Consider the following 112,814-nt stretch of genomic DNA (forward strand, 5'->3'; position numbering starts at 1 on the left):
AATTTAAGGGCTGAGTCCAGTTGCACTCCCAAATTTCGGATGGTGGTCTTCACCAGTAGGAGCCCAAAGGTGTGTCATGGGTCAACCTAGGGCCCTCCATCCAACCAGACATGCCTGAAACATCAAATGCACAAAGCACCTCGGCTGGCTTCTGTCAAAATGACGGAGCAGCGGCTCTACTCCAAGTCTCTCCTGAAGGTTCGAGCTCCTCGCCCCACCTTAAGAAGGAAGCTCATTTTGGCTGCTTGCATTTGTGATCTTGTTCTTTCAGTCATTACCCAAAGCCCATGAGCATAGGTGAGTTTCGGGATGAACATCTACCGGTAAATAGAGAATTCTGCATTTGTAGCTTAGCTACAACACCATCTAGCATCTGCATCTCTGCTCTGTTCACGAGACAATTTTATGTGTTTATTTAACAGGTAATTATGTGTGGGGGGCTTTCTATTTACATCCAGAATGCAAGATTCTAGTTCCACAAGTAAAAAATGTCGGTCATTTTAAGCAAGATATTTTTCTTTTATTTTTAGACAATGGAAGAAGTCGGAGACGCTTAGCCCATCATTACAGTCTGTGGGTAAATTATCTAAGAACAGAAGTGACTGTCTATTCTCTTGGTCCATCTAGGTCTCAAGAAATGACAAAATCCCATCCAAAAAACTTCTAAACTCTTTATATAATTAGGTATTGACCCTTGTGAGCTGCTGAGAAGCACGTGGTCAGTACAAGATGCCTTTAATCCGAGAGCTGCAGAAGCTGAAACATCACATAGAGAAGGGACCAATGGTAATTATCAAAGAGATAACAGTCTTTATGAATAAAAAGTGCTGTTAGTGTATAAAAATACCGCAGTAATTCTGCTCATTTGCGTGAAAGGGGAGGGGAACATTAGACTGTCTCCTTTAATGTCATAATGTCAGCCAGCGCAACTTTTATTTCCAATCTATAACCGCCAAATTAGCTTTGTCATGTAAAAATGTTAAAAACATGATAAATGGATTAAAAGAGGGAAGATAAAAGTCTGAGAAATGAGTGCGTTTGTCTTCAGTTATCGACGGCGGAGCATAGACCGATAACCAAACCTGCCCCAGCTACGACATAAAAAGAGTTTATCGGCTCTTTGAGGTGTTTTTTTCCAGGAGGTTGGTGTCTGTTTATCACATCAGGATGCATGAGTTCAAAAGGAAAAACACGTTTTACTGAGACTGAGAAAACAAACAGGCTGACATGATAACAAACGTGCTAATCTGAGAGGCGTTTGAGGGTAAGAGGTCACTGGTCCACACGCGCCGTTTCTAGGAGGCATGTTTTTGTTTTAGCAGCTAGAAATATATAAAGTTGTTTTTAGGCTGTTGCTGCAGTTCAGTACCCTTACACTTTCCTTCTGTTTATGCTAAAAACATTTCTAACACAATAGTTTCAGATCAGGAAACTAATTTTAAGATCAATAAAAAGTGAGTACAATCCAAATATTATTTTGGAATGATGGTTTTATCCAAATAAACCTGACCCGAAGGAAAAAGGTATTTGACCCCCTAAATGTAATCAATGGTTGTAACACTTATGGAGGCAATGGTTCAGGAGGTAGAGCAAGTTTTCTAGTAATTAGATTTGTTAGTTCGATCCGGCTCGTTCCGAGTCATTTGTCTTCTTTAGGTTGGAAACTTCCCTTGCATTGCTTCAGGTCTAAAAGTAGCAAAGCAGTCCCAGACCATCACAATACCGCCACCATGTTTGGTAACTAACGAAAGACTTCTTCAAAGTACACCACAGACAATTTTACCTTCTTCTTACCAAACTTGACGTGAATCAAAGAGTCAACCCCGGGCTTCTGTTAAACTTGTTGATGTGCTTTCAGGGATCTACGTTCCATCCGGTCCCAAAAACAAACTCTTTACCAACTAAATGAGTTAGGAAGATTGGACTTTCGATGCATTTAAAACTGGTTTAAAACAATGAGCCATTTGCGTGATTTGTGCAACATCTGCAGATAAGCAAAGCAGTGATAAACAGATTTGGAGTTTTCTGATTTCCATCTAAGACCTGCAGTGTTCTGCATGTCTGAACTCATTCAGTTTCACTCTGACAGAGCTGCGGTTGTCATTTCCACCCCTAGTGTTACTCTACGTGGGCCCCACTTGCTCGCCTCTTTGCAAACCTGTCAAAGTTAAATCTGAAATGTCAAATACTCTCCATGTTTGTAGGGCTGAGAGGGAGCAGAATAAAAGCTGAAGTGCGTATGTCTCACTTTGCCACGCTCAAATTTGTTATGTAACAGCTGTTTGAATAATGTAAGTAAGTAAGTAAAAGTTTATTTTTAGAGCGCCTTTCACAGATATAAATCACAAAGCGCTGTACAACATGATAAAGATCAGGGCAAATACCTCTAACCAATAAAAACATCAGAAAAACAATAGCAGTGATAAAATAGAAAATAAAATCATGAGTATAAACAAAGTGAAGGTGTGAACCTGAACAAAGCCATCTTTTTGAACATTTAGGGAGGGAATGTATAAATAATGCATGAAATGTTTTCCTTTAAAAGTCATGGTCAATAAATTAGAAGTGGTTTGAAGAGGTTATTTGAAAAAACACTAAAAGCTATTTATTTGTTTACCTTTTACGATGTTGGTCTCAAGCTTAATGTAGTCTCTTGTGCCATAAATTCAATAAAGTAAAATACACAAAAGGAGGTGTACCTACAACTCGAGTGAATCTGCTCTAACGTAATTCGTTCAGATCCACATCACCACACGCCAAAACCAGGCATGAACAAAGCGTGGCCTGAAGGCCATTTGCAGCCCCAACAGTATTTCTATTTATCCATCCATTGTCTATACCGTTTATCCACACAGGGTCGCGGGGGGCTGGTGCCTATCTCAAGCAATCCCTGGGCAAACAGGCGGGGTACACCCTGGACACAATGCCACACAGGTCAAACAATCAAGCACACACACTCACACCGAAGGACAAACCAATCAACCTAACAGTCAGTTTTGGACCGTGGGAGAAAACCGGAAAGAACCCGTTCATGCACAGGTAGAATATGCAAAATCCGTGCAGTATAACCTCAGGCCAGGATTTGAACCCAGGACCTTCTTGCTTAAAAGCAACAGGCCAGGATTTTGTCTGCTAACCACTGCCCCACTGTGCAGCCCCAACAGCATTTCATGAAAAGAATTTTTTTTTCCTCTCCACCTAGCTGTGGATGAAGAAAGCAATTTTCGAAGGGGTCGGTTAAGTTTAGTCAAGTGGTCACACAGGACGCGCCGCTGAGCGCTTCTTGGAAAGTCGCGCGATGGTCACAACATCACGAGGGACTTGAGAACAGGAAGCGGAAAGTGACTCTTTTGTTTTTACATGATCAGACTTGACGTCGTGCTTTGAGAGACTCAAATTCATTAAAAATGGGTAAGTGCGCTATTTATTAGAATATTTTAAGATCAATAGTGCTTTAAAGTTATCAAAACTGCGGCTGCGTTTGTGCCGTAAAGCCATTCCATGTCGTAATTTCTGCTGTAAAGTACTCCACAATGTTGTAAACAGCGGCAGCACTTGCAATAGAACTGGTGCCTGTCTTCAGCGCCGCGCTTCCCGTGTAGCCACTCATACTAACTATAATAGCTTCTACTTAAACTGGCGGCGCAGCGTGGGCGAGGCGCAACGCAACACGTCTGTCTCTAGTGTGCCCCAGGCTTTATGCTTGCTTAAATGTGTTGTTTACTTGTGCACTCTGCACAATTAACCTTCTCAATGGTGGAATAATGTTGTTGTGCCAGGTTAAACTTCCTTGAAAAGTAGCAGATGGGGTGATCAAGTCCACCGGCGTCTTCTTGAAGCTCCGGCATCAGAGGCATCGACCTCGAGCTTAAAAGGTCGGGAAAGGTCAGGGGCTGTAAGAACTGGAGCACAACAGAGTAGGTCACGCAGAGCAAGGAAAGCCTGGTTACATTCAGGGGTCCAAGAATATGGGATGTTGGTGCTTAACATGTCTGTAAGTGGTTTGGCAACAGTAGAAAAGTTACGGCAGAAGCAGCGGTAATAACCAGTCATGCCCAAAAATCGGCGGAGTTCTCTACGTGTGGTTGGTGGTGGAAATGAAACAATTGCCTGGATTTTATCAGAGAGCGCCCTCACTTGGCCTTGTCCTACCTCTTTTCCTAAATAATGGACAGTGGCCTTCACAAACTCACACTTAGCGAGATTTAAAGTCAAACCAGCCATTTTCAGTTGGTCAAACACTTGAGCTAAGGTCTGAAGGAGAAGATCCCAGGACTGAGTGTAGATGACGATGTCATCGAGATACACGCTGCAATGAGGCACATTAGACAAAACCTGGTTTACTAAACGCTGGAATGTGGCAGGAGCGTTCCTCAAACCGAAAGGCAACACGATGTACTGGAGTAAGTTATCGGGAGTGACAAAAGCTGAAACTTTGGAAGCAAACAGAGTTAAAGGCACCTGCCAATAACCTTTAAGAAGATCCAGCTTGGTAACAAATGAAGCTGAACCTACACTATCTACACAATCCTCCACACGCGGCAAAGGAAATGAATCTGGCACTGTTTTAGCGTTTAACTTCCGGTAGTCTGTAATAAACCTATGTGAGCCATCAGGTTTATTTTCTGACAAACACGGTGAGCTCCAGGAACTGGTGCTGGGCTTTGCTAGGCCATGTTCTAATAGATAAGTCACCTCATTTCTCATTAGCGCTCTCTTCCTCGGACTAGCCCTGTAAGGGTGCATACGAACTGGGATGGAATCCGTAAGGGTGATGTCATGAGTTATCAGGTGAGTTTGACTAGGCTCATCCGAAAATAGTTCTGGAAAGGAGTGAAGTAGATGAGAAAGCTCCTCCTGCTGTGAAGAGCTGAGGTGGCCCAAACTGTACGACAGGCTGGAGAGAGCTTCAGAGTTAGAGACGTGGGGTAACCGGAGGCAGCGAGCTCCACGTCACAGCATCATCTTGTGATGTATCAGGCAGCAGGGGAGGAACCTCTGCAGAGACTAGACAAGACTGAGTCACAGTGTTATCACGTTCATGAAATAGCTTTAAATGATTAATGTGGCAAGTCATGGTTTTCTTCCTCATTAGAGGCCAGAAAGTGACAGCGTCTGTCACATGAATAAATGCAGTTTCCTCACTAAAGATAAAAATACACATTGAATAATTTAACAGGGGTTGACTTTTGATAATTCATGGAGTCTGTACTGTTCCTGCATGTTTGAATAATAATTTCCTAACTTATTTAGATTTAGTTCATATTTTAAAATATTATTTAAAAAAAAAAATTTTAGCCCCAGATTCTGAGTTTGCTGACTGACGGTCTAAATACAAAACATACCTGCAAATGCATTACTATTGCTTCATTTTTAAAAGATGAAAATGGATAAAGATACTTGATCCAGACTCAAATCATTCTGTAAAAATTCAGCTATTTTTAGTTAGGAAAGTTTGTTCGTTGATTTGGATTTAATGCCTGCTGGTGTCCCGCAAGGATGTATTTTTGGACCCCTTTTGCTCCACATCAAATTTATCACGATGCTAAACTTCTCGCAGTTTTCAATACTTAAAATATTTATAGCAACGTCCAAGTATTTTCTATTCAATGAACTTTTATACTAAAAACAGATAAATTCTTAACAAAATGTTACATTTCAAAATCAAATGTAAGTTTATTTTATTGGAAAAATAATTATTTTTTCTGTATGAGGTGTTGTTAGTGCAACAATGCTTTACTGCATCAAAATGATTAATGCTGGAAATAAATAAATCTTTATCTCCTAATCAATACTAAATGCCTCTGATAAAAGGTTAGAATATTAAACATTTTAATCGGTTAAAACAGGAGAAGGATTTAAAAGATTTCTAATGTTTTAATCTGCCGATGACAAGTTAAAGAGCAAGGAGTTGGGTAAATTAAATCAATCCTCGTCTATCTCTCTGATGGTACAACTAAAGTTTTCCCACGCTCTGCTCATTCTGGTTGGAAAACACAATCATGTCATTAACCCTTTGGCATTCCAGCATTCTGCCCATGGGACAAAACACATTGCATTCATGAGACCTGGAATTTTAAGGGAACGCCACTATCAACTCAGACCAGCCGGATGTTTTCCTTGTGACGTCTCAACATGTGATGCAACGGTTTTGCATCAAGGAAACCACCAAAAGATCTGCCCCTTATGTTATTATCAGGAAAGCCCGTCTACTTGTGTGACAAAACCTCATAAATCCTCACAGACACAACAAAACTCAGAAGGATGGCAAGCATAGGTCCGTAATGGCCCTAAACACGTATGGGAGAATGTTGAAATCCAATCCAATTTCCACTGAAGTTTCCCAGTGTAAAAGAGTTAATTTACATCTAATTAAGGACCCGTGAGACATAAGATTCTATAGTAAATATGAAATCAACCTTATGGACCGTTGGGTTATTTTAACCAGAAGATTGGAACTTTTTATTGCAGGGATTATGTAACACTTGTATTAACTGAGAGACAAGAGAAGAGAGTCACCTTTAAACGTTTAAGAAGATTTATTTCTAAACAATTTTAAAGAATTTTAAACAAGACTAACTCTATACTGGTAATTGGGGTTTTGTTTGATATTTATTTTCTTTTTATAAGTTTTAAAAAGTTGTCTAATATGAGACGACACTTCCAGCTAAAGCATTCTCACCACAGCTTTATGTTGGCCCATGCTAACTCAATAAAAAACGCTTTTTCTTCACCTGCTCTCGATTTGTTCAGTTAGATCTAATTTATTCCAGGAAGAAAAAAATGAAAAAACTATATATAAAAATAAAATCTTTTCACATAATAAATAAAATCAAACACAATTAATTATTTCCCCAGTTTCTATGTCTACAGCAAGAAAAATGTCAGATGTTGTCTACAAAGCTAAATAAGAGCTACAGTGTGTACATGCATACCTGAAAGTGGAAGGGAATGGAAGCAAGATGAAAATTTGTAATGAGGTGAACAATATGGGTTTCAAACCTTAATGCAGATGCAGTCTTGTGGGTTTCAAAGCACAAAAGACGATATAGAGGCAGTGATGAAATCATGGCTTTCCCAAACTAAGGAAGTGGTCACAGCAGCTGCTAAAAAACAACAATGCTCATAGCTCTTAGTAAGGCTAGAATTAGTAACACAGTCCAACCCTCACAGTCAGGATTCAGTGACCAAAAGCTTGTGTAACAGAATGAAATGACTGTTTTCCACCAAAAGTCATTTTCCCCCTCTCCTCTGACACAGAACTAGTCTGCATGAGATATGGCATCAAGATCTCATGCATTTGCTCCTAAACTGCTTCTTTCCAGCTCAAAGAGAAGAATGAAGAAAGGACTCTCTATTTTAATAAATCAAAGAACTCTATTTTAATAAAGCTAATGAAACAAAGTGTTAGTCAATAAATAAGATGTGTAGCCTAGGGAACTAGACCAAATTCTTGCTTTGCAAAGTTTGGTCTAGGCATGCTCCATTGGAATCTCAGCAGCTCCTACCAGGACTCTGGCTGGCCAATCACAGCTCTCTAGAGGGGTTTCAAACACATAAAGAGCTGTGATTGGTCCATAATGGTGGGCCAATCATAGTGCTCTATCTGCTTAAGCCGGGCGTACACTGTGCGACTTTTTCACTCGCAGCGTTCAGCTTCAGCTCAAACTGTACGACGTCCTCGCAGAGCAGATCTCACGAGTCATGTGCTCACACTGCACGACCCAGTTCTCGCATACGACCTGACTCCTCACACTGTACGTCTGGTAGCAACACGTCGGCCCTAAAATGTGCTAAAAATAGCAGTTTTTACTCAACACGTCAGACTTTTTTGTCTTGCCTGTTGTCCTTCGGGAGTGCTGCAGGAGGACACACAGGGATTTATGGGGGTTGGATGAGGAAAACGAAATAAAGAAAGTGAATCTGTGTTTTGTGATCAGTTTAATTTGACATGAACACGACAAACACGCTTTCTTGACAATCTTTGTGAGTAAAAAACGTGTAGAAACAAAAACGAACAGCGTGTGTTATTAGGGAAATAGCGAGCGACCGGCGTTGATGCAGGATTGCGCGCGCATGCGCCGTGAGCGGTTCTGATACTTTTTTGGATCGCAGCTGCTCGCAGCGCTGCTTCAACAGTGCGATACCCTCACGAGGGACGAGCGAAATATTAAACACACCAGAAGTCCCTGCGACCTCACGACTGCTGATCGGCGGCTGGTCACGTGGTGTTAATCGCCTCTCGTAACCCCCTGTACACCACACGACCGCTCGGCGCAAAACTCGCCCCGATGTCGTGGCTTCTCGCACGACTGGAAAATCGGCTCAAAAAAGTGAAAAAGTCGCACAGTGTACGCCCGGCTTTAGTGAACAAATCACAGAGCTTTATCCACTTTGTGGGCCAATCAGGGCACTCTATATGCCTGGTGGGTGGGATGATGCAACAGAGTGAAACAAGAGTATGTCACATTCATTTTCCAGTGGAATGCGGAGATCATTTGAAAGACAACGGTAGAACCCGCCCCACAACCGAGAGCCGTCAATGGAGCATGGCCAGACTAAATAATACATTTATTTAGTCTGGCTTGCCAGGCTATAAAATGTGACCAATCTGTGAAATCAAAATGTGAATTACTTTATTATAATCCTATAGAATATAATAAGTAATATAACTTTAAATGTTCCACTAGGACTGATCTCACGTAGCATTAAAGGACATGACACATTGCTTTCACTGATCCAATCAGAATCTGCCAGATCTAACGGAGGCCTGGTTTTGGTGGTGTTTAGTAAATCTGTCATCTTTTCATTCGACCATAAACCAAAACATCCGAAGTATAAAACTATGCCCACGTCAGCTCTAACGCCAGTTCAAAGCTTTCTAGAGAAGTTGTCGGAGTGGCCAATCCGTAACTTTCCTCTTCAGCCAAAAGAACCAACGACAAGCTGGATAAAATCTGTTGCTGTTCCAACTGCTGCGACGGTTCCTTTCAGAATAAAAGCTAAACCATCACGACCCAGGTTTGGGTCTCATTAGATGCCAACAAAATTGTCATGACCCGGAAGTATCTCAAGACGGGTGGTCAGCTGCCGCGGCTGCTTCTACAGGCTCCGGCTCCACAAGGTCAAGCTGGACCTTTACACCTCCTGATCTAGACGGGGACTTCCGCTAAGGGTAGGTAGACCGATGGCGTCGAATGTGTTTATGAATCTCCTAACCAAAGCTTAACGCGAAGACATCACCTTCAGTTCCCATCAGAACTAATCGTTTCTTCGGATTTGCTGGTTCTGAACAACATTCCACATCACACCATTCTCCATCTCATTCACCTTAGCGACACCATACATTTAGTGTTGAAGTTTGTCTAGTTTAATTTGTTTAGTAATAAATTTTTTAACTTTTAAACTCGACTCTCTCTCTTCTGTTGTCTCTGAGTGAATACGAAGTTGTTATCTAATCCCTGCAAGAAAAAGTTCCAATCTTCTGGTTAAAATAACCTCACAGATCCATAAGATTGATTTCATATTTGATATGGACTCTTTTGTCTTATGGCTTATTAAATAACATGTCATTTAAATCATTACACTTGAAATAGCTTCTTTACGCTGACAATAATTAGAATGTGGTGGGATTATCACTCCCAAGAGAATATGTAATCTAGACATTTTCATCACTTCTGCATTCACCAATGCTGAACCGCTTCTCCATCCCTTTGTGACGGGATGTCGGACCCTAATGGACTTGAATTCGATTCTCTCTGTGGTCTATGCTGATTCAAGTCAAGAGCTAAAAGCCCAACAGTGCAACAGAATGCTAGAAATCACAGTGAGTTGCTTTGTGAGTCACTCACACCTGTGGGGTTTGTTGTTAGTTCCTTGACATACTGTCTTTTTGTTGGAGCCTGACATATCTCACTTTTTAGTTTCTGATCAAAATGTATGTCTTGGTTTTCAAAACTGTCCAATAAAAGGACATGAAATTAACAGATTATACAGGTTTCTTCATTGTATATTTTTAATAGTCGACTTTATTCATATTTTTACATTTGCAGTGGTCTCTGGTAGGAATGAATGCCTTGTAAGTCATTCTGGGGGGGGGGGGGGGTAGTAGCTTGGGTGCGCTTATTTGAGAATGCAGAAGTGAGCTGGAGGACAAAGTATGGGATGATACCAGTTACCATCACTACACAACAAACCCAGGCTGCCCAGGTTTATCAGGGGTTCCTACTCTTCTCAGAAACCCAGTGGGACTTTCCTGAAGGATGTTTAGCAGGTAGCTCATGCAGAGACACATAAAGAGGAGGGTGTTTTTCTACTGCAGGTTTACAAATACAACAGTCTCAGAAAAGCTGAGTGAGCGCATTCAACCATGCATGGAGCACGATGCCACAGCCTTCTGCCCGACCTAATTATGTAGTGAGAACAGAGATAAGTATTTGTCTCAATACAAACACCTTGTCGTCCAGCTTGTACAACTACAAACAACAGTGTAGATTTGAGCTGAGTCAAATAGAACTAGACTCGTGGAGAAAGGCCTTGAAACTTGCACTATGTTCAATGGGACTAGATTCCACACAGTCAGAAAAATAAACTGGAAAGGTTTCTTGGTCATTTTCTTTATCAAAAAGGGTAGCTCAAGCAAGAAGCCCCTTTGTATTTAAGGGCAGCATCAAAACCATCGACATATACATATATGGACAATGGGTTTCCATAGACTCCAATAACACATTTTGGAAGAGAAATGGGAGGTGGCCACCACCGCCATTTTGACCGTGTCACAGGTTCCGTCAAGCCCAGACAATTCCACAAAAGGGAAGAGAGGAGGAGCTGAGGGTGGGGCTGTAAGGCTGGGATCAACTGACGACACCCGGTCGAACTAGCTACAAGCTAGCCTGAAGCTAACCCAAAGCTAACGCGGAGGTGGGAGCTAAGCTAACGGTGGTAGCAACCTAGCTACAACCGGAGTTAACTGTGCACAACACCAGAGCTTCTGAGTCAGAGATACGCCGGGCTGACCGCTGGATAAAACCGGGTGGAACACAGAGGTCTCCGAGACCTCCACAAGCCAGCAGCCGCACAGCAGACAAGTGCCGCTGCGATCTGAGATGCGCAGAGCTGCTGCTGGGGAGAACCGGGTGGAAAGGTTTCTATCCCAGAGCTCCACAAGCCGGCAGCCCACGCAGCACACAGAAGTCGCGATCAGACAGAGATGCGCTGAGCTGCGGGGAGGGGAGAACCAGGAGGAAAACATCGGTCTCCCGAGACCTCCACAAGCCGATAGTGGGAACCCAGCTCCACCAACATGTTATATTTCAACCCATTTTCTAAAGTGCAGCATTATGTTAAATGCACTGGGTTTTACCCTATTGCATTTAAATTTCATACTTAAACAGTACATGTTAAAATCTAAGCTCAGCTCGGCAGTGACCTGAAATACATAAATATAATTTTACTTACCGAAAAAAATGAAGTGGAGACTCCTTGGACGCTCTATTAGTGCAATTAATGCCACAGCAAGTCATTTTGTCCAACAATTGCACAAAAAATATCCAAAACAGAATACACAAACACAGAGACTCAAAATGCCGGAACAGTTTCCAAGCCAGACCGAGGCTCTACTGAGGCCTTTCCACGGAGCTAGCTCTGTGGTCACGTGGGTCTGATGCTCATTAATTATACAGAATTTTAGGCTTTTAATACACTTAAACAGAAGAGTGAGAAAATAATTCACCCCCCTCAGAGTTGTCATGAGTGTAAACTAGATCATTTAAACCAAAAACATGTTTTGGTACCAGGCTGTAAACATGTTTATTTCTGCTGTGAAATTGGTATTTTTAACATGGGAGTCAATGAGGATTTGCTCGCTTCTGACACCAGCCCCCAGTGGATGAGGGTGGAACTGCAATTTATTTCACTTCCGCGTTTGCTTCAATTTTTGACCCGCATTGTGGGGGCTTGATCAAAACCCATACTGTCCTCTCCTCAAGCAATTCTATCCGCTCTTCAATCTTCCTTGTCCAGAAGACATAGTCCTGACTTGGCCTAGGGGTCTACTGCCAAAAAGACCAGCTGAAATCACCTCACACGGGTGGCAACTAGGAGGCCTCTTGACTTGATGCCACCTTAGTTGCCTTCTCTTGATGAGGAGGAGCAGCAGTTCTCTACAAGTTCCTCACCCTCTCTCTTAGGCCATGTACACACAGCCAGGTTTTTGTAAAACTGTACACTCTCCCCCGCCTTTCTATGAAAACAAATCAGGGCCACACCTCCTTGTTTTAAGCAAGTCCAGTATATTATGATGCACATTTATAGGCATGCCTGTAGGCGGCAGACGTTCCCGGAATCATCGGCTTCTTTGCCGTAAAACATTCCTTGAATGTGGATTAACCATTTTTAACTTTGTCCTTTGCCTGTGATCTTCCACACGGAGCAGTAAATGTGGTTGTAAGACAAGCAAATGGGTGTAAACACAAGTCGCACATTTGATGTCAGAGCATTTTTTTCCAAGGTGAAATGTTGTGAAACCTAAAACCCCGGTAATTCACAACCACAAGCAAATGTTGACAACAGAGTGTTCGCAAATCTGCACTGTGGTCCACATTTTTTGAAAGAATGGCTTTGGTGCCATTTATCCTGATTTTCCGGTGGATGACACCGTAGAAATATCTTTGCTTTGTTTGTGGGATACCCAGCCACACGTGTACAGGGTCTAATTCTGAGTCCAGCCGTCCTGACGAGGAAACTCTTACCAGTAATCTGTATTAGCAAAGCATTACCAAAGGGTCATGATGGTATTTGAGTTACAGCTTCAACTTCACCACAACTCAACCCCCTTCTTCTCCTTGTGAACAAGACCCCCAGAGATACTCAAACTCGTCCAATAATAAACAAACAAATCTTGCTACCAGTAGCTGGAATCATCAATTCCATCAATGTGACTTGGAAACATCGTTACAGCAGCAACATTTTAAACAACTAGGGGCCTCTCAGCTGCCTGCTTCTTGTTTTCTTAGAACACCGTGTGCTTTCTGCTGCTTCCTGATGCCTCCTGATCTGTGGGGTCTTTCTGAGTCCCCGGAGACCCTGAAGAATTCTGACCTCTGACCTTCCTCCTTCTAGTTCTCCTCCCCTCCTTGATCCAATTAGTTTCCAATAAAAGCATGTACTTTATAATCTTTGCTGTATTTGGATAGCTCTCTGTGAAACAGATCATAATCAGCCGTACTTCCGTTATTACTATCGCTGCAGCAGAGGGAAAGAGATGCACCACAACAAAAAGGTTTTTGCATTGGTCGAAACGTCATTTTTTTGTTTCCTGTTCTCTTAAAGTTTCCCCTGAAGAAAACTAAAATCAGAACCATGGGGTGGCATTTTTCTAAACTGAAGACAAACTGCGGATTAGATTTTTAAAACTTTCTGCAGTTTGGCAATGACGCAAAGTTAGATGAGAGAAAAATGCCCATGTTCGGAAAATCTAGAGTTCTCATCTTGCTTTTGAGTTGAGATTTACTGAACCCAACTTCTACTTAACCTTCCTGACTCGTCTCATGATGGGGATGGTTACTTCTCAAACAAAAGGCCTTTTACCAAGTCAGCAGTTTACAAAAGGACCAAATTAAATGGAGCAAGAGATAAAAGGAGGAACCCAGTGGAATTCCAATAAAACCTGTTCATGCATCGTCTAAGGCTCCCTTTAGCAAATGGTGGAAACAAGTTAGAGATTAACTTAACTCTGTTTTTGGATACAGCTCATTTATTACATGCTGCTTTCTTATAAAAATATCTTTGTCATGATCTTTAAACGGATTTTATAAACAAACAGCAATACCATAAATTAGATAATAAAAATGGGGCGTATATTATAAAATAAATTGGTTTATTTATTTGGGAATCTAAACGAATGGAATCAAATGAATCCTGACCAGAAAACCATTTGTACATTCATAATTTCATTCATTAGCTACACCTGTTTGATGACTTGTTAATCACATCGACTCTTTGCATTTAGGTCTCTACGTGGTGAAGTTCAAAACAAGAATCAGAAGAAAAAGCGATAAAGGGGACTGGTTGTTTGCACCAGATGGATAGCGGTCTGATTATGCCAGAATCTGCTAATCCACTGGGGGTTTGAACCTTCAGCCAACTCTAAGGTTTACAGAAAATGGTCAGACTGGTTCTAGAACAGAGGTCACCAACCTTTGTGAAGCTGGGATCTACTTGGGTACTGAGCCACATGAAGGGCTACCAGTTTGATACCACAGTGACCTTTGAACTAGAAAAGATCAGAGTTCAATTAAATTTCAAGTATAATAAACACATTTTAATGTTTGTTTGTTTTCTATAAGTTTGTAGTTTTTAAATTTATAATTGATTTGTGATTAAAAAATATGGCAACAGACTTTTCTTTAATTAATTTTAGACTTTTGGGAGAAAAGGCCCGTGAGCACCATATAGGAATCCTGGAGGTGTCAGGTTGGTGATCATTGTTTTAGAAGATGGAACAGCATCAGTTGCTCAGATAACTGCTGGTTCCAACCCAGGTCTGCAGAACAGCATCTCTGGCCAACAAGCTGCTTTAGATGGACTCCAGTAGCAGAAGACCACATCGGGTCTCCTGTCGGCTAAGAACAGCAACTGAGGCTAAAATTCTCACAGAACCACCAGAACTGGACCAGAAGAGACTGGAGACATATTTCCTGGTCTCATAGGATGAGTAAATTAGTTCCTATGCATGATATACACACATATCTGTGCGTATATGGTTGATAAATGAGGCCCCAGGAGCTTCTGGTCAGAGATGGGAATTGTGGCATCAGCAAGTCATCTCCATGCCATTTATTAGTTCTGCTCAGCATCTGAACCAGGTTCATTCACTGTAACGATTGAACTCACCTGGTTTAGTTGCTGAGCTGAAGAATAACATGGCATGGAGATGACTTGTTGATGGCACAATACCCCATCTCTGCTTCTGGTCTTTAGAGCTGAAGCACCGATCTCCAGACAGTTGTCGAGGACTGTGAAGGACAGCCGCCTTTTGAAATAGCTTGCGACAAAACTTATGGAGTGTGGGTTCAACACTAGGGGTTGTATTAACTAGTTGACTAGTCGACTTCACCGCTCTGTAGTGACTTTTTGTGCCTCTCATCGACTAGTCGCTGTCACGTGATAATGACGACAAGATGCAGTCCTCGGAAAAGACAGCAGGTGACGAGCTCCTGTGCGTCGGGAGGTGACGCGCTGTGCCAGAGCGTCGGTACTGACACCCGCCGTAAAACGGACATTTAACCAAATTGTGACCTTTACCCTCTTGCAATTTAACCTTCCCCTCACCCCCATCCTAACCTTAACCAGCTTGCGCATGCAAAGCTCTGATCGTTGACGCGCTCCAGACATCTGCGTCCTGAGCGCAGCCACAGTAACATTATCAAATTAGGAGTCGCCACCTCAAAAACAAATTAAGCACACAATCGTTCATGTCGGCTCATTTCCTTTTAAGTTTTCTGTCTTTTATTTGTGCCTGATGCGTGGAGCGGAGCGCATCACCTGTTTTGTCCTCCGGTGATGCACCTTATCGGGTGTGGCTGGCGAGCAGTGAGCACTCCGCTGTTTTTGCGGTCGGTAGATCTTTTAAAACTGCAGTTCAAAGGTGAATATGTATGAACCCAGGTAGCAGTTTGTCTTTAGGATTGAGAGGAGATGCAGGAAGATAATAAACAGGCAGGACAGAAAAATAGTCAAATAAAAACAAGTTAGTTTTTGTACCTGCTGGTTGCAACAAACAGACACCATTGAAGGTAATCAGAAGTGAGGAACAGAAAAGGAAATAATGATTTTAATGTTTAGAGCAGCAGGAACTCCGAGAGGCTGCAGGCGTATCAGTGAGTTTGCGGCCGCTGCGCAGGGGGAGGGGGGGGGGCTGAAGAGGAGCAGTAAAGATGCAGAAACTACCGTTGTTAAACGAGATTTGTTTAAATTTGAAAATGTGGGCACAATTTTAATTGTCAAAAACCCCAGCGAACCAACCAACCACCCCGCCACTTCAGGTGACGTCATCAACGACTAGTCAAAGTCGACTCGATTTTCATTACTTGACTGTCGACTTAAATAAACATTAAGTCATGCAGCCCCTATTCCATACATCTAAGCTAAAAGGATGTCTGTGACAGCGTGGGACCACCCCCACACCCTCTTTATACTGCCATAGCATATTGTTTTGTGAAAAACACACGATTCTGCCACATTACCACCACTGGCAGACCACTTTGTGAAAACTTGGCACCACTGCTTTTTGAAAAAGGCTTAAAATGGTAATGAACCTCCATGGCTCGGGTGCAGGGTGACGCAAATATTTGTGTACGCAGGAGGATGTGAGTTGTGTTCATCTAGAAGCCACCGTCCCTTCTAATTAAACTGGGTGGGAAGCCCAATCGGTTCTGGTAAAACCCAGTTCCCTCCCTGACGACACATCAGCAGAATCAGCAGTACCACATTCTTATAGAAAACACACCTACACACACTCGCAAACACACACTTCCTGCTTTCGTTTATTCTCACTCTCTGCTCTCTCAGCACACCCCTCAAAAACTCCCTGCACTTCCATGCAACTGCAACGTAGATTAACGTATTGCAGAGTTTATTATGGTCCACAAAGCTCACACCAATAATATTTACATGCCCATATTTTCCAAAACGCCTCAAAATCTTTCATTTGCTTTTATGTATTTAAACGCAGCCTTGTGATGGTCGACCAAAAATAATCAGACCATCTGGAAAAAACGTTTCCTTTTACCGTCGCAACAAAGAAGAGTCGATGTTTTTCAGTGTTGGAGATCAAAGTGAACATTATTATGAGAATAAGCAGAACCCAAACATTCACAAAGGGGATATTTTGTTCCGTATGCAAGAAAAGCATGCTCTAAATGAGTCAGAGAACCACAAACCTCAGCTAAGAAGTAAAATATGTTGGCAGTCTCAGTTAGTACATTTCTGGCACATTTTAAATGTTGTCTGATGTCTTTGCTGTGACTCCTTTTACTGATTTGCTTTTATAAAGCCTCTGTAAATCAAGGACCTTGCTTAGAGCTTGTTTTATCCCTTTAAGTCTTTTTTCCAGTTTCAATTTAAAATTGCATAATTTTTGACGCAGACACACAGGCAACTTATAATCTTTGAATGCAAAAAAACAAAATAGTACAATGAAATGAGCTCTGATAGGCAGAAATGAAATTTTTGCGTCTGAATCCCTATAATTATTGAAGAATTTTTCTTTTGATTCCTGTTGAAAATGTTTGAGATTTGACCCCGTCTGCCCTTACAAACCCATCACTGTCTCAGCTTTAATTCAAATATAAAACAGCCAAAGAGGATCAGTTTTATCCATTACTTTTTTTTTTTTTACACGGTTAACTAAAAAATAAGTTTTTCACTGACATGTTTCGACGATTCAGAAAATGTCGGAAAAGGGTAGAATGCCTTCTCCGGGTTAGGAATGGGGTCCTGCCCAAAGGGGAGGAGTTTAAGTATCTCGGGGTCTTGTTCACGAGTGAGGGAAAACTGGAGCGTGAGGTCGATAGGCGGATTGGTGCTGCATCTGCAGTGATGCGGGCGTTGTACCGGTCTGTCGTGGTGAAGAGAGAGCTGAGTCAGAAGGCGAAGCTCTCGATTTACCGGTCGATCTACGTTCCTACCCTCACCTATGGTCACGAGCTTTGGGTAGTGACCGAAAGAACGAGATCACGGATACAAGCGGCCAAAATGAGTTTTCTCCGAAGAGTGGCTGGGCTCTCCCTTAGAGATAGGGTGAGAAGCTCAGTCACCCGGGAGGGGCTCAGAGTAGACCCGCTGCTCCTCCACATCGAGAAGAGCCAGTTGAGGTGGCTCGGGCATCTGGTCAGGATGCCTCCTGGATTGCTCCCTAGTGAGGTTTTCCGGGCACGTCCAACCAGGAGGAGACCTAAAGGTAGACCCAGGACACGATGGAGGGACTATGTCTCTCACCTGGCCAGGGAACGCCTTGGGATTGTCCCAGAGGAGCTGGCCCAAGTGGCTAGGGAGAGGGAAGTCTGGGCCTCTCGTCTTAGGCTACTGCCCCCACGACCCGACTCCGGATAAGCGAATGAAAATGGGTGGATGTTTCGACTAATGCAGAGGACGATGTCACCCTCTAGTGCCCGTGTCCTCTAGCTGATGACACTGTCCCATGCGTGATCCATAGTGTAGACTCCATCGTCTGATCATGGTTTTGTGTCCACGTCTCCTTATTTCTGTCGCTTCTTGATCCATCTTTTGTACACTGAACAAGAATATAAACGCAACTATTGTTTTTGATCCCATTTTCCATGAGCTGGACTCAAACATCTGAAAATGTGTCTACATACACAAAAGACCCACGACTCTCAAATATTGTTCTAAAATCTGTCTACATGTGTGTTAGTGAGCACTTTTCCTTAATCCATCCCACCTCACAAGTGTGGAATATCTCGGGGTTGATTAGACAGCATGAATAATGTACAGGTGTGCCTTAGACTGCCCATGTAAGTAAAACGTCTTTTTTTTTGCTGAGCACGCCCCACGGCTCCACAGAGCTCCGTGCAATAGGAAACTGAGCGCTGACCAGAACTAACCAAAAGCGTTGCCTCTTACGTGCTTCAAATTTTAGGGAATACCTCTACTGCAGAGTTGATGAACTTTTCATGGACAAGTAATTCTCGCAAATATAAACCTATGAGAACACAACATGACATGAGAATAATACTTGTAAAACAACGTGTTTTAACTCTGTTTGTCGGCTACAGAAGCCCATAAATAAAGAAGAAACGTGAAGTTGTCATCTTGAAAATGCGGAAGGAGAAATTATTTATGTAATATGCTTGTCAGCCAATAGATGGTGCCATCGGATAAAAGAAATACTCCAGAAAGAGACTTTAACTAGCATCGAAGTTAGCTATAGATGCCTGGCTTCTCACGATGCTGCCACCATCTTGCGCCAGACGGCAGGCCTCTATCAAAATTTCTTCAGGAAATTTCAAGTTATTTTTTCTCTGTGGTATAATGTTCTGATAACTGACATTGTATGTATCGTGGGACGTTCTGATGTCCATAAAATATATTAGTCCGTGTGTGTTTATTTTTAAGGTTCTGTCCGTCTGCCTGGTTATTTTAATCTCCATGAATGTTATGCTGTTGTCTTTTTCTTCTTCATAGGTAAACTTTATGTTGTTGGTGACATTAATGCTGTTCAGGTGTTTTGTTAGTGCCTTCGTTCGTCCTTTGGGAATGATTACTTATGTCATCTACGTGGCATTTCCATAGGTTTTTTTTTTGCAGTCTGGGGGGGTGGGGGGTGGGGGGGGGTGGCTATGGCTTTTTGTTCCAGGTCTTCCATGAGAAACTCACAAAGGGTGGCTGATAGTGGGTTTCCCACGGCGAAGCCTTCTAGTTGTTTGTATATGGTCGTAAGTGGAGTTCACTGCAAAGTCAATCAATCGTGCTTTGTCGTCTGCTGTGAGGGTCGTCCTTTATGTAAAGTTTTGTCTTGTCTGATCCTGTTAATTACTATGTTGATGGTTCTTTGGGTTGGTGTTTTTGTGAACAAAAATGACATTGTGTGGACTCGGGACGTTGTGGATCGGTGGTCGGAATACTTCGAAGACCTCCTCAATTCCACTGGCACGTCTTCCAGTGAGGAAACAGAGCCTGGGGACTGTGGGTTGGACTCTCCAATCTTTGAGACTGAGGTCATTGAGGTTGTCAAAAAGCTCCTAGGTAGCAAGGCTCTGGAGGTGGATGAGATCCTCCCGGAGTTCCTTAAGCTCTGGATGTTGTGGGGCTGTGTTGGCTGACGCAGCTCTGCAATATCCCGTGGACATCGGGGGCAGTTCCAGTGGACTGGCAGACTGGGGTGGTGGTCCCCTTATTTAAAAAGGGTGATCGCAGGGTGTGCTCCAACTACAGGGGGATCACACTCCTGAGCCTCCCTGGTAAGGTCTAATCAGAGGTTCTGGAGAGAAGGATACATCGGATAGTTGAACCTCACATTCAGGAGGAGCAATGTGGTTTTCGTCCTGGCCATAGAACACTGGACCAGCTCTATACCCTTGGGAGGTCCTGGAGGGTGTGTGGAAGTTCGACCAACCCATAAACGTGTGTTTTGTGGATTTGGAGAAGGCGTTCTGTTTATAACTTTTATGGACAAGATTTCTACAATTTAACAAGTTATTTTTCAAAGACTATGATCCACTCAAAGAATTAATCCTTAAACCTATCTGTAAAAATAAATCACGTGCCATAAATAATTGATTAAACCGTTAAACTCCTAAAATTCTAAAACTGAAGCAAGAAAAAATGTGATAAGCCTGGAAAATATGGAAGCTGAATTGTTTCGTCTCTTTTCATTGTCAGGTTTTTGTTGCCCTATAACTGCCCATAATATGTATCTCTACAGTGCCAGACCATATAAAAGCCTCCCAGAAGGCCCTCTCACACACAAACACAGAGATTTCCATCTACTTTCCATTAATGGCAGCAATAATTGCTGCTAAAAACAAGAAACATTCTCTAAATCTATTTCAGCTTCATTAAGATGCAAACTGTCTCTTCATTCAGACATTTATCAGGAATATTAATGTAACTCAACAGAACTCTGGTCATAATTACATGACTTATTCCTCTGAGGCATCTGAAAACATTTGTGTATTTGCTCTTTGGCAATCACAATCATGACATTTTAAAATTAGCCTGCCACTTACAAAAGGATGAGCTCATGTTTTTGTTAGAAAATGGAAATAAAACTGGTACAAAACCTGGTTGAAATTACAATATGGAGTACTATGGTGCCCCCTGCTGGAAACAGAAACTAGCATCTGAAGCAACCAGCTCAGGCATTGGCCCAATCACAATTCTCCCACTTCCATAATTGCGCCCTTTAATTGCATGATCCCGGCCAGGGGTGCGAGTGCGTAGGGTGTCCTGATTCTCAAGTGTGAGAGTTGATCACGCCCCTTTTGAACCCTTGATCCGCACTTCACTCAAGTCTGCATTGCTGCGGACTTGGGTGAAGTGTACTACCCACAATTCATTGCTACAGGAGAAAAAGCTCAAGTGCCTTTACTGAAAATATGTGTTTTAAAATTAAAGTAGTTCATTTTAGGATGATTAGTTGATGCTCTGAAACTTTTAGACAAAGCAGCAACGAATGTACATTTATTTCAAATAACTGGTTGGTTGTTTGTTTGAAAGTTATAAGTATTTTTTTTAAGTATCACAGCGAATCGCATCCCGGCATGCATTGTAATCGATTGCTCAATGCTCCCCGTCTCAATTCGGCAATTATTTGCACATTTGTGTACCACACAATCGAAGCCTTACTGCACACTTTCTCCAAGTGCACTTTGCTGAAGACCGCAGTGTGACTATTAGGATTGGGCCATAATATCTGTAAAAGCAGAAAACAATGTTTTGACAATCTGTTACCGCACTTTTGTTTTCACGTTTTCAAATGAATGTAGGTTTTAAATATCAGACCTTATTTTGAAATTAGATAAACGAGGCTCAAAAAATTTCATGAATATAACAAAATGAGTCAAATTACTTGCTTTCTTTGGAGATAATTATTAATTGCATACAGAATCAAACCAGCATTGAAAAAAAAATATTGTGAGGTCCACATTTTTTATTACACAGCTTTAGGTTCAGTCTGCCCTTTGAGGCTGAGGAATATCCCGGACAAGCCCCCAGGTTTTACAACTCCACTCGTGGGGTCAAAATATTAAATGGTAGCTGAACACAATTTTTTGGAGGCACGTGAGAGTATTTTAGAAAAAATAAAACAAGAAAGCAACAAGTGAAACAAGCAGCAGCCTCAGAGGTGGAAGACACCTCAACACATCAAGCATGAGTTCTTTCTCCTATATCTTAAATCAAATATGATGTTAAAAAAACAGCTAATTCTCAGTCAACTGTTTCTCATTTCTCTCAAGTGCTTATATTTGCATCACAAATCCTATCCAGAAAACGCTTTACCACTTACAATTTTATTCCAACGAGAGGGAGGAGATACACAGTAGCTGAAGGGAAAGTTAATAACTTCAGCATCATAAATGATTACTTGTTGGTAAAGAAAAAATAAACACTGAATCAGCCACTATTTGATGTTGAGCTAGAGGATTTGGAGACTTGGGAAAGCCAATGCAAAAACAGGAAGGTTGAAAAACAACACTGTTGAGCTAATGGTCAATGAAAGGCTATAAGGTTACTAGTAACACGTTGGGACCAAAACAGACAAGGCGTGTTAAAATATAAACAGTGGCATTATTTTCAAGAACAAGCAGGTTGTTGCAAGAACATTTTTCTTTGTACTTTCCCATCAGCAGTTCACAGATGTGATGACTATGTGATTTCAGGGTTAGAAGTGACTCAAACGTAAGCAAAGGAGTACTTTTTGTTACTATTATCTACACTCATGCTTACCTAAACACTATATTTATGTTTCCACTGAATCCCTGATCTAGTGAGGATGATCCAAGGCTCCCAAAATAATTAAGGAAATTGTGATTCAAGTAATTTTGTTAGAAACTCGCAGGCGCATTTTTCCCTTAAAGACGTTCACATCTGGGAAACAAAGTGCTCTGCAAAACAGCTGTTTTGGATGACCGAAAAAAAAATTTCCCTGCTGAAGAAAACATCCTTCACAACAGTTGGCCGTATCAACAACACTCTAGTAGGTAGCTGCATTCGTGTCAAAGTCAACAATCAAGAAGACTTCACCAGGGTGCATACAGAAGCTTCACTGCAAGATGTAAATCATTTGTGAGCCTCAAAAACAGAATTAGAGTTTGCCAAGCTTCATCCAAACAAACCTTCACAGTTCTGGAACAATGTTCTATGGACAGATGAGACCAAGATCAACTTGTGCCAGAGTGATAGGAATAGAAGAGTAGGAGAAGAAAAGGAACTGCTCATGACACTAAGCATAACACCTCATCAATCAAACATGGTGGTAGTGTCATGGCGTGGGCATGTATGGCTGCCAGTGGAACTGGTTCTCTTGTGTTTATTGATGATGTGACTGCTGACAAAAGCAGCAGAATGAATTCTGAAGTGTTTCGGGCAATATTATCTGCTCATATTCAGCCAAATGCTTCAGAACACATTGGATGGTTTTACAGTGCAGATGGACAATGACCCAAAGCATACTGCTAAAGCAACCAAAGAGTTTTTTAAGGTAAGGAAGTGTTATGCAATGGCCAAGTCAGTCACCTGACCTGAATCCGACTGAGCCTGCATTTATTTTGTTGAAGAGAAAACTGAAGGGAAAAAGCTCCAAGAACAAGCAGAAAAGGACGACAGTTGCAGTCGAGGCCTGGCAGGGCATCACCAACTATGAAATCCAGGTCTGGTGATGCCTACGCGTTCCAGGCTTCAGGCTGTAATTGACTGCAACAGATTTGCAACTAAATATAAAAAAGTGAAGGTTTGATTTATAATTATTATTCTGTCCCGTTATTTTCGTCCCTTACCTTCTCAGTGACCTAGTGGTAGAGTGTCTGCCCTGGGACTGAGAGGTCTTGGTTCAAATCCTGGTGGAGTCATACCAAAGACTTTAACAATAGGACCCAATACCTCCCTGCTCGATACTCAGCTTTAAGGGGTTGGATTGGGGGTTTAAACCACCAGATAGTTCCCAAGTGCAGCCACAGCTGCAGCTCACTGCTCCCCACGGGGATGGGTCAGATGCGGAGATGAATTTCACCAGTGTGTGATGACCAATGGAACTTTGACTTTAACAAGTGGGAGGCACAACGTTCACCTGATTTGGATGTACATACGATCGACATATACATATATGGACAATGGGTTTCCATAGACTCCAATAATATGTTTTTGTGCTAAAATGGGAGGTGGCCACCACCGCCATTTTGACCGTGTCACAGGTTCCGTCAAGCCCAGACAATTCCACAAAAGGGAAGAGAGGTGGAGCTGAGGGTGGGGCTGTAAGGCAGGGATCAACTGACGACACCCGGTCGAACTAGCTACAAGCTAACATGAAGCTAACCCAAAGCTAATGCGGAGGTGGGAGCTAAGCTAACGGAGGTAGCAACCTAGCTACAACTGGAGTTAACTGTGCACAACACCAGAGCTTCTGAGTCAGAGATACGCCGGGCTGACCGCTGGGTAAAACCGGGTGGAACACAGAGGTCTCCCGAGAGCTCCACAAGCCGGCAGCCGCACAGCAGACAAGCGCCGCTGTGATCTGAGATGCGCAGAGCTGCCACTGGGGAGAACTGGGTGAAAAGGTTTCCATCCCAGAGCTCCACAAGCCGGCAGCCCGCTCAGCACACAGAAGCCGCGATCAGACAGAGACGCGCCGAGCTGTGGGGAGGGGAGAAAGGGGTGGAAAACATCGGTCTCCCGAGAGCTCCGCAAGCCGATAGTCGGAACCCAGCTCCACCAACATGTTATATTTCAACCCATTTTCTAAAGTGCAGCATTATGTTAAATGCACTGGGTTTTACCCTATTACATTTAAATTTCATGGTTAAACAGTACATGTTAAAATCTAAGCTCAGCTCGGCAGTGACCTAAAATACATAAATATAATTTTACTTACCGAAAAAAATGAAGTGGAGACTCCTTGGACGCTCTATTAGTGCAATTAATGCCACAGCAAGTCATTTTGTCCAACAATTGCACAAAAAATATCCAAAAAAGAATACACAAACACAGAATTCACCCCCCTCAGAGTTGTCATGAGTGTAAACTAGATCATTTAAACCAAAAACATGTTTTGGTACCAGGCTGTAAACATGTTTATTTCTGCTGTGAAATTGGTATTTTTAACATGGGAGTCAATGAGGATTTGCTCGCTTCTGACACCAGCCCCCAGTGGATGAGGGTGGAACTGCAATTTTTGGTACTTCCGGGTTGGCCTCAATTTTTGAGCAGCATTGTGGGGCCTTGGTACATACCCTCAAATTAAAGCAGTCTGTAGCTGTAGCACATTGTTTTTGTGTAGAGCCAAAAATGTTAGAATTGTCCCAATATTAACAGACCTGACTGTACATTTAAAAATATTGTATAGAACTGTGGAAGAGGACAGTTGTTTTTCCTGATGTACGAGTTTTCATTATAAACTTGTAGCCTGTTAAAGGGACTTTACGGAGTTTTGAATTTTTATGCTCGTGATTGCCCCCTCAGGCCAAAAGCGTAACGGCAGCTTCAATAGTAGGCTCGTGCACGAGGTGCGCATGCTGTACGTGCACACTCCTTAACAAAAATAACAGCTGAGACAGTCCCGTGTGTGTGTGTGGTCTGGAGGACAGAGGACAGGAGAACACGCAGCTAATTAATTAAATCATTTGGTTCTGTACCTTTCTCTTCAGCACAGCCAACAAAGGTTTAAGATGGGTCAGTCCTCCTGCATGCTCAGATCATTCCCTTCCCTTGCTTGAAAAATTGTTCCAAAATGAAAGTTGAACCCACATCTTTTTTATCTGTGAATTCAATGCCGTTCGGCGATTCTCAAATAAAAATTTGGGCATCTTACTGTAAAAATAATATACCATTAATGTAAAAAATAAACTCTAAATGAACTATGTTCACATCCAGAATCAAACCCAGATCTTCTGCATGGGAGTCAGACATCTTACAAGGTGAGCTACACTCTAGTAACATTTAAAGTATCTGTAACATTTATATCCTTGATGACAGCTGAAACAACGTCAAACCAAAGAACGGTTTGAAGCGAAAATGGCTATTTTGTTGCTAATTAGCAGGAAATATCTAGAAGAAAGTTCTACAGAAAGTAGCTAAGGGTCCTCAGAAATGCAGCTAGGTTTGTCACTAGGCGTTAGGAACAGCGACAAAGACTAAAGCTACGGATAGCAAATGCTACGGGCTATGTCTGAGCGTGAACGCGCATGAAGCAGCCTGCTCGACCCGAGCAGCTCTCTTTTTCTATGATTTTACAGAAAAACAGGCAATCACAGTAAAAATGCCAGGGCTCATTCTACAGGACCAGGGCATTGCAGGAGAATGTATGAAGAAGACATTTATTATTTCAACACATGTTTTGGCTGTCAAACTTCCTTTCAATAAGATGCAGAAGCTGTTTTTCAATTCAAACATTTTGTTTTAAAATACGCCAGAATATTGCCAGTCTTTAAATACCTTTATACGGTCACTGTGTGTCTGTGAGGGTTGAATTATTAGTGTCACTGTTTTCATTTTTAAACATCATGTTTTTAGGGTGGATAGATCTGGTTTAGTCATTTTATTTTATTTTTTTATTTTCATAATGGTATGATGTCACAGTGATGTAACGTCCAGCAATGGTCAGTTTTTAGGTACAGTTTGACCCTTCAACATCTGGTCAAAATGGAGACACGAGACTGCACGTGTTCCCTTTAAATCGGCCTGCTTTTATCCCATCAGCTGGAGCTCAGAGACTCTCTGCAGCTCTGAACACGTGATAACGAATTGTCAACAATGATGTTCTCTCCTCAAGGTCCAGCTCCCCTTATCGTCCTACAGGATTCTTCATGCCTCCAAATGAGGAACACTCGCGACTCGGATTAGTTGCTAAATCAAAGAATGATTTCTTAAATTAAATATGAACTTCTACAACTTATGAGCTAGATAATCATTAAATAAACATTTGTTTATTGCTACTTATAATTATAGTATAATGAAATGTTTTCATTAATCTGTGCTCAATGAATGAAGTTTAAAATGAATGTTATTTTGTGATTACATTGATTGATATATGTTTCAGCATGTTGACATGACGAGGTCATCACCATTTGCTCTCGCACAGGACAAAGTAAATTTAAGTTAAACGCGTGGCACATAGATAGTCCTTTACCCCAGATCAGAGCATCCGGATTACGGGAGGCGTGTTTCTGAGTTGTCTTGGTAATATTCCTCAACATGTCAACCTCTGGTTGGCTACACAAATCATAACATGAGAACATTAAAACCGGATCACTCTGGTGATTCATCAGTTCTAGAGAAAGCTTCAGACCGACCATCTGAAGCAAACCCTCTTTAACCCATCAAAGCTTTTGACACGTCGTCAACATCTTTTTGCACCTACGAAGCTGATACAGCAAACAGTTCCTGCAGAATAAGCTGATATTGTCCAGACTCCTTAAGAGTCCCAGACGCGCGGTTCCATCCATCTGTTGTGACCTGGAGACAACTCTAAGACCGGTCTAGTCGTGCCACAGTTTCTTCTACGGACCTCGGTGCCTGGAAGTCCGAGGACTTTGACATTCCCGATCTATCACGAGGGTCTTCGAGTGGGTATGTAGACACGACAGATAGCGTCTGATGCTTTTTGATAATAATCAACTTCGTAGCGTCTTTTACATCCAGAACTCAGCTCTCCTAGATACGGAAGTTCTAATAACATCGCATTCACACATAGGCACCATACATCACACCTAGCTCCATCCACTCACAGTAAATATTAGTTAACCTGTCATGTTTTAATTGTTTGTAAAATAAATTCTTACTTTTATAAACCTGACTCTTTTCTGAATCAAAACGAAGTGTGTAAAATCCCTTAATAAAACAAAGAATCCTAGAATCTTCTGATTAAAACACAATAAAGACCAAGCAGGTTGATATTCTATATTTGTGTAGAGTATCGCAGCTTATTGGTCATAAGTAGAGGTAATCTATATTGAGCTCTTAAAGCACTCAATTCACCAAACCCCACAGTGACATTTAGCATATTTCTGTGGGAACATGGAAAAACAGACTCCTTTTAAGTTTTTCTTTTTTTGAGTAATTATGGTTGGTGACCATTTGAGCTACGGTCACAAAAGTTGGGATGATTTCTTCCCACACAGTCACATCAAGTTCATACGTGCACACACACACACACACACACACACACACACGCATGTCATGTTCAGAAGTATCCCCCCGGTATCATTCCTTATCACATTAACCCGACTCCAGGAAGTTCACCATCATTTTTAATGTTAGACACAATGTTTTATATACACAACTTCCTGTTACGCACAGATCAGATCACCACATTTCCTAAAAAGCAAATACTTTCGTTAAAATTCTCAGAATAAATCTGATATCTGTTTCCTTGAGCTTCCTCATGATAACATCTAGTTTTTATATCCAGATACTCACATCTGTGTGTTATTATCCCATTAGTTCAACTATTATTGCTGACTTTCTTCTGGCCAGGCTACAAGGAACCTCCTGTGTATCCTTGCTCAGATAGCTGAATGGCTAACAAATGGAGAACAGCCTCGGTAAAACATGAACATTGGAACACGCCTTGGCACGCGCTACACATGCTCTGGACCTGCGCTAAAGTCCCGCCTCCAGGCTTGATGCCAGCCAAGGCTTTCTCCACGCAGTTTATGCAAGATTTAAACACGAAACAGAATGCAAGTGTTGGAGTTGCTAAAGGTTGAGTTATGCTTGACGTGTGTACAATCTGCAGAGAAATGAGATATGAAGATGTGAAATGAGACTGAACTATCAGCCTTTATACCTTCTGTGGCTCATCTCCGTTGTGTTCTCCCAGACTGTTGGGGGCGTCATAGGGCTCTACGGCATGCATCCAACACTACACCATAGTAGAAGTAGAAATAACTGTTGTTTACAACATTTTTTCACTGCACCCTTGTCTTTTCTGGCTGTGACAGCAATTATTAACAGTATTTTGATCATGGTGATCTTTATGGACCCACCAGAGATGAAGAGGCAGCGTTGTCGGGACCAGGTGAGGGTGTGGTGGTTTGGCCCATCAGAGGTGCTGAGACGGCGCCAACCGGTTCAGGGGAGAAGGAGATGAAGCCGGTTCTGATGGTTTGGACCGGGGCAGGAACGGACTGGAGTTTAGGAGCAGAAGGAGGAGAAATGGAGGAGGAGGAGGTGGCAGGAGCGACTGGAGGAGGAGGGTCACGGCCAAAGGTGAGCAGAAGCAATCTGGCAAAGTCCCAGAAAGACACAGTCTGAAGTAAGTCTACGTCAAAAAGATCAGCTGCCCACCTCAGAGGTTCATCCCTCAGACAAAGCACCATGAAGGAGACTTTTTCGAACTCAGAAGCAGTTATGTCCTGGTGATGAGCACAGTCCTTAATAAAATCCAAACAGGTGTCCGGGTCTCCATGATAGGTGTACATAACCCGGGATGTTGGTGAAGCTGGAGGTTCTGCTGGGTCCTGGAGTGGTCGGTACATTCTGTCACGTTGTGCGGATGGTTAGGACCCAAAATGCAGATCACCCAGATGACAAGAGGCAGGAGTTGGTAAAAAGTAAAAATCCTTTATTTTAGCAGGAGGAACAAAAATAAATCCAGAAAGCAGCGAGCCAAAAATCCAAAAAATCAAAAACCTGGTGAATAGAAGAAAAGCTCACCTAGAGCACAAGAACTCGAGAACAAGACGAAAAGCTCACACAGAGCACGAAAACAACACTGACAAAACAACAATGTACCGACAAGACACAGAGGCAAGACAGGGCTTAAATACACTGGGGCAAAATGGGAGGCAGATGAGCTGCAGGTGTGTGGAGTGTGGGGGGAGGACCAGGTGAAAGCAATGTCTAATCAGGGAAGAAACTAACATGACCTAAGAGTAAACCTAAAAACAGAAAAGCAACCATATAACTAAAATCCTAAAGGGAAGGAACTACAAAGACCGGTGGGAAAAAACATACTAAAGAGACTAATAGAATGAACAGCTGAAACTATAAAAACTGTAGAGGGCTGACTGGGGAAGACTAAAGGAACACAGGACCTGAGAGAGATATCTAGAGAGCTGCAAAAAATGGAGACACATGAGGGAGACGCAGACATGACACATGGGGGCGCTAGAAGGCACAAAAGGAGAATCTAAAGAGGGATGGAGAACCTCAGGAGACACATGGGGAAAGACGCAGACACAGTCCATGACAATTAATTGATATGTTGGGGAAAATGTTCAGAGTTGAGGGTTTCCCCATGAGTAGAATTTTGGTTTTATTGCTGTTGAGTTTCAGGAAGTTTGAAGAGAACCATGATTTTATCTCAAGGAGACAACTGGACAGGGAGACTGGAGGGAAGATTGCATCGGGTTGACAGGAGATATAGAGTTGAGTGTCATCTGCGTAGCAGTGGAAATTTATCTTGTATTTGCGAAAGATTTGGCCAAGAGGAAGAATGTAAATGATAAATAAGAGAGGTCCAAGGACAGAGCCCTGGGGAACACCGGGAGAAACAGCAACAGGGTGAGAAGAAAAGGATTTTAATTGAACAGACTGAAATTGGCCAGTGAGATAGGAGGAGAACCAGGCGAGAGTGGTGTGGGTGATACCAAGGGAAGCTAACCGGTTAAGAAGGGTTGAGTGAGAGATGGTGTTGAATGCTGCACTAAGATGAAGGAGGATGAGTAGAGAAAGAAAACCGGAGTCAGCTGCCATGAGAAGGTCATTTGTGATTTTAACAAGAGCTGTTTCTGTGCTGTGTAGAGGGCAAAAACCAGACTGGAACTGTTCAAAAAGGTTGTTATGCTTGAGGTGGGAGATGAGCTGAGAAGCAACAACTTTCTCAAGGATTTTAGAGATGAAAGGTAGATTAGAGATTGGTTGAAGGTTATTGAAGTTATTGGGATCCGAGCCAGGCTTTTTTAGAATAGGTGTGACAGAAGCTGTTTTGAATGCTGAGGGAACAGAACCAGTTGTGAGAGGAGAATAGATCAGAGATGAGATTAAAGGGAGTAAGGAAGGGAGACAGGCTTTAATGAGAGAAGTAGGAAGAGGGTCAAGTCTGCAAGAGGAGGGTTTGGACTTGTGAATCAGGTCAGAAATATCAGTGATGGAGGGAATGGTAAAAGCTGAGAAAGGATGAATGGGAGGCAGAGAGGAAAGATGGAGTTCTGTTGGAAAAGAAGTAGATTGTTTGGTGCCCAGCTGTTGGTGAATAGTGGAGACTTTTGGCTCAAAAAAAGGGGGGCAGGTAACATTGTTGAGAAGAGAAAAAAAGAGACCTAGGATTTGAGCTTGAACAGATTAGAGCAGAATAATAGGAGGATTTAGTAGCGCTGATAGATTCTTTGTAGAAAAGGATGTGATTTTTGTTCATTTCTTCATGAACCGTGAGACCAGTTTTTTTGTAGAGGCGCTCAAGTTGTCGTCCTTTTACTTTCAGTTGGCGAAGAGCGGGAGTGAGCCACGGGGCTGAGTGGGAAAAGGAGACAGTACGGTGTTTTTCAGGAGCAGTTGAATTCAAAAGGTCAGAGCGGTAGTGGTTGTAATGGGAAACCAAGCCATCAGGAGACATGGGGTCATGCGGATGAGGAAGGTCCCGGATAGCGGCGGAGAAAGAGTCAGTGTTAATGTCCTTGATGTTCCTGAAGGTGATAGTCCTAGTAGTGGAGATTTTGTTCATTGGTAGGTTTACACTGAAGGAGATGAGTTTACGGTCAGAGAGGGAATAACTCTGCTTTCAAACCAGACGGGGTCACCCCAGAGCAGCAGGTCATGTCCAAAATGTGACCTTTACAGTGGGTGGGAAAGCTGATGTACTATTGGAGATCAAAATTATCCAGGACGGAAAGGAAGTCTCTGGTCAGGGGGATATTTCCATTATCAATTTGAATGTTGAAATCTCCAAGAATTATGATATTGGGAGAGAGCAGGAATAGATGAGTGAGGGGGCAGAAAAATCACCCATAAAGTCCTCGTTTGGTTTAGGAGGTCAGTACACACTGCAGATGATGGTGGGGTGGGGCAAGAGAGCTGGGAGGCGCTGTATTCAAATGACTGGAAGGATGGAGCAGACACTGGGAGGATCTTCAGCTGTTTGCGGTGAATCATCGCGAGACCCCCGCCCCTACCAGTGGAACGAGGCTGCAAGATGTAAACGAAGTCGGATGGAGTTGATTCGTTAAGATTTATAAAGTCATTAGGCTGCTACCAAGTTTCAATCAGACAGAAAATGTCCAGGTTATGATCGTGGATGAGGAGACCTTTGCCCGTGAGCGAGCGGATGTTTAGCAGACCAAAGTTAACAGTGGAGTTAGCATGCTTTGCTATGGGGTTAGCCGGGCTAGCGAAAGGGGTTAACAAGTTGCGATGGACAGCCTCGGAGTTACCAGAAATGGAGTTGAGTGAAGGGCGATGGGATGTGGACCAGATAGATCTTATTGAGTGGGTGTCATCATGGATAAAGTTGGGCCGGGACCCACGGTGGCCATATATGCTGCAGGGTTTGAGAGCGATGTCCGGGAACAAGAGGAGAGCCGCAGGTGGGGGGACCGCCAGGTGAGCACGGAACCGGAGAAGCTCAGATGACAGATACTGGATCAGTGCCGATGATGGATGAAGGAAGATGGAGAGGACAGCCCAGGTGAGAGCAAACCAGCCAAACAGTCTGCTAGTAAGCATCTTAGCCGAGAGTAGATATATGGCAAGGTGTGGATGAGGTAGGTAGGGCGTTGTCCAGGTGGTACAGGGGCCAAGAGGCCACTGGTACACACAGCTAATTAAAGAAAAATACCGACATCCAGATAAGAGATTAAAAACAGATAAAAAATGAAAACAGATAAAAATAAAATCAGGTAAAAACCGTCTACGTTAAAAGCGGATAGGAAAGACCAGAGAGCAGCTGCAGTCAAACGTGCCAGCGTCCACTCAGCAGGTGCACATTCCACTCAGAAAAATAAATTAAATACATATTACATTTAAATGTATAACATATTTGAAATGTTAACACTTTGTACCTGTGCTACTAAAATCTTCCACCAGATGACAGAATTTAGTATTGAAAGTGTAACGTCCAGCAATGGTCAGTTTTTAGGTACAGTTTGACCATTCAACATCTGGTCAAAAAGGAGACACGAGACCGCATGTGTCCCCTTTAAATCAGCCTGCCTTCATCCCACCAGCTGGAGCTCAGAGCCTGCAGCTCTGAACACAGATAACAAAATGTCAACAATAATGTTTTCTCCTGAAGGTCCAATCTATCAGGATTCTTCATGCCTCCATATAAGGAACACTCGCAGCCCGGATTTCCTAAATCAGATATGAACTTCTACAATTTATAAGCTGGATAATCATTAAATAAACGTTTGTTTATTGCTACTTGTAATAATTATAATATAATGAAATGTTTCATTAATATATGCTCAATGACTGAAGTTTGAAATGAATGTTATGTTATGATTACATTGATTGAAATACGTTTCAGCATGTTTATATGGCGAGGTCAAAACCATTTGCACTCACACAAGAACAAAGTAAAGTTAAGTTAAACTTAGGACACATAGATAGTCCTTTACCCCAGATCAGAGCATCCAGTATCAAAGAAGGCGTGTTTCTGAGATTCTTGGTAATATTCCTCAAACTTGTCAACCTCTGGTTGGCTACACAAATTTTAACATGAGAACATTAAAACCAGATTACTCTGGTGATTCCTCAGTTCTAGAGAAAGCTTCAGACCAGCCATCTGAAGCAAAACCTTCTTTAACCCATCAAAGCTTTTGACACGTCGTCAACATCTTTTTGCACCTGCGAAGCTGATACCGCAACAGTAACTGCAGAACAAGCTGATATTGTTCCGACTCCTTAAAGAGTCCCAGACGCGTGGTTCCATCTGTCTTTTGTGACCTGGAGACAACTCTAAGACCGGTTTAGCGGCGCTGCAGTTTCTTCTACGGACCTCTGTGCCTGGAAGTCCGAGGACTTCGACATTCCGGATCTATCTATCTTAGAGAGGTAGAGAGGTAGAGCTCTTAAATGGTTCAACATTTTCGTCCATTTTTTATTCAGACATAAAATTGTCCAGCAGCTGTATAAATTCAATCAGTAGTGTGTTTTGCTTTTCATCCAGCAGTTACAGCTCAGAGTGAAGATTTGGACTAATGTCAGAAACATCTTCAGTTATTTCTTCTGCCACCAAATGCTCCTCAACACTAACTTCCTCGTCCTCCTCTTCTCCTTCCTCTGAGGGAGTTTTCGGCTCAATGTAGTCAGGCTCCTGCATGTCCATGACTTTCAGGAAGTCGTAGAACTCAAAAGCAGGAGACCGGCCGTCCCCCCTAAGCAGCCCTACAGAGAAACAAAGAGATAGAAGTTAGAGTAAGATTCCTTTACAAATATATGCAGAAATTCATATAAATAATTTTCATTTAGTTGAATTTCACAGCTCAGAGGAAGAAACTGTCTCTTAATGTGGTGATTTGTGTTTTTATGTTCTTGCACTACTGACTAAAAGAAAGCAGTAGACATGGTCCATAGCTTGGGTGGGTGGTGATACGTCTGGCTTCTTCTGGATCCATCCAGCATATAGCAAGTCCATATGTGGGATTGGACTTCCCACATTGTCTTCACCACTCAGGCCAAGTGTTTTATTGTTTTTGGCCAGCTGCCTGTGGTGGACTGGCCATCAGGGGTATTAGGACATTTCCCAGTGGCTTGGCTGCAGACAAAAAACCCCACTCCTAGCCACGCTCTGAGATTCTGCGTCGAAATATTCAGCCACTAACATTCCTATCCCGCTCTGAAGAAGGAACTGCAGCAACTTTCCACACTACACTGGGTTGTAAGCAAATTCCCGGCCTGAATTATATTGTCCCAGTCTGCCACTGGCGGCTGCCATACCACACGGTCATACTAAGTCAGTGGATGCTCTCCACTGCGGCTCAGTTGAAGTTCACAAGAAGCTGAGAAAAGAATCTAGTCTGTTTTCTCCCTGAGAAAGAAGAACTTTTGTTGGGCCTGTTTCACCAGAGCTCCCTTCAGACAGGCCATGAAAAACGGAAATGTTCAGGACTCTGTCCGTAAGACCTTTGTTTCTGAATAAAAACATCCGGATAACGTTTTCCGTAATTAAACCGGACAATGCCCCTAGTAACAGGTCCGGACTTGTTACGGACAAGGTGGCTGCTTCAGACTGGTGAGGTCGAGTTCCGGACAGGGAGGAGGGGGAGGAGGAGGGGACCGGGGGACGCTGTGCGCTCCTAGATAGCTCGCTCCTGTAGCATGCGGCAAACCATGGCAGCTCGCCTCCTACGGTACCGTTAAGACGCGCGATGGAGCGCATCACGCCGCTTCCGTGATTCCTTTAACCATTGAGCGCCATCATCCAGGTCTTATGCATCTTCGTGTGCGCAGAATTATGCTTAACATAAGTCCGACCCCCCCCCAGACATCTTGAACTTTTCCCTGCTGTGTGAAGGCAGCCGAAAGGACAAGTTCCGGTACAAAAGTGGTGTGTCTGAAAACACAGTTCTGGTTAGAAACCGGACTGAATTGTCCACACATATTCCGGAATGTCAATCTGAAAAGGGCTCAGGTGTGATGCATTCAGACCCGGTCAGAGGTCATGTGCCTACCAAGGAACTGATGGTCTACTTAGTAGGAAAGGGTCATGTTCATCTGTAATCAGAAAAATGTCGAGTTTTATTGAGTATTTTGTTATTTACCTTAGACAGAGTGGTGTAATGTGGAGGTTTAATGCTTGTTATTTCATATCTTATAATCATATAAGATATATAAGATATATCTTAGACCAAGGCGAAAACCTCTGTTGACTACAGCTGAGACTCCAGGAGATGTAATCAGTCCAGTATGTTGAAAAGGCATCACCCCATCAATGCATTTAAAAAGGGCAATCACTGGAGACAGAAGGTCACTGATGCATGACAAAAAGCCATTACTACTCACTCAGGAGACAACGAAAGGCTAATTACAAAGACATAAAGCAGATCAGAGCTGCATAATCTTTCCCACTTTAAAAGGGTTAAGAGATATTTGTTCACGCTGCAGAAATGTTGATACCATAGTTTTCCTGTGGCATATTTAAAGAATTTATTAAAATTAATGATCTTCTAACAACTGGAAAACCCATTATATAGGCTATGCATCAATAATGTGCTGAAACAGCCTCATTGATTTAAGAAAAAGAAGGAAATTAATTATTTAAAATGAAAGACTAGCTCGGAGGAATCTCCACCTGGGAACCTGCCTCCATTTTATGGGGTTTAATTGTTTGTTACATGAAGGCTTTTATTATTCAGGCCCCCTCAGAAAGTTCTTAGATGCATTCAAATATTTAATTTTGAAAACAATTTCAATATAGAGAAATACTGCCTTACTGAATGTAAGGCATTTGTTGTCACACAACAAATGAAATTTGTGTTTGGTTGACTGCCTCCTTAGCAATAAATCTGTTAAATTAATATAAAGGTTGAACAGTACCAATGCCAACCAACACCAACTCACTTCTATATTCCCCAAAGTAGTAGGACTAAGGATTCAGCTTCAGACAGACGGTGACTGTGCAAAAAATCTGGTTACCGTATATTAAAATGGTTCCTTAACCGAGACAAAAAAAAAGAGTCTAGTCATCTCATCTCTATCTTTCAATGCATCTAAAGTAGTGGCGCGACGGATCAAACATCTCACGGTTCGGTTCGTATCACGGATCGGATACTTTTCTGGATCAGCAGAAAGATCTCGCTTTTTATTGAAACATTTTCTGCTCTATTTGCAACTTGCTATAAAAGCAGGAGTTACAGAGCGGTCTGATAGCTGATTAAATGTTAAAATGGCTTGCCCAATAAAAACACGCTCTCCCTTCGTGTTTAGCTTTCACTCATCTCTCTCCTGTCCTTTGTTTATTTTTCTGTCGTCCTGTCATACAGATTTGTCCCCAACAACTTTTACAAGTCCCGCCACGTTTATGTTACGTCCAAGGCGTGTTTCACGCCCCCCCCCCCCCCCTTCCTTTCACAGCAATAGGAGGTATGTGTGTAAATTTTAATGTTCACTTTTGCTGTTTGTATCATCGTATTTTACAGGGGAGCCAAAATGCTCGCATACATGCGACCTAAACAACGCAGGTGGTTTTTGAGCTCCTCTCCTCCTCCGCCGTGACCAACGCTGTAGGTTTCTCCTCTGGATTGAACAGGTAGTGCCTCCACCCTCCATGTGATCGATCCACAAACCGCGTGCGTGTCGAAACGTAGAGAGCAATAAGTATGGATCGCGGATCAATGATGACCCCTAAAGTGTTTTATAGTGGAGACACTACAAGTTAAAGACTGAAGGCAGAGAGGAAAATTATCTCAGCCCGACCCAAACAAATTCTTATCTGAATCTGACTTCCTGGTAGCCTTGAGCTGCAAGCAAATAAAACCCCCACGAAGGAATGCAGACAGATGCTGTGAAAACCCGACCTACCGCCGCCTTCGGATTGGTGGACTTCAGCCTGACGAGGTCATCAATCTGTAGGAGTCAATGTACTCTTTGCTTCTCCCAAGATCTCCCTCCCACCTGTGACTGTACAGCAGATGAGCGCCAGATGGCTGCTCTCGCTGGGGGAAACAGGATCCCAACCCCACCCCCCCACGCCTTCCTATTGGAGTCTCATGTTGTGTTGTCTGAAGTCTGTCGCGTATCTGTTGAGGTGTTTTTTTTTTTTTTGCAGAGCAAAGCTGCTCTCCCGGTGGAGGGGAACTCTGAAGTGCCTTTTTTTTCCCTCCACCTGAACCAATCCTCGTGTAACCCTCTTATCTCTATTAAGGTAGCGCGACTCAGGGTTGCGAATGACCACAGTCACCAATTCTCGTCATGTGTCTTGCCCATGTATGTCTGATCTCTGAATTGTGTGTACTGAAACTCTAATTTCCCTCTGGGATTAATAAAGTATTGATTGATTGATTGATTGATTGATTGATTGATTGATTGATTAAAAGTTCCCTTCACTTCCTGTTTGGAAGGAAAACTGTGAGCTCAGACACAATGGAAGTTAATGAGAACCTGTGATTGTGTAAAACTAGAGATGCATGGTGTAGGGTTTCATGTATCGCAGACTCCGCTACATCAGACTTAACGTGTTACTATGTCAAGGGTTCATGACACACAGCGATCAACCAATCACAGTCTTTTTTAAGTTTGCTGAAGCAAACCATGAAGGGTTGATTTTGTGAGATTCAAAATGTTGTTGGCTATTATATACAGGGAGTGCAGAATTATTAGGCAAATGAGTATTTTGTCCACATCATCCTCTTCATGCATGTTGTCTTACTCAAAGCTGTATAGGCTCGAAAGCCTACTACCAATTAAGCATATTAGGTGATGTGCATCTCTGTAATGAGAAGGGGTGTGGTCTAATGACATCAACACCCTATATCAGGTGTGCATAATTATTAAACAACTTCCTTTCCTTTGGCAAAATGGGTCAAAAGAAGGACTTGACAGGCTCAGAAAAGTCAAAAATAGTGAGATATCTTGCAGAGGGATGCAGCAGTCTTAAAACTGCAAAGCTTCTGAAGCGTGATCATCGAACAATCAAGCGCTTCATTCAAAATAGTCAACAGGGTCGCAAGAAGCGTGTGGACAAACCAAGGCGCAAAATAACTGCCCATGAACTGAGAAAAGTCGAGCGTGCAGCTGCCAGGATGCCACTTGCCACCAGTTTGGCCATATTTCAGAGCTGCAACATCACTGGAGTGCCCAAAAGCACAAGGTGTGCAATACTCAGAGACATGGCCAAGGTAAGAAAGGCTGAAAGACGACCACCACTGAACAAGACACACAAGCTGAAACGTCAAGACTGGGCCAAGAAATATCTCAAGACTGATTGTTCTAAGGTTTTATGGACTGCTGAAATGAGAGTGAGTCTTGATGGGCCAGATGGATGGGCCCGTGGCTGGATTGGTAAAGGGCAGAGAGCTCCAGTCCGACTCAGACGCCAGCAAGGTGGAGGTGGAGTACTGGTTTGGGCTGGTATCATCAAAGATGAGCTTGTGGGGCCTTTTCGGGTTGAGGATGGAGTCAAGCTCAACTCCCAGTCCTACTGCCAGTTTCTGGAAGACACCTTCTTCAAGCAGTGGTACAGGAAGAAGTCTGCATCCTTCAAGAAAAACATGATTTTCATGCAGGACAATGCTCCATCACACGCGTCCAAGTACTCCACAGCGTGGCTGGCAATAAAGGGTATAAAAGAAGAAAAACTAATGACATGGCCTCCTTGTTCACCTGATCTGAACCCCATTGAGAACCTGTGGTCCATCATCAAATGTGAGATTTACAAGGAGGAAAAACAGTACACCTCTCTGAACAGTGTCTGGGAGGCTGTGGTTGCTGCTGCACGCAATGTTGATGGTGAACAGATCAAAACACTGACAGAATCCATGGATGGCAGGCTTTTGAGTGTCCTTGCAAAGAAAGGTGGCTATAACTCCCAGTCCAGCTCAGTGGCCTAGTGGTGGAGTGTCCGCCCTGAGACTGGGAGATCAGGGTTCGATTCCTGGTCGGGTCATACCAAAGACTTTGAAAAAATGCGACTCAATGCCTCCCTGCTTGACACTCAGCATTACGGGGTTGGATTGGGGGGTTAAACCACCAAATGGTTCCCGAGCACGGCTGTGTCTGCAGCTCACCGCTCCCCCAGGGGATGGGTCAAATGCGGAGAACAAATTTCGCACACACATCAGTGTGTGTGACAACTAATGGGACTTTAACTTTAACTTTAATAATGGTCGCTGATTTGTCTTTGAATTGTTTTTGAATGTCAGAAATGTACATTTGTGAATGTGGAGATGTTATATTGGATTCACTGGTAAAAATAAATAATTGAAATGGGTATATATTTGTTTTTTGTTAAGTTGCCTAATAATTATGCACAGTAATAGTCACCTGCTCACACAGATCCCCCTAAAATAGCTAAAACTACAAACAAACTAAAAACTACTTCCAAAAACATTCAGCTTTGATATGAATGAGTTGTTTGGGTTCATTGAGAGCACGGTTGTTGTTCAATAATAAAATTATTCCTCAAAAATACAACTTGCCAAATAATTCTGCACTCCCTGCATTATTATATACTTGTCTGTGATGGTTGAGCTACATGTGGGAATGGCAGCGGTACTTAGACCCAATCGGCAAAAAGTGGAAGGTTTTCCCACCTCAGAGGGCATACCCCTCCCCTGTTGGATCAGGTAAGATGATGCTTCAAAGTCAGAAGCTAAAACGAGGATGCTAATGGAGGAGACACATCTGAAGGAAGCAGTGTGTTATGTTGGGTTGTGGATCTTCTTGTGGACTAACTATTTTAGTAGAGGACATTAATCAGACCCCTGTGGATGTTCGAAGTGGCTCTATCCTGATACATAAGAATGGTGAGTTGGATGTTAGTTTGCATTTCTGAGAGGTTTGACAAGATGATCTACAATTATGATTGTTTCATGTTGCAAAAAATAAAATAAAAACACTGATTTGACCCAGAAGAATATAAATGACCTCCCCAGGATGTAAAACATCAATGGGTTAACTGCCAACAAGATGGCAGGAGTAAAGCATAACCTACAGAGCATTTCAAGTCATCTGCTTTAAATGTTTGTAGAAAAATATTGACAGGAACCAAAATCAGGACTTAATTTTTCCAATAATGGAACACTTTGTTTTTCTTTTTACCTAAAGTATATTTTCTACTCACTAGTGTTTTTTTTTTAAATGTACCTGCTGAGGACTCTGTCCCATCCTCGACCTTCTGCAGCCACTGCAGCACTGAGGAAGCCAGGATAGGAGTGCTGGGTGGGTACTGATAGATCTCATCTCCAGTAGTTAAATGTGTTAAAACCAGAGCAGGAAGAGGTGGCAAAGTACCCAGGTACGACTCCAGGACGGACATACCAGCTGGAGTGTGGCCTCTGAAACAGAAACAAACCAAAACTGTCCATAAAGTTGTTTATATATATATATATATATATATATATATATATATATATATATATATATATATATATATATATACACATATATATATATATATATATATACACACATATATATATATATATACACACATATATATATATATATACACATATATATATATATATATATATATATATATATATATATACACATATATATATATATATATATATACACATATATATATATAAAAAAAAATAAAAATAAAAAAAAAAATATATATATATACACATATATATATAAAAAAATATATATACCGTAAATCCTCTAATACAGGCCCGGGCCTGTATTTGACTCAAGCTCATCAAGCTCCAGGCCTTTATTGGAAGGAGGGCCAGTATTAGAGGCAGGCCTCTATTTCTATTTGAGCAAAATGAACTAATGGTTTGCTGGAGTTTTTGACAATTAAAATTGTGCCCACATTTTCAAAGTTAAACACATTTCTTTTAACAACGGTATTTTCTGCTTCAGCCCTCTCCCCCCTCCCCCTGCGCAGCAGCCGCAAACTCACTGATGTGCCTGCAGCCTCTCGGAGTTCCTGCTGCTCTAAACATTAAAATAATTATTTCATTTTCTGTTCCTCACTTCTGATTACCTTCAATGGTGTCTGTTTGTTGCAACAGCAGGTACAAAAACTAACTTGTTTTTATTTGACTATTTTTCTGTCCTGTCTGTTTATTATCTTCCTGCATCTCCTCTCAATCCTAAAGAAAAACTGCTGCCTGGGTTCATATATATTCACCTCATGAGTTACCTTTGAACTGCAGTTCTAAAATATCTACCGACCGCAAAAACAGCGGAGCGCTCGCTGTTTGGCGGCCGTATCAGTGATCAGTGCGTTGGAGGACAAGTTGATGCGCGCACCGCCCCGCTCCACAGCATGCAGCGAAATGCATCAGGCGCAAATAAAAGACAGAAAACATTAAAGGAATTGAACCGACATGAACGATCGCGTGTCAGTACCTACGGTCTGGCACAGCGCATTGCTGATCACAGAGAATGTGATCATACGATAATTCAATAGGGAGCGTGGTTTCACAGACGCGGAAGTGAGAGCGTCGGTGAAACGCCGGCTGCTCTAGGAAACCCCCGAGCGTTCGAGCGTCAACGAAGTGACACAGAAATGCCGGGCTTTCCAGAAGTAAGTAAGATAACTTACTATGAGCTGATAGTTCGTTGGATTGATCGGTAGGTTGGAAACTCTGATCATGAATCTGAAGAAACGATGACTGAGCTGTAAAGGCGACTTCCGTTTATAGCCGCGGTTTGTGACGTAGATGCGACGTGGAGGGAATCCCCGCGAGGGGCATGCTGGGAGTCCCTACTTCGCGGATTTTCACCTATCGCGGCCAGGTCTGGAACGCATCTACCGCGATAAACGAGGGATTACTGTAGTTCATACACCCCCTACTGCTGCTCCCCAGAGTGTTCTGCAGCATAATCAGCACGTTCTCTTTGAACTTGATAGTGTAATGACCTGGCTGGGGTTGTAAGCCAGGTGCATTCTGGGTATTGTGTTATATGTGTTTCCTATCGTTCTGCTAGTTCCTATGTGCTGATTTGCGTGTTGTGTGAGTGTTATGTAAGCCACAGGGAAGGTGATGTGTGTTCTGTGGAGCGGGTTGAATTAGCATGGTTAACTGACACCGTGACTCTGTGTGGTAGGAGCGTGATAGAGGATCGTGTCTGAAGCGTTATAAAGCTTGAAGAAAAAGCCTAATAAATGTCTGCGTGAACCCCTACTGCCCCCTGCTGGTTGATTTAGGGACTATAACCCTGCCGCTGGGACGCTTGTACTTGCTTGTTACCACATTCCATCCGGCCACAATAAGAGACCGGCCATTATTTACCTCCGCTGACTCTGACACCGGCCAAAATTGGAGACCCGGCCTTTAATTGAATACCGGCCTGTATTAGAGGATTTACGGATTTACGGTATATATATATATATATATTTTTTTTTTTTTAAGGAAAAAAGATTTTAGGCAAGAGCATGGAGAGTAAAATACGTACAGGTGGATCCAGCAGGTCTGGTACCGCTCCATCTTTTCACCTCCCAGCTCCAACAGGCTTCTCATCTCCTCCAGGAGTGCCTGGTTCTGCCTCCAGCCGATCTCGTCCTCCTCTTCTCCCACAAACAGGAGGAGCAGGGCTTTGCCCTGAGAGAGGATGGAGGGCAGATTTTCTACAGTCAACTCGGGCTGGAGGGAGGAAAAAAGAAAAAAGAGGAGCAGATGATCCCAAATCTGCATAGAATCAAGAATAATAAACGTCTGACAACAAACTAAACCCATAACTGTAAAACGGATTCATCTAAATCAGCACAAGGTCATGGTTCCTGATTATCTACATTTTACACGTTAACTCTGCTGCTTGAGGCTGCTGCTGGCAAATAAAACCAACGATGCAGCTACAAGAACGTTTGACGCAGCAAACATTTCACTGCAGGTGGAGATATTTAAAAAGAAACATTCATGAGAAAACTTAGAAAAATAAAAGAATTACACTAAAGGAGTAAAAATAAAAGTTTTCATTTGACGCAGCCCTCTGCTGAATAGAAACAGCACTTAACAGTTCTTTGGTTCTGGTAGGAGGTCTCTACCTGCTTTACGGCAGTAGCTGTTTACTGTTATGGTAGCTAATATAAAGGCTAGCAGTTAGCTTTTTCAGTTTGCCAACAAAACAAGCAGTTTTTTTTATGGCGGAGCCTGAAAAGGTAAGAGAATAACGTCTTTGAAGGTGAAACAGAACTTAGAACCAGTGTGAAAATTGGAGCAGCCTACACTCTTCTGAGGATAAAGAAGGATATGACATCACAGACTGATGGTGACCTGGCTTTGTTGCTACTGGACTTGAAAGTGTTTCTTTTTTTTGTCCAGCAATGTGGATCTTTGTGCTTTTTGGCTTATTTAGCATCAGTTGGCTCATGTTAGCATTAGTTTACATTAGCAAACTACATTAGCATTAGCTACAGCAGGGTACGGCAGAGTTGTTTATGATTCCATTGTCTACCAGTAGGGCAGCAGAAAACTGTGGAAAACTTATTTAGTGTCCATTTAAAATTCTCATGGTGAACACACAGCTTTGAAAATGTGCCGTACGTCTTCGTGTTTACCTAAATAACTACAGAAATATAGCACTTTTGGGTGAGCCATTTTCACTACTTCCCCTGTTTATAAAGACGAGAGAGTTGAGAAAGAAGAAAAACATTTTACTTTTTACACCAACAAAGCTGTAGTTTCAACAGCTTCATCTGCCCTTATTTTGATAAAAAGAAAAAAAAAACAAGAGATAATCTAACAAAACTGAAAAACTATGAGCGCATGCACACACACACACACACACACACACACACACACACACATACCAGTGGGTGGAGCAAAGCAGCCCTAACTTGTGTGAGCAGCTCTTTAACGGACGAGGATACAGGAAGTATCAAGGGATGGTTGCCTGTCCTCCAAGATGGAAACACCAACACTGCTGGAGAGTCCACAAAATGCTCTGCAGTCCTAAACGGTAAACAGAGGAACACAAATACAGCAAGAGCTAAAGTCACCCCTGCCCTTGACAGTGAAGTTTATGGGGAAAATAAATTAAATTTTCTTTTAACCACTTGACTATTTTGTCAGTTCTTAAAAAAAAATAAAAATAAAAACTTATGAAGGATTTCTTTTTAAAGAAAAGTGTGTTTTAACGGAGCCAATAGCATAACTACACCAACTGAATTATCAATACAATATAGAGACATCTGTCTTGGTTTTGTGAAGAAAAATGTATGTTAAATTGATCAGTCCCTTAATGTAAATTAAGCAGACTATTAATAGGTTTAAAAAGTAATTAGCTTTTATTTTCATGGGCAAATATCGCTGGATATAATCAGGAAAACAGACGCTAAAAGTTTACCAACATTCATTTTAAAAAGTGCAGGACCAAGGATTGAGCCTTGAGGAACTCCATAAATAGTGCTGAAAAATATTTGTCTATACAACTGAATCCTGGTTTATGAGGGCCACCACCTGCATTTTTTTCCCAAGGTTTTCTTGCTTTAACAAAAGCAGGTGATTAATAGGCCCCTGGGAAACTTGAAGATAGGCTGAAGAAGCTATTTAGTCATCAAATCGGGTGTGTAGGATATTGGGATTAGCTAAAACATGGGTAGGACCAGGATTGAATGTAGTCCAAAGCCTTGATAGGACAACCCATATTTGGAGTATAGTTAGGGATTTTATATTTAGGTCCTGAGATAGTGTTTAAAACCAGTCTGCACAAATTATTAAAAGTAAGTAGTAGTAGTGTTATGTAAGCTGTCCAAAATCATTCATTGGTCTTATTTTTACCCTTAGAAGAGCCTTAGTCCTCTGGTTTTATCTTTAACATTGTTTGAAGTAGTTAACAAAACGTAGGGTTACGTTATGTAAACCCTGGTTCTTTGATAACAGAGAGAGGTGTTTCACTATGGGAATCGCCCTGGCGTGACCAACTACGGAAGCTCCAATGACATCACGTCTGTCCCTGACAGACTGGTTGTGCCATGCCCAGGCTCCGCCCACCCAGTATATACACGGCCAACCAACTCCTCCTACCGATTCGGACGATTCCTTATCGTCACCGCAAGAAGGGAACTGCTGGTGAAACACCTCACTTTGTTATCAAAGAACCGGGGTTTACATAACGTAACCCTACGTTCTTTTTCTAACTTCGTTCGGTGTTTCACTATGGGAGATATGGCCCACTCCCGGATTGCATGTCCCTCCCGAAGCGAGCTGCAGCAAAAATTCTGCTCAACCCCTAAGCAGATGCTGTGCATCCTGCCTCCAGCACTGAATGCGCCAGCGAAGGTTGAGACACATCCAGCCTGTAAAACTGCACAAAAGTTAGCAGCATGGCCCAGCTAGCTGCTGCACAGATTTCCTGGACTGACACCCCACGAAACAGGGCCCAAGATGTGGCCATGCTCCTTGTAGAATGAGCCCTCACCCCCAGAAGGGGTTCAGCACCTTTGCACCTATATGAAAGGCTGATTGCTTCTACAATCCAGTGTGCCAGTCTCTGGCGAGACACAGGTTTGCCTTTATGGGCTGTGGCCCAAGAAACAAACAACTGGTCTGATTTTCTGAGACCAGCAGTCCTGCCCATACAAGCCCTTAAAGCTCGAACAGGGCAGAGACAATTAAGCTTCTGCTCTTCTGCTGAGGAAAAAGGAGGTGGGCAGCTATAAGATGACTCCATTACTTTAGGCACAAAAGCTGGATTGGGCCACAGACGCACCTTATTGTAGCCAGGGGCCCACCGTAAACAAGAGGGACTGACTGACCATGCCTGAAGGTCACTCACTCTCTTTGCAGTAGTTAAAGCTAAGAGCAGTGCAGTTTTTAAAGAGAGAAATTTCAATCCAGCCCCATCTATCGGCTCAAAAGGATGATGACAGAGGGCCTCCAAAACAAGAGAGAGGTCCCACAGTGGCCTAAAGACTGGTAGCTTACGGTGAGCACCCTTCATGAAGCGACTCACTAACGGGTGTTGCCCCACTGGTTTGTCACCAAACCCCACATGGCATGCAGAAATTGCAGCCAGATACACTTTAATAGCGGAGAAAGCTTCACCCTTGTCCACAGACTCTGCAAAAAACAGAGTACATCCCCCACCGAACACTGAAATGGGATAACATGTTTTTCTTCACACCACCCCTCAAAAACCCTCCATTTACAGCTGTAAAGAGAGCGAGTTGAGGGGGCCCTAGCATTTTGAATGGTGTCAATGACACTTGGGGGCAGGCCTGCCATGCTCAGATTTCACCTCTCACGCGCCAGGCCCACAGAGACAAGTGGTCTGGGTGAGGGTGATAAACCTCTCCCCTGGCTTGGGACAGGAGATTCCTGTGGACAGGCAGGGGCCACGGTTTGTCCCAAAGCATCTGGATTATTTCTGCCACCCACGGCTTGGATGGCCACAATGGAGCCACCAAGATCAAAGACAGTCCCAGTTTATGGAAAACCCCAGGGTTGACAGATGCTCTATTAACTTCCTGGTTTTCTCTGACGCCTCGTCCTTGGACCGGGCGCATAGGAGCAGATCGTCCAGGTAAAATAAAACCCTCATTCCCTCCGTGCGCAATGGCTGCAGGGCTGTCTCCAGACATTTGGAGAAGGTGCGCAGGGCTAGCGAGTAGCCGAAAGGGAGACGATTGAACTGGTATTGAACTCCCTTGAATGAAAAGCGCAGGAACTTCCGGTGTTTGGGAATTACTGGGATGTGGAAGTATGCGTCTTTCAGGTTTATTGACATGAACCAGTCCCCGGAGCGCAAGTATTCTAGGACTTGCCTCATTGTTAACATGCGGAAATGCATCACTGCTATGGAGCAGTTGAACAGGGAAAGGTCGAGAATTGGTCTCATTCCTCCCGATTTCTTCGGTACTACGAAGTAGCGGGAGTAGAAGCCTGAGAGCTCTTGTCCGCGAGGGACTTGGGAAATGGCGTCCTTGGACAGAAGTTCCTGCAGCCCCAGCTCCAGGGCCTGAGATTGTTCCTGTGATGTGAACGTCGTCTCCACGATCCCGTTGAAGGGAGGAGGAGCGGACTGAAAATGGAGTGTGTGACCGCAATGAATGGTCTCCAATATCCATTTGCTCATGAGACAAAGGCAGCGCCATTCTTGCGCGCGTTCCGACAGCGGACGCGTGTTTGAAGTCACGTGAACGGCGTCTGAGGACTGGGTTCGCACCCTTACCACCGTCGCTCGCACCAGAGAACTGGGAGCGACCCATGGAGGGCTGCGCTCGAAAGGGCGAGTGTGAAACAGCTGGAAGAGGCTGATCCGCACCGCGGAGCGTGGAGTCCAAAGTTAAAGGACGAGTGGGAGCCGGGCCCGTGTACGGGGACGACAAAGTGCCAGCGGATGGAGCCGCGCACTGTGTCGCCACGCATGGTCGCAACAGCGCCATGACATCCCGTCCCACCCAGCGTTGTGGGGGAAGTGGAATGTGTTGGGCCTGGCTGGAAGCTAGGGCTGGTGAGCAAATGGAATACGCCCGTACAGCTGGCCATGTAATATGACTGACTGCGGGAACATGCAGATGTGTCGCAGTGTGGGGAACATGTGTGAGGAATCGGCAGAGGATTCTGCAGAGGACAGTAGGATTGTGCTCTCTAAGTGACGTCTTTTGGGTTTTATTTCAAAATCAACATCATTCACAGAGTTATTACAGTCATAAGCACACACATTTCCCCCAACGAGTCATTTTTGTGGTTGCTTTCGGCGAGGTTCCTGCGACTGTGACTGCCAAGACGGTGTCTGCTGGCTCTTTTGAAACCGATGGCCGCCAACTCTCTAGTCCCGCTGAGGTGGAGCCGAAGCGGGAGGCCGGCTCTGTGGGGCGGGCGGTGCAGCTGGGTGCCTGAAGTTTCCGCGTCGTTCATCCCATCCTGTGGAGGAACGGCCGGAGTGCGAGGCTGACCGAGGGTGGACCAGGTCTCGCACCGTGGCTGACAGTTCAGCTGTCTTCTGAGCCCTCTCGATGACGCTCCAAAGATGGGAACCAAACAGAACGTCAGAGGTGATGGGGCCTTCCAGCATCTCCCTGTGCAGGTGTTCAGGAATGGAGGGCAGGGCCTTGAGCCACAAGGCCCGCTGGATAAGGGTCTGCCAGGCAGCAATGCGAGCAGAACTGGTGAGTACAGCAGCGCACAGGTTGAGAATGGCATCAGCAGTTTTAGTAATGATGGTTTTTGACTCGTCAGGAGCATCAAGCACTTCCACCATTTTGGAAATGCCAAAGGCAAGAAGGGCGATGTTATTTCCTGCAGCGCCGGTCTGGAAGGCGCGCTGGTGTGCGCGATCGGTGAGCCGCGTCAGCAGCTGGTCATGCTTAGAAGCGGGAACTGCTCGCGGGGCAGGGAGGTGGTTCTTGGTGCCAAATAGCGAGGCCAAGTCCGGCTCCAGTGGAGGAACGGAAGGCCAGCCTTGGTCGGAGAAGCTCTTGACCTTGATAATGGGCGCATATGTGGAAATTAGCGCCTTGAGCTTAGCAGGTTCGGAGAAGGCGGCAGACCAGCAGCTCATGGCAGCAGGGAAGCGCGGCCAGATGGGGTCTGGACAGCGCGTCTGTGTTGCCCCGAAAATTCCCGCTAAATCATCTGCTTCAGGCGGAGCCGGTTCTGGCATGGCTAGCCCCTTGTGGACCGCAGCCACGGAGATGATGGCAAGCAGCTCCTGGAGCAGTGCTCTAACTGCTGGCAGGGAGGAGCGAGAAGTCACTGGAGCAGAAGGACCCGCTGAGCGAGGCTCATCGACCTCCGTGCTGTCCAGGAGGGAAGAAGGGCTATGGCAGCCAGCCTCGTCGTACTCCTCACTGTCGATGACATCGTCCAGTCGGTTGAAGCCAGTCGGCTCCTGGCCGACGTTGAAGAACTGTAAGGCCTTGTCCAGCAAGTACATTTAAGCTCTTCATGATTGGCTGATGCTGAGATCATCCTTCCAATAGCAGCTAGCTTAAGGGCTAAGACTAGACGAAATAGAACTTTTCAGTCTCTCCAAGGCTGGAGAGCCGACATGTATGCCAGAGTTATCTTCACTCTGCGGTGGAGATGACGGCGGGAGCACAGTCTTAAGGACCTCACCCACCTCTGAACATCTCTCATCATAAGAAGCCCCAGTCGCACCACAGAAATCAACGACGCCATGAGGCCGAGAAGGCACAGGCAAAATCTGTACGACGCACGGATTCCTAACTGAAAACGTGCGACACACTGTGTGAAGGACGCGATCCTCTCTTCTGACAGCGAAACGCGATAAGAGAGAGAGTCTATCTGAAGACCCACATATTCTGTGCATTGTCTGGGGAATAAACTGCTCTTTGTCCAGTTTATTTTGAACCCCAGGTCGGTTAGATGGTTCAAAACCACCAGCGCGTCGCTGGCTGCTTGCTCCCGGGAGGGAGCGCAAATCAGATAATCGTCTATGTGAGAGAAAATTCTGATCCCACGAGTCCTCACTGAGGAACACGCCGCCTCCACACAATTGGTGAACACCCTCGGTGCTTATGACAGCCTGAAAGGGATGGTTTGAAACTTGTAGGCTGTGCCCCGATAGGCAAACCTGAGAAATTTACTGTGTGGAGGATAAATAGAGATGTGAAAATAGGCATCCACAAGATCGATCATGACAAACCAATCTCCTGGGCGGACGGAACGGCAGAGTGTTTTGTGAGTCAACATTCTGAAAGTGTACTTGCGTAAGTGTCTGTTTAACACACGCAGGTCGAGTATGGGATGGAGAGATTTCCCGTCCTTCTTTGGAATGAGGAAGTAGCGCGAATAAAAACCCTGGTGGGCCTCGTTGCTCGGCACCATCCTTATCGCTTTTTTGTCCAACAGTGAAGCGATTTCGTTTTCCAGGATATGCGCAGAATCCTCTCTTGCCACTGACCGTATTATCCCGTTGAAACGGGGCGGTTTTGAGGCAAACTGAAGCCTGTAACCCCCAGAAACTGTCATCAGAACCCACGAGGGAACTGCGCGTGCGCGCCACCTCTCGCCCCGCGCCGAAAGCGAGCCGCTGTTGGGTGACGTCATCACCCGAGCAGCCTCGACTCGTCCTGTGGGAAGAGCGAGAGGGCCCTCTGCTGGGCGCAGAGGGACCTGATGGGGTTTGTTTATTATTTTTTGTGGGGAGCTGTCTGCCCTTGGCTGAATGCCTGGCTGCAGAAAAGCAGTCTTTATTTTTAAACGATGCCCCTGAACATGTTTGCACACATTTGGGAACAAAGTGCTTGGTGACACTGACTGTGTGCTCATTCGAAAACTGAAAAGTGTTTGGTGACACTGCGTTTTCTGCTCCACACCCTCGTCTCTCTGAACCGGCGAGGGAGGAGCTAACAAAACTCCTGCTGGGTTGGGAACCACAGGAGTGTCTGAACCCTGAACACAGAGGTCTGTTTGTACCTCTGAAAACCTCCTCTTCTTCTGGAGAGGAGAAGCAAGAGCAGCTAGGATGTCTTCTTCCTCTTGCCCTTGCTGGGGTGAGATGAGCGGTTCCTGGCAGCTGCTGCTGCAAAAGAGTGCTTCCCCCATGGGCGAGGGTTCTCCGCCTTGTTTGGCTGACCACCTGCTGATCGCTGTGGTCTAGCCCCACCCTGTCGACCCTTTGCCGCTGAGGTGGCGGCCGCAAATCCAGGCTTTGGTGCCTGAGGTGGCTGATGGTTATGTTTACGAGGCAAGCAGAGACTGAAGGCCTCACCTTCCTGCTTTCTGCGGGTACTTGTCTCAGTCATCTTTTCCAAGGCAGGGCCAAAGAGACCTTTGGTAGTGGCATATGCTGCATCCATGACACAGAGGTGGAAAGTAACGAATTACATTTACTCACGTTACTGTAATTGAGTAGCTTTTTTGTAAATTTATACTTTTTAAGTCGTTTTTAAAATCTGTACTTTTACTTTTACTTGAGTAAGTTTTTAAAAAAGAATTGTAATTCGCTACATTTTAAATCATATCCGTTACTGAGTAAAAATAAATTGAAGGCTTAATAAATTAAAAATATTACGTGTAGCAGCGTCTGAACAGAAAGAGACACCTGCATGAGCGCCACGTCTAAACTGGGGGGGGGGGCTACACGCTTTACGATGAGGACAAACAGCCATTTTTACCGCAGTTTTGCTCAAAAACATCAGTTCAGTCCCTGTGATCCACTCGCTGTTTACCTCCTCTCTCCCTCCTCTCCTGTGGGTTGGAACCCGCACCTTCGCGCACCGGTGTGACGTCATCAGAATTCTGCTCGGTTCGGCAACCAGACTCGGTTCCGTGTTTGAAATGTGTTTCCTTACCGCGCACGGAAGCGGCAAAATTACGTTTAGCGCTCCTAAGAAGCCGATTAACAGCGCTCTGCTCATAAAACAGAAGACCTGCAGGCCTCTGTGAGTTAATCCTGATACTGTTCAGGTGTAAACAATGTGCTCCATCCCTGTGTTTGAACTCAGAAGATGCTTCTTGATGCCACAGATATGTGATGATTTAGCTTGTTTCTTTTTTTTACTCCAGAATAAGAGATTAAATTATTACAAAAGCAGTTCAGTGTAGTTAAATTAGTCATTCACATGATTCTAACATGCTGCTGCTGTGTGTGTGTGTGTGTGTGTGTGTGTGTGTGTGTGTGTGTGTGTGTGTGTGTGGGACTGCATAAGACAGCATGGCTTCATCAAATCCATGCATCCTATATCTTGGCTGAAGTAATGGCTCAGGAAAATAACTTATATTTCATAAATAATGACGTCTCTGCAGTGTTTATGATAATGTTTTATCTTATATTGGACCTATCTTTGGTCTGGGAGGTGTAACATATCATGATACAAGCCTTTTAAAATGTTAAAGTGTAACAAGAGGAGATAAGTGCATGAATTTGAAGTTCATGTTTGGAGACCAACCTTCACAGTTTGGAGGCTCACGCTGGTGAGGAGACACCATTAGTTCTAGTAACACCTGGGCTCCCAAGGCCTATTCTGACAGGATGTACGTTACGGTACCCTTAAGGATTCCAGTTGGATGATTGGAGGATTATTTAGGAGGATTGGGATGAACAAACTGGTTTCAGTGGTGAAGGGTTAAAGGTATTGGCTCGGCATTAAACTTGTAGAAATGCAAAATAACTACACTTTATTATCTATATAAACATGTACTGGGTCCAGTTTTTTATTTTATTAAGGACTTTTGTCATAAATCATTACAGAAAATCCAAATCCTCTCCTCCAGACAGTGAAGAACTGTGTTTCGCATACGTCACTCCAGCACGTAAAACAAGCTAGCTGCTGATGCTAATATTGTGAATCACTGTTATTTGTTTACTTTCATGCTCCTAATTATTACGTAAAATTGTGTTTACAGCTGCAGCAAAAGGTCTGAGCCATGTGTCTGTGTCCTACACGCATTTTTAAATAACAGGTCTGATCTAAAATAATAACCTACATCTATAAATCCATCTAGAACCGCACCGCTACTTCTGGACTCCAGACGAGTCCCGTTAGCATGACTGCAGCAAAACTAACCATGTTCGCTCCGGTAAGGAAAGAACAAGTCCTTTGGGAAAGCTACGACACGCACGCACGCACGCACTCACACACACACACACACACACACACACACACACACAGATAGAAAAGATGATCTCTATATTTCAACATTAAAACCTCAATGACATCCTGGATTAGTGCAAACAATGAGTTGAGCTAAGGAGTTACTCCAGCATCAGGAAGATTTATTCTGGTAAATTGTCGGTTAAATATTTTCCAGAGTTATATCAATAAATACACACAGCAGTAAAACTGTAGATTACTGAACTATATTGGGACACATGATGGAGCTAAGACCAGCTGAGAACTCGCCAGCTTAGAGCTCCCAGTGGAGCAAATGAAACATTTAAGAAAATAAACAAACTGTACCGATTTTGGTTCTGAAGATGAACAGAATCCTCCTCTATGTCCAAATCAGGTCGCAGGTCTTTTGAGTCAAACGGTCTAAAACATGTCTGCACCTCTGGTAGTGATATCCAGCTGGCGGGGTCGGAGTTCAGTTGAACTTCTCCAGTAATCTAACATCCGTTCTCGTCGCCGTATCCCAGAGATTTTTCTCAGCTACAAATCTGATGGACTAGTAGAGGCTTCAGAAGCTACATCTGATTGATGACACATTGTTCTCTGCTATAACGCTAACGCAGAAACAGCGGAGCCAGGCGTTGTTTACTACAGCTGTTTCAGCAGAGCTCCATGTGAAACGTCAACTGCTGCCCAGGGCTTAGACCGGATGTTAGTTTCTGTTTTTCCTGCGCCGGTCACAAACATCAGATTTTCTTACAATTCCAACCGTCAAAATCCAAAAACCTTTTTCATCTGAGGTTTTAATACACATTTACACATGCTGTTCAAACAAATTTAGCCTCTGGCCGATATCTTTAAATGAGTGAGTGAACCCACTACCAAAGATGAACTCTGCTAACTTTAAAAATCAGCTGCTCTTAATAAGCATTCAGGGAAAAGTCATGGGCTTGTGACTATAACCTAATTTATGTTACTAGTTTGCAGTGTAACTGCCTTTGTACTTCAATATGCATATTTGTTCATTTAATTAAAAAAACAGCCACTTTGACATTTACAATTGTGGTCAGAAGTTTACATACACTTGTAAAAAATATAATATAATGGCTCTACTGAGTGTCCCGTTATTTCTAAAACTCTGATTTTTCTCTGATAGAGTGATTGGAACAGATACTTCTTTGTCACAAAAACATTCATGAAGTTTGGTTCTTTAATGTCTTTATTATGGGTTAACAGAGAAAAGTGATCACATTTGCTGGGTCACAAATATACATACAGCAGTGCTAATATTTGGTTACATGTCCCTTAGCCATTTTCACTTCAATCAGGCACTTTTGGTAGCCATCCACAAGCTTTTGGCAAGCTTCTGGTTGAATCTTTGACCACTCCTCTTGACAGAATTGGTGAAGTTCAGTTAAATTTGATGGCTTTCTGACAGTGAGGGTAGGAGGGATCGGGAGATCGACAGGCAGATTGGTTCGGCGTCTGCAGTGATGCGGACGCTGAGCCGATCTGTCGTGGTGAAGAGGGAGCTGAGCCAGAAAGCCAGGCTCTCGATTTACCGGTCGATCTACGTCCCAATCCTCACCTATGGTCATGAGCTTTGGGTAATGACCGAAAGAACGAGATCGCGGATACAAGCGGCCGAAATGAGTTTCCTCCGTAGGGTGGCCGGGCTCAGCCTTAGAGATAGGGTGAGGAGCTCGGACATTCGGGAGGGACTCGGAGTAGAACCGCTGCTCCTCCGGATCGAAAGGAGCCAGTTGAGGTGGTTTGGGCATCTGGTCAGGATGCCTCCTGGACGCCTCCCCGGGGAGGTGTTTCGGGCATGTCCTGCCGGCAGAAGGCCCCCGGGTCGACCCAGGACACGTTGGAGAGGTTACATCTCCAATCTGGTCCGGGAACGCCTTGGGGTCCTGCCGGAGGAGCTGGTGGACAAGGCCGGGGAGAGGACGGCCTGGAGCTCCCTAGTTGGGATGCTGCCCCCGCGACCCGGACCCGGATAAGCGGAGGAAGACGAGAGACGAGAGAGACGGGCTTTCTGACATGGACTTGTTTCTTCAGCACTGTCCACATGTTTTCAATGGGGTTTAAGTCAGGACTTTGGGAAGGCCATTCTAAAACCTTTATTCTAGCCTGATTTAGCCATTCCTTTACCACTTTTGATGTGTGCTTGGGGTCATTGTCCTGTTGGAACACCCAACTGCGCCCAAGACCCAACCTTCGTGCTGATGATTTTAGGTTATGTTGAAGAATGTGAAGGTAATCCTCCTTCTTCATTATCCCATTTACTCTCTGTAAAGCACCAGTTCCATTGGCAGCAAAACAGCCCCACAGCATAATATTCCCACCACCATGCTTGACTGTAGGCATGGTGTTCTTGGGGTTAAAGGCCTCACCTTTTCTCCTCCAAACATATTGCTGGGCATTGTGGCCAAAAAGCTCGATTTTTGTTTCGTCTGACCACAGAACTTTCCTCCAGAAGGTCTTATCTTTGTCCATGTGATCAGCAGCAAACTTCAGTCGAGCCTTAAGGTGCCGCTTTTGGAGCAAGGGCTTCCTTCTTGCACGGCAGCCTCTCAGTCCATGGAGATGCAAACACGTTTGACTGTGGACAATGACACCTGTGTTCCAGCAGCTTCTAATTCTTGGCAGATCTGCTTTTTGGTGATTCTTGGTTCACTCTTTACCCTCCTGACCAATTTTCTCTCAGCAGCAGGTGATAGCTTGCGTTTTCTTCCTGATCTTGGCAGTGATGAAACAGTGCCATGCACCTTATACTTACAAACAATTGTTTGCACTGTTGCTCTTGGGACCTGCAGCTGCTTTGAAATGGCCCCAAGTGACTTTCCTGACTTGTTCAAGTCAATAATTTGCTTTTTCAGATCCATGCTGAGCTCCTTTGACTTTCCCATTGTAGCGTTTGTGGGCGTTTGTATCCAATGAGCCCTATATACCTGGCCTAAGAGAAGTCAACAGCTGTAGTCACTCATAATCACTCACAAGAAGTTAAGAGGCCATGCTATGAAGCTCAGTTCACTGACACGTTTCTAAGTCACCTAAATTGCTAGTTCATGTTGCTGTATGTATATTTGTGACCCAGCAAATGTGATCACTTTTCTCTGTTAACCCATAATAAAGGCATTAAAGAACCAAACTTCATGAATGTTTTTTGTGACAAAGAAGTATCTGTTCCAATCACTCTATCAGAGAAAAATCAGAGTTTTAGAAATAACGGGACACTCAGTAGAGCCATTATATTATATTTTTTACAAGTGTATGTAAACTTCTGACCACAACTGTATACCCCATTGACTTTTTTTAACTATTCAGAAGAGCCCGTCCTTGCACAGTCAAAAAAGTAACTAAGTAACTTTTACTCTGACTACATTTGAAATAAGCTACTTTTTACTTTTACTTGAGTACATTTTGAGGCAGGTAATTTTACTTGTAATTGAGTAAAATTTCATGAAAGTAATTATACTTGTACTGAAGTACAACATTTTAGTACTCTTTCCACCTCTGCCATGACATCAGCTTTCTGGATGTCACCTAGGCCTGACAGGTTTAGCCACAAGGCTCTCTTACCCATCACACGTCCACAGCCCTGGACTGCTCCTCTAGAGGAGCGTAGGATGAGATCATTCACCACGCAGATTTCATCCCATAAAGCCGAGTTAGGCGCCCCAGAGTCCAGCTGACGACCCATTTCCTCCAAGATTTCTCCTTGATAAGCTGACAAGAGAGTAACTGCATTGAGGGAACACACAGACTGGCCAGCATATTTGTACATCCTCTGCAAAATGGATGCCGTGAGACGATCCGTTTTAGATGGGAGAGAGATGCTGGATGATGCTGACATGGATCTGCGGTTGGGGTGAAGGTGGTATGCCACTGAAGGCTCCACCGTTGGGGGTTCGGCCAGCCCCAAGTCCCCCATTCCATGCACCTCCAGTTTAGAGCATCCCTTGGTGGGGAGTTTGCTCTTAAATGGGCTGGACCAGTAACGGCTCATTTCTCTCGTGCATGCTGGGACAGCCGGCAAGGGCTGCTTGGGTGGAGCGGAGGATAGTGGGAGCCTCTTACCATCATACAGGTCTCGTTCCACCCCTTCTGCCCCTTGGGCTGCAGGGAACTGAATGTTGAGCTTTGCCGCCGCTCGTCTGCAAACCTCGTACAGATCGGCGTCCCCCTGCGATGCCACCCCAGTGCTGCTAGACGGTCTAGAGCGTTGAGCTGGGAAGGTGGAATCCTCTTCCTCCTCTTCCATGTCCAAGTCGAGGAGGTCTGAGTTCGCATCACCTCCAGCCTCGTCATTACCCGCATCGAGCAGCCCGCCGTCCACCAGCCCCTCGAACAGAGGAGTTAGCGGGGGCTCCTCTTCCATCATATCCGCCCAGCTAGTGGAGGCTCGTGGCAGATGGTTGTCACCTGTATCAACAGGCGTGCCCGAGCCGAGGCCTGGGTCCCGGTCGTTAGCCACTGCCACTCTTAGCCTCCTTTCCCTTATCTTCTCCGGCATGGAGGAGCGGTGAGGGCATGTCTGCGGGTTAGCCAGCGATGCCTGGGCGTGAGCAGCACCCATGCAAGCTATGCACATAGGATGAGGGTCCCTGCCTGAAATGGAAGCCCCACATGACGCCGGGCACAGGCGGGATGCAGCCTCTTTAGCCTTCGGTTCTGACCCGTCCGTCGGGGCAGGGGTGGAAGCCATAGCTGATAATCTGACTCGTCGTGACACGTTAGTCTGAAAAAGCGTAGCAAGCTAGTTAGCAGGTGTAAGTCTGCAACTAAAGCTATATTACATATGAAGGGCAACTCGTCGTGACACGTTAGCTGCACCAAAGTAGCTCATTAGCAAATAAATGCTAAATAAGCACAGGACAAGCTCGCCTCAATGCGTTAGCTTGAGCCACACTCGCTAATACTTCTCCGTCAATGACAACCGAGTAGCAGTAGGAGCAGTTCGCCGTGACGCGTTGACTGTTCCTAGTGAAGTGTGACAAGTGGCTAGAAGCACTTCCAGACTGCGTTGGTACTGCGTTCGGCGACGTATCCTGACGGTACGCCTGGGAATAGTTAAGCAGCCAACCAAAGATAGCCTAAAAATCGCTGAGGGAGCAAATTGTAGTTTCTCGCGGGAAGAAAGCGAGAATGAGTAGGAGGGGTTGGTTGGCCGTGTATATACTGGGTGGGCGGAGCCTGGGCACGGCGCAACCAGTCTGTCAGGGACAGACGTGATGTCATTGGAGCTTCCGTAGTTGGTCACGCCAGGGCGATTCCCATAGTAAAACACCGAACGAAGTTAGAAAAAGAACTTTAAAAGTACAGAAACTCACAAGATACACACTTTGTCCTTTTGAATCCTACGGTTCCACTGTTTTCTTTTACTCATGAGCATAAAATCTCCCAAATTACATATTCAGAATCAGCAACGAGAGCTTAGAAGCAGCAATCAAAGGTGTTTTAGGTACAATCTTGAAAGTGTGAGAGGCGAGGATTGAATATAAAGTGAGTACCATTTCTCAACCAGTTCGTCTGACAGCAGTCCGCTAAGAACTTCTCCTCCAAGTGACTTTGTTGCTTCAATGAACACTGATGAACCTGGGAAAAACATCAGCAACATTATATACATATATATATATATATATATATATATATATATAAACTACTTTACTTTCATGAGTTTCAGTTTAAATTAACTCTATCATAATCATAAACAAACGCTCATGCTGTCATAGGTCGTTGGCAGTCTTCTTGGTTTTTCTACCTGGTTCAGGATGTGTCCTAAATAATCCCAGGATTCTGTCCAGCCTGTAGCCTGATAGCTCGGGGTGAGGGACTTCCTGAAGGAAAGATGTCACTTCCTCTTGTGTAGACAGTAACAGCGGAGACTTTATGCGGCTTCTGATTAAAGAAAAGTGAAACTCCCATGTAAATAGAGGAATAAGACACATCAAAGACCATCCGGATCAATTGCATTTCAAAAAGGTTGTAAACCAATTTTCAGATTGATAGAAAGTACAGCGGTTACCGAAGTTATTCAGAGTCTAGTCGATTTTTATGCTGTTATAATGCAGCCATTTGTTAAAATCAATTAAATCCATTTTTCTCTCATTAACATACATACAGCACCTCATATTGACAGAAAAACACAAAAATTTTGAAATGTCTGCAGATTTATTAAAAAAGAAACACTGAAATATCATATGGTCCTAGTATTCAGACCCTTTGCTCAGTATTTAGTAGAAGCACCCTTTTAAGCTAATAGTCACGAGTCTTCTTGGTAAAGATGCAACAGGTTTCTCACACCTGGATTTGGGGATCTTCTGCCATTCCTCCTTGCAGATCCTCTCCAGTCCTGTCAGGTTGGATGGTGAACGCCCATTCTGAGGTCCTGGGCACTCTGAAGAAGGTTCTTGTCCAGGATAACCTTATACTTGGCTACATTCATCGTTCCTTCAATTGCAACCAGTCGTCCTGTCCCTGCAGCTGAAAAACACCCCAACATGATTCTGCCACCACCATGCTTCACTGTGGGGACTGTATAGACAAGTGAAGAGCAGTGTCTGGTTTTCTCTTCAGCATTCGTAGGTAAAAGATCAACTTTTCTCCACACCTGGTCATCAGAGTAGAGAATCTTATTTCCCACCATCTTGGGGTCCTTTAGGTGTCTTAGAAAACTCCATGAAGGCTTTCATGTGTTGCACTGAGAGGCTTTCGATGGGCCACTCCGTCATAAAGCCCTGACTGGTGGAGGGCTGCAGTGATGATTGACTCTCTACAACTTTCTCCCATCTCCTGACTGCATCTCTGGAACTCAGACACAGTTATCTTTAGGTTCCTCTATACCTCTCTCACCAAGGCACTTCTACCCCGGTAGCTCAGTTTGGCTGGATGGCACGCTTTAGGAAGAGTTCTGGTTGTCCCAAACGTTTCCATTTAAGGATTATGAAGGCCACTGTCCTCTTAGGAACCTTAAGTGCAGCTGAGATGTTTTTGTAACCTTGGCCAGATCTGTGCCTTGCCACAATTCTGTCTCTGAGCTCTTCAGGCAGTTCCTTTGACCTCATGAATCTTATTTGCTCTGACATGTATAGTGAGCTGTAAGGTCTTACAAAGACAGGTGTGTGGCTTTCCTAATCAAGTCCAATCAGTGTAATCAAACACAGCTGGACTACAGTGAAGGTGTAGGACCATATTAAGGATGATCAGAAGATATGGAAAGCACCTGAGTAAAATATATGAGTGTCACAGCAAAGGGTCGGAATACTCAGGACCATGTGATATTTCAGTTTTTCTTTTTTAATAAATCTGCATACATTTCTAAAATTCTGTATTTTTCTGTAAATATGAGGTGCTGTGTGTACATTAATGAGGGAAAAAATGAATTTAATTTATTTTAGCAAATGGCTGCAATATAACAAAGAGTGAAAAATTGACTGGGATCTGAATAGTTTCTGTACCCGCTGTATTTAGTGTTTTTTAACAGCATTAGCAACAGGAATTAAAGGAGACTAAACAGGAGTCTCTGAGGAATCCCACTTTAAATTATTAAATATTTTATATAAACTCAATCATGATGAGAGTTGGGTAAAAGGTAAACTTTTCCAAGTTTTTGGATTAAAGTCCTTTAATTTTGATATAATCCAAATGTCGCTGAAGGTGAAAGAACCCTCTCCATCTTCTTATGTTGTTATTTATTAAACAGAGTAATGGAGACCAGGGGTTCCATTCATTATGATTTATGTTATGTTTCTGATTGAGTTACAGACAAAAGGTTTTGTTATTGAAGTTATTTTTTGTTGGACATTTGTAACAGATTCTTTAGAAGCAGAGGGACTGGCCACCCTTCCTGTGTAAAGAGGAAATGTTTGTTAAATGTCAATTTGTGTTTAAGTTGATCTCCAAAGTTTCACTCACCTTTCTGGTTTGTCTTCTCAGCAGGGCGGGGCAGCAAAGGGAAGTTTGTGTCCCAGGTGCTGCTTTTAAGCTGCTGGAGCATACCACTTAAATAAGGAGGGGTGATTCTTGGAGGAGTTATGTGAAACCTAGTTTCTTTTGTTTGAACTTGGATTTATTTAGTATGATTTGTATTTATGTAAATAATGTTTGGTGCCATTTATTATTTTGGTGGTTGGGTTCTGTAAATATTATTTAGTTATTATTTCTTTGATTACCCCTCTTCTTGGTTTCTTCCAATCAGTCACTTAGTTATAAAAGGCAGTGAGTGTTGGTGTTGGTGACAAAGCATGTTGCAATAAAGCCACCTCAACCTGATTTATTTGTTTGCCTCTCCTTCAAACCACGTGCCGCCGCCGGTCAAAACTGAAAAACAGGTGCTGCCCTGTTGTTTTTGGATTCAGTGTGGACTCGGGGCGTTATCCATTTACAAGAAGGATGGTTTTACTCATAATCTATCATGGCTGGGTGTATACTTTCTTTGTTTTAAATGTGCTTTATAAATAAAGTTGTGTTCGCTTGAAGAGTACTCAACCTGTCAACTACAGGCCCACTTCTGTCATGTTCCTGTGTCTACTTATGTAAAAAGAATTGTAACCCTTCTGTTATTGAAAGAAAACCATCAATGATCAATGAAATAAGTTGGCATCAGGGTGTGTACCACACCAAACATGGACAACAGAAAGCCGAGCACAGAGTTGTCCCAGGACATTAGAATGATTATTAAAAACAATGTTAATAGGAGAACTCAGCGGTTCAGGTCCATGGTGCTGTTGAAAGCAAATCATAAAAAAAAGAGACGAAACTTCACCAAAATCCATCTTGAGGAACAACAAAGATTCTTTGACGATGTTCTTTGAACAGATTAAACCAAACTGGAACTTTCTGGTTAAACACGCCCATGGACGTAATTTGGGGGGGGGGACGGGGGGACATGTCCCCCCCCACTTTTTCCAAAGTCAAGTTTTGACCCCTGCACTTTTTACCATCCAAAAACAAAATTATGCAATATTAAATAGCATGGACGTAATTTTGGGGGGGGCAGGGGGGACATGCCCCCCCCCCCCCACCACTTTTTCCAAAGTCAAAATTTGACCCCTGCACTTTTACCATCCAAAAACAATATTACGCCATATTAAATTGACACTGGTTGAGCTCTAGGACCAAGCGGAAAAGCCTGTTTCCCATTAGAGCATACTGTAAAGATACCCCCCCCCACACACACACACACACACACACACACACACACACACACACACCCCACACCGCGTGTCCCCCCACTTCTAAAGTGAAAATTACGTCCATGAACACGCCATCTGTATGATTTCCATCAGTTTCAGTAAATGACTACTCCCTGTTGTGATAATTGTCGTCGTCGTCTTCCTCCGCTTATCCGGGTCCGGGTCGTGGGGGCAGCATCCCAACTGGGGAGCTCCAGACCGTCCTCTCCCCGGCCACCTCCACCAGCTCCTCCGGCAGGACCCCAAGGCGTTCCCGGACCAGATTGGAGATGTAACCTCTCCAACGTGTCCTGGGTCGACCCGGGGGCCTCCTGCCGGCAGGACATTTCCGAAACACCTCCCCAGAGAGGCGTCCAGGAGACATCCTGACCAGATGCCCAAACCACCTCAACTGACTCCTTTCGATCCAGAGGAGCAGCGGTTCTACTACGAGTCCCTCCCGAATGTCCGAGCTCCTCACCCTATCTCTAAGGCTGAGCCCGGCCACCCTACAGAGGAAACTCATTTCGGCCGCTTGTATCCGCAATCTCGTTCTTTCGGTCATTACCCAAAGCTCATGACCATAGGTGAGGATTGGGACGTAAATCGACCGGTAAATCGAGAGCCTGGCTTTCTGGCTCAGCTCCCTCTTCACCACGACAGATCGGCTCAGCGTCCGCATCACTGCAGACGCCGAACCAATCCGCCTGTCGATCTCCCGATCCCTCCTACCCTCACTCGTGAACAAGCCCCCGAGATACTTAAACTCCTCCACTTGAGGTTGGACCTCTCTCCCGACCCAGAGTTGGCAAGCCACCCTTTTCCGGTCGAGAACCATGGTCTCAGATTTGGAGGTGTTGATCCTCATCCCACGTCGTGATAATTGATGGTTTTCTTTCCTTAAACAGAAAGGTACCAACGGTTTTCATCACATCTGTACGAGCTGACTGTTGAGGTCGTCAGGGTCTCGGCTTGTTTCCTGTTTTAAACATGAAAACATCTTTGTTATTAGTAATGCTTAAAGTCAAATCCCTCTGACTGGTAGAGTAAACACCAGCATCTGGCTCCTCTCACATTTACTTCTCCTCGTCTTCAGCATCGTTTGTTGCTACGGTGGTGTCTGCTTTCGTTTAGTTTAACCTGTTGCATACTAGCAGAGTTGGCCGCTGCTCTGTGGAATGGTTTCATGTAGAGCAGCTGAAACAACGTCCAACACAAGCATCCTGTAGAGAGCAGTTTACTTTACCTTTCCTTTGAACTTTTTACCAAAGATGGGGGATTCAGACACCTCAGGGACACACAGCTAGCTAAAACATGAATCCAAGCCCATAATTATAGAAATAATCTGGCAAGTTTATAACAGTCTTCTCACATCATGATGAAGCGGTGCAGAGCTTCACTACCCAGCATGCCCCTGTAGAGCTGGGCTGGCTGCTGGGGGCGGAATAGCAGGACGCTGGGGAAGGCTGTGATTGGCTGGAAGGGGATGTCGGTCCACACCTGAGCAGCGCAGAGGTCGGTCCACTCGCCACAGTCAACGACGCTCATCTGGACATCATCAACCTCAGATTCTTAAAACAAAGTTTTAAAAACATTTATAAGGATGGCTCCTCTCTCCTCCTGGAGAGATTTTCTAAATTTTAGATGCTCAAAAAATGCCAATTTGCCTGAATGGAAAAGTGTTTATTTATTTTTTTAAGGTTTCAATCATTTAAAGTAAACAAATGACAGTTTATAAACTTCAACAACTACTTAAAGGGACTTTACGGACTTTTGAATTTTTATGCTCGCGATTGCCCCCTCAGGCCAAAAGCGTAATGGCAGCGTCAATAGTAGGCTCGTGCATGAGGCGCGCATGCTGTACGTGCACACTCCTTAACGAAAATAACAGCTGAGACAGTCCCGTATGTGTGTGCGTGGGGGGGGGGGGGGGGGGGACAGAGGACAGGAGAACGCGCAGCTAATGAATTAAATAATTTGGTTCTGTACCTTTCTCTTCAGCACAGCCGACAAAGGTTTATGATGGGTCAGTCCTCCTGCATGCTCAGATCATTCCCTTCCCTTGCTTGAAAAATTGTTCCAAAATGAAAGTTGAACCCACATCTTTTTTATCTGTGAATTCAATGCCGTTCGGCGAGTCTCAAATAAAAATTTGGGCATCTTACTGTAAAAAAAATATACCATTAATGTAAAAAAGAAACTCTAAATAAACTATGTTCACATCCAGATCGAACCCAGGTCTTCTGCATGAGAGTACGACGTCTTACTAGGTGAGCTAAAGCGCCAGTGACATAATGTGTATCTGTAACTTTTATATTCTTGATGACACCTGAAACAACGCCAAACCAAAGAACGGTTCGGAGCAAAAATGGCTATTTTGTTGCTAATTTGCAGGAAATATCTAGAAGAAAGTTCTACAGAAAGTAGCTAAGGGTCCTCAGAAATGTAGCTAGGTTAGTCACTAGGTGCTAGGAACAGCGACAAAATCGCTGAGTTGGCACTACCTCACTCTCTGCTGCTAAAGCTACAGATAGCAAATGCTACGACGGGCTATGCCTGAGCGTGAACGCGCATGAAGCAGCCTGCTCGACCCGAGCATCTCTCTTTTTCTGTGGTTTTACAGAAAAACAGGCAATCACAGTAAAAATGCCAGGGCTCATTATACAGGACCAGGGCATTGCAGGAGAATGTATGAAGAAGACATTTATTATTTCTATACATGTTTTGACTGTCAAACTTCCATAATGCCCCTTTAATGAGATTTCTGTAAAGAGCTCTGGAAAAGTATTTCCCTTGTCTTGCCTTTCTTTCACATTTAAAGCAAATTATTATTCGTCAGAGGGCACCACCTAGAGGCAGAAAAATGTACTGCTACTTAAGGCCCTCGCCTTTCTTCTGTGATGACAGCTGAAAACAACGCCTCTCGTTCGTGAACGTGCACCTCTAGCCAGCCAACAGAGCTAAGACACATTGTTTTATGATTATTAATCTCACGTTATGCTGTTTATTCATAAATATTTATTTTAAAGACTTACTTTGCCACTTGGGCATTAGTCTATGTCCAAAAACGCATTGTGATTAACATCTCTGTATGTGTATGTAAGTGAGGTCTAACACTATTGGCTAATGCTTACCTGGGGCTCTATGGGTTGGAGGTCTGGCTTAGCAAAATCTATTTTTGACGTGTTACTCACATTTTTATCACAGTACAGGGTAAGATGATCAACTTTACAGATTTAAACAAATATAGAAATAATTACTGAAAAGGGAAAAACTCTGCATTTCTGCTGTAAATGTTTCAGAGCAGCCAGCAGATTTCAATATCAGACAAAGACAAAGCAGCCAGATCTGAATACAGGATCAGTGTAATTAAAGAGCAAGTCACCCCCAAATAAACATTTTTTTTGCTGATAAACTAAATAAACGAGTGTCTAATCGTGCTGCAGACAAGTGTAGTCAATAATTTGGCTCTTCAGTGCATCTTAGTTAAAATTTAAATATTCTGCCTAAAACTGGCAGTGTTGTGCCGTTGTCAGGTGAAAACTCTGCACTGTATTTTAATTTAAATCTGCCAACGCTATTGGCTAAGAGGTACACTATGATGTAAACTGGTACATTATGATGTCACAATGCTGTTGTGAGCCTGAGTGTGTGTGTACTTGTTAGCGGCTCCGCCCTCTCGGTCTGCCAGGCAACAGCATGTGTTGCATTTTTCAAACATGAAGTGGGAGTGGAGTTAGACTCTGGTAGGGGTTGACTTGCTCTTTAAGAAATCACTTCAATAGAATCTGAACACGGAAGCGAAAAGAGCTCAAAAAGCAAAATAACATGATCCGTAAACAGAAACTCTAAATCAAAACCACACGAAACCGCAAGAGCCCTGCAGAGGTCAAAACCGTGGACCGATAAGCTCACATAGAACGTTCAGGAAGGTGTGTGACCCTTCCCATCTGGACTAAAACATCACATCAACAATCTAACACGGTGCTGAAGTAATCATAAACACCTGAATTTGTTTGCTGATATGAAACATCTCAGTGACAAACCAGAACCAAGCAGGTTCATCTGGTTTTAAACACAGAGACTCAGGTCCTGTTTACCTAGAAGTCTCTCTGCAACTTCAACGAAGGAGTTGAGGAACGCCATGGAAACAGCATCCCCTGGTGGTGGGAGAGGAGACAGCACTCAGCACCAGACTTTTCCTCCTCTACAGAACAGTGAGGCTGATGTGAAGACCAAGCTGGGAGTCTGACTTACATTTGAGGTAGAAGAGCGCCACCGTGAGGCTGCTTTGTGCTACTTCAGTGTGGAAGTTCTCAGAGGTCAGCCGGGCCACGGAGTCCGTGTCCAGGAAGTTGGCTCGGTTTGCAAAAACAGTCGCTGCGATTTCATCGTCCAGCCTTTCTGTAAACAGACACAGAAACACAAATAAACTCCACCTTCATTCTGTGTGATGCTTAATCCCATTTACCAAAATGTGAATCCTCCTCCTCCTCATCTTCATCCTCCTCTTCTTCTACTTCTTTTTCCTGAGTTATGAAGAGCTCCAAGAGGTCACTGAGGCTATGTAAGGTCAAATACGTCACCTCGGAACTCTGAAAACACACACACACACGCAGGCACACACGCACACGCAGGCACACACGCACATGCAGGCACACACGCACACGCACGCACGCACACACACACACACACACACACACACACAGGCACACACACACACACGCAAGCACACACATGCATGCACACGCAGGCACACACACACACACGCAGGCACACACGCACACGCAGGCAGGCACGCACGCACGCACACACACATGCATGCACACACGCAGGCACACACACACACACACACACGCAGGCACACACGCACGCACACACACACACACGCAGGCACACACGCTTGCACACATGCACACACACACACGCAGGCACACACGCACACACACACACACAGGCACACACGCATACACACATGCAGGCACACACGCACACACATACACACGCAGGCACACACGCATGCACACACACACACACACACATGCACACACATAGGCACACACGCACACACACACACACATACACACATGCAGGCAGACACGCACGCACACACACACACACGCACACGCACACACATACACACACGCAGGCAGACATGCACGCACGCACACACACACACACACACACACACAGGTGAGAATAAGAAGTATGTCTGTTCTACTTGTAACGAAGCAAAGTCTCGCACCTTCTCAGGCAGCCGGTAGGCGGCGTTGTACTCCTCAGGGGTTTTAACACCAGGACTCTGCCTGGTGAACACAAATATTAGTAGAAGATTATCAGATCTGTGCTTTTTTATGTACGTCTGCAGCTTCTGCACACCTGTGTACGAGCAGCAGCAGGGCAAGGCCGCGCAGCTTCCAGGCAAGAGCGGTGGCCACATCCATGTCCAGGTGCTGAGTTGCAGGGCGGGAAAACAGGAAGACCTGCGGGGTCAGCTGGTAGGGGAACTGTGGGGGAGGGACAGAGGACGGGTCCACGTACACCTCTGACTGATGGAGGAAAAAGAGGGATTAGCGTAAAAATGAAATCGTATGAATATTAAGTCATTTAGTTGCATTGTGCCGCAAAATGACTCACAAACCTGAAAATTATGAGGTCTTTGAAAGCTTCTACTTTTAACTAGAAACGTCGTTCAAGTATCGATTTTGGGGTTTTTTCTTTAAAGGGACTTTACGGACTTTTGAATTTTTATGCTCGCGATTGCCCCCTCAGGCCAAAAGCGTAACGGCAGCTTCAATAGTAGGCTCGTGCACGAGGCGCGCATGCTGTACGTGCACACTCCTTAACGAAAATAACAGCTGAGACAGTCCTGTGTGTGTGTGTGTGTGTGTGTGTGTGTGTGTGTGTGTGTGTGTGTGTGTGTGTGTGTGTGTGTGGCCAGGAGGACAGAGGACAGGAGAACGTGCAGCTAATTAATTAAATAATTTGGTTCTGTACCTTTCTCTTCAGCACAGCCGACAAAGGTTTATGATGGGTCAGTCCTCCTGCATGCTCAGATCATTCCCTTCCCTTGCTTGAAAAATTGTTCCAAAATGAAAGTTGAACCCACATCTTTTTTATCTGTGAGTTCAATGCCGTTCGGCGAGTCTCAAATACAAATTTGGGCATCTTACTGTATAAATATATACCATTAATGTAAAAAAGAAACTCTAAATGAACTATGTTCACACCCAGAATCAAACACAGGTCTTCTGCATGGGAGTCAGACATCTTACAAGGTGAGCTACACTCTAGTAACATTCACAGTATCTGTAACTTTTATATCCTTGATGACAGCTGAAACAACATCAAGCCAAAGAACGGTTCAGCGCGAAAATGGCTATTTTGTTGCTAATTTGCAGGAAATATCTAGAAGAAAGTTCTACAGAAAGTAGCTAAGGGTCCTCAGAAATGTAGCTAGCTTTGTCACTAGGCGTTAGGAACAGCGACAACATCGCTGAGTTGGCACTGCCTCACTCTCTGCTGCTAAAGCTACGGATAGCAAATGCTACGGGCGATGCCTGAGCGTGAACGCGCATGAAGCAGTCTACTCGACCCGAGCATCTCTCTTTTTCTGTGATTTTACAGAAAAACAGGCAATCACAGTAAAAATGCCAGGGCTCATTCTACAGGACCAGGGCATTGCAGGAGAATGTATGAAGAAGACATTTATTATTTCTATACATGTTTTGGCTGTCTAACTTCCATAATGTCCCTTTAATGACTTTTTGAAATCTTTTGCTACTTTAGTAAAACTCCCATTTACATTTACAACGTAGCAGTCACATGACCGAGAATGCATAAGTCGTCTTAGCCCCAGGTCTTTATGAACACATGAAGAAATTATATATCAAAACATAGATATTGCCTTACTTTATCTAACAAGTCTGTTGTTTTTGATACGTTCAGTTTTCTTGTGAATTTCCCCAGAAGTCTGATATCTCGTCTCGTCTCGTCTTCCTCCGCTTATCCGGGTCCGGGTCGCGGGGGCAGCATCCCAACTAGGGAGCTCCAGGCCGTCCTCTCCCCGGCCTTGTCCACCAGCTCCTCCGGCAGGACCCCAAGGCGTTCCCGGACCAGATTGGAGATGTAACCTCTCCAACGTGTCCTGGGTCGACCCGGGGGCCTTCTGCCGGCAGGACATGCCCGAAACACCTCCCCAGGGAGGCGTCCAGGAGGCATCCTGACCAGATGCCCAAACCACCTCAACTGGCTCCTTTCGATCCGGAGGAGCAGCGGTTCTACTCCGAGTCCCTCCCGAATGTCCGAGCTCCTCACCCTATCTCTAAGGCTGAGCACGGCCACCCTACGGAGGAAACTCATTTCGGCCGCTTGTATCCGCGATCTCGTTCTTTCGGTCATTACCCAAAGCTCATGACCATAGGTGAGGATTGGGACGTAGATCGACCGGTAAATCGAGAGCCTGGCTTTCTGGCTCAGCTCCCTCTTCCCCATGACAGATCGGCTCAGCGTCCGCATCACTGCAGACGCCGAACCAATCCGCCTGTCGATCTCCCGATCCCTCCTACCCTCACTCGTGAACAAGACCCCGAGATACTTAAACTCCTCCACTTGAGGTAGGACCTCTCCCCCGACCCGGAGGTGGCAAGCCACCCTTTTCCGGTCGAGAACCATGGTCTCAGATTTGGAGGTGCTGATCCTCATCCCAGCCGCTTCACATTCGGCCGCGAACCTACCCAGCAAGAGCTGAAGGTCAGAGCTGGATGAAGCTAGGAGGACCACATCATCCGCAAAAAGCAGAGACGAGATTCTCCTGCCACCAAACTCGACACACTCCACACCACTGCTGCGTCTAGAAATTCTGTCCATAAAAGTGATGAACAGAACCGGTGACAAAGGGCAGCCCTGGCGGAGTCCAACCCTCACTGGGAACAGGTCCGACTTACTACCGGCTATGCGGACCAAACTCATGCTCCTCTGGTAAAGGGACTGAATGGCCCTTAACAGAAAGCCACCCACCCCATACTCCTGGAGCGTCCCCCACAGGGTGCCCCTGGGGACACGGTCATAAGCCTTCTCCAAATCCACAAAGCACATGTGGATTGGTTGGGCAAACTCCCATGCCCCCTCCATCACCCTTGCAAGGGTATAGAGCTGGTCCACAGTTCCACGGCCAGGACGAAAACCACATTGCTCCTCCTCTATCTGAGATTCAACTATCGATCGGACCCTCCTCTCCAGTACCTTGGAGTAGACCTTTCCAGGGAGGCTGAGGAGTGTGATCCCCCTATAGTTGGAACACACCCTCAGGTCACCCTTCTTAAAGATGGGGACCACCACCCCGGTCTGTGTAGAGACGTGTCAACCATGACAGCCCTACAACATCCATAGCCTTGAGATACCCAGGACGAACCTCATCCGCCCCCGGGGCTCCGCCGCTGTGTAGTTGTTTGACTACCTCAGCAACTTCTGCCCCCGAGATCGGACAGTCCATCCCCAGGCCTCCCAGCTCTGGTTCCTCCTCGGAATGCGCATTGGTGGGATTGAGGAGCTCCTCAAAGTATTCCTTCCACCGTCCGACTATAGCCTCAGTTGACGTCAGCAGCTCCCCATCCCCACTGTAAACAGTGTGAGCGAGTTGCTGCCTTCCTCTCCTGAGGCGCCGGACAGTTTGCCAGAACCTCTTTGGAGCCGATCGATAGTCTTTCTCCATGGCCTCACCAAACTCCTCCCACGCCCGAGATTTTGCCTCGGCAACTGCCACTGCTGCACCCCGCTTGGCTATCCGGTACCTGTCTGCTGCCTCCGGAGACCCACAGACCAGCCACGCCCTGTAGGCCTCCTTCTTCAGCCTGACGGCTCCCCGAACCTCTGGTGTCCACCAGCGGGTACGGGGGTTGCCACCACGACTGGCACCGGCCACCTTACGACCACAGCTAGCAACAGCCGCCTCGACAATCGCAGAGTGGAACAAGGCCCAGTCGGACTCAATGTCCCCCACTGCTCTCGGGACGTGGTCAAAGCTCTGCCGGAGGTGGGAGTTGAAGACCGTCTTGACAGGTTCTTCTGCCAGGCGTTCCCAGCAGACCCTCACTATGCGTTTGGGTCTGCCAGGTCTACGCGGCATGTTCCCTTGCCATCTGATCCAACTCACCACCAGGTGGTGATCAGTTGACAGCTCCGCCCCTCTCTTCACTCAGGTGTCCAAAACATACGGCCGCAGGTCAGATGATACGACTACAAAATCTATCATCGACCTGTGACCTAGGCTGCCCTGGTACCAAGTGTACCGGTGGGCATCCTTATGTTCGAACATGGTGTTCGTTATGGCCAAACTGCCACTGCCACTGATATCTACAGAGGAAATACAGAATCGCCAGAATCTGACTTTTTTTTTTAGACGTTGAATTTTTATTCTGTGAAATTTGATTACCAGAGCAAAAATTTCATCTGGAAAATTTCAACAACGGAGGGGACCTCGTCACTCGATGGATAGGGGCTTTTAACCAATCAAATGACGCTTCACTGATCACGTGACACCAGCGGGTGTTGATCCGATCGAGTGACGATTTCTTTGGCTTGGGTCACCAGGAGGTCGCCTCATTTGCTGCTGAATTTTTGCTGATTTAATTGTTCTGGATGAAATGTTTGCTGGTGTAAAAAAATTTCAAATACATAATTTCACTGAATAAAAATTCAAAATCATAAATCCAATGTTTAAAAAGTCAGATTCTGGTGAGACAATTTCTTCCACACAGAGCACATGTTACAACGCATTCCTTTAAAGAGACAATGTGTAGTTTTTACCATTAATTTCTGGAAATATCCATCAAAATGTTGAAAATGAATGAAATGAGGCCCAGTTGTTGAAAAATGTTGGCGGCTTTGTAACATATAACCAGGGGATTTTCCTGGCTCAACTTGAGGCAGAGGTGGTACCATCCTGACTGTGCGCCAGCTAGAGTTGTCACGGTAACCGGTGTAGCAGTAAACCCCAGTAAAAAAGTTGACAATAATAATAACTGTGTTGCTTTAAAAAAAAAATTATCTCGGTGGATTACCGTGGCTGCGCTGTAGGCGCGGAGACCCTTACCAGCCACCGTATCATCTGCTGAAGCTGCCGGCAGCACATGCGCACTTTGTTGTTTACAGCCAAAACTTTCTTGAAGCTAAAGCTGAAATAATGGCCAATGGAGGAGACGGCAGCGCTCAGGACATTTATTATCCCTCAAAGAAGACAAAGTGGGAAGTACGGGCATTTTTTGGATATTTAAAGAATGCCGAGGGACAGTTGATAGAAGACGGCTATCCTGTTTGCAGCACGTGCAGAAAAAGTGTCTGTGAAAGGCAGCAACGCTTCAAATCTCATGATATATCTGCGTGACCATCACCCACAACTCTACAGTCAACGCAAGGCAAGCTAACGTTAGCGCTTTAGCTAAAATGCGTGATCTGAGGATTTGGGTTGAGGGAGAATGCAACGAGTCGCTATATAAAGCAGCCGCAGCGCCGCTACCTGTATATAAACCGTGTCACGGACACCCCCATGTTGAAATGACGCTATGCATTACGGGGCTCCCAGGGGCAGATAAGAGTTGGTCTCTCTCCGAGAATAATTATGAATTTAACAATGATTACTGTCTGATGACATTTTCCCACATCTGCAAAGCTCACTGGAAGGACACAAACCGAGGACAATATTTTCCTGATATAGGGTTTATTACTCAAGTAAGGGTAAAAAAGTATCTGATTAGAAGGCTACTTGAGTAAAGAGTATCATCTGATCTAATATTTTTCAAATGATGACATCAAACAGACAAAAAATAAGAAGTTATGAACATATTTTGGTATTTTAAAGACTAAAGGGGGAAAATGTAAACAAATAAACAACATAATTACAAAATAACACATTTTAGGCCAAATTTAGACACAAACTGAGGACAATATTTTCCTGACATACAGGGTTTATTTAGTTGTCGGAAAATGTAACACTTTTAAAAAAATACCGCGATAATACCGAAAACCGTGGTAATTTTGGTCACAATAATCGTGAGGTTAAATCTTCACACCGTGACAACCGTAGCGCCAGCACATGCATACTCTGTGTATTCAACTGCCTCACTTTTTAAAGGCAAAATATTATGAAAGGCTCAATAAGATGCATAAGATTAGTGTTTTGTTCCCTTTTCCCCATCTGATATTTATAGTTACAAATATTTTTTAATATTTGACCTACATTTCAGTAACATTTTAGGTTTGTATTAATAACACTCATCTTAGTCAAAATAACACATACATATATCCAGTCAAATATAATGCATTTCATTAACATGCATTTGTATTGGAAATGGTAATAACATTTAATTTCTGCTGCTAACAGTGTAATGGTGGCATGTCTATTACGTACAGGTTGGCAATAATCGAGTTCCAATTATGTTCAAAGACAGAAGCGTTTGTGAATTATATACTACAACGGCTTGCTGTACTTCCTGCGCCAGCAGTAATTTATGTGACTCGTATCTGCAGCGGTTCTGATCCGTAGCGCTGCAGGATGCAGAATAAACAGGATGGTAGGGACTTTTCATCCGCTTGTAGAGTTTAGTTTTACCATCATCATATATTTTTCTGTGCGCCACTTGATCGTGAGACTGCTACCCGTTAGCTTTAGCATTAGCCAATCTGCATGTAGCTGCACTTTTGATCCCTAACTTTGGGCCGGTTCTGCCTTTGCTGGTTCCTGTATTTTCCTCCACTGCATCCAGATGACCAGTGGCGTGTCCAGATCTTTTAAAATGGGGTGGCCCGGGTGAGGCACAACTTTGTGCATGGGTGGCACCAATGGTTATGCTATTTTTGTTTTACCTCCAAGCCTTTTTTGGACAATGAAAAGCCTATTTAAAGGTAAATTAGTGTGGTGGCGCCTGGGGTGGCCAATCAGATTCCATGGGTGGCATGTGCTACCCCAGGCCACTCCCTGGACACGCCCCTGTAGATGACCACACTGTGCGCCAGTAAAAAGCCTTTTTCTTACATGTAACTTACTTTAGTTCAATAAAGTTCTGGGGAAAATAATAATTCAAAGATGTTGCACCAGTGCTACGTTTAAAAATAGACAGACACGCACAGACGTTTTTTTCGCACCTTTATGCATTAGCCAGCTAGCTAACAACTCCATGGCTCTTCCATATCAGAGCCCTGCTCTGATATGGAAAAGCCTGGGAGAAAATCAGGACGTCAATAGCACCAACCATAGATATGTACCAACTAGCGAGAAAAGCTATTTTTGATTTTTGTCTGCAGCGGTTTTAGTGCTTTTCGGTGCACCGCTGCTGATACAGCGCCCGTGTAGTGGTGCAACGCTGCAACTGCAGTTTAAATAACATCCTTTTAGCTGGGGGCAGAGTGAAATCAAGCTGGGGCGGCACAAAAATAGCTGGAGGCGGCCGCCATGCATTCGAATGCAGGAAAAACCCTGACACAACCATAAAAATCTGTTCTAAAATACATGGGAGCGGGTCTACGTCTCTGGGCGATGCCATATTAGATGCCATGTTTCCTTCTACGGGAGCCCATGAGGACAAAATGCATTTACTGATTTGTAACAAGCTGTTAAAAAACTTGTCATTCTTAAATGTTGTTTTACACATTTACCTCTTCACTTGTTGCCAGTGATTAAAGGGAGTCTGATGTGCTCGTTATTTTGCTAAAGCTTGCACTCCCCACGGCTTTTTGACCCTAATGGGCACCCTTAGTAAGGTCTTAGTCCAACACCAAATTACTGCTTGTTTGCAATGATGTAGGTATCTACTGCCCCCTGTCGCCAGGAAAACTACACATTGTCACTTTAAGAACAGAGTTACTCTTCACTTTAAAACAGGAAGTGAAGTCATAACTCCAACATAAAACAGCAGAGAAAACAAAAAAATACATGACTACCACAAGCTTCAAACACCGGTTCACTGCAGCTTATTGCTTTCACACAGTGAGTGTGTGCTTGAGGTTTACTCTTTTTTTTGCCCTAGTCCTAAAACATGCAGCTTTGTGCTGTCCCGCTCTGAAAAAGGTGGGAAAATACAGCTCTTTGATTGGCTAAGACCGAAAAAAGCTTTGATTCTGTAACTCTGCATTCAGTCAAAGCAGACACGTTTCTTTTAATTTTCTTCCACTAAAGGACTTTATCTGAGGTTTTTCCAACTTTTAAATTCATCCGGAGCTAGAGATTTTCAAACGGAATAACAACAGTTTAAAAAAATTTAACAAGTTCCTCTACATCAGTGTTCACTGTTTAATGGACAACACTGTAATGTCGCACAATGTAAGTCAGCTGGGAAATTCAGACGTCATAACATGTAGTTGTAAGCTAGCTGGCTAATGCAGAGCTAACGTGTCCCCTCAACAGAATGAAAATGTTAGCAATTTGAACGCGTTTTAAACCGGACAGCAAAGGCAGTGCAACGGCCACTTAAGCGTGCATACTGGGCATTTTGTGAGGTGGAATAATCAGAACATTTGGATAAAGGGGCAAAAAATGTGATCAGAACATTGCTTTTTAAATTTGTAGTCATCTCCTGCTTTGTCCACCATTACGACAGAGCAAAAACCTCCAGTTAGCTTGCAATGAATCCTGGGACAGCCTTTGCTAATAAGGATACACCAAACCTGTCCTTAAGATTTGGGGATTTGGTCGACGTTTTATCAAAATTGATAATATACCAGCATTTCCTGCTGTTAAATGAAGAAAAGTTTATTTTACATCAAAACAGCTATTTAAGGCAATGCTGCATTTATTTTGATAGTGGGTTAGCTAATGAGCATTTTGAGGGATCGTGAAAATTACACACAACTATTTACAATAACAATTTTGTGTTTCTTTATTTGTATTTCTGATATAAAACTCTACAGTTATGAGATTTCCCCTCTGACCTTCGGAGTATAATGGTTTGTGATGCAATGAATTATGGGATACTTTGCTGTCCCATGTCCACAGATGGATGCATTAATGCATACTCGATACAGCGGGAGGTGCAAGAACATATCCGGGAACTTTGAGCAAACTTGTCATATGTAGTTAGGACTGGAGCAGTACTTGGGCCAGCGTTGGAAGGTTCACAAGGACGTGAGTACACAAGTTCAGACATGGACGCATATTTAGAAACGGCTAGTGACCTTCACCAAATACTCCCTTTTTCCACATGTTCCAACACTTTCTATATATGCGCATCCTGTTTACCACCAACGGTGCCTCCATGAGCTGCAGGAAGGAGTAAAGGTTCAGGGTAGATGGGACCTTCCTCATGAGTGTCGAAGGGCAACGCTCAGGGGTCATTGAGGTCATGAGACCACAGTGAACTCTACAATGGAGGAACCACACTCCGGACAACAGAGACGATTCCTTCACTCTGCAGGAGAAACAAACACATTTTCTCTTATAAGCAACGACTGACTAGCAGCTACCAACACTACCTCTGATTTGGGTCAGAAAAAGGAAAAAATCTCACCCTAACTGCTTTAATACCGGGCCTCCTGTTATAAGAATAAACTGATATTTGGATCCGTACACATATGCCGTCTCCATCAACGATCTGTGCTCTGTAAACAACACAAAAAGCCACAAATAAACATCAGTTATCGTATTTGATCATGTTTATTCTGTGACTATTGTTTTAAACCACACAGTTTTCCTCCAGAGTGTTTTGTTTTAGTTTCTTTTTTTTTTCACCTCGAGTTCCCAGACTGCGAACGTAGCCGAGGACAATGTCCCTTTTCCCTCTAGCTGCTCTCTCCATGGACAGGAGGTCAGCGTCTGTGTGGACATACTTCACCTCCTCACGCAGAATGGCACTAGAGGACAAAGAGGCAAAAGCTGCTTTCTGTCCATCTCCAATTGTGTTTTATTCAATTTCACCTTGCTTTCAAAAACCAGAAAATTTACACAGAGGTTGGAAAAAAATGAAAGTAGATATTCTGATTTCAAGCTTTTCATGTCAGGACAGAATATCTTGGTAAAAGCCATTCAAGCAAGCTACATTCATAAAAATTGTTTCTAAGGTCCAACCCTGCTTCCACAGACTCCCTAGTCAGGCAGTCCATCCTATATATTAGGGCTGCAGCTATCGAATATTTTAGTATTCCAATATTCTATTGAATCCTCGGTTGATAAAACTGTCTAGCTCCCTCTTTCCCATCTGATATTTATACACTGCTCACAAAAATTAAAGGAACACTAAAGAAACTAGGGATGGGTACCGAATTCGGTACTTTTTAAGGTACCGACTGAATTCCATAGTACCGACTGAGCACCGATTCACGTCATTTCAAACGGTACCTCGTTTCGGTACCCGTCCATCATAACGAGAACTTGCCAAGACAGCTGCGCATGCGCAAGAGCGTTATGTCGTCGCTCGCTGCGAACCAGTTGTAAACAGAGCAGCATGGTAGAAAGAACGCACGCTAAAGCTTGGGTCCACTTCACTAAATGTGATGGGTAACTGGGTGATGATGAAACCAGCGACAACAATCTAAGTGAGACATGCTCATCTTAATCTGCTCCGGTAGGTAAATATAATTAGCTTGATTTGTTAGCTTCCGTTTCGCTAATGGTGCATTCGCTTTCTCCTCGGAACTCCGAATTCCCGACTAGAAGAACAGGAACGCGCTCTAAAGTTTGGCTTCACTTTACTAAATGTGACGGGTGATTGGGTGAAGACGAAACCAGTGACAACGATCTAAGTGTGAGGCATCATCGTTTTAATCTGCTCCAGCAGCTAAATAAACAGTTTAAGATAACGTTAGCTTGGTATGTTAGCTTCCATTGCTACCATTGTTATCAGCTAATGGTGTGTTCGCTTTCTCCTCGGAAATTCTAACTTCCCAGTAGGAAAAATCAAATGAAAAAAGACGGCAAAAGGAATGAAGATACACAGTAAATTTAGTTCACAGTAAAGATGTTTGCTTCAGTTTAATTATCAGCTTATAAAACTACAAGGACGATGTTAAAATACAAACAGTTGTATGTTATTTATCGTGATATTTATCAAATATTGTTATATATTGAGAAAAGTGTATATTTTATTATAAAAGAGAATTAAAATATGAAACACTCAAAAGTATCGAAAATTGGTACCGTTAAGTACCGGTATCGATTCGTAGGTACCAGGAATTGGTACCGGATCGATTCAAATGTCAAAGGTACCCATCCCTAAAAGAAACACATCAGATCTCAATATGAAGTTGGATATCTGTACAAAAAACGACAGGGCAATGTCTTAGGAACAAAAGGATGCCAAGTCTTTTAATGGAAATAAAAGTTATCAGCCTACAGAGGGCTCAGTTGCGTAGACACCCTAAAATCGGAGTGAATTGAAGACGTGGCAGGCTAGTCCATTATTTCAAAAACTTAATTTCTGCAACTCAAATTGCTTTTCAGTATCTTGTGTGGCCCCCACGAGCTTGTATGCATGCTTGACAACGTCGGGGCATGCTCCTAATGAGACAACGGATGGTGTCTTGTGGCATTTCCTCCCAGATCTGCGTGAGGGCATCCCTGAGCTCTTGTACAGTCTGAGGAGCAACCTGGCGCCGCGTAATGGACCGAAACATAATGTCCCACAGATGTTCTATTGGTTTTAAGTCAGGGGATTGTGAAGGCCATTCAATTGTTTCAGTTCCTTCATCCTGCAGGTACTGCCTGCATACTCTTGCCATACGAGGCCGGGCATTGTCGTGCATTAGGAGAAAACCAGGACCTACTGCATCAGCGTAGGGTCTGGGTTCAAGGATTTCATCTTATACCATATGGCAGTCAGAGCACCACTTCCTAGGCAGTAGAGGTCTGTGTGTCCCTCCATGGATATGCCTCCCCAGACCGTCACTGATCCACCACCAAACCTGTCATGTTGAACGACGTTGCAGGCAGCATAACATTCTCCTTGTCTTCTCCAGACTCTTTCACATCTATCACAGGTGCTCAGGGTGAACCTGCTCTCGTCTGTAAAAAGTACAGGGCGCCAGCGGCGGACTTGCCAATTCTGGTGTTCTTGAGCAAATGCCAGTCCAGCTCTACGGTGCTGGGCAGTGAGCACAGGGCCCATTACAGGACGTCAGGCCCTCAGGCCATCTTCATGAAGTCTGTTCCTGATTGTTTGGGCAGAGACATTCACACCAGTGGCCCTCTGGAGGTCATTCTGTAGGGCACGAGCAGTGCTCAGCCTGTTCCGCCTTGCACAAAGGAGCAGGTATTGGTCCTGCTGATGGGTTGTGGACCTTCTACGACCCTGTCCAGCTCTCCGAGAATAACCGCCAGTGTCCTGGAATCTCCTCCATGTTCTGGAGATTGTGCTGGGAGACACATTAAACCTTCTTGCTGCAGCATGTGTGGATGTGCCATCCTGGAGAAGTTGGACAACCTGTGCAACTTCTGTAGGGTTAAGGAATCGCCTCATACTGCCAGTAGAGAGCCAAAACTAGCACGGGTGGAAAACCAGCCGAAAAAGATCAAGAGGGAGAAACTTGAAATGACCTCTACACATTAAACCAGTCCGGTTTTGAGGGTTTTGTAATTGTTGCCACTTTAGTGCACCAGTCGTTAAGTCCATGAACACCAGTACAGCTGACAGTGATTAACAATGCCCTCAGCTGCTTAGTCAACTAGGAAATTATCAGACAGGTTTAAGTGATTTCATGCCAGGCCCAATAAAAAAGTGTTCCTTTAATTCTTGTGAGCAGTGTATTTAATAAATATTTTATGAAACAAAATTCACCAGTGTAATTTCATGTATTTCATTAACATGTTCAGTAGTAATGGAAATGCTAATAACATTGCAATTGCTCGTTCATGCCGCTTTGCGCTGTACAACATACGAAAGATCAGACCATACCTAACACAACATGCCACCCAGCTCCTGGTGCAATCTACTGTCATCTCCCGCCTCGATTACTGCAATGCCCTTCTAACTGGTCTTCCAGGCTGTACTGTGAGACCTCTTCAAATGGTCCAGAACGCAGCGGCGCGTCTGGTCTTCAATCAGCCAAAAAGAGCACACGTCACCCCTCTGTTCATTGAGCTCCACTGGCTACCGCTAGCAGCACGCATCAAATTCAAATTGCTAACACTAGCATACAAAGTCCGAGATGGTACGGCTCCCATCTACCTGAATCCTGTTAATGTTACTGTGGCCGTGCTCAGGACGCAGATGTCTGGAGCGCGTCAACAATCAGAGCTTTGCATGCGCAAGCTGGTTAAGGTTAGGATGGGGGTGAGGGGAAGGTTGAATTGCAAGAGGGTAAAGGTCACAATTTGGTTAAATGTCCATTTTACAGCGGGTGTCAGTACCGACGCTCTGGCACAGCGCATTGCCTCCTGACGCGCAGGTGCTTGTCTCCTGCTGACAGCAGGCTGCTGTCTTTTCCGAGGACTGCATCTTGCCGGTCATTATCAATTCAATTCAAATTCAATTCAAAAATACTTTATTAATCCCAGAGGGAAATTGATTGCTGTAGTAGCTCAGAATAATAATAATAATCAAGTCATCAAAGAGTTGTTGTATATTACAACGGCTGTTGGCAGGAAGGATCTCCAGTAGCGGTCAGTGTTGCAGCCAAACTGAAGAAGCCTCTGACTGAAGACACTCTTCCGTCGTCGGACAGTCTTGTGAAGAGAATGCTCAGGGTTGTCCATCATTTTCTTGATTCTCTGGATAATCCTTCTTTTCATTGTCTCCTCCAGCGGTTCCGAAACTGCCGAAACTCTGGCTGAGTCCTTGAAAGGGCTTGGAGTTCCTCCATCTTGTTGGCCAATGATCTCACATTGCCCATTATGATCGATGGAAGAGATGGTTTGAATTTCCTCTTTCTCTGTCTCCATTTTGCTCCCGCTCTGCATCGACGCTTCTTGCGTTTTAGCTCATTTGGGATTTGTGGCTTCAGTTGAGGCATTATTTTGGCCTTTCCAATGTTAATCAGCAGCTCCCGATTGTAAACCAGCTTGTTGCCATGGTTACGCATCATAACAAATGCTCAAAAAGTGAAAAAAAGCTAAAAAATAGCAGTAAAAGTCCTCCAAGCTTCACAGCACCAGAAACAGAAAAGTAAAATGTCCAAAAAAATGCAGTTTTTCTTGAGAAACTAGAAGAAAAAATGCCCAAGAAAAGGCAAAACTTACATTTGGTCAGCAGAGCTACTCCAACATGCAGCCGCCCAGAGCAGCGCAGTTCCGGAAAAACAGACAGCGACTAGTCGATGACATGCATAAAAAGTCACTATAGAGCAGTGAAGTCCACTAGTCGACTAGTTCATACAACCCCTATTGCTCCCCAGAGTGTTCTGCAGCATTATAAGCACAATCTCCTTGAACTTGGTATCAAATTTTCGCCTCCTCTTCGTCTCTGCACGGTTAAAGTTACCCTCGCGGTCTATCACTGGCAAATCAAAAGTGAGACGGATGACACAACCGCCCCCTGTGGTACTTGCTTGTTACCACATTCCACCCGGCCACAATAAAAAACCGGCCATTATTCACCTCCGGCGACTCCGACATCGGCCAAAATGTGATACCCGGCCGTTAATTGAATATAGGCCAATATTAGAGGATTTACGGTATGTACACACCACACACTTTTACGCTTCTGAGATGATTACATTCACTGTTCACATGACTAAACAATTACACATCACCCCCCTCACCCTCTGAATCAGGCAAACAAATGGAGACAAGATGGAAAAAATATTGGTTAATATCGGCCCGGTTTTATTTATCAGAACATCGGCCGATACCGATATTGATGCCGATATATTGTCCATTCTTAGTCCAAATAATGAAATAAGACTCCAAAACCTGTCGTAGTTCTGCCACGTTTTCCTTCAGTTGACTTCACCGTCCTTAAACAGACGAACCAGAGCTTTTGTTCCCCAGAGAACAACTAAGAAAGCATTTATTCTTACTAGAGACTGCTACAAATGCATTAAAAAACACGAGTAAAGTTGACTTTTATTTATCTCATATTAGGATTACAAAAGTACCCCATGTTTTTTACTCCATTATCACAAAACACATGTCAATAATTCAAAGTAAGTCCAGAACTTAAAGAACAATCATATCAAGTGTTGATTAACTCACAACAGGACTTCAGACACGATGGAGTTGACATCAAAGACGGTGTCCAAATCAAAACTCAAGAACTCCTTGCCTCCCCTGTCAACATACAGACATGGAACACCTCAGGGAAGGGTTTAAAACAGCGGTAACTAGCTGAGCCAAAGCTAATATAATAATCAAATGCAACATTGAGATTTAAAAAAAAGAACAACAAATACACTCAACAAAAATATAAACGCAACACCTTTGTTTCTGCTCTGATTTTTCATGAGATGGACTTAAAGATCTAAAATTAATTCCAGATACACAATATTACCATTTCTCTCAAACATTGTTCACAAATCAGTCTAAATGTGTGATAGTGAGCACTTCTATGCAACAGTGGCACAGGAGTTAAGTGCTCGCCCCGTAATCGGAAGGTTGCAGGTTCGAGCCCTGCTCAGTCTGACGCTGTCGTTGTGTCCTTGGGCAAGACACTTAACCCACGTTGCCTGCTGGTGGTGGTCGGAGGGACCGGTGGCGCCAGTGCTCGGCAGCCTCGCCTCTGTCAGTGCTCCCCAGGGCAGCTGTGGCCACATTGTAGCTCTTCCACACCAGTGTGTGAATGCGTGTGTGAATGACTGATTGTGTTGTAAAGCGCCTTGAGGGGTTCCAGGACTCTAGAAGGCGCTATATCAAATACAGGCCATTTACCATTTACCATTCTGCTTTGCTTAGATAATCCATCCCACCTCACAGGTGTGCCACATCAAGATGCTGATCCGACATCATGGGTAGTGCGCAGGTGTGCCTTATACTGCCCACAATAAAAGGTCACCCTGGAATGTGCAGTTTTGTCTCACAGCAAAATGCCACAGATGCCACAAGCATTGAGGGAGCGTGCAATTGGCATGCTGACAGCAGGAATGTCAACCAGATCTGTTGCTCATGCATTGAATGCTCATTTCTCCACCATAAGCTGTCTCCAAAGGCGTTTCAGAGAATATGGCAGTACATCCAACCGGCCTCACAACCGCAGACGACGTGTAACCACACCAGCCTAGGACCTCCACATCCAGCAGGTTCACCTCCAAGATCGTCTGAGGCCAGCCGCTCAGACAGCTGCTGAAACAATTGGTTTGCATAACCAAACTATTTCTGCACAAACTGTCAGAAACCGTCTCAGGGAAGCTCAACTGCATGCTCATTGTCCTCATCGGGGTCTTGACCTGATTCCAGCTCGTCGCCTTAACAGACTTGAGTGGGCAAACGCTCACATTCGATGGCGTCTGGCACGTTGGAGAGGTGTTCTCTTCACGGATGAATCGCGGTTTACATTGTTCAGGGCAGATGGCAGACAGCGTGTGTGGTGTTGTGTGGGTGAGCGCTTTGCCGATGCCAATGTTGTGGATCGAGTGGGCCATGGTGGTGGTGGGGTTATGGTATGGGCAGGCATCTGTTATGGACGAAGAACACAGGTGCATTTTATTGATGGCATTTTGAATGCACAGAGATACCGTGAAGAGATCCTGAGGCCCATTGTTGTGCCGTACATCCATGAACATCACCTCATGTTTCAGGAAGATAATGCACAGCCCCATGTTGCAAGGAACTGTACACAATTCTTGGAAGCTGAAAATGTCCCAGTTCTTGCATGGCCAGCATACTCACCGGACCTGTCACCCGTTGAGCATGTTTGGGGTGTGCTTGACCGGCGTATACGACAACGTGTACCGGTTCCCACTAATATCCAACAACTTCGCACAGCCATTGAAGAGGAGTGGACCAGCATTCCACCGGCCACAATTGACAATCTGATAAACTCTATGCGAAGAAGATGTGTTGCACTGCATGAGGTAATTGGTGGTCACACCAGATACTGACCGTTTCTGAGTCCACAGACCCCAATAAAGCAAAAAAAAAAAACTAACATTCCAGGGTGGCCTTTTATTGTGGGCAGTATAAGGTACATCTATGATGTCAGATCAGCATCTTGATGCGGCACACCTGTGAGGTGGGATGGATTATCTCAGCAAAGTACAGGTGCTCACTATCACACATTTAGACTGATTTGTGAACAATGTTTGAGAGAAATGGTAATATTGTGCATCTGGAATGAATTTTAGATCTTTAAGTCCATCTCATGAAAAATCGGAGCAGAAACAAAGGTGTTGCGTTTATATTTTTGTTGTGTGTGTGTGTGTGTGTGTGTGTGTGTGTGTGTGTGTGTGTGTGTGTGTGTGTGTGTGTGTATATATATATATATATACACACACACACACACACACACACACACACACACATATATTCTCAAATGTTCTTAATTTTATAAACAGCTTTGAACAGGTTTAATTTTTACTACATAGCCATCTTGGATGCTTTAGTTTAAGGTATTTCTGAATTATGCAGCTTTACAGCGTTTAAGTCACTCAATTTACCCATTTTATAAAGCTTATAGTAAGACAATCTATTAGCAATATTTCAAAGAGTTCTGCATTTTTACAGGATTCATATTTTCCTCTAGAATCTGCTGTTTTGAAAGCTTGGCTGCCCTCTTTTGGATGATCTGAGTATTACACGTGGTATGTGCTAATTTTATTAATTTTGTTTTTTACAGTATAAATTATTACATATAATTATGTATTTGTTATTATTTGCCAATAAACTATTAAATTGTACCAGTATATACCTACATAATAAAATATGTATTCTTATTACATACCTTTCAATAAACCTTTTTTTTTGGTGAAGGAAAAAAAAAGTTCTTTAAGGATGAGGTTTACATAAATAACTTGATTATTTTGAAGCATGTTTTTTGCTGTAGATAGCTTCCAGAACAGACGCTGTTTGGAGAAATAAGTGGAGAGGAAAAATATTCCTGAAGGACATAAACTCTCTTTCTTCAAACGAAGGCTGCTCTGGAAAATGTCTACAACTGGTATGGGAGCAATAATTTAGGACTTTTACACAGAAGCACACCAGAAAACAAAAAATCCATTTGAGGTAAGGACATTTTTACAAAAACAGCTGATCCTGCATAGATTTTAATCAAGTTTAGTCTAACTTACCGGAAAAGAAAAGCAGTGTGCTGATATCTTTCCTCTGTGCAGTACTCCTGAACCAGCTCCTTTTCACAGCTCACCTAAAAACGATTGGACAAATAATCAGTTATCTATTACATGCCTTTTGTGGAAACTATCTAATGTCCTTTTTGGCCAGAAAACTACAATAACCTTGCCAACCAGGAATCCATAATCCCTCAGAGCTTCCGCCGACTTCTCTAACTCCACGAGGAACAAAGAGATGGTAGGAGAGACTGGAAACGGGAAATAAATCCTGTTATCCTCAAATATTCCATAACCAGACATCATCCAACTCCGTCAAGACCCATATTTTATTTCTTAAATGTTTTCATATATTCCAATGAACACTGTTTACTCCCACTTTTATCTAAATTAAACATTGTGATGATTTCACTGAAATGTGAAAAGCAAGTTCTTCTTTTTAGCTTGGTTGCAAACATCAGCTGATACAGAAAGATATTTATTAACAGTACTGATAAAATGTCTATGAATTTAGGTAAAATATTAACAAACTACAGTTCTGCAGTAAATAAACCTGCATTTTTAAACAATATGCAATAACATTAGAAACCTACCGTTCTGCTCAAAATAGACGAACATCATCTTCCCCAAATGCAGTGTTTTATAAAACTCTGCAGGAGTGTATTCAATCTGATCTAGAGTGTATCCTCCAGAGTTCATCCATAACAGGAAAACACCTAAACAGGCCCACATCCTTAAGACAAAACTGAGTTTATCTCTGGAAAATTGAAATTACAGAATGAATACATTAACAAAAAGTTAAGATTAATAAACAGTTGAAATTGTGTTTCATGGGCTTTAAAGTTTCATAAAACATGATTAGCTTCTGAGTTTTATTAAGCTTTTATTTTGAAATTGAAGCTGTGATTATATAAAGATTATTTATAAACCTTTAGAGGTTCAGACATGTCATAAATCAAATATATCCTTATATTTGCATTCAGTTCCAATCAAACTGATTTAAATGTGCTGCTCGGAGTACATCAACCTCTGAAATTGTGATAAATAAGAGAGAAAATCATTAGAATCAGTGTGTTACCTGATAAAGTTTGAGTTCAGGGGCTAAAGTTTTGAGATTTCTTCTTTCAAAAATACGCTTAAAGCCGCACTGAAGTAGACAGTTGACATTATGATATTATTTAATATGTTTCCCTAACGTATAACTTAATGACAAAGTGTATAATTTGTCCCTTGTACTTGATGAAAACACTAGTGGTTTGTTAGCCGCCCGGATGCTAGCCCATAGCTTTATGTCGCTAGCATTAGCTTCGGTAAACTTGGAGTATTATAATAGTTTTATGCCCACTGTAAGTGCGCGTTACAGAAATAATTAGTTCGAAGTATTTTAGCAGTACATGCCATTTAAAAAAGAAATTATTGTCTGGAAAGAAAGATGCTCAATCCGCTACAATTTTGGCGTTATACTATTCAAGTTAGCATAGCATTTCCTGTTATTTTTACAAAATAAAAACACTACTGTTTTGAAAAGGTTTAGATTTAGATGAGTAAGCACAATTTAATTGATAATGGTGTATTGTAAAACAAAAAAGTAGAATTTTAGGATTTATAATTTGCTTAGCGTATTGATTATTAATATTTCAAGCTATTGAAACTCTTATTCTGAAAGGTAATGAACTGTGTACAATGCACAACACAAAGCGACTTTACCTAAACTGCGTTCTTTATTAGTAACACCCCTTTGCTTATTTGAACCAATCAAAACAGGGATTTGATTTCACTTCAACGATGGACCAATCTAATACTTGCAAAGGGGCGGTGCTAATAAGAGCTGACATCATTAAAAACTAATGAGCGGAGAGATTTTGTGGAAGCTGTGCGACAAGAGTAGCCAATTGAATTGGAGTCTGGAAAGGTGGGCCTGCACATTTTTTTTCCCTCAACCAGGAAATGCAGCTTGGAAACCGGAGAAAATCCGCGGCTCAAAAAGTCAGCTGTTTCTGAAGAAAGCGATAGTCACCGCGAGCCAAAATGGCGCCTTAGCAGAGCTAGTTTCATGAGAAACATGAAGGCGGGTCTAAATCCGCATCACAGCTGATTTGGAGCCCCCCCACCCCCAAGTTGTTTTTTTGCAGAGAGCAGCTTTGCAGACAATCATAGAGGGACCTCTCGTGTTTTTTTCTTTCTTTCATGTTAATTTTTTTAACTTGTCGCGATTCGGTTGAACTTTTTGACAGTTTTTCTTTTGGACACCTTTAGCTTAATTTAAAAATGACACTTATCTTCAGAAGAACCTACTTTTATTGCATTTTTTCTCGGATATGTTTGTGTTTTTGGTGAATTCAGCCCAGATCTTGGTGAATTTTAGTGTCGTTTATTGCCTTCCCCTGCCTTCATCGCGTGTGTGAGTGGAGATGTTTTCTGCGGCGGAGGATTCGGATTTGTTTACCTCACTAAAGGAGTCATCCGGAGATGCAATCACCCCAACACTGAAGCTCAGTTTAACCACCTTATACACCGTCCTCTACTCTTTCCTCTTTGTGTTCGTTTACCTGCAGCTCTGGCTCATTTTGCGCTACGGACACAAGCGCTTCAGCTACCAGAGCGTGTTTTTGTTCCTGTGTTTGCTGTGGGCAGCTCTACGAACGACCCTCTTCTCTTTTTACTTTAAAAATGTGATGCAGGCCAACCAGCTGGAGCCTCTGGCCTACTGGCTGCTCTACTGCTGCCCTGTCTGCCTGCAGTTCTTCACCCTCTGCCTGCTCAACCTCTACTTCACACAGGTGAGCCTCTTGCTCTGTGGGTGACCTGGTTTCACAAAAACAGCTGACTGTGCACTTTGGTGCTTATTGCACACTCACTGAGCCAGATTCCACATTTTAGTGACCTCTTGTCATGGAGGTCAACATTAAAGAGCAAATCACCCTCAAATCAACATTTTTTTGCGGATAAACTACATAAATGAGTGTCTAATTGTGCTGTAGACACGTGTAGTCAATAATTTAGTGCATCTTAGTTAAAATTTAAATATTCTGTCAAAAACTGTCAGTGTTGCACCCTATTGGAAAAAAATCTGCACCATGTTTGAATTTAACCCTTTAGGCGCCGTAGTTTTTCAGTAAAATAAGATTTTTTTTATATCACTTTAAAGAGCTTGTAGCTTAAATCTGGTTAGAGAGAGAGGAATATTGTAAATTAGAAAAATCTTCAGTATGAGCCAAATTTTATGATAGGAACAAATTCACTCACATAATTTGCATGTTGTGACGTCATCAGGTGGCAGCCATATTTGATTGCATCACATTTGCAGATTTTTGTTGGGTTTTTTTATGTTTTCGTCTTAGTGTTGTTATTGTTTATGATACAAATATACATATTCCTATGTAGATAGATATATATATAATATTTATGACTATTGGTGTTTTGTTATGTTTACTGCGTATCAATCAAGAACACTGTTTTTGGTGCTTCAGCATCATGAACACATTTCACTCATCCCTTCTTTGGTTTATTTTGTTTATTATGTATATATATATATATATATAGTCCTCAATCTCAGGCTTTTCCACAAGCCCCATGCAGAATGGCAATGAACGCTTTCATTTCTGGGACAGTTACATCGTACCAGTCATTATATCTGGAGCTAGATATCAGTTCCTCCCTCTCTAAATACTGGTGAGCATATCGGTTAGTTTCAGTTGTGATGAGGGTCCAGAATTCCTCATCCCAAAAAAAACTGACGGAATATCAGTGTGTTCTGAATTTGACAGATCCCTGTCTCCACAGTATCCAACTGGCTCATCAAAATGCCTGATCCACTTGGAATACTGTTCCTCTTCTCCCACGCTAATCCAGCCATCATCATTATTATTGTCACTGAGGCTGTGCTGGGCCACCCCCCTGCTAGCAGTGATTTTTTTTCCCGCGGTGCCTCCCCCTCCTGCTGCAATTCCCGCGGTTTACACAGGCGGGGCTGAATCGATCACCAGCGGAGTTTTCACCGGCCCGATCACAGCCACCACATCCCTCCCCACGGAGGTGACGCGGGACATCGGACAAGGTAAGGGCTGGATGGGCTGCTTGTGTAACCGCGTCATCGCTGACAGACTCCCTGTTGCTGCGCGCTGAAGCCACGCTTTCCGTCTCGCTAGAAGACCGCAGATCATCCTCAGAAAGGAAATATTCTTCCTCCGAATCCGAATCTGCCAGTACTAGACGAAGAGCTTCGTCAGCACTGAACATTCCTCTCGGCATTGTTTTGTTCCTCTACCAGTCGCTCGCTCTCACTTGCTCTGACAACCTCTGCGACTGGTGGGCGGGGTTCACATTCTAAATACTCCAAAAGTTTGAATAGTAACACACCCACAAATGCTGCTTGGATTGAAGTTACAGGTGTCTGCCACCCCGAAGTTAACGTATGAACTGCATGAGGGCTCGTTTCTGCTGCGGTGGCTTATTAAATCCAACATTGCTGCTTGTCGCAATTCTGCGACTTTGGCGCTTAAAGGGTTAAATCTGCCATCACTATTATGTGTATGCTGGTACCATATGATGTCACAATGCTGCCATGACCCTTTGTGTGTGTGTATTATGTATATGCAAAGCAACTCCTCCTTGTGGCACATTTTTCAGGAAATGGGTGTGAAGTTAGACTCTGGTAGGGGGTGACTTGCTTTTTAAGTGAGAATTTGAGCAGCTGTGGATTCCCTCCTCCCTCCCCAGGGGAAAATAAAGTCTCAAGAATTCAAGTTATTTAATAATCTTTAAACAATAAATAATCTTTCAGATAATTTAACTGTTTTGTTTTTGTAGTTTTTAGCTCAAACCATCTCATCTCTAGGCTGGACTGCATGGTGGTGCAGTCAGAACTGTTGCCACGCACTAAGAATGTTCCTGGATTGAATCCCAGCTAGCCTTTCCACATGGAGTTGGCACGTTCTCGTCACGCATGCGTGGGTTTCCTTCAAGGATCCTCCAACAGGCCATGCAGTGACTCTAGAGAGTAACGAGCAGCGATGAGTGAGATATCGAGGGTAACAGTAAAACCAATATGGAACTAGGGCTGCAGCTATCGAATATCTTTGTAATCTAGTACTCTATCGAATATTTTTTTCGATTAATCGAGTACTCTAATAAATTACCCTTTTGTATTTGTAAACCATTATATCAAATAGCATGTTATAATTATGAAAGACTTCTTAAAATGAGCAAGCAATTGCCAGTTATTCTTCAAGTTTTATTCAAAATTAGTTTTCAAAACTTCAGCACTTCAACTTTACTTCACAGTAAACAAATGGCTGTGCAAAAAATAAGTACACAACCTGAGCCGATTTTCCCCTCGTGCGAGAATCTGCTAACCTGCAAGCCAGACAAAAACTAGGAGGATAACTGTTGAAGTAGCGCTGCGAGCGGCTGCGGCCCAAACAGAACCAGAACCGCTCACGGTGCATGCGCAAACCGCTCGCCGGCTGTTCCCTATTAACACACGTCCGTTTTAATTTCAACACTTTTTTCTCACACAATAACAAGGATTGTCGAGAAAGCATGTTTGCCGTGGTTTTGTCAAATTATACTGATCACAAAACATTTATTTACTTTCTTTCGTTTTCCTCTCATAAATACCCGTGTCCTCCTGCAGCAATCCCGAGGGACAACAAACATCAATAACACAATAAAAAGTCCGACGTTTTGTGTAAAAATGCTATTTTTTAGCACATTTTAAGTCCGACGTGTTGCTACCAGATGTACGGTGTGAGCTGAAACTGAGCGCTACAAACGAAAAAGTCGCACAGTGTCCGCAGAATATATAGAAATACAGGCTAAAAAGCATTATCTTGTAGAGGCTCCAAATCCGCTTGCAGAAGAGACATTTACAGGTGCTGCAGCAGCATGGAGGATGTGGTGTTGTGGTAGGCTAAATCCATTTTACAGTATTTACACTGGAGTACGTTTTCCGCCTAACGACATGAAAAATGGTCCCACATCTGGACATTTTCTGTCTTTTTCGCACTCCACCGGGGTCCACGTTGTCCGCCATGGCTTAAGAGAAAGTTAAGTTACATTCGCTACTCGCGTGTGCAGTCCTGTGGGCATGTGCGTCACTTATTTCAGTCCGGGTGAAACATGACCACGGGCGACTGCAAAGCCACAAATTAAGTAAATATGAATTAAACGAATCCTCGAGGCAGAGAATTTGACTCGAGGATTTTTTGTACTCGAATTATTCGAGGTACTCGAGGAATCGTTTCAGCCCTATATGGAACCAAAACCCGTGGGGCACCATGATAAAACTATAACACAAAGAACTATGGTGGTTCTGATGTTTAAAAGATGGTCCAACCTCAGACATTATACACGTAGACACAACGTGTACTGGCGGTGTGTGGTGGAGCTGGCATAGCAGTGGGCCGCCATCTTGAATGGGTCCACTTTTTGCCTCCATTGCATTTATTTCTACCAAAGAAGGTGTTTACCCAACTAAAAAGCATGTTTTGATATGCTTTTTCACAAAGTCAGACATATAGTATGTAGGGTTGTAACGATACTAAAATTTCAAACTCTATTCGATACTTGAAAAAAAACTCGATACTCGATTTCGATACTGTTAAAAAACACCCATTTATCGAACAAGTTTATTCAAAAAATAACATCCCTCAATTTATATTGCAAAAATTAAATGTTAAGAATTAAGTGCTTAAACCTTTCAAGTATCAGCATTTTTTTAAAACGTGCATACAAAAACTGGTGAAAGTTAACACTTTAAATCATGAATTGTCTCACTATATATACACTATTTGCAGAGTGATGTTTTGCTGCTTAAACTCTGTTTAAGGTGCATTTTTGTCATAAGATGTAATACCATATGTTTTGTTCTGTACTTTTGAACAACTCTGTTGGTCAATAAAGGGAGAAAACGAATTTGTCCACAGTAGGACAAAGGTACATCTACCGGTAATCTTGATTAAAAACAGATTGACGCACGGCAGTGACGTCATTACAAGCGCCGGTTAGATTAGCCGCGGCTAGTCTGTTCACGCCTAGAAATCCCAGACTCGCTCCAAACGAACAGGGGAATCACGTTAATGATTCCTAACAAAACCTTTCGACATGAAGATGTTTTGGTGCAGATAATGTCTTATTTCGAGGCTGCACCATGGGTGCCCGTCCACACCCGTTATATGGATATACACTGATGGCGATTCGCCGATGGATCTAAGTACCCCGGGGAATCCAAGTAGCACCAAAGTTGTCCGCGTGAGTAAACAAACGTACTGCATGCTAGAAATGAAGTCCGGGTTGCAATAAACTGGAGTTTCCTTTAAGCACGTAAGCGTGAATATACAACTACGTGTCGGACTTGGTATGCTAATTAAGTTGGGCTGTGAAGTGCCTCCCAAATTCGCTGTTTATGTTTTTGTTTATTTATTTGGCAGACAAAACTTGGATCGGAGACAACTCGCGTGGGAAATTGCAATGTAGCCATGCGGCGTCTTCTTCTTTTGTTTGTCTGGGAGGCGGAGGCTGCTTTACAGCGTCTGGCTGTCGTGCGTGTCGGTGTACTTGAAGAAGGCTGTGTATAATAGTCCATAATATCGATACCACAGGGATGAAATATCTAATTTAGATACCACTTTTAGCATTGATTTATATCTAGGTATCGATTTTTTTTGACAACACTAATAGTATGGCATGATAATTAAAATATACATACAATTCAACAACAAAAAATTCTATTATAAAATCCCAACAAGTAGGCTAGAAAAGTCAATAGTAATCCTATGTGATCTGTTTTCAATAGTGTGCCGGTTGTTGAAACCGTAGGCTGCACAAAATGACAGGCAGACCCACCCAATATAATGGCGGTGCTGTTACGCTCTCCTGCGTCCATTGGCGCATCTACGTGTTCATATCTATAGGTCCAACTAGCACTAGCAAGGTGTACACATCAGTGTCTGACCTTGAGTACTGAAGGTTTGCTCAATCTGACCTGGAGTCAGTACAAAATCTAATGTCTACCCATTACTTTCCTTGGTCTGCTGTCATTCAGGCATCCTTTCTTTTTGATCCTTAACCTTACCACTGTCCTAACGGGTGTGACCCCGTGAGGAAAGTTGACCATTGAGCAGGGTTGGTGGTTTATCCCTTGAGGTCCACGTGGCAGGGGTGAGGAGTGAGCACCACCTCGCCCCTGCCATGTGGACCTCAAGGGATAAACCATCAACCCTGCTCAATGGTCAACTTTCCTCATTGGGTCACCCATAAAGACAGTGGGAGGGTTAAACCAAAATTGCAAAAGATTTGGGTCAAATATTCTCCCATATATGGGAAACTCCTATGTCTCCAGTTAGTACAGATCCTTTTTTGCAAAAACTGAAGTAACAATAATGTCAGTACCCCATGTATTGTGAGCTAGCTTGTTTTAGAAACTGACTCATGAGTCCCATACAAGAAAAATCCTTCCACTTTTCATGCAAGAGTTTTAAAGTTCGTCTCACATTGAGAAATGATGGCTTCAGTATTTGTTTGGGTAAATGCACAATCATAATGTGTGTTAAATGTGTACATGTATAAACACATTAAACTTAGCTAAATAGGAGTGCTTTATGTAGATCAAAACAAAATAAAACATAATGAGATTAACATCTGAAAAAAATAGAGTTAAACAAATGAAAGATTATTACAAATTTGAGTTAAAATAAGAAAACAAAAGATTTATATGAAACCAGCTTTAAATAAAAGGGTCTTTAGCCATTTTTTAAGAGTGTCCAGACTGTCAACACTACATGAGGATAAAGGAAGACCGTTCCAAAGTCGGGGTGTAACACTCTGGAAGGACCGATCACCTCGACTTTTATATCTGGTTTTAGGAAATTCTAGATGGTTCTGGGTGGTGGACCCGAGGGCTCGGTTTGGAGCATAAGGCTTTAACAGTTCAGTAATGTAGGGAGGAGATTGACCATGTAGAGTATTGAAAGTTATAGTCAGGATTCAAAAATGGATTCTAAAGTGAATGTGTAACCGGTGCAGACATTAGAATAGGAGTGATGTGTGCTCTTCTGTTTGCTCCAGTTAGGAGCCTCCCTGCAGATTTCTGGACCAACTGAACGCGGTCAAGGGCTTTTTTGTTAAAACACGTGAAGAGTGTGTTACAGTAATCTAGACGAGAGGAGATAAAGGCGTGGGTAACTATTCATGTTTGACTCAAAGAAAATCCCAAGTCTTAAAAAGTCCAAAGTTGATTGCAAAGCTGTTTCAAACAAGCGTTCGTCATTTTTGTTTTTTTGCTCACTCACAGTAACATTACGTCCACTAAACTGATAGAGCGCTGTGATTGGCTAGACACAAGACTGTTCAGATGGAAGAGATGGTTTGAATTTCCTATTTCTATGTCTCCGTTTTGCTCCCGCTCTGCATCCACGCTTCTTGCGTTTTAGCTCATTTGGGATTTGTGGCTTCAGCCGAGGCACCACTTCAGCCCCTCCAATGCCAATCAGCTGCTCCCGATTGTAAATCAGCTTGTTGCCATGGTTACGCATCATAACAAATGCTCAAAAAGTGAAAAAAGCTAAAAAATAGCAGTAAAAATCCTCCAAGCTTCACAGCACCAGAAACAGAAAAGTAAAGTGTCCAAAAAATACAGTTTTTCTTGAGAAACTAGAAGAAAAAATGTCCAAGAAAAGGTAAAACTTGCATATAGTCAACAGAGCTACTCCAACATGCAGCCGCCCAGAGCAGCACAGTCATGCGAACATGACTCGTGAGATTTGCTCTTTGAGGAAGTCGTACAATTCCAGATGGAGCTGAATGTTACGAGTAAAAAAGTCGCACAGTGTCCACCCCGCTTTAACCATGAGCCCTTCTGCCTACATCTGTGATTACAGCTGGAAACAACACCACTCATTCATGAACGCATACCTCTAGCCAACGTTTCAGGGTGTCTGAAGATCATGGTTACATAGTTGATTTTGTTAAAATGTTATGAGAGTTTGACTAAGAAGCATCACAATCTTAACAAGAGGTAGCTAGCTAGCTAGCTAGGTCTGCTTGTAATTTCTGCTGATAATAACCAGAATGTGTACATAATAATGCTACATTTTCGGCTTTGTGTGTTAAGGATTCTGAACAACGACAAAATATTTGAGATTAGATTTGTTTTAACAAGGGAGTAATCCTCTTTAGACCTAGATCATGTATGATAGCTGTTAGCTTGTTAATCTAGTTAAAATCCAACTCTCTTTCTTCAGTAGGAGGCTGTACAGAGAAATTTCTATAAGCTTTACTTGAAAAACTACTACAGACATATTTACTTCTTTAAAAACCAGACCAAGCTATTTCTGCTGGTGAGTTAAAGCTAGTTAGTTCCCATGATAGAATGAAAATGGGCTTGTGAAATCCCAGACCTTCCCTGATGTTTGCTGTTCAGTAAGTAGGCTTGACTCAAGCTAACGTTCACATTTTCTTGTGCTTTGACACAAAATATGTGCCATAGAAATAAACACACAGCTGTTCAACACCTGCCCACTCTAAGCATCAAAGACCAGCTTGTGTCTCTCTCTCAGAAGCACCTACACACTCTGAGGACTTGTAGCTGGTAGCACCACCACTGCTCGGTCACTGCCTGGAAGAATGATGCACGTGTTTAGTTTACATGTGGGGTAAAGAGGAAGAGCACTCGTCTTGCTGGCTGAGCGGCCGTTTGGAAACTCATGGTGTCATGTGACTGCTCAGTAAACATTGTCATTTATCCGCTTGTCTGGTCATAAAATCCAAATTTTAACTCTGCATGACTAACTCGCTACATGTAAGGCAGCAACAGAAACTCTTTGCTTTGTTTTTACTTAACATTAATCTGCTTTATTTGTTTATTGTTTCATTTAGTCTTTTCCAAGGACGCTCTATGGGTCAGAAAGAGCATGTGATTGGCTACTTGTGGGTTTTTTTGTCTGGTCTGGTCAGGTCTGAGTAACATCAGATTCATGTTCCCTTCCACAACTCAAAGAGATGCTTTGTCTGTGGAAATTATGAGTAATTATTACTTTACTGCTCTTAGAACAGCCGCATTTTTGAGAAATTTTCTAAGCTATGCAAACTAGTGATGCACCGATATGAAATTTTTGGATCGATACCAATATCCGATATTAGGATCACTGTTATGGCCGATATCCGATATTTGCCGATACCGACATACTGACATTAATGCTTCTAAAATCAGCAGATTTTGTATAGAATGAAAATTATTAAAGCTGAATTTACATTATTATGTACACACACCACACACATTTACGGTTCTGAGATGGTTTCATTCACTGTTCACATGATTAAACAATTATAAATCACCCCCCTCACACTCTGAAACAGGCAAACAAATGGAGACGAGATGGAAAAAATATTGGTTGTTAATATCGGCCCGGTTTTATTTATCGAACCGATACCAATATGTTAAAAAAATGACTAACATCGGCCGATACAGATATTGATGCACATATATTGTCCATCCCTAATGCAAACTAATCTGATCCAACGTGAAAAACTTGATGTTAAATCATGAATTAACTGTGATTAACAACATTTTTTAAAAATCTGGGTTCAGTTCTGCCAGCCATCAGTCCTGATTACTATCAGACCTGTAGAATAAATAAATCACTTCAACAGAACCTGTCTGAAAACATAAAGTAGGCTAAAGGATCTCAAAAAGCAACACATCCTGCCCTGTTCTAAAGAACATTTAAAATGAAAACTCTTTCGACCAAAACAACAGACTCATCTCACCTTCACCAAAAACATCTTGAAGTTGTGTGCATCCCATTCCATCTGGTAGAAAACTAACACTAGGATGTCATAGAACATCATACCTAGTCAGACATGGTGGTGGACGTGTGATGGTCTGGTGCTGCTTTGCTACTTGAGGACTTAGAACATTTACTGTAACTGATGGAACCAGGAGTTCTACTCATTAGCAGAACATCCTGAATGAGAGTGTGACCAATGCCCTTTAAACAGGCCGTTTACTAAAATGATGATTACTTTAGGCTAGGACTGCACAATATTAGGAAGACCTGCAATATGTGATAACTTGCAATAAATTAAAACTTCACTCAGCGACCAAAAAACAAAAAATAACAAAGAAATTTAAACATTTTTTAAATGACAAAAAATATCATAAAAATTGGGAAATGCTAAAATTGTGATCAAGAGATATGAGGAAAGGGAAAAAGAAAATGAACAAGAAAAGGCGATCAGTGGACCCTGGAAAAAGCTGAATCAGCAGAAAGAGCAGAACAAAGCTAACTCAGGTTTTTCCTAGCCATCCAAATGAAGAGTCGTTCGCCTCAGGGGCGGGCATCTAACCTATGAGAACCCATCCGATTGGCCAAATGGGTGAAGAGCTCTATTTGATTTGTCAAAACCTTCATGCTTCCATTTGATTGACAAAATGCATTTGACCTGATCATTCATTGCGATTTATTTTTCTGTTCTTTGCGATATGCATATAGCGATGGCGATTCATTTGCGATATATTGTGCAGCCCTGCTTTAGGCAAAAGAGTAATAATTTCTCCCTATAATCACATCTGCTCTTACGTGATCCGTGTGTGCTTAGTTTCACTGCCTTCTGCTTTTTAAAGAGCAAGTCACTCCAAATCAACATTTTTTTGATGATAAACTCTATAAATGAGTGTCTGATCGTGCTGCAGACACGTGTAGTCAATAATTCGGCACTTTAGTGCATCTTAGTTAAAATTTAAACATTCTGCCTAAAATTGTCATTGTTGCACCGTCGTCAGGTAAAAACTCAGCACTGCATAATTGAATTTAAGTGCCATCGCTATTGGCTAAGAGGTACACTATGATGTTAGATGGTACATTATGATGTCACAATGTCGTGAGTGTGTGTATTTGTTAGCGGCTCCACCCTCTCGGTCTGCTTGGCAACAGCATTTGTTACATTTTTCAAACAGGAAGTGGGAGTTGCGTAAGAATCTGGTAGGGGGTGACTTGCTCTTTAAAATCAGTTTAAACTGCAGGTTGTTGCATTAATTATCATCAGTAAAACACCTGCTGGGAATCTTAAACATGCTACAGCCAAGCCGTTCCAAACTCTGACGGGATATTTACTCAGTGCAGTGTTTCCCCTAGGAATTTTTCCAGCTGTGGTGGTGTTGGCGGGGTGGGGGGGTTATGACACGTCTCATCTTTATGTTAATATTGTTTTATTTGATGCACTCCACTTTGAACTGCACCAATCCAGCAACTGCTGCATTGTAATAACTAGTATTAAAGGTGAATACACCAGTATTTGCACAATAATAATTTCTGTTTTAAACTCTCAGTGACACACTTTGCAGGGTGGATTTGGCATTTAATTTTTCTTGGCGTCTGGAAAAACATCTTCTTTTGCCCCCTTTATTTGACTTTCTGCCCCCTTTATTTTGGTCCAAGATCATTACTGGGCTGGCCCTATTAAACACGTACACCCCTGCTTAGTAGACTTAATGGAGTATTTTTAAGCCAGTATAAAAATGACTGAAACACAAATTTACATATTTGGCATTATTGACCAATATTTTTGATTTGATTTATTTGTTAAGAACATCAAGATGCATTACAGTGAACATTATAATAAGCTGGGCGGACACTGTGCGACTTTTTCACTCGTAACACAGCTTCAGCTCTAACTGTACGACTTCAGTGCAGGGTAGATCTCACGAGTCATGTGCTCACTGTACGTCTGGTAGCAACACGTCGGACCTAAAATATGCTAAAAAATAGCAGTTTTTACACAACACGTCAGACTTTTTTGTCTTGTTTTTGCCTGTTGTCCTTCTGGAGTGCAGCAGGAGGACACACAGGGATTTATGGGGGTTGGATGAGGAAAACGAAATAAAGAAAGTAAATCTGTGTTTTGTGATCAGTTTAATTTGACACGAACACGACAAACACGCTTTCTTGACAATCTTTGTGAGTAAAAAAAACGTGTAGAAACAAAAACGAACAGCGTGTGTTATTAGGGAAATAGCGGGCGAGCGGAGTTGATGCAGGATTGCGAATACGCCGTGAGCGGTTCTGATACTTTTTGGGTCGCAGCTGCTCGCTGCGCCGCTTCAACCCTCATGAGGAACGAGATAAATATTAAACACTCCAGAAGTCCGTGCGACCTCACGATTGCTGATCGGTAGCTGGTCACGTGGTGTTAATCGCCTCTCGTAACCCCCGGTACACTACACGACGCTCAGCGCAAAACTCGCCCCGATCTTGTGGATTGTCGCACGAGTGGAAAATCGGCTCAAAAAAGTGAAAAAGTCTCACAGTGTCCGCCCGACTTTACTGTCTGTGTGTATGCGTTGATGCCTGGGCCGAGCTGACTGAGCTCCCGGCTGCAGTTTTGCGTGTAGGGAGGGGCGGGCGCTCTATCTGACTGGCCAATCACAGAGCGTGAAGACAGTCAGTTACCCAATGAGAATTTCATTCAGCACGATTACAGATATTTCCGAGTTTTACACTAGTTTCTTGCTCGTATTCGTCAAAAATGCTTTATCCGTACGCTCATAGCTGTAACCACCCTGCCCTGCCTCCTCCTCCTTGCTACCTGCCGGCTGTGATCACAAGCAACAACACAGTAGTTCCTGCTGCTTCTTTGGGAAACGGCGCAAAAAAAAAAAAAAAAAAAAAAAAAACATCAATAAAACGGGATGTTGTAGGCGTGGCGGTGGGATTTCAGCCGTGGCGGCCCGCCACAGCAACGCCTATGTAAGGGAAACCCTGCAGTGATTGTGGCTTTATTGATGAGCAGCACTAGGTTAAGGTTAAGTCATGTATGTGTGGAAATGGCTGTTTTCGGATGAGTCAGGCACAAGTCCAGTGATTTACTTCCCTTTGTTTCCACTGTTTACTACAAAGAAAACACAATCATGTGCAAAAATGTGTTGGTAAAAATCTTTTGCTCATAAACTAGACAGCCTTGTGTTGCTGTGTTGGCAGGTTGCTTCATCACTTGGTTACAAATTACCTTGTTCTGGTATCCTTTCAGGAGGCTGGCTGGTCATGTGTGTGTAGTTGCTGGTTTGAACTGAATGTCGACAGGGTTGAGCACTTTTTGTGGTAACTATACACCCAATTTATCAGGTGCACCTTACTAATATCCAGATTCCCTTCAAAAGTGCCCCAATTTTATTAAAGGTGTGGTTCACTGAAAAACATATTTTAATTATTTCTGATTATAATTGGTCAATCTGACTTTTTCATGCAGGCTGAACATGAAAATAGTATTGTACACCTATATCCTGCATTAGCTTCTGTTAGAAAATAGATGGTGAAACTCTAGGATTTGAAACGCCTGACAGATCTACATCACACTGTCACTTAAAGGCATATTTTGCAACATTTTCATATTTTAAATTATTTTCTTGAGCCACTACGTGCTAAAATGACCCTTTACAGGGTTAATCAAATGTCACCCAAACCTTATCATCTCCTGTGACCAGAGTATTCCACTTGCAACTTCAGAGTTGCTGGTCTAGTATTTTGGTAAATGAAGCTCAATCAATCAATCAAAGCTTTATTTATAAAGCGCCTTCCGCAACCCTATCGGGAAGCCCAAGGCGCTGAACATGGTACAAGAGAAAGTTAAATATGGTGAATATATCGAAAAAAAGGTAAAACGCAAGGTTCCATTGCATAAGGAGGACGAGCAGCTCGCTGCATGCACCCGCGCGAGCGCCATCTCAACTCCCAACTCCAACAAGAGTAACTGTTTGTTTTTTAAGCTGGCATACTTGGCGCTGCAGTCTGGTTCTAGCACGTTTCCTGCATGTTTTAGATCATGAACACAGCTGATTTGTTTAATTTTGTGATGAATCACTCTTGTAGACACTAAGGAAGGCTGGGGAGACATTTCAGCTGTTAGATTAAGGTGGTATAAAAACCAACTCTCCGCAAGGATATAGGCTTTGCTTTCAGTTCTACAAACTGACACTAGGGGGTGCTAAAAGCAAGCCAAAACTGCCTTGTCTCCCTTTAACATTCATGGACTCACCCAACTTCACTCGTGACAGGGAAGGTCGTTGTTGGTTTAGCGTCCAGGAATCCTCAGAGAACATCTCAGGTAGTAGAAGCTAACCGTTAGCATTAGCAGCTCCACCACACATTAGAACTCTTTCAGGCTTGTGTTATTTATAGAGATAAAACATCAGCGTTGCAGAGCAAACAGAGTCAGTGGTAGAGTCGTGTTGCTGTTAGCCAATCAGAGAAGAGATGTTTAAATATCAGGAAATAAGACTGCAAATCCTGCCGTGTTCAGCTCAACACTGATGTGGCTCACTTCTAGTTCCTGAAACAGGCACACCAAAGCTTTTTTGCCCCAGAGAATGACCTATAAGGCATTCTGCTAGAGGCCGCTGCTAATGTATTGATTAAACGGGTGATTCACATCTTTAAATTTTCATATTTGGTGTTCTTTGGAACTACATAGTGTGACTTCATCACCATTGTCTGTCATTTTTTAAAAACTGTCCAGGTAAAGGGCAAATGCGGTTTAGATTAGAAACAAACTCACTTCAAAAAAATGAAAAAGTTACTCAAATCTGTCGTATTTGACGCATGTCCTTCTAAAGAGCTCTACCTTCTAATCAGGATTGGTACGTTCCTCAAAAACCTGCTGTACTTTGTCTACAGTCACTGGCTGTACTGAATCATATGTCTTTTGCCCCCTGGTGGAGAACCAAAATACTGTTTGTGGCACATTTATATTAATTTTTCCGTATTTGAATACTTAAACAATAATTCTTTACCTTCTTTGTCATGTTTTTCTTGTGCTTCATCTTTGTCTTATTATTATAAAATAAACATTTCAGCTAAACAAAATATGCATTTTTGATTCATGTTTCACTTGTCAGCCTTGAATGATTAATTAATTATTACAAGAACAATTGCTTCAGACTATGTTTCTGACCAAAGATGTTGATTCTTGGTGTTGGTCATCTTGCTTTCCTTGTTTGAAGACACACTTCCAGGGGCGTGTCCAGGGAGTGGCCTGGGGTAGCACATGCCACCCTTAGAATCTGATTGGCCACCCCAGGTGCCACCCTACTAAGTTCCAGTTTAAATTGACTTTACATTGTCAATTCAATTCAATTCAAAAATACTTTATTAATTCCAGAGGGAAATTGATTTATTAATCCCAGAGGGAAATTGATTAAGTCGACAAAAGGCTTGAGTTGTAAACTCCAAAAATAGTGTGTGGTAGCATGCACCTTTAACATTGTCTTCTAGCCCAGGCATACAGAACATTTCTATAGTGTTAATATTATTTATTATTTTTTCATATTCACATAAATAGTATTTAGAGTCCCACTCAACTCCAGTTGGTGGCAATAATGCAACAAGAAGTGACTTGCTAACCACCACAAAACTAGAAGATGAATAGAAAAAAATGGTGATTGTGCAATGTGAAACTCCAAAATTCACTAGAAAGTAAATAACTAAATAAACTATTTGTGTAAATAAATAAATAAATAAGCATAACCATTGGTGCCACCCATGCATAAACAAGTGCCCCACATGGGCCACCCCATTTTAAAAGTCCTGGACACGGCTCTGGACACTTCAGCTTTATGTTTGCTAACTCCACTGACTCACAGGAATCTCCCTGAGCTACGTGAAGTTCACACTCTGTTTCTACTAACCGTCCTTCACTTCCCAAGTTTCTTTGCCTCGACGTGTGAAAGTAATTTGCAGCTTTTTTGTACGATAAAACAAAATAAGTGCACTTTTTAAAGCTTCTTATTTCTCTTTTTTCAGGTGATGTTCAAAGCTAAAGCCAAGTATTCACCAGAGCTCACCAGATATAAGTGAGTCCTTTGCTGAGTCATGATCTACAGATTCAGTGTTTGGTTTGATGTGACTTAGGTCCATTTCTTATGTTCTGTCTCCCTGCAGGGTTCCTCTTCGTCTGTTCTTCCTGTGTGTCAGCGTATTTTTCCTGGTGGTGAATTTAACTTGTGCAGTGCCAGTCCAAGGAGCACTGGAGGACTCTAAACCACCAAGGTGAGCAGACATTCATGATTACGTATTTTTCTTTATCTATCTGAATATGTTGTTACAAGTTTTGCTCTTTCTCTGTGCAGCGATAGCAGGGTCAGACACGCAGTGTTGGCCCGGGTTCTGATCAACGACAGTCTGTTTGTGCTGTGTGCCATATCTCTGGCCGTGTGCATCTTCAAGACCGCCAAGATGTCGTCAGCCAATGTTTACCTCGAGTCCAAGGTAGAAGAAAGGATGTGGTTAGATGTTTAGAGCTGTTTTTATGACACAGCATAGGCTCTTGCCAAACAAAATAGATTTTTTGTGAAAAGATTTTTAACATCTGGAGAAACTGATGAGTTCTGACTGGAACATTGTCTACAAAGGTTTTTATGTTTGTAGCAATAAAATTAGCGCTCACTTTTCTCCGCATTCAGATTTTCATGCCTTCACCTTTCAGACATCTTGTCTCTTAAAATATATTGGTCACTGGATCTTGTCTACGTCTGTCCATACATGAGGCATCTATCTGTTGGCGGGTGTCTGTTACCAGACCCTAACCCGTGTCTTTGGGGTTTTCTTATTGTTAGGTGATCAAACCTGTATAGGGAGCCTAATAAGCTTGGTTTATGCTTGACGCATTCACTTTCCGCTTGGTGATGCGGCTCGCGGATGGAACGCGCTTCACAAACTGCAGCGTTTATGGTTCATGCGGCTTGTCTCTGCGGTGAGCCAATATTCTCCCAAACTGTAGGGGGCAGCATGGAGCTCTACGGCATGCTTCCAACACTACACCATAGTAGAAGTAGAAATTACTGTTGTTTACAACATGGCATTCCAGCATTTTTTAACAGCTTCCTCATCTTTTCCGACAGTGCGAGCTATTTTTCTCCAAGAATTATTAACAACATGTTGATCACGGTGATCTTTGAGAGCTGAATCATACAAATGTCTGTATTTACGGACCTCTGCCATACTAGTTCTTGCCAGTCCGCCATGTTTTTCCGCGTCCGACCGTCCGCGTGATTAGAAAATTTTGATATGCTACTTTTAACATTTCTTTGTGTGATTTTGATGCTGCAATATTTTGGGGAACTAAATAAATAATTACTTTTCCCGTGTAACACGTGACCATGAGTAGTCAATGCAAAACTTGCCTCCATTGTTTAGTAATTAGATGATCTTAATCAACCAATTATTTGGCAGCAGATGTCAGTAGGTGGTTGATGAATTCAAAAACCTAATTTCTGTTCTATATAGTGATAGTTGCAGGTCCGTTTGCCAGTTCTTGAGCTTGTTGTGTCATGTTCTGAATCTTCCTCCAGGGAACATCAGTGTGCCAAGCGACCGCTGTAGGAGCCGTGGTGATTCTTCTCTACACTTCCAGAGCCTGTTACAACCTAGTGGTGGTGGCCCTTTCACCTCAGGACAGACCCAGTCCCTTTAATTATGGCTGGTACAGCGTCTCTGATCAGGTGAATTACTAAATATAGATGGATCTATAACAACCAGAGAAGATGGAGGTTGTATACAAGCGATCTTAGTAGATTTGGCAGTACTATGCTTAAGGGTTAAGGGCTTTGTTTGGCTATAAATAACCATATGTCTGCCTTTGTGTATCCTGACTTACATCAGACAAGGCTCAGACTATCAGACAGACAGCATATTTTACCAGATTTTATTGTGTTTGCAGGTCTTTATTGAATATTATAAACAATACAACACTTAATACGAGCACCATTCAGTGTGTCAGAAGAATAATGAATATATTCTAGTTGCATGACGAGATCAGTAACAACCATTTTGTAGTATTTGTAAAGTCAACATGTTACCAACAAAGACTGTAAAAACATGTCTTGATTCCCTAAAAAAATCTATCATCTGTTGGCCAGCAGGAGGAGATAGTTATGAGTGTGTAAAGTGGTCAACAATCATTCCTAATTGATCTTTTTCTGATGACCTTATGATCTCACTTGCTGTGTTATAGATGTTTTATGGCTTTTAGGGTTGTTAAAACACACAGCTGATGTATCTCTGCATTGCCTTGATTATTTTTTGTGACCTGGTTTCACATCCAATTTGTTAAAAATAATCCCAATGTGCATTCAGTTCTCTATTTCATTAATGGCATAAAGCAAAGAATTATATTTACCAGATACTACAGTTAGGCTTGCCTTAAGAGATTTGTCTGTATACGTTTCGATAACGACAAAGTTCGCTGCCTTAATTTTTAAGTTTGTCGATATGACAAAAGAATTAAAGTGGTTGGACATTATCCAGAGAAAAAGGTAGCCCTTCCTTAAGTCCTGTGTCCTGCTATCACTGGAGCATCCTGAGAACATTCATATGTCCAAATATCTTTCAGCCAGGCGACTGGAAAGTTTAGCCTTGGAAAACAGCCAAATGGTACCTAAACATCATCCCAGAGGATCTCCCCCAACCATCCAAGACCATTTGTTGATGAGCAATGCCATTTTCAATATGAAGGAGCACTGTGCCATAAGCCCAAAGTATTATCTAAGTGGTTGAAGAGCAGAAAACAACCCCAGACCTTAATCTACATAAAAATCATCAAGAAGAAGGTGGACCAACAAACATAAACATCTACAAATTTTAACAAGCTCGGAAAAATATATTATGCAAGAATGAGCTGCCGTCCGTCGGGCTCTGGTCCAGATGTTGATTAACAGAATTTCAGAGCAAATTGCAGAGGTCTTGAAAAAGACCAACACCAGCTACGTTTACACTCGCCAAATTTCCCTTATCCGATTCAAATTTTGGTTGGTCGGAAATTCCAAATCCTACGTTTTTTTCCCACCTTTTGTGGCCCACCTCTGTTTACCTCCCGCCATGTTTTTGACTTGTCCTGAGCGTCTGCAAAGGTGGAAATATGTCACTCTTAAAATACACACATGCGCAGTGGGCATTATTTTACTCCAACAATCCGAATGGGTGTACATGGACGTCTATCATAATGATGATCGGAGAAAACCACCTCTCTCAATCGGAATGGAATTTCATTCCGATCAAGCCGAATCGAATCAGAATTTTCGATTGACATGTTTACATGAAGAATTTTTGATCTGATAGGGCATTCATTCTGTTTACTTAAACGTAGCTACTGAAAACGTGTCTCTTTCCCTGCACTTTGTAATGGTTGTAATTATACTTCAGTATACCCTAGAAACATCTGCCAAAAGATCAAAATGCATCAAAAAATTATGTGGAAAAACTCGGTCATTCTAAAAACATTTGTATGTAAACAGGCTGACGTACACGAGTTCAGCGGCGAGGCCTACATCGTTTTTGGGATTGTTCTGTTCTTCTGGGAGCTGCTGCCCACCAGCTTAGTGGTTATTTTCTTCAGAGTCCAACGACCCCACCAAAACCTGGTAACCCAACGTGCTAAAAGCTCAGATGTGTTGTGGACTTGCTTGACTTTTGGAATTTTTGACAGTGTATGAACATCTCTGTATCTTTCAGACTGCAGGGGGCATGATCAACAGTCACAGTTTCAGCTCTAGGGCTTATTTCTTTGACAACCCTCGGCGGTACGACAGCGACGACGATCTATCCCGAAGCATCAATAGTAGATCTGACCGAGCAAGGTTGGTTTCATGTTTTATCTGAAGAAAAAAACTATTAATTTTCTTATCCAGCACTTTTTTGTCTTGTATGGTTTTCAGTCTCTTGTCCACCACACCCCAGCAATCTCCATCTAGTTGGTATGGCTCTATACAACGCAACGGGTCTTTAGTGGCTGGGGTGGCGTCTGCCCAGCAGCCTCCACCTTCCACAGCCCCACTTCTTTTTGCTCACGGGAACATCCAGAACCACCATCATCACCACCACAACTACTACTCAACCCCGCAGAACAACTACCAACATCATCACAGTAACCACTATTCCACACCACAGAATTTCTACTGCGGGTCATAGACGTATTTCTGCACCCCGCAAAATTAAGAGTGGTCAGTGGTAAAACTTTAGTAAAGATAACTTCTAATGAATCTTTTGTTTTAGCATCAAAACTTTTAAATGATCTTAGATAATGTCTCCCAACACAAATGGAACACCAACTTTTCAAAGAGATAGCGGAATAGTCAACTCAAAAGTTGGAGTACCAAGGCTTTTTGAGGATGTCAACATCTTTGAGTGGCTTTTAACAACCACAGTGGCTGTGAAGCCTGATAAGACACTTTTTTTCTGATGGACGCTTAAGTCAGATCACCATATAAGTGATTGGAATCAAAAGTGACCAGATAACCATCATTCCAATTTTAAATGTCAAGGATCTGCTCAAACAGGTAGCAGTTATCAACTTACCTTGGCTAAACGTGAAACCGTCAGTCCATATTTCAGGATTTTGTCATATTCTTGTTTGTGTGACTGGCTTTAGTTTAAACATTTGACAAAAGTCATTTTAACAGACACTGAAGGGTTATGTAGGCTAGCTAAAGCATGCTGGCTAATTAGCCAAAACTTTATGCCATATCATCTACATCTGTAGTTTCGGAAGACAGGAATTAGCTAGTGCTAATTTGCCAATGGCTACTAAAACAGGGAGTTCATTTAGCAGCAACGGCTAGCAGTTAGCATAACAAAAATTATCTTTAAATAAACAAAACTCAAAACCTCAGTAAAATGATAAAGAAAATGATCACAGACTAGCTAACATTGTTTAGTTGACGTTATTATTAATCTGGGGTGTCAAAAGTTTGAAATTCAGTTAGTGAACTGCCTGCTAACTCAGTTTTTACATGACTAACGGGTTCAGTTTCACAAATATAACCCTAAAGTTATTTAAAGTTCACTGTTCCGAACAATTTCTATGCTGAGTGAACTGTTAGCAGCCCAGAAAATAATTTAAAGTTTTCATCGATACTACTGAGACGGAACAGAAGTATATGATGGATTTAATATCGCCATAAATAAGTCTGGGATTTTTTTCTGTGTGAATTATTTAGTGAAAACACAATGCTGGTATCAAAAATCATGAACCTTTTGAATGTTTGGTTTGAAATATGCAGTTTGTTACTTTTGGGGGGAAAATGCAAGTCTAAAATTAATCTGCGAGCTGTTTAATTCCACATTGAGAAGGTGTATCTGTGACCAAAAACGTCATATAATCAGATTTTTTGTGAGCTACGAGGCAGAAATTTGCACTTAAATGAAGTTTAACTTCAGAGAAAAAAGGCTTTGGGGCTTGAATGTAGATTTTTCTTCTCATGCTTTGTATTTTCTCCAGTAATTATCTGTAATCTGTGCTGTTTTAACCAGTGAGAATGGAAATATCAATGTGCCATCACATTTTGTCATGCCTACTAGTTGCATTCCTTAAAAGAAAATAGTTTTGCACAGGAAATTGATCAGATGATCTATGTTCGTAATCGTTTCTCCATGCCAATCAGTTTCTAGTGTGTGTGTGTGTGTGTGTGTGTGTGTGTGTGTGTGTGTGTGTGTGTGTGTGTGTGTGTGTGTGTGGGTGGGTGTGTGTGCTTGGAGTTTAGTGTGCTTTTTTAACATCTGTTTTATTTACATATATTTTTGTTAACAGATTTAATATTTTTGCCCACATTTCAGTCATTATTTCACAACTTTTGTACAAAACTTTTGTGACAACTGAAGCTTTTTAGCAATACTCTTTGATGAGCTTACTTTTTGTTCATAACCCAATTCTCTACCTGAATTCAGTGCATCTGTGACAAACACTGTTGTGATTCACTTAGCTCCGCTTGTAAATGACCATGACAGCAACATAGAAACTAAAAGCCACTATTGCGGATAGTTTCCTGGTACAATTTGTTCTAAAATAATTAATTTAAGCTGCTGTTTGGATTTAAAATCTTTATCTTTGGAAGTTTGTCTGGAAATTATATGAATAATTAACTTTTTATATGTTTCAGGTTGTCCTTTGAACAGCCTCAGTTTGGAGAAACCGTTTAGTGCTAACGGGATTGATAGTCTAAGAGATCATTTAAACAGGAACAAGCCCAAATTGGATGGATATTATCCTAGAATGACGCAGATTATAAAAAGTGCAAAAAAATAAAATCTCAAAAAGCTTGCATGATTATTAGCAAGCCCAAATGTTGATTGCACCAGCTAGCTTAGCATCTTCAGCGCAGCCTAATATTTTTACCAAAATAACTATAAACAATAATTAACCGTAATATCAGCGTTTACAAAAATTGATATAAAACATTTTTGTCGTTTTAATAAGCTAGCAGACTACCCGTTAGCATGTCAATCAGATCAAAACTAAAATGTTTCTCCGAACTGAGGTAGTTCAAACGGCGACCTACAACCGTTGAGATTATTTGTTGAAAACGTTTCCCGCTGGGTTTTACTGAACATTTTCAAATCCAGTTCAGGAAGTTAGATTTTCAACATCGTTGGGTCCAGCTCTTCGGCAGCCGTGCAGAATGCATGTTTCTGCATCAGAAATGTGTTTTTTTTTCCAAGAATGATTTTATTTGTGTGAAACTGTTATTTGATCTGTCTGCCACAAACATACAGTTCTAGATCTTCTATGAGTGGTTTTATAGTGTCGTTGGTTTTATCTGTGGCCATAATGAATGTAATCCATGCAATAGATCACTGATGATGTTTGCAAGAAAAGCACTACCATGTTTAAATAAAGGCCTACTGCACTGTTGTCCAATCATGAGTGTTCTGAAGTATTAATATGTGAAAGTTAGACTGTTTACTATTTTTACTGGAATAAGGATATCCACCTCGACAAATGTGAGAAGCGAATCAGATTTCGGCACAATGTCCTGACTGTGCTCCCTGACTGATTCTGGCCTCTCACACCAGTACACTCAGCTTGTCGTGAGGCTGAATTTATGGGTTAACATGATGATTCTGGCCTCTCACACCAGTACACTCAGCTTGTCGTGAGGCTGAATTTATGGGTTAACATGATTATGAGGAACATCTCGGCTGAGAATGACTGACTCTCATCGGAACCCGACTTGAGTTTGATGTCTGGGAGCCTTTCTTCAGCCACCGGAAAGATATACTGTCTATTGATTTGCTGGCCTCAGTCAAGGTCTGGATCTCTCAGATGACACTTTCTTGAAGCCATTTTTATTGAAATGTCAGAAATGAGTCTGCTCCCTCAAATCTGAGGCCACAGTCCTTGAATGGAGAAGGGGTGGAATGTTCCCTCGAGGTTGGGGTGAACCTTTGCCTCCTGCGTGGATGTAGAGCAAGAGGGCCTGGTGAATGGGGTCTGTGGTAATGAAGGCATTGCAAGGGTCGGTCACGGTAAAGAGGGATTTGATATGAAAGGGAAGGCTCTTGATTTACTGATCAAAACATTTGGATCTTAACCAGAAGAATGAGATTCAAGAGGATAGAAGGGTCTTCCTTTGGGGGGTGGCCTGGTTACACCTAGGTCACAGAGGTACTCAATTCTGGGCCTGGAGAGCCAGTATCCAGCATGTTTTTGTGGTTTCTCTGCTCCAACACACTTGACTGAGTGGTTGAATCACATGTGCAGCAGCTCATCAGGCTCTGCAGAAGCCTGGTAATTACCTGCTGGCTGAAATCAGGTGTGTTAAAACAAGAGTTGAAATTAAAACTTGCTGGATACCGGCCCTCCAGACCCAGAATTGAAAACCACTGACCTAGGAGACAGAGTTAGGACTTCAGAGTCAGACCACTTCTCATCAAAAGCTGGCAGTTGAGGTGATTTGGGCACTGGGCTAGCATGCGTTCTGGCCTCGCTGGAGAAAAACATCTCCTGCATTAGGATTCCTAAGGAAGTGTTTTCTGGAGCTGTTACCTGTGACCCAGCCTCATTGGAAAACAGACAGATCCGTTTTACTAACCTGGCAAGTCATCCTAGATACGTGAATATATAGTTGGGACACGATCCATAGACAGAGCTCTGTCATGGGGCGGGATCTACGGTTGTCTTTCACATGGTCTCCACATGCTATTGGACAATGACCAACGTGACATACCCACTGCTGTAGATGTCAGTCATTGGGGCAGTCCACCATACAATGTTGAAGACGCAAATACACCCTTTTTCTAAATAATTGGACTGAAGTATCTGCTCTTGACTCGGAGAAATTCCAACGTCTAAATAGTCTAAACTTGATGCCAAAGCCATTTCAAACGAGCGGTCGTCATCTTTGTTGTTTCACTCGATAACATCCCGTCTACTAAACCGATAGAACGCCGTGATTGGCCAGACACAAGACCTCAAAGTCCACAAAGTCCTTCTGATGCTCTAAGAGAGCGTGACATACAGAGCAAAAATTGTTTTGCCTCCGCTACGATCTGTCTAGATTTCAAGGCAAGCAGAACGGTTCAGCTGCCGTTTCTAAATTCATAAACTCAGTTTGAAACCACATCTCTAAACATTGTAGGGCAGGGTTATTCTTTCCAGGCCTGGAGGGCCGGTATCCAGCATGTTTTAGTAATTTCTCTGCTCCAACACACTTGATTCAGTGGTTGAATCAACGGTGTAGCAGCTCATCAGGCTCTGCAGAAGCCTGTTAATCACCTTCTAACTGAAATCAGGTGCTGAAGCAGGGTTTAAGCCAAAACGTGCTAGATACCGGCCCTTGAGGCCCAGAATTGAATAGCTCTGTTGTAGGGGCTGCATGCTAGCACTGTTGCATTGCACTGAGGTTGCAGGTTCAACACCCACAGCAGTCCTTCTGAGTAGTTAGCACGCGCTCCCCATGGATGCATGTGGTTTTCTCCGAGACCATAAATACGCATGTTAAATGGATTGGTGACTGTGTCCATGTGACAGACTGGAGACCTGTCCAGGTTGTCCCTCATCTCTCACCACGGCAGCTACTGAAGTCAGACCAGCTTCCAACAACCCTAGTGAGGGATTTATTACTCATTTAGTCTCCAAATAAGCAGAAGCGGAACTACCTTGGATACTTTCCATTATGTTCATTTCAAATGAGTGAAAAGTAATCTTTTTATTTTGGTTTAAAATAAAAACATGAACATATTCTTAAAGTCCAGTCCGATTTTGTACAACAGGAGCCAAAAAGAACAAAAAAAAAGTTTTAAGAATTATTTACAAAGAAGCAAGTTCCTTATGTTTAATGTGAATAAACACAATATTGTGCAAAATTAAGAAAAAGAAAGCACAGTGATTTTTTTGTAGATTCACTTTGACACATGTTGGATTCAGCGTTTCCCTTACATAGACGTAGCCGTGGTGGCCCGCCACGGCTGAAATCCCAGCCTGCAAGATCCTGTTTTATAGATTTATTTATTTTACGCAGTTTCCCGAAGAAGCCGCAGGAACTACTCTGTTGTTGCTTGTGATCACAGCCGGCAGGCAGCAAGGAGGAGGCAGGGCAGGGTGGTTACAGCTAGGGATGAGAAGCGGATATAGCATTTTTGACGAATACGAGCATGAAACGAGTAAAACTCGTGATATTTTCAGCACCAGAACAATGAAGCAAAGAAACAGATTCCTGAGTTTGTTAGTAATTTTATTTATTAGATGCATCTGACCTGTTCTATTTTTCTCTGAAATGAGATCAAATCAGTGCTTCTATGGGTTGTCTCCTCTCTGCACTAGAAAATTTTACTTTATTATAATGTTCACTGTAATGCATCTTGATGTTCTTAACAAATAAATTAAATCAAAGATATTGGTCAATAATGCCAAATATGTAAATTTGT

General features: G+C 43.1%; 2 protein-coding genes across 4 annotated transcripts; one reads left to right on the forward strand and one right to left on the reverse strand.

Moving 5' to 3' along the window:
• Positions 1-33,748: 33,748 nt before the first annotated feature.
• Positions 33,749-86,339, reverse strand: txndc16 (thioredoxin domain containing 16). Of its 2 annotated transcripts, none has more exons than XM_054743174.2 (20): positions 86,207-86,339; positions 85,722-85,885; positions 85,297-85,379; positions 85,132-85,205; positions 82,106-82,180; positions 76,712-76,833; positions 76,491-76,581; positions 76,223-76,391; positions 67,372-67,541; positions 67,238-67,298; positions 66,464-66,587; positions 66,250-66,396; positions 66,093-66,152; positions 63,365-63,563; positions 58,581-58,717; positions 58,330-58,414; positions 44,099-44,240; positions 42,745-42,932; positions 40,474-40,664; positions 33,749-34,056 (listed from the first exon to the last, which is right to left on the reverse strand). In XM_054743174.2, the coding sequence occupies exons 2-20, from the start codon at positions 85,858-85,860 to the stop codon at positions 33,842-33,844; spliced, it is 2,472 nt and encodes an 823-aa protein (XP_054599149.2). In that variant the 5' UTR covers positions 85,861-85,885; positions 86,207-86,339; the 3' UTR covers positions 33,749-33,841. The 2 variants fall into 2 exon arrangements, with proteins under 2 accessions (XP_054599149.2, XP_054599151.2); XM_054743176.2 differs by having other exon boundaries at positions 85,722-85,844; positions 86,207-86,321.
• Positions 86,340-87,315: 976 nt separating this feature from the next.
• Positions 87,316-107,303, forward strand: gpr137c (G protein-coupled receptor 137c). Of its 2 annotated transcripts, none has more exons than XM_054743177.2 (8): positions 87,316-87,908; positions 102,921-102,970; positions 103,059-103,166; positions 103,247-103,385; positions 104,468-104,617; positions 106,409-106,534; positions 106,626-106,750; positions 106,802-107,303. In XM_054743177.2, exons 1-8 carry the CDS (start codon positions 87,540-87,542, stop codon positions 107,079-107,081), a joined length of 1,347 nt encoding a protein of 448 aa, XP_054599152.2. In that variant the 5' UTR covers positions 87,316-87,539; the 3' UTR covers positions 107,082-107,303. The 2 variants fall into 2 exon arrangements, with proteins under 2 accessions (XP_054599152.2, XP_015807980.3); XM_015952494.3 differs by having other exon boundaries at positions 106,829-107,303.
• Positions 107,304-112,814: the final 5,511 nt, after the last annotated feature.

The sequence above is a fragment of the Nothobranchius furzeri genome, chromosome 14, assembly GCF_043380555.1.
Source record: "Nothobranchius furzeri strain GRZ-AD chromosome 14, NfurGRZ-RIMD1, whole genome shotgun sequence".
Classification (NCBI taxonomy): Eukaryota; Metazoa; Chordata; class Actinopteri; order Cyprinodontiformes; family Nothobranchiidae; genus Nothobranchius; species Nothobranchius furzeri.

Bases quoted from the DNA above. Each gene is read 5' to 3' on its own strand.
- txndc16 (XM_054743174.2), bottom strand. From the start codon at position 85,860: ATGTGGGCCTGTTTAGGTGTTTTCCTGTTATGGATGAACTCTGGAGGA. The intron at 85,206-85,296 runs GTTATTGTAGTT...AATCGTTTTTAG, and splicing joins ATGGATTCCTGGTTGGCAAG to GTGAGCTGTGAAAAGGAGCT. The intron at 76,392-76,490 runs GTGAGATTTTTT...TTTCTCCTGCAG, and splicing joins CCGGTATTAAAGCAGTTAGG to AGTGAAGGAATCGTCTCTGT.
- gpr137c (XM_054743177.2), top strand. From the start codon at position 87,540: ATGTTTTCTGCGGCGGAGGATTCGGATTTGTTTACCTCACTAAAGGAG. The intron at 102,971-103,058 runs GTGAGTCCTTTG...GTCTCCCTGCAG, and splicing joins CCAGAGCTCACCAGATATAA to GGTTCCTCTTCGTCTGTTCT. The intron at 103,167-103,246 runs GTGAGCAGACAT...TTCTCTGTGCAG, and splicing joins GAGGACTCTAAACCACCAAG to CGATAGCAGGGTCAGACACG.